A 144,179-nucleotide genomic window follows, 5' to 3' on the forward strand; every position below is an offset into this window, starting at 1 on the left:
AATTATGAATGATAAAACAAAAAAATGTACAAAACTGGCGGGCGTTGATATATCGTGCATCCATAAGCGTCGCATGGGAGCAGCGGAAGGTGCATGTGCAGCTGCATGTGCAACATTTTTTGGGCTCATCGATTGGTTCGTGGGCCGCTGCAGTGCAAGTTATAGCCGCTTGGCTACAGTTGGCGGCTGGCCGGGAAAATTTTTTATTCCATATATTTAGTATATTATATAAAATGTATTTTAGTCAATTTTTTAATGCCTTTTTCTTTTACTTGTTAGTTTTTACAAATTATATATCTAGCTTAGAACAAATAAGAGGTACATATTATACTTAAAATTACGAATTAAATTATTACAGCCACTGTAGTAATGTACAGCCTACCTGCAGTGTATAATAATTTTCAAAATTAATTTGACCGATGCATTTGCGATTAAAGTCTGCGCACTCTGCACGTGAGTGCTTCTGAAAGTCTATACGCACGCCTATATATCGCATGCGATGCTTTCCCAAAAAGTAGCATCAGAAATCGAGAGAAATCATCGCGAAACGGACGATCAAATGTGTTCCAACTTGCACCTATCATTATCCATTATTATTATTGTGTATATTGTACGGACGGCAAACAACGAAACATTAATTGATTCAAACATATTATTATATAATATAATACCCAACACTGAACTGCTCTTTTACACGAATATATTATTGAATATGTAAAAATAAAATATTATGTACACTTTGTACTGCAGTGCGCACAGGAATCGCGTATTCAACAGGTATTACACCTATAAAGATATAGCCAATATGACTGATCTGAAAGAGCTGTATAGGTGTATTATAGGACGACTCTACAACAATATTGTAAAATGATGTAGGTAGGTAACAATTAATAATAAAATGTTTCAATGTGCAATTTTAATGTATAATTAATATTTAGGTACTACAAAATTCAATATAAAAAAAAAAAATACACATATTATACATATTACACTGAATAACGGAATAAAATATAATTACAACACATGCGCGAACATAACGTATATAGGGTACACACTTATAGTATATATATAGCCAATAATACGAGCATGGTAAGAACGGTATACAAAATGATATAACTATATCAATACAACCGAAAATTGTTATTATATTGTATGTATGGAAATTAGTTATATAGAAAATTTGATACACATCATATTTTATCGTGACACGACTCCTATAATTTATTATGTACGACGTGTTGTTAGATCGTAGGGAGACTGCGGTGGAAAAGCGGAATTTAAAATTAACCCTTTGTAAAGTTTTACGTATATATACAATATCATCTATATTATAATAATAGTCTATACAATATATTATATTATTTAATCACACAAAACGATGTATTTTATGCACATCATAACAAACCCTGTAATAATACAATACGCGTTAAAGCTATAAGTAATAATAATATAATAAAAAATATAGTTTACGATAACACGAGTTTTGTTGCCCTGTAGCAGAACGTACACTTGGCTCTACTATACTCTTGGCTCTTACGTAAAATGATAAAAATATATAATTATATAAACACAGATAAATATTAATAATAATAATAATAATAATAATAAAAATAAAAAAACATCGTCGCCCAAGATAAAGCGAATAATCACAGAGCCTATGTGGTTTTCGAATATTATACATGTATACACGTACAAACATCATTATAATTAATTATAATATTATATTAGTAAACGGTGTATGGTCATTACACAATAATAATATGTTGTGTACGCTCTTACACGCGATTGCGAAAATAAATAAAATAATAATAGTAATAATAGAAAATCATAATAAAAATCGCAACCAGAAGAACACGTACACAACGTGTAGAGTTTGATTTCGAGCGAATTTTCGAAAAGCGGACTTAGACCAAAACGAATTTGTTCGGCTTCCGTTTTCCGTTACGCCCGCCAACCAGATCATCAGACGACCTCAACTGCTGTAGCAAGTCTTTCGGACGTCCGCAAGTATGACGCTGAACTCCTCGTCCGGTTTGCCACCACCGCCAGCGGCCAACACTTGTCCCGCTGCAGCGGCTGCCGCGGCCGCGGCCACGCTCTGCATATTGGCCGTGGCCGGGACGTTCTGCACGTCGGGATAGTGTTGGGGCGGTAGGCCGTCCAGAGTCGCGTAACCGCCGAACTCGCTTTTTATACCGCAGTTGTTGAGCAGATACGACGGACTGTGGTGCTGTTGGTGGTGATGGTGAACGTCCTGGTGCACGATGTGTTGAACCACTGCCGGCGCGTAGTAAGAGCTGTACTGTTGCTGCTGCTGCTGTTGCTGTTGCTGTTGCTGCTGCTGCTGCTGCTGTTGTTGTTGCTGCTGCTGTTGTTGCTGTAGATGGTGGTGGTGGTGTTGTTGTTGTTGTTGTTGGTGGTGCGATTGTTGTATGCCGGCAAACATGACGTTGTGTTGCTGCTGCTGCTGCTGTTGCTGATAGTTGTGATTGTTGTCCGGCTGTTGGGCCATGTACTTTAAGTACCGGTCAAGTTCGGAGCCACCTCCAGCGGACGACGACGCGTCCACCGCGATGTCGGATTGCTGAGATCTGGGCCGCTGAAGGTTGGCCAACAGCATTTCCGACGGCGATTGGTGATGGTCGAAGCTCATCTCAATGATTTCACCTCCACCCCCACCTCTGCCCGTGCTGCCACCGCCTCCGTGGTAGTCGTTGCCCGTCGACTGTTGTCTGTGCTGTTGCAAGCCCTGCAAGTTGTGATGGTGGTCTTCTTGCTGCTGTTGCAGTATACTTCCGGCAACTGTAAAACGAGACATGAAAAATATTAGAAATATTGATGAGTACAATTGGGGCTGTATCTCTGGAACAATAAATGCTTCCAGAATCCGCAAGGATAATGAAATGGGAGGGGGTTAATCACCCCCCTCCCTGGGGTACGCCACTGTCCGTGCACACTTACCGTGGTATCCATCGGATGGAGGTCTGCCGGCTGCGATGGTCGCTGCCGACGAGAGGCCGCTCGTATAAACGGCGGTTCCGGCAGCTTGAAGTCCGCTTGTCGAATAGAACGGCCTGTTGGCGTAATGCGGCTGCTGCTGCTGTTGCTGCTGTTGTTGTTGTTGTTGTTGCTGTTGTTGGTGGTGTTGTGAATTGGGTCCCAGAACCTGTTGGTCTTGGGATGTGGCTATCGGAGGGTAAAACGTACCGGTCACGATGTTGTTGTGCTCGTACGCCAACCGCTGATTGGTGCACATCATCACCATGCCCTTGGCCACACCCATGGCCGCTATCGAACCGGGAGCCGGTTGATAAGACGACGTCTGAATGTTATTGTTGTTGAATTGTCGGTGGTGGTTGTTATTGTTGTTCAGCTGTTTCTGTCCACCACCACCATAATAGCCACCAAAGTCGTCGAGTTCGTACTTGACGACGTCGGTCCGATGATAGGGGTGGTGCAAGTGTTGGTGGCCGTGGTGTTGATGGTGATGCGAGTGGTGGTGCGGGTCTTTGCCTGCGCCTGTGGCCGGTTCCATGGGCGACAGCTCGGGCGTGGGAAGCGTGGGCGTTTTGCTGGCCGACCGCTGCTGCAGCAGTCCACCGTCCGGGGCCTGTCCGCCACCGCCGCCAGTCTCGTCGGTGGCCGTGGCCGGGCCGGCGGGTTTGTCCGGATCGGGGCTGCACGTGGGCGAAGACTCGGGAGTGATGACCTCGGACACGCGGACGGGCGAGTATGGACTCTCGCTGTTCGGGTAGTACGGCGACGTCGTCTTTGACGGGCTGTACGGCTGGTACGCGTACGGCTGCTGCTGGTGGATGGCCGGTGACGAGTACGACGACGAGCTCTGGTACGGCGAGCTGGACGGGTACTGGACCAGCTTGATTTGGCCCGCTGAGTTTGGGCGCCGGGACGTGGGCGAGTGTGCGGAGCCACTCTGCGCCACGGCCGCCGACACGCCGACCACGGAAGTCGGCGAGCCCGCCCGCTGCTTGTTGTGCTTCCTGCGCCTGGGCCTGTACTTGTAGTTGGGGTGTTCTTGCATGTGGATCACGCGCAGACGTTCAGCTTCCTCCACGTACGGCCGACGGTCTTGTGGCGTCAGACTTCGCCATTTTTTTCCTGAAACAAGCGACAAGTCACGTTATAGACATCGTTTGTTCTCAAACCTTAAAATATGATAATAATAAAACGATTTTAAATATGAAGAAAAGAGTCGGGAGTGAGTACATATAGGTTAAGGTTACCAGTTCTCTGGCCTATCGTTTTTTTTTTATTTAACCGTCAACTGTATACAAATTTAATGTAACTTGACGCAAGAGTATAATACGATCGACAGGTACATATAATTAATAATATATAAATATACGATTGCGATCTAATTCTTGTATTTTATGTATTGTTTTGTATTATTGTATTTTTCATAATATTGAGTCTTTACGCTTGCAGATTTCTTTAAACACCACCACGTTGAATTTTCGTACATCACAGCGTGGCTTTGTATTATTGTATCGAAGTATACAACGTCTAGTGTAATATTATTATATTGGTGCACAATATAGTAATATTGTATATGTGGTCGGAATTTTGATTTTCATAACGTTTGTGTATAATACACAACAATCGTGTTTATAGTGTGGGGGGGGCTCTTCGGAAGTTCTTCTTTTAGGTATGCCGGGGGAAAACGACCGCGGATAACACCGTTGGTACAAGGCCGTATCCAGAAATTTTTTTCGGGGGATGTGTCCAAAACATATATTGTAATTTTATTGAATTTAGGTTTGATATATTTGGTTAAAAATAATACATATTGAAGACATTTCGGAGGGGGGGGAGTCCAGATAATAATATAATGTTATAATGGAACATCTAATAATGCACAGCTCGTGGACGTCCAGACCGATTAATTTATGCGGCCGACTACGTCAGCGTGGTACACGGGGCAAGACGCATAAGAGATTCACACGTGTGTTTAAAGGGAAATAATAATAAAGAGTATCTCGGGTGTTCATCGTGCCGGACGAGAATATGAATATTCATAAATATTGTATTATCACGAGTACAAAAACCGTGTAAGGAACGTGCATATTATTATATTGTTATATTTCAGTTATCATTGCGTTTCCCGGCCGTCGGATACGACTTCGACAAATTGGCCGGTCGATAGTGAACGATATTGTTTTACCACTCGGAACGTATGTTTTTTTAAGTCGTGTGCAGCAGACGGCAACTTGCAGCCCGCCCGTAAGGCTTCACGAGTTCCGCATGTTATATTATGCGCAGACGTCCCGATCCATAAAACTATATTGGGGACGTTATTTTCGACAAATATTGTTGGAAAGTGAGTGGAAATGTAGTCGGTATTATGAGGTTCGTTGATTTTTTTTTTTAGGAGGGCGCTTAGCACCCTAAAATACCACCCACCATCCCCTATTTGGGACACTGACCACGTCTGCGGCTGTCATTAGAATACGGATCGAAAACGATGGGAAAAAAACTCCATCTCGAATAAATCTCAAAGGTCATTGTGATAATCGTCTTATCGGATCCGGAGCGGCGGTATTATATAGACTGATGGATAGCTGCTGTATAGAGTGTGGCTGCTGGGCTGCGACGCCGATGCGATATTATTATAATATTATGTTATGTACGACCACGACGGTAGTCCGGCCTAGGCGCACCACTCGTTTATTATCATTGTGACCACCTCCAGTTTAATCGACTACCGATCGTAAAACTTAGAATCCAGAAGCACCGGACGGATTACCTACGTATCATTATCGTCGGTGATATCTATCGTCTTCCCGCCGCGGCCGGCCGGTCTGCTGCAGTCTCCGCGCGCGTTTACCATAATAACAATAATACGATTAGGTATCGTACACGACCGCTGTCACGAGCGAGTGTGAAGAACGACAAAAACAGAAACACTAGGTCGAGGGGATCGGTTTAAGCGTACACGGCATATGGGTATTAAATGTACATTGTATATTTGTATATCATATTATATATTATGTACAAGGACTGTATAATATAATAATATATTCGTTCCACCACAACAAGGTACACTGCAGGTCTCCGGTGGCGTGTGGGACTCGGAGGGGCTATGATACACTGAAGTGTCTAATGTCTATATAGTGTCCCCCGCCATGTCGTCTCGCACTCTCATAATAAGACGATTTCGTGGGCGTCCCGATTGAAAAGCACTTGCAGGGTGACATTTATTTTTCAAAATTAAATTTTATTTCTTTCGATTGCAGAAAATAATATTTTAAGCGCAAACAAGTGTTAAGTGCGATTTTGTTTAAAATGTATCATGCAATAAAATAAACCTTTTATAATATAGGTAGTACCTGCGTATTCTCTTGTGCGCAAATTAGGTGTAATATGAATTACTGTCGCGACTGTTTTACCGAATTATGAAAACATTATACCTGTTTAATTAATGTATTTTTGTTCGCAGTAAGTTATATAGTATATTTTACAAGAAATTGTTTTGATTATTCTTGATACATTCCCATAAATCTTTAAATATGCATACTTGAGTACTTAACACTTGTGTGCGCTTAACCATCATCTATATTATTATGATTTATGAGACGGAAAGATCTGTGTAATATAATAAGTTACTTATAGGTGTAACGCTAATTAAACTGAAATACAAGTAAAATAAAACGGTGATTTAAATAACGCCTTTAGAATAACAAACAATAAGATAAAATGTGTACAACAATTAATTAAAGTGTATCCTGACCGACCGATTTGTATATCATATTATAATAACAATATAATAGCTATGAGGTAGGATCTATAGCACAAAACGCCTCGTGAAAAATAATTCACCTAGAAACGATAATCGAGATTTCAATAAATAATCCTATCGACGTTTAATTGCTTTTCGTTTTTTTAATGCCGCAAAGAGATTATAAAATAAAAAACCTTAATAAAAAAAGACCACGGGGGACCGATCCCTTATGGACTCGCGCCGCTTTCATCGTCGCGCGCATGACGCGCGTTAAACCGCCGTACGAGCCTGCCGATAATTATCACAAACGGCAACTGACAAAGATTCCGAAATGAGTTTTCATTTTATTTTTATTTCTCTATAGATTGATCGTAATAATTATCGACTATCTGCGCAACTCAATCAAAATCCTATGCCGCGGCTTGCGTCAAGTTTTCAGATTCAACGAATAATTATATATAACGCACGTAGAGTTCACCGAAATAGTTGTCCCCGGGACACGCGTGAATTCAAATAAGACATAAGAGCGTGTTGACGTGTTGTGAGTATAATATAAATAGTAATGACAAGTGTAATAACATGAATTTCGCCCGTTTTGGAAAACTTAAATGTAAATCCGATGGCACAAATTTTCGTATATACATATTATACATTATTATGTATATTGTATAATGTATACATATATAGAAAACAAGTACTTCCTACGTATTTATCATTCACGTAACGCGCGCGTATACGTTATTATAACACGCGTGATAATACGAGTAAAAAAAAAGGGGGGAAACCCCGAAAGAAAAATGAACGCGGTGTAGAGCGCACGCGGTCGACAAACGCATATGACATAATATATTGTAATAAATATACCTACATGGGTAGTTTGTTTGGCCAAAATAATCTAGGATTTTACATAATAATAATATAATAATATAGTCCACACTGATTTGAAACTTGTTTTATTCTAAACGGAATAGTTATATAATATTGTCACGTATATTGTTATTATTATTTAGGTGCAGCCGCCAAAAGTGTAGAACCCATGCGCACGCTATTATTGGACCGTTTGCCCGACAACGGATAACCATAATAATAATATAATAATATGATTTTACCAAATCGTGTTTGTAAACAGTTTATAACAACAGAGTATATTATTATAATAATACGGACGCCAAACTTGCAGCTATATTATTATGATAGAGCCGGAAGACAAAAACGATGGCGAAGAAAATAATATGGTCGCCGTCCGACTGAGGGACACCAATCTGGTGCCGATCGTGTGGCAAGCGAGTCACATGGCCGGGTACGCTCTGACGGCCGTGTTGGGCTTGGCCAGTGGCGTCATGTTCTACCTGGCCGTGGAACAGTCGAGTCACCGCTGTTACCTGTACAACGCGGCTCTCGTCGTGCAGGAAGTGTCCAGGGAACAGAACCAGACGCTCCTGTCGGACGACCGGGTCTGGTACATGAGCAGCAACTGTTACGACACGTTCTCGTTCTCGTTACAAGTGTGCATCAGCTCGGTCGTGTGGATGAGCATGTTCCTGGTGTTTGGCCGCGGCGGATCTTCCGTCACCGAGTTTGATCACAGCAAATACTTCAGGTCCGTTGTCTTATACTCTTTTGCAAACTCTGAGCGGGTTACTATATTATTGTAACGCCGATCGACCCCGATCTGACCTCATTTTTTGGTACTTATATACAAGGACTCGATATGAGCAAGAGTGTGTTTTCGGAGTCGTCGTGAAGTTGGTTTGGAATGCATCAGCTGGAATTGAATGTCAGGCTCTTACGCGAGAGACGTATTTGTAGTGATTGTTTCAGGGTTTGTTAGTTACTCTGTAACTGCGACGATGTTACTTTGGGGTTTCTCCTCGGTTTTACATGCAATTGCACGTGAGCATTTTTCCTTTCAGAGTTATTTGGAAAATTAAATTTAAGTATTGTAATATAATATTATTGTGTATATTAGCCTATTAGCGTATACTGTTATCACTATAGCACCCACGGTCTCTTCCCGAATGAAACAATTTCTGTAAGTACCAGTCCGTAGTTTTATTTTTTTTCTCCTATTAAACAGTGACATGGTCGGACAGTGGCAAGTGGTCTTCTTCGCCAGTTGTTTCAATTTTTGGTATTTTATATCTTCGATCGTAATCTCTTTACAGTTTACCAACGGCTATCAATTATTTGTCGCCACCCTATTACACCTACCGGTGGACAACTACTTTCGCAATCGATTGTAAGTATAGGATAAAAATTAACCTCCACCCCTGCTGTGTCGACGACTGCACTATCGATTTGAATATTTTATAATAGGTATTTTGTTTCAGTGAAAAATTTGAGAAGCCATACTACATCAGAACTATAGTAAGTATTGAAGGTCTATACGGAACGAAAATTTACAGTAGAGCTGTAATTTGGCTAGACTTTTTTTGTCTACGTTTACTATACATACAAAAAAAAGCCTGGCTCGCCCTGGTACCGATTTAAAAGACTCGGGTAGTTATCAATATATTTTTCAAGAATCACGTTCTACAAAAAAAGGTCAATTTTACATTTTATATTCTTCGAAATTAAGAATTGTTATCCAATTATAAATATTAAGAAACCAAAATATTTTAAGTAATTATAATTTGTATTGTTTTATTACAAAACGCAGAAAAATATACTACAATATATGGAAGGTCAGAATTAAATGATAATATTAATAGATATTTGTTAGCGTATTATATGTTTCACTATCTGACCCACGCGCAATATAGCAAGACCATGATAAGGACAACACGCGCATTCACGCAAAATCAATTTTTTTATGTTTTAATTAATTTTTGAGTAAAATCATAAATCTCAAACAAATATAGAGTTTTAAGGTTGGACATATTATTATCTTGTCTAATTTTTGTTTCAAAAACATTTACCTAATAGGTTATATACCTATAGGTACATTTAAATTTACAATTTTTTAAGCCAAATAATTATAAAATACAAAATATAGATGTGTTCAAACCTAAAAAAGGTGGACAAGTGGGTACCGCTCTGCTGTACAGTAGTTGTAATGGATGTGTTATATTTGAATACAATAATAAACCATTGAATACGAAAAAAGATTCTGAGCGGTTAGCGTAGTCCTTATAATATTATTTTTTATTCGTTGCTATGATGGTGACAAACAAATCGTTAGAAATTAAAATCTCATTTTTAGCGGTTTTTCGTAATTTGTCGGTAGTTTTTCTCGACGCTTTCTAAAACTACTAGGAATTTTCAATTTTGAACTCCCAAAAGTACCAACTAGTTTCACTTTTCTATCAGAAAAAGTACTGATCTCAAAAATCGGAGCATGCTTACTATCCAAAATGTTGCTGACAGACAGAAAAAAAAACACACTTCATTGTAAAACCAATACATTTTTCCGCTCTGCTCAGAATCTCAAAGTATATTCTTTATAATTTGTATACCTAATTAGTAATTTTACTTTAAGACTACTCAACATCTATCAAAAACAATTTTGCGTGAGTGTGTTTTGTCTATATTGCAATTTGGCCAGAGAGAGAAAATAAATAGTGCACGTGATAGTAAATTTTATTAATAGTAAAATTAGTAAATAATTTGATAGAACTTGATTAAAATTCGATATTTTTAGTTATTAGCTGTGATACAGATTCTAAAAATACCTGCCAGCATGTGGTCGTTTAAAAAAGTCCAGCCCAACCCATTACATAAATTAAAAACTAAAAATGTTCGTTGCAGATGTTATTATGGTGTCAAAGTTGTTTGTGTACGTTCAATTTTCTATTGATTATTTTCCGTTGTGCTATGGGTGTAGACTTCGACGTGGATTTCGACTATGACGATGGCAACAACAACGAGCCGGTCGCCGGTCCTTCAAATCAACCGAAAATAAAAAGTATGATCTTGTACGATAATATCAAGCTAGATTATGTCGGCGTGCAGACACCGTGAAAAGTTTGAAGCCAAGATACTCTCAGAATTTATAAAAATAATAATTTAGTATTTTATCTGCGTCGAAACGATGCTTAAAGACGTATTTTAAAATATATTATTATAACTATTATTATTATTAAAAATCACTTCAACATTTTCCTTATTTAAATTTTATATACAGTTTAGAAACATGGTCTGATGGTCATTTGACATACTTGTCCAAAACTTTTTTAAGACTTATTTTTCAATAAAAAATATATATATATATACCGATAACCTCGATAATGCTATAAAGTCACTGGTTTAATCAGACAAGCAACGTGACAATTGTATAGGTTTATTAGATAAGAAAAAGGACAAATTAAATTAAAATTGTACGATTTGTACCTATTGAACACATACCACAATCAAGAAAATAAGATAACCTGCAAGGACCAGAAAATAGCTACAACATAGATAATTATAATGATAACTATTTAACTGATATTACGTACATACAACTAAAATGCAGCTCTTATATAGGTACAATTGTAAAAATAAATAAGCATAATGTAATAATATTTATATAATTAATAGTTAGTGTGTAAAATTTAATTTATTATAATATAATATTTTTAAATTAATGAAAATATAAACAGCGGGAAGGTTCTTTTTTCGACCTTTAGGGATGGATTATTTTATTTTATAACATATATAGACCATTTTATATCCAGCGCACATACATATTTATATATATAATATATATATATATTACATAAATTGTGTTGTTAAACATCATATAGTGACTTAGTATAACATGGTCATTTGTTACATCGATATTATAGTGATGGTGAAAAATAGACGGAAATAACGGACGAAATGGGCAGAACGAAACGCGAAAACGAATATAATGAAATATACCGTTTGCAAGTTACAAATTTCTGTGGGTCGTCGAGTGTGGGTAATTTTTTTTTCGGTTACACGAAAAATAAAACTATTCCGGCGGTTTCGGTCATCGCTGTAAATTAGTAGTAAAAGAAGACGAGATGAAAAAAATATCATATAAGAGAAACAAGCCGGTCACAGGTCACTAACGGGGTTAGACGAGCGTAGTGGGTGTCGGTCGGTCGGGCGGCGGCGGCGTTATAATATTAAACTAGTGATGATCGATACGAATTCCTCGATAATTATTATTGAACAAATTGATTTGGGAAAACGAAACGGGTGAAGGAAAAAAATTCTACTTTATTGGTATAATAATAATAATATATATATATATAGGATTGATATTTCGTATAACATTTAGGTATAACGATATGTAATACAAAGTCTATAATAATATAATATATCGTATTATGTGCACCGGGCCGCTCGGAAGATGGGTTTAATGACTGGCGTATATTATATGCTTATAGACGTCGATGATGGCGGATAGGTGTGAAGTGTATGTTCGTGTATGATATGTGACGGACGCCCGGCGGATCATTAATAATGGACACCGTGGGATGCCTATATACATATAATATAACCGACTAAACAAGGCGTTTACAGTCTTCGTCGTCGCGGTGTATTTGGATTCTCCTCTCGAGTTACGATATAGGTAATAATATTATACCTACATTAGGTATACGGCCTAAGTTTAATATTATTACACGACGATGACTGGGCGGCGCCCGCGAGTAAAGCCCGACGGTCGTGTCCTCTGCCGGGTGTGCATCATGAGGGTCGAAGGGAGTGGAATTTTCCTCCCCGACAATTCTCTCATCCTTATTAATCAATCCAAAAAATATTATCTAGTTCCGCGAAGAAAACGACAACGATAAATTCGCAGAGGGTACTTAAATTATACATCGTGAGTTCACGTCATGTAGAGAGCCAGTTTAGAGACGTCGTCCAGGGTTGGAAAAAAATCATTGGTTTTTTTTTTTTGATGTTTTAAACAAACGTTTAAACATAATAACAACCCTGCCGCCGTCGCTGTTGCAGCAGATTTGGCGGCCGGTTATTAGAACGACCAAAGACCATAATATCGCCTACGCGTTAAGGAAAGGCGGTGATTGGTGAAAAGTCCTTCTCGTTTCACGCGGTGCAGGTTTCGGGAAACATATAATATACATATATTATGTGTAATGTGTGTATATAGTTATTTAGTTGTACCAGTAAGTCTATATAGGTACTATTGCACGCCAGCTCGCCGCGAGCGCACTGTGTGGCCCCGTAACGCCGGTCGTTTGTTTCTGAAATTATTGCTCGACCGGCCAAGGACGACGTTGCGTGCGTATATAATATGTATATATATATATATATATATTTGCAAACGATATTTCGCCGACGAACAACAACAATAATATAATAATATCGAATAATTGGACGTCGTCGCGCAGTCGTTTAACCTACGTGACGTGCTCGTTTAATTGGCCTCCGTTGAGCGTTTGATTGGCCGCTGCCGCGTCGTCGGGGCAAATAAAATCGATGCGTGTGCGGTACGCGTAAATCGCGAAAAATCGGAACAGACGACGCGCCGGAACAGATGGTTTTAATGAGCCGAGGAGAGCGTCGCTCGTCAAATCTGCGTCCCTGTCGGTCTCGTAAATCGTAAGATCTTAATATTAAATTATATTATTGTTTATGTATAGCTAGAACGTATACATATGATATTACCGGATCTAATGACATCAATAATAAATTGAAATTGAAATGTCATTATACATTTTTTTATCGAGTCTCTTTTCGTTATAGGTACACGAGTTTGATGCCAAATCATGAAATATGACACAATTTTAAACTTTGATTTTGTAGTTTGGCTTACCAATGAAATCATCGAGGTTCTTATCGACCTCTAACCGCGTTTATCGCAAGCCCGATATCTCATACACGATATACCACATTAGTTCGATATCTCACATATATCAATAATATACGTCGATCTACACGTCGACGTGGTGAGAAACTATAAAATAACACGTTTAGCGTACTATAGGTACCTCTATAGTATTTCTACAAGACTCGTACGTTTATATTATTATTATTGTTGTTGTTATTGTATAGTTGTTACTTGTTGCACGGCGTTTGGCAAACAACATAACGATTTACGATAATAATAATAATAATAATAATAATATTATGTAATACCAATTACAACCTTATAATTATTATTACTATTATTATTGTACGAGTCTTCGGTGAGAACAAAAAAAAAAATTTGTTAAAACACAATGCGGCGGCGGCGTTTAATGGTGTAAAAGAAAAAACAAGCCCATCATCGACCGAATGGTTTTCGGGCGTCAGGCTATAGCCGCGTCCCGATACCTATTACCCACACACACACACACACACACACATGTATTATATACATATATTAATATATTATTATATTGTGTGTGTGATGTAGGGACCGACCACCCGGCGCGGAGGACGCACGCTGAGCGCCACGTTGTCGTCGAAGTCGGTCCGACAGCGTCGTACACCGTTCGAGCGCGTATCACATCGCGGGGACCTGCAGGACGGCCGATTGTCCGACGGAAAGAAATCACCGTAGGTGATGTTTTCGTACAGACGAATATAGTAAACGATACGTATCGGAGTTATGATTGAGCGAAGTTGTAGCACTCTCTGCAGGTTCGGATTGGAACAGAATCGACATTTCCCTGCAGCCGCCGGAACCGTTGAAACGTCGTAAAGTAGCTATGGAGCAGTAGAGACAGAGTAGATGTATAATAATAACGTGCATTTCAATGATAATAATACAAAAGTCCTCGTTCAAGGATCGATCGAATCTCTCAAACGCGCGTAAGTGGAAAAATATTAGTGATAGTGAGTTGTTTTTTTTTTTTTAAAAAAAAACGCATCGCAACACGTTAACTCTCGCGTTTTTATCATTGACGTATGAGTCAACGTATATATATAAGTATACGCGATCTACTTCTCCGGAATTATATTATTATGTTACAACAATCGAGACTGCGCGTGTCTACAACTATTGCCTTAGGATTGTTAATAATTTCGAAGAACAAACAAATCGCGACGAATGCATATAAACCGCTGCCGTTGATAATGTGACGCATTATTATTAATTATTATTGTTATTACATGCGGACACCTCGCCTTATCCACCACAATAACCTACTTGCGGTGTCTGTGTGACAAAAAGTAATGATGGGCCAGTTTTTTGAAAATGTCACGAGTATATTAAATAGGTGGATTAGATGATTAGATTCTATACGAGACAAAAAAAATGTCTAGTCTTTCATAAGTCGATTGATGACATTGTAAGTTGTAACACCAATAACACATAATTTGTCAGTCTCAATAATATGTCTGCGATTAAGGTGGAATGTGAATTTGTTTGGAAAGAAATTTAAATATCAAATATAATATTGTTGTACCTGGTAAGAACTTATATGTATTTACAAAAAATTTTGATTCCGTAAAGGAACTCATATTTTATACGACCGTTTACATAATACGTCTCGTGTACTCGTGTAGTAACGTACATATTCGCTTATTTATAGGTCTATCTCACTCGAAAATACACCATGGGTGACGTCGCCGACAACGATACGCCATGAACAGGGGGTCACAAATGGCGAACCGTGAACCAATTTTTATCTGGACCGCAGACAAGAATTTTTTTTTAAAATTATTATTATCATTTTGTATGGTGAATCATTTGATATTATCATAGTTTTCATTTTATTTTTTTTTGCCATTGATTAAACATGTATATTACATTTTGATGGCATTAGAAAACTTCCTGAACTTCTAAAGTGGCGTTCCGAAAATATTAATTGGTGACCCCTTTTGCCCTGTCATATAATATAGCAGTACAATACTCGATAGTAAAATGTACAAAACGACGGACTAAAAAGAAAATTATTATTATATACTTATTACTCTGATCGAATCTCCCGGAGACTATATTAAACGTTATAGAGACGGCCAGGACGGTAATATAATTTTAATAGGTAATTATATTGTACAATACCATCCTTTTCGGAACAAACAAATACGGTTTATACACTTTCGAGTCATTTCAATATTATGTAAATCATAATAATTATATTATATTATTATTTTCTATTCTACAAACATACTGCAATCTTACGCGTCGAGTTTATCTATACGATCGAGTAAGAGAAGAAAAAATATTAAATAAATAACCCAATTAAATTTAAATAAAATATGACTCTTTTTAAAGTTATACTATAGTATAATAAATAATAATAGTATATCGTTTTTGTACTTTTCGTGTTATAAGCGATATAAATATGTATAGAACAAACCTTTTGACATCTTCATGTAACAAATTGACATAAAGTGAATTTAAAAGATTAAAAACACTTCGTACACTATAACTGTCACAAAGTATACATTCAAATAGTTTATTAATTATAACTAGTCAACTAGGTAATAAGTTTACATAGGCCAATTATTGGAGATTGACAGATTGTCAAACATTTTAAGCTTTTATATGAGTTTTTTTTATTGCACTCAAATAATTTTACTTTTACTTTGATTATAGGTTATTTTTAATTGTTGTGGTCTTCAATCCATTTGTTTGCGATACTATATAATATATCGATTCGTTTATTTCAACAAAGAACACAATATAGGTACTTTAAATTATATACTATAATTATTTTTGATTAAAATGTTATTGTTATTATTATTTAAAACATTTTATAATCTGTTTAAAAAAATTATTAATATCGTAGTTTTACATTTTTAGAATTTTTAAGAGTTGCACGTATTATATGGATAATAGGTATATAAAAAATGCACGACTTTGCATAATATTGCACGCATCACGTATGCAATAATGCAACATATTATATTTAACTGTAGTATTGTTTAGTTCATTAAATACACATCTTTGGCTTAGAATAGAAACACTTGTTTCAGTAAACATTAGACCCGTTGAATATAAAAATATACTATTTAGCAGAGAGTCGTTCAAATTTCGCGTTGCCAATACTGGAGGAGATTTGAATTATTGAAATCGCAACATGATATCCTCACAAAAATGCCTATGGCACCTGCAGTATTATGATATAGACGCAGCGCGCGTAAAATATTATAATTATAATATTTAATGAGAGCTATATGATAATACCTATGTCACATGCAAAAATACCCATTCTCAAGAGCAAGGGGTTCACATGTCACCCCCCTAGACAAATGTGAAATGGTTATAATTGTTTGTAATTGTAAATAATAAACTGTTTTTACTGACGATATTATAATACATGACACATAGGTACATCGTTTATCTGTGTTGTTTATTTATTTTCCGTTATTTAATAAAATCAATTTGGTTGGTTCTTAGTTATTTTTTTGATGATACTGTCATCCCACTATGGGTTCTGATTGATGGGCGCCCTCGCGGCCATTCCTAGATTTATTCTTTATAGGATAACACATTAACACAGAACGTCGTTAAATGTCGACAAACGCCGCCGCTGTCACCGATTCTCGCGCACCTACTACTATAATATATTATTATAATACGACGCCTCGCTATATAATAGCTATATATTATAATATGTGCAGTGTAGGCACCTGTGATACCGGGTGCTCGCGGTATTGTCGCGGGTGTGTGTGATCTCGAGAAATCGCACAGTGCGCGTCGGCCAATAAATCGGACTAAATATTTTACGACCACGAGCCACACGATGCATATGATATGCGTACATGTTTATGATATACTGTTAAAGTGATGTACACACAGCTCTGTCCAGCGATTATAACATGTAGGTAGTATATTATACGCACGCGCGGCTCGGACACAATGCGACCGCGGGATTTGCATAAAGGTATAACCGTGCAGACTGCAGCAGAATATAATATATTATATATATTTTTTTTGGATTCGTTCGCCTCGACCGCGCTAGTCCGAACACTCCGAACGCGGTGTGTAGGTATCTATAAATTATTATAATATATTTTTTTCAAACTTTTCCTTCCTCCCGCCGCCGCTGGATAATAATAATTGTCGGCTGAATCATTATAATAATCATTTCCACCCCGACGACGCAATAGTCGGCGGCGAGCCTTGTGCAGTGCCGCTGCAGCGCACGGCCAGCTATATAATAATATTATTATTATTACACTCTCTCTCTCTGCCGCATTTTTCGCCGATCACACGATCCCGGTCACCACTCACCTCCCGTTTTATAAATAAAAAATAGAAAAAAAATCCCATTTTAATTGACAACCCCGTCGTCGTCGTCGTCCGGCGGCGGCGTCTGCGCAGCATTACATTATTATCGTGTGCGCGCCTATTTCACACACACTCACCCACACACCCACACTGACACAGGCTTAGATATATAAGTACCGATACACAATAATAATATATATAGCGCGGTGGCGGCGTTGTGCGTAACACGGCCCCGCGCAGATCTGTATCTCCGACGGCGCGGCCAAACGTCGGTAATTACGTGCCGTTGGCGGCGGCGGCGGCGGCGGCGGCGTCGGTATACTCGAACTTTAGTAGGTACACTTTCAGTGCCGCAGACCGTAATAATAATAATAATAATGATAATGTATATTATCGTAAAATTCTCGCGGAGATGTAGAACTATCGCGCCCTCAGAGTCGTACGGCCGAGTATACGACGACGATAATAATATATACGGAGAGTCGTGCGAGGACGAGCAAGGAAAAATATTTATTTGCGGTTTTTTTTTTTAATGGTTTTAATACACGACGTGCGTGGAGGACCAAAGACGCAATTACCGAGTCCGCCGCCGCCGATTTGCGTTCGGAGTTATTTTTATTATTATTATTGCTTTTATATATTATTATATCTCGCGACGATCGTCGTTTAAAACGGCTTTTAGTTTTCATCCAGACGTGCGGCTAAACCATAGTTTCTTAACTCGGCGCACACGCTGCACCCGCACGCGAACGAAACGCTATGATACTCGATCGAGGCGCATTATTTCGTATGCGGCCTATACAGCAATTATTATTATACCGCGGTATAATATATTACACGAATGTCGTACTGAATTATGGTATAAATGATATTGCGCCTCGTACGAGTTTTTGTTTTTAATAACGACTATCGGTTGAAACGAGTAAAAAAACATCCTTGTAGTAAGAGAGCAATGTGTCACGACGATAACAATTAACAAATAATATTATTGCAACAGTTACAGTGTATAATACTATATATTATCCTATAGTGCAGTCGACTTTATCGTCGTCAGCCGTTTTCTTTGTCGAAGTTTATCGCCATAATAATATAATATGGTAATTAAAACGAATACAATAATAATATAATATATTCGTTCCATCGTCTATAATAATACACGACGTACAACATAATATGCAATTGCAATTATTGCACTTATAGCAAACACAATTAACAAATTACCTATCGTACGCACATTTCCTGATCATAAACAATTTTTTTTCATGTATAATATATACAGTTTCCCAGTTTTCCAAACAATATAATAATATTTGTTGCGGTAACGAATTTACGATCAAAACGCACGTTATAATAGTATACTTACAATATTTGTAGAAAAGTCAGTAGAGGAAGGTAAAGATTTAATTCCGTCGAGAATTATGTTGTTCACATATGGATTTAAATTTGCAGCCATGAATTTTACTCGACATTATATATGAGGTTGGACGAAAAATAAAACGTGCACATTACGAGGCACATTCATAAAAAACAATATACATATAAACGTTCACAAACGTCTTCTATTCGAATAACTGCTGCAATCAGATTATACAAATTATTATACAATTATATATATTATGTATATGTAATATTATTACTATGTATACACGTACACCGCAATCAGATTAGGTGTCTGCAAACAACACAAAATAATTCATCTATTGTCTAGCAATAATGAATTCAGTCGATTATTACACCCATCGCGTTCATTGAGTTTTACGACGATGATATTTTATAATAATAATAATAATAATATGTATTTTAAACAGTGCAAGACCGTTTAGAAGATCACCGTGGCATCTCGTGGCGGCGCAGCACCAAAAAAAGAACGAAATACAATTATTATTATTATTATTGCCCGTCCCGTTATCAAGACGACATATTTTATAAACGTTGTGTGACAGTATATGGCACGCGCTGAGAGTTAAAATATTATTACAATGATACAAATTTAGAACTTTTATAGTATTGTGTCGTACTTGCTGGCAGGCGTTTAACGGGCGGCTCTCTTCTTCCTTTCTGTTTCGCCGTTTCGGGCGCGTAACTACCGTAAATCGACCGGATGTTATACGTATATATACTGCACGACAAGCCGGATAATCCGCAGCTGTTATTTTAATAGCGATGATAGGTGTTTCATGTTTTTTATTTTTATTATTATTATTATTATTTTTTAATAAGTACGTCTTGGTATAAAACATTTGGCCGCGAATCCGTTTTGGAAAAATCATGCGCGCCACTGCCCCTGCACGCTATATATGTAATTATGTTTAATGACAGATGAACCGTGAAATAGAGCTGATCCCCGTGGAAACAAAAAATACAATTATAAACGGTATTTAAAATAATAATTATATTATGGTATAAACGATATAGTATTATTCAGGGCTGTGCGCGTTTAATGTATTAAGAAACTGTTAAAAATGCAAAAATGAGCAAAATTAATTTTTATATATAACATAATAAAATGTTTCCAATAAACATTTGTAGATTATTTTAATTAATACAATAGTTATTTAAAGTATGGTTTTGTGTTTAAAGATAACAATAATAGCGTACGCGTGTAGCGATATATAGGTAGCCCCACTAGCCAAGTATACCAGTATACGTATATATATTTTGTTATGTACTTATGTGTATTTTTGTTAATCGTCAAGCGGTTTATTAATGATGGTGACTGCAACAATAACTGTCTAAAATATATTTGTCTTTAGAGATAAGAACGACTTTGAATCAACGTTAAATTAAAAATGGTGGCCTAACCTAATCTATTATGAGTTACAACCTCTAATTATTACAAAAATGCTATTCAAAATAAAACATAAAAAAAATATGTGAAAATACTACTCGCAACCACCGTAATCCTTCCAAACTCCGATCCTCTCAAAAGTGCAATAATAAACGCAATTCGTGTCAAAACAAGTGGAGATAATTGCGTTATTTGTTATGGACTTATAGTTATAAAATATTTCGTAGTCATCGTCGGCTAAACTCATCGGTTTATACGCGAGAATCGTATGGTTGTATCTACATAATATTATTATATAATATGTATTATATGATATGGAAAAAAGTGGCAGCCTATGCAGAGTGCGCCCCGAGGGTGACGACGACGGCAAGTGCGACCGGAAGCGGTGGTGGTCGGCCGCGTTTGTGGGCCGTTATACGGCGACGATTTCCCGCGATTATTGTTTAGAAATCAGGAAACCTGCCCTCCACCTCTCCCGCCACCGCCCAAGCGTTTATCACGACCCGGAGAAGATGGACTGTACGATGACAACAACAATGGATATACGTATATATAGTATGATGTATAAAATATATATTATTATATTATATAGGCGCACACGATGAGCCGCGACCGCGTGGGCAGCCGCCGTCGCCACCGCTGTGTCCTGTGCGCGGCGCACTCCTTTTATTAAAAAATATTATTATTATTTCTGTACGCATATTATTATTATTATTATGACGCATATGTATATTCCTGTATATGTTATGTATATATTTTACGTCCTTATAACCTTTTCGTTTACTATTATCATCATTACACACACACACACGCACAACGCTTCAGAGTCTATGATAAATTATATTTAACCTCACCGGGAGAGATATCATTTATGCGTTCTGTAATATATATAATAATATTATTATAAAAGGTACGACGACGCTCGCGCCCAACCCGGCACACCGATCCGCTGTCCGTTGATTATTGTAATATTCCGACATTTATTCAAATCAGAGCCTATATGCGTGTGTCGACATGTAGTTGAGTTCGTTATTAATATCGTTTGCCGGCTTACACCGGAAAACCGCTCCACGACGACACCGTGGCGGGTACACGGGGATATTAGTCTCCGTCAACGAGTCCTCCGGTGTCACAACAACGACGACAATAATTATTATACGCGGCACGTGGCTAGGGTGTCGTACTTGAGCTACTGCCGCTATAATATCACTATATAAACGCGAATACGATTCCTACAGCGCAATACCAAAGATATTTAATTTTTTTTCACGGTGCGTGTATAGGTACCACAGATTTCGTTATCGAGATCGAGGTTTAATAAAATGTAAGTTTGGAGTCCCCATTGCTGCAGGTGGTCATCTCATATGAGTACGTATATATTATATACCTAGGTAGGTACCTACTATATATAAGTACTACGCACGTTATTATATAACTATTATAACTAACTTGGCGGTTGTCAACCATTTTACACTATCATATGAAAATGTATTTGGTGTATTCATATAATAATGCAAAATATGCAGAAGTTGCAGATGTATATGAGTGGGCGAGTGGCAGTCTCAAATATAAAAGCTTAATAAGATTATATAGGGCATGTTGCCGCCGCAACATAACAGAAATAAGATATCGGCCACGGGGGAACAGCTGGTCACACACACACACACAATCACCGCTGTAATCATTGTTTTATTTTTGTATATATTATTCAAACGTGTCCAGTGAATTATTATGTAATTGTACCTACAGTATTATTATACATAATTATTTTTATTATCACCGCGTTATCGCACTTCGCCGAGCTGGCTCCGCGAATATTATTTAACACGGCCGCCGCGATTTTTGTCTCGTACCGAACGTTCTCGCAGCAGTATCCACGCATGCATTTTTGTACCGCAATATTATAATATTTTTTATACTAAAACGGTAAAGTATTGTTATTTACAGATTTTTGTTGCAGGCTCGAATAGCCAAGTATTTAATTATAATCTTATTATTGTGCGCCATAAGGGCCATTTATTATACATATTGTAATTCAATTTACTTTAAGTTCCGCGGCGCAAATTGCCATATTATTATAATATATTGAGTGTGCGCGAATCGCCGGCTATTTAATAGTAAATAGTATTGTATCGTGGGCGCGAATCGCCACGAATTATTATATAAAATTCTTGTTATATTATTATTATTATTATTATTATCATTACCCGGTGCGTATCGCCAGTGTTGTCTTTTTTTATACATTATTGTTATAGCAGAAGTATGAGACCAGCTGGCCAGTCTGCGCTCCACAAATTGTGAGTTATTCTTATTACTATTATTATTTTTACTATTACCCATTTCGTATTATAATTATTATTTGTTGTACCAGAAGGGCCGCATAGTATTATTAATTTATCATTATTCTGATTTGTCATAAGGACTACATATTATTGTAATATTATTTAACGAATTTATATACCTACAGCTCACATAGCTGCACATAATATTAAACCTTAACTCTGTTGAGCCAGAAGGGCTAATTTATATAATTTATTCTGTTTTGGGTGAGAATGGCCATAATAGCATACATGTATCTCGTTTAGCCATAAGGGCTGCGATTCATTATATTATATTTTTTTACACCATTATTGTGTTGCTGTGATTTATTGCCTTATTTATTATTTGTTATTTATTATTATTATTGTATTATACAGCAACTCATTTATACCAGCAACTGTGTTACCATTTTTCCTTATTATTAATTATTATAAACACACCCACATATATACACACTTAACACACAGATAATACACATAATTACACTACACGCATTACGTAGTTCGACAGTATTTGCCCGGCGATCCCGACCACTGCTGTTCGAACTATTACACCATTACACACCCAGCTAGTGCTCGCATATTTAAGACCTAGGTGTTAGTGGTGAGCGATTATAAGGTGTCCGGGGTGCGCGTATTATCGTCATAGGCTCCCGGCCCGTACAGGGCAAACGAGACATTGATTGACGATTGATATGTCATTATATTATATTAACACATTTAAATAACATTGCTGCAGCATAACGTGTCATCCAGTATTTTTATGTCTAATAGTTAATACTTTAATACCTGTTTACATTTATTAAAAAAATTATTTACGCTGTCAAAAAAAATATTTTGCGGTTAAAGACTATAAAGAATATAGGTACCTAATATAGTGGTTTTTATGTTTCATCCAAATGGATACTATTTTTTAATTTATGATAATTTGTCATCATTCGCTGAGATACTCACTTATCAAACTGCCAAAAAGAAATCAACGATATAGAGTTGTGGATGCAACTATAGAAAGCAGTGATTTTTTAGCCGCACGAGCTCACGACGATTATAAAAACCTATTAATATATTATATTATACATTATACGTTTTGAATGATTTTCAATTGCGATGGGGTATGTATTTTCGTTACATCCGTGATTTCGTTGGTCAAACGTAATACTTGTGATACTTTGATATTTCATTACGGCAAACTTGCATCGAATTTTATGCGTGTTGAAAAACTGCAATTAACTCATTCCACAAAATATGTCCTACAGCGTTGCATGCTGTTTGTTCTTATTTCCTATATACATAATAACGCATAGGTGATAGGTGTATACATTACGTATAAGGTCTGTATACATTCTAGTATATGACGTACTAAACACTTCGATTTCATTTGATAAACATAAATTTAAATTTCAAATTCAAAATAAGAATTTTTAATGAATGCATATAATATATACGTATGCGCAAAACCTATAAATCCTTAACGTTCTTGAAAATATGCTAATGAATATTATTGCGGTTAACTTAGAAAAAATGTCGCATCATGTATATGTATATAATATATATACTATATAGGTATATATATTATATTATTTAGTGCATACATTATACGTGTACATAAAATAAGCACATACACGCATACCTTTATCGGTGTATTATACAATTGTTGTGCAGCTATTTTATATTATAGAAATATATGAAAATGTGTGCATTATTTCAATTCAAATAACAGTTTTAACAATGACTGGAATACATTTAATTAAAATTCCATATTATTTTCAATCACTACATTTATATACGTAAACTGTGTGATTTTGTGTACGATTTTGTGCGTAGATTAATTTTATTTTTTGAAAATATCGATACAAAAAATACAACTATAACTATATAGGAACAGTTGTCAATCAGAAGTCATTCTGCACTAATAATAATATTATTTTCTATGCTTCTATTTAATAAATATTTTAATATTGGCAATGCGATTACAATTATGGCGATCGAAATTTATTATTTCCAATTTAGAATACTAATTATTCATTTAATTAATTTGCGCTTAATAATTATATTTGTTACCACGTAATAATAATTGCGTATATTATACTCTAAATAATATTGTATTTAAATACACCGTGCGAAAAAGTACAATTATTTGAAACATAATTGCACGTGTATGCATATTAATTGTATAATTAGTCGGCGTATACGGGCACCTATACGGTTCCGTTGTTCAATGTCACAATAATATCAAGCTGGAATCGATAAAAGCATAAAACCCGTAAAGGGCCGTCGTTAGATCACCTACTTTCGTTAAATAAAAAATTTAATTTATTAAAAAAACAAATACCTAAATAAATACCTATATAAAACAACAGAGGTGAACCCAAACAAATTACCTATCAGTCATCTCCGAGTAACCATTATTGTCGTGTACTCGATAATAATAATTATACCTCTCTACATCAGCTATACTATACCTATAATATGTTGATAATATTTTGGCATAAGACCTACACCACGCAGCAGGTGTAATGTGCTATCTGGACAAATAGTATCGAATAAATATGAAACTAATTTAATAAAATGAAGTACAATTGATCCGTTTAATACTGACAAAAATAATGATTCTCGTTCGACTCATATAAAACAGTTGCCATCGAATCGGATTGGAGGAAATAATGTTTTAATGACCGAATTCCCATCGTGCTATATATTTAATTACTAACTGGCGGACAACGACGTATAGATGACATTTTTTTTATTATTTCCTACTGTATTATATTATGGTTCCTTTCTTTTATTTAACGTGAAAAAATAAATGTTTTTTAAAATTTAAATTAAGAAACGCTATGATTGTTAAATATCAAACAAGTTGTGTATTGCAGATGAATTACTACACGTCATATTATAATATTATGATAACGTCAATTACAATTTACAAAGTTATAGGAAAAAATCCTGATATTATTGTGATTTATATAATTCTACAACAAAATATAAACTGTATAATAAATACGCGTGCACGTCACAAGGTCCAGGAACTAGAACCATTTGAAAATAATATTGTAACCGGAACTGGAATTATTTAAATATTTTAGAAAAGGGACCAAAATAAATATTGAGTATTAAACGCATTTTGGTTAAAATCAGTATCTGTAACAGACATCTATCATTTTTAATAGCTGTGACTACTCATTTGAAAAAAAAGAATAGAAATTTTTATTTTTCAGAACCACGCTGAACCCGAAACAGAAACTTCTTCCAGAAACCGAACTCTAAAAACTATAAAAGGACTGTAAGTCCCTGAATTGCTGAATGTATAATAGTTTAAATATGAAATTTGCGTGGGTAATTTTCACCGATTTCTACAACAGCGGTAGTATATACATTAAAGATAATATATAATATTATTAGTAAGTACCTATACTCTGAAAGTCGAGTTTTCTACGATCTAATAAAATATCATAGCAGTGTAGGTATAATTGTATTGTAGACGGCTTGTGATGAGTAGGACAAAGAGGGAGAGAAACTCGTCTATACCACGCGTTTAAGACTTTCTAGCCGGGTAAAAAAAAAACCCGCGAGTTGGCAACCACGGTATCGTAATATATTATTATGACTTGCGTACGCTGTTCGTCCGGCCTTTGTCTCTACGTCCAACGATAACGCAATATTTACAAGTGTCGTGCGACAAATGCCGCCACCGCCGCCTACCCGCGGAATCGAATGTGTGTCGAGAGATGATGAGGCGCACTCGTCGGACAAGAAGTGCGCGACTACTGCGATTTGCGAGTGTGTTATCACCGGTCTCGGATTTCAAAAGGAGATGACACATCCGTCGGATGACGTAGAGGAGACAATGAATACACATATATATATATATTGTACAAGCACCTCCCCCGCGGACTGACTTGCGATGTAGGCGATGTCCCGGTTTACAAAATGCCTTTTATCATCTCGCGTATATATATATGTAGGTATGAGTGTATGTATGTATGTGTGTGTGTGTGTGTATTATGTTGTGTAGTCGAAGCGTATTTATAATAAACAGATCTTCCTAAGCCCACGCCATGCCATTTACTCAATGGACGACCAGCCCCGCACGGCAGTACGAGTGCCACGTTTCTAAAACGAAAATAAAACCTATCATAGGAATATTTTTTTTATGGCCGCAATAAGTGCAATTTATTGTTTACTCGAAATTCTTAGTAAAGAGGTGAAGGGATATCACTGTATTATCACCACCACTGCCACTTAAATATTATACATGCACGTTGGCAAAAAATAAACTACGAAGGTAGCAATTTTAATTATTATTTTTAATTCATTTTTTTTTCTCCATTGGGTCAGAATTTATTGTCATTTTTTTCGTTTCATTGTTTGAGTATTATCAAAACCGAAAAAAAGTGCTAATATAATTATTGACAATCTGGAATTGCCATTTTTTCTAGGAATGGTAGGTGAAGAAAATGTTTATACTTATTATATTGCATTCAAAGTATATCATTTCACAATATACTTACATAGTCACATATGATAAAAACATGATGCGGATCACGCACTAATTTTTAACTATACATAATATACCTAATGTTATTAGTCAATAGTAGAAAATAATACTCAAGACATTTAAAAAATAATTGAGAAAAACAAAAAATAAATTCGAAAAATGGAATACGGGAATATGTAAGAACACAATATTATATTGAATTCGACCAAATCGAATTTGTTTTTCTGTTTTACGAAATAACGATAGGTACTTGAAATATTGAGATAATTTATATTAGTTTTTTTTAAACTGATAAAAGTATATTTGTGCAATGTTCTCCATTTCAATAATATTTAATTCATGCATGTACCTAATTAATATATTTTTCTAATCATTTATAAAAGTATTAGACATTGTTATTTGGTAGGGGCCAAATTTTCGATTACCACTTAGACTCTAGAAGAAAATATATTATGATGGGGATAACTTTTATCCACTTTTTATATTTTATACTACATATAGCCATCTTTTGTAGGTGGGTCCTCATAATTAATATCCTCTGCGACATATATTTATTTTAAGATAGGAATCATTGAGTGTGTTCTTTATAGAAAAACGGGGAATGTAGGCAACCACTCTGTTGTACAGTAGGTATCGAGTAATCACTGTATTGTATATGTGTTAATCCGATGACAAACCTTTGTATTCCAAAAACGATTCTGAGCAAAGACAATCTATATTACTGCGTATATTTTATGATATATATAAGTTACCACCTACAGGAACTATGCAGGACTATATAATATTTTTCTCGAAACTCGGAATAATTCACGCCATTTGCACAAAACACAATCCAATGGGTACCAAAAAAAAAAAAAAAATGTTTTATGTAACAATAATTTATATTATATCTATACTAAACTGCGGTTGCCAGTCACTTATATACAATTTACACTGTAGATGGTAGACGAAAAGTACAAGAAAAATATAATTGTATCCGACTCGAGGGGCGGCGGGCACTGGGTAGTGCATTCACAACTCGTGAAAACTGTTGCGGGGTATACTGCAACAGCATGTGGAATAATAATGTAATAAGAATTATAAACTTTAATAAGTGTCTAAATGCAGTTTTCGCACACTAATATACGAGAAAAAAACCGTTCACCAGTGTATATTATATTTCGGCGTGACAGCCGTTTTGATAGAGTGTCACCGAAACAATAGTTTTGAAATCGTAATGAAAAAAAAAAAACTAATCGAGTTGCCCCTCAAGAAAAAAAAGCTCGTCCCACGCGGACGAAACCGTAAAACGAGGACGGTGACCCGAAGAGTTCGCGCTATACGCAATGCGAACGAATTAATTAAAAACACATACTGCAGCAGATACAAGATATTAGATCTTACTCGTATAATAATAATATTATTGTTATCATAATCATAATAATAAAATACGGAGAAAATAAACGCAAACAAAGCCGCTCGCGAGGATTATAAAATAATATGGTAGTAGGTACCCGAAGGAGAAGTGTTAAATTCGCGCGTCGGCCTAAGAATATTATTATTATTACGTCTCGTCCGGACGGAATAATTTATATATATATAAGTTGTAGGTAGGTAACAGCTGTCGCGACTCGCATTTTGTCGCGTGCACATTTTTCGGCCTGTTGAAAAACAATACAATAATAATATGACGACGGCCCCCACGTGCCGCGGTCGGTCGTCGAAAGACACGGCGATTAAAACTGATGATGACTGAAATCGTCGTCGACGGCGTGCGCTTTTTTTTCTCCGTCCCCTAGCTGGCGGCCTCATCACTTACCGGACACGTCGTGTTCAACGATCCACACCCATCGTCGCCGTAGTAATAATATGACTTGCGCAAACCGATTTGACACGTCACGCCGCGGGGAAACGCGATATTTCTTTCGTTTTGTCGTCGACGAGTGTCTTGTTTTGCGACCCGCGCAGCCTCTCGAACATTGGACCGCATCTTTTCGTCGCGAGTCGTTGCCGCAGGTATTTCCGCATAAACCATACCACTCGATTGATGCATTAAACAAGTCATGGGCGTGACTTAGTAAACTTCATACATTCCGGTGGGAGGGGGGAGACTCAAATTGTAAAATGCTTTTGTTTTGGAATAATCAACACAAAACATGAATCCAGATTATTTGTTTTATATTTATAAATTATAGTATATTGATAGAATCGATTCGAATATTTTTCTGAATAAAATCAACTATTATAATAGCTATATATATTATGTAAAATGCCATTCCGATGCTGATATATTTGATTAATCTGTAATAATATAATATCAAAATATTATAATGTTTTTGATTGAAAAATATGCGCAAACGAGGTGCACTGATGCCGAGGCCGAACGTAGGCAACCCTCTCCACGCCCTCTTTGCTGGACGCACGTGGACCGAAATTAATATCCAATGTAATAAGCGTCTATATATTGTGTTATTATTTATTATTTACTCGATTACTATAATACGCACGCGAGCCAAAGAAAAATACTATGTTTTCGGTATTGTGTTCAGGCGCGTCGCCCGTTTAATTGAACCGGTTTACGTTGCCAAAAGAAACGTTCCGCGGCGTGTTATCCTCGAGCCCGCAAACATATTATAAATTATAATGTATATTAATATTCGATCGCCACTTCCACTTGCACACGAAATGTAGGTACGCAAACATAATATTTCGTCTTATCAATTTTTAGGATTAATAATCGCAAGAATAGTTTTTTTTTTAAACTTTTAATTCGTATTAACACACAATGTCGATGCGTATTGTACGCATCGTAGATATCAGATCAATATAATTACAATATGTAAGGTAACATTTCAAGTAATAAGAATGATTCTTGTACACGCGGTAGGTATATAACAAACAAGTACCTACCTACCTATATTGACTATTGTGTTAATCGGATTATTTTTTTTTCAGACAATATTTTAATCCGAAAAATGGCTGAAAACGAGTTTTGTTTAATAGGCAAAACAAATAATACTCATATAATAATGACAATTCGTCGCATAACACGTCATAATATAGTATAATATAAAATAATATAGTATACAAAAATGTTATAATACGGCTAATAATTATAACATAAACATTTTATAAACTCTTAGTGTGCGGTTTACGATTATAATAAAGTATATGATATTATTATCGTATATAATTAAGTTTCATAAATTAAGATAAACAAATTGAGGTGTCTAAACGAATGAACATTTCGAGGATATCCCGACGTTTTTATTGTAATTAATTTATACCATATTTACGCGTGGGACAGATATAAACAACAGCGTATGATGTGCGTAAGGTAAAATGATAAATCATAAGTATTAAACTCAAGTAATATATACCTACACTGATAATATTATATTACGAATATTTAATATTAATGGTAATTTGAATGTTTGCAGACAAAGATTATGATAAAAATGTAGATCTTCATAATTTAATACAAAAAAATAAAATTAATAGATGGGAGTCGATATCGATTATAGAGATCCCTAACCATCGTCGTAACCGTTGTCATTCGTTCGAAGGTCGAAATTAAGATTTCCCGCATCGCGAGATAACTATATACGTGGTTATTGCGGTCGTATGCGGTTTTATAAAGAGTTTCGATTTTTAATGTAATTAAATGGAAACCGTCACGGACCGACAGATCCGGACGTGGACGACGGGGTAAGTAAAAAAAAAAATATATATATAGTAGTAATAATAAAATAATAAAGTTAACATCTGCGCGCGTATATAATAAGGTGTATAATGGGTTTCCAAGGGGGAGATAGGATGCGATGTACCACGCATTTATTCGTGTAGATAGGTGTATATACAATATACTTTGCAGGTACCTCCTAATACCTATACAGTGGCCGCACGGCAATATTGTAATAATATTATATTATACAGCAAACAGTCGTGCGGTGCATTATATTATTATTGTCGGTGGCATATTATAATATGTTGTACAAAACATTATAAAAAAATACGTACTATATATATATATATATATATATATAAAGGGCACGCGCACTCCCGACACCACACTGCAGCCCGACGGGATCGGGTGTAATAATATAGACGTCAGTATGTGAATATAGGTATAAATATATCAATGTAATAGTATTATATATAATATATTATGTTAATGGTAGCTATAGGGTGTTTACTCACGGTTTTGCACAGACTACGCGAATCCCAAGTGGTGTGATACTTTGACGGAAGCTAGTGAACGACTGAAAAGAAATTCGCCGGTTTTGAAAGAAAGCTGCGGTGGCTCTACCGCGAGCGCACACACACATACATGATAATATTATGTTTATTGCTATTCTTTTTTTTTTTTTTAATGGTGTAATAATAATAATAATAATAACAACAACAATATAATAACGGACGAATATATTTTATGATAATAATTCCGTCTTATTACGTTTTGCACAACCCGGGCATTTCGAATAGTTTATATATATAGTATAGGTATTAGGTACCGAAAGAGTTCCCACAAGAAAACTCCCACGACTTATAAATTATACGCGTTCCCTTATTGTTACGGCCGCCGCTCGGAGAATAATTACCCGCAAAACAAGGAGGATGTGTTCGTTAGTGCTCTTTTTATTTTTTTCCTACTGAATTTATTTAGGTTATACCTATATAAATATATATATATTACTATATACATACACCGTAGACGGTAATTATCATATTTTTTTCGTATGTTCTAGTTAAACCCCGGATTTTTATTATTTTTTTATCAGATTTTACACACGATTTCTAACACCGCTGAACATATGATTTCGCGTATTAATTTGCGGGCAAATGGGAAAGGACGTATGGATAACACCACGCGACGAGCCAACGAACTCTGTCGATTTATGCCATGATATATTAATCATACCTACCTAGGTATATTAATACGGCTACACGTAAGCGGGATGAAAACACGCAGCTACACATCACTATAATTGCAGTGGTGGTGAATATCTACCTACATATTCTCATAGGACGTGAATTATGTGTCTTAGTGTATTTTACAATATAATATTTTATTATACATTTAATACCATATAATGTAATATATTACAAAATAATATTTTATTTTGGTATGATAAACTGTAAGAAATATTGTTATTTAAATATATTAATAGATTTGTTTGCAAATCCTCCTCAATTGTGCATAACCACAAGAAATGTTACAAAGGGAAAATGCAAGTCGATGTGTGCTACTGTAAATTATGATTAAAAAAACTACCTAAAAATGTTTGGACAAATAGGACAAAAGATAAATCGAATTTGACAAATTTAAAGAAATCCCATGTTTAATGAAATTATTACTGTTGTACACTTGTGCGTATAATATAATTCGCACTATCGTGCAGATGCTTAATAACCGGAAACGTATGTAATAATTATATAGGTAGGTACACTTAGTAATTGCATGATTATAATTATAGAGCTTAGTAAATAATAACTACTCGATCATAAATATCTTCTTTTTTTTTTTGAATCACGGTACTATGCTGACGTTTGTTTAATAATTAGATATGATAATATGATACATCTACGTTTTTCATATATTTCTTATATGATAATCAGCAATCGCTTATCATTAACGCGAATCGAAATAATAACTGTTTAATGCTTCCGAAATCCGAATTCAATGTAATAATAATATGATGAGCATGCCCATAATTAAAATAATATATTACAATATATTATTGTATATAAGACGATTGTATTACGGTAAAAACTGGACACGCACGCAAAATCACCGATATTTTTATCAACGCGCAATCAGCCAGACGTTTTGAATGAAAAACAACTCTCCATTGATCGCCAGGTAAGTGGATATTAATCGGACGGCGATAATGAAATTACGATTAACTTGCGGCGAGGTTTAACGTTACAAATAAAAAAAAAAACTGCATAGAGTTAAAAAAAAATCATGGTGTCAATTTAATATAATTTTTTTAGATCGAGTCATGAAAATAAAACCGAAGTCTACAGTCAACCGTTTGTATATTATATTAGGCGTGTAGTACCTATCTACTAGCAGGCGCAGCGAACATACCCCCAATAGATACATAAATCGTGTAAATTTGTAAAATAAATGTACCCGCTGTGGGTCGCGAGATTCGTACAGCTAAATGTGTCTAGCTGATAATACATTGTTGTTTATGGTATATATTATAAATACAGTCTCGTCTCATAACACAATGATTATTACACATAGGTAGTAGTAGTAGTAAATTAAAATAATAATAATTGGTGATAAACGATCACCAGGCCCAAGGACACTTGTAAAACAAACACGCGTCGTAAACGTGCATTTTTTATATTGTTTTGTGCATAATTGATACGGCGTATATAACGGTCAAGTTTTTCACCTCTGCCCCCAGCCCCCTCCCCTCACTCCACCTTTACAGTCACGCCACCCGAGGTGTCGACAATAAATCTGTCTCGAAAAAAAAAAAATAATAATAACAAAATACAAAACTGGGTCGGCGGCGTTTCCCGTACACGAATGTATCGTAATGGACGGCGGTCATATAGTTTTTTTCTAAAATTTTTTTTTCTTTACTCAGCGATCGATCGTCGGTCATCGGTCGCGTTTCCATCGCAGTCATCACGATGATGAGAACTCGGCGAGGACGGGTATATAAACGGTATTATGGAATATAATATGTATATATAGGTATAGTAATAATGTATATACCAACACACAGCGGCGCGTCCGACCGGCGTCCGGTATTGTTTGTGCCCGGGAGGAGCCGTGTCCGATGGGTTTTATAGGCAGATATATATATACATAAATATATTATGATATGCATCTGAAACGCACCGTGAATGTGAAAATCGCGTCTTCGTGGGGTACGCGCGTCTTCGGGCGGAAGAATGAAAATATTCGTTTGGAAACGACGACGGCTAAGGCGACGACGACGGTGGAAGGTGAAAAAAAATAAATACTCGGCGCGCGTAAATGAGAACGACAGAGGCGTCCACGGACCGCGAGAGAAAAAAAACGCGCTCCGCACAAAATTCTTCTACGTTTATAATTTGAAAAAGTCATCCCGTTAAAATGTCCGGTGTCATTGTCTGCGGCCCGCCCGGTCATCGCCTAAATATAATAATATAAATCGTATTATACACCTATATTATCATTATATTATATAGTGTGCAGGTCGGCCGCTCTTCGATTTTACGGTTTGCGATTACACACGTTTATATATATTTATGTACACACATTATATAGATACTATGCTGTGTAAGTATACCAATGCGAACTCCCAGCGATAGGAAAATCGCACGTACCCGACGACGCTGAGGTGGGCTTTGTGTGCAGTGATCTTTGAGCCGGACAATTATTATTGTTATTATTATGATTGTTGTCGTCGTCGTCGTCGTCGTAGCCGGTGTCTGACGCACGTATCTAGATCATCGCGTTTTTTATATTATATATTACCTATACAGACGCGTAGACGAAAACGTATATTATTGTAATGCGACATTCGCGCGTGTTCCGAGAGAAAAAGGAATGAAAAAAAAAAAATACTACGACAATAATATTATAATTGTTACGGTGTATTACAATTGAAGTGTAATGATATGCCGCCTGATGTTGTTGCTGAGGAGATTTGATTTTTTTCAATAATTACACACGCGCCTAGAAAAATGTAATAAACACTTAATAATTTATTTATTTGAACTATTATTTTATCTCCCGTATGTATTTTTCAATTTTGGATTCAATGCAGTCGAAAACGTCGAATTTACCTCGTGAAAACAACGATGAATCGTTAATTAGCTTCCTGAAGTTTATTTTCAATTAAGTGAAAATTAATGATAATTTATGTGTCTATCTGCGTGCTGGACACATACATATTGCACTTGTAGTTTTATATTATGTTACATGTATCTTATTCACAATTTAAATTTCCATTCAGTTGTAATATTCGTGATATGCGATAACGATGATATAATAATCATCCTCGATGTAAAAAAAACAGAGGTGAGTTTTACCACGTTATAAGAATGGCTTTTTCGAGAATACAATTGGCGTGTTACTTTTTGAATAACATTTTTGCTGTATTTATCTTAATATAGTCCAGCAAAAATAACTTCGAGCGTTATTTCATTCTTCTGTTCTGTTCTTCGTCAGCAAATATGATTTATTAATATTTCAAAAGTCTAATGGCGACATTGTTTTAGAACGTAACCAGCTGAAGACATAAATGATTAATATTTTAAGTTGAGTATTATTTATTTGTTTTTGTCTTCTGTTATTTAATAATATTAAATTATAGGGGAAGGACCTGTTATTTTTGAATATGCTGAACAAATACGTCTCGTAATATTCCTCCAAGGATAAAGTTGAGTTGAGTTGACATTATCCGTATTCTAATGAATTGTTTTGATAAATGAAATAGTACACAATTTATAAATTTATCATGAATTTGATAAATCATGTACTTAATTTTAAATTTAAAAACTGCGAGATAATACTTAACTATTATCATGTCGGTACGTGTTTGTATGTATCGTATTTTTTTTTTAATAATCCATATCTGTATGAAAATTGTTATGGCAATATATTTAGAGTTGAAGTTTATTATTGTTTTTATTTACTGTTTAATCTTAATGAGTGGGTAACGTTCTTATGAATTGATTTTAATTCGTAAAATTCCTACGAACTAGGAACGTAGGATATATAATTTTTTTTAAAGACGATGCATAATTTAAAATTCATAAAATATTAAAGCTGCGTATAATATAATATATTTTTATTATATTGCAAATACCAATTTGATTAGGTATTTCTTCTGACTTTTATATCCCCGGATCAGAGTTTTTTTTTATGTTTTTATAATAACGTAAAAAAAGCTTTTGAATAGATTCGTTGACCCTGGTGCGCGAAATTTCTCCGACCAAGTACTGTTATTACATATCATATTATTATAATACTGCTGCAGCAGTGGCTTATGTGACGATGTATATATTATGGGTATACGGTCGAAACGGAGAGCGCGCTTCCTGCGTGAATAAAAGTTCTCACACGCGGTGATGAGGAGCAATTGCGAAAATGAACATGAAAAAAGTAGCTCGCCGGTTTCTAATTTATTATTAATGTGTGGCGGTCTGTGTACATACTATAGACGCCCTCCTAGCTGTTGTTAATTGCGGTTAAGACTCAAATACGTATGCGTGCGCGGCAGTGGCCGAAGGGAAACGAGACATAATAACGGAGGATCCATTCGGTTTTTCCCATGGAAGAAAGTCGAATAATGACAACCCTCGTGCCCGAATAAATAATGTAGTAGCCGAGCAGGTACGAAGTGCGATAATGAATATATATTATATTATGTCGTATAACAAAAATGATTGTGAATAATATGGTATTTAGATATTTAGATCAAAGGGACGTCGCCCGGTGAAAAACTGACCCGTTGAGCTGCAGTCTAATGACCGTCATAAAGAACAACGTTGTCGAGAATGTGGGAAACCATCTTGACAATTGCGCCATTAAAATAGCGCTGCAAATAATAATAATAACAATAATAATTAAGTATTGCAAACCAGTTTATGTAATAATATGCATAGTAGTACATATTATATATTATATATAACAAGCATGCGTCGTGTGTATACATTTGCACGCATAAAAAAATGTAATAAAAAATTTGTAAAATGTATTTCAATTGCTTAATTATTATTATTAATTATCCAACAAGTTGACCGATAATAAGTTAATAACTCGAATAATTCCTAATTCCAACGTGGTTATATAATATAGGTGGGTACCCGGGAACCACCGCACGCAGCCAATTTTTTTCGACACCTGTTATCAGATATAAATAACATTAGTTATGTCATATGTGAAATAGGTAAGTCTATATTATGTGAGTGTTTATGCATGTGCTTATGCTTGTGTTTATGCGCGTGTGTGATTGTGTGAAATCTATGTGTATATATAGCGATCTAGGTTTAGATATATAGTAAATACAAACATAGAAGGTCGGCGGCGGTGGTATTATGCAGTGAAGGGGAATCAAGGTGATGTAAAAGAGTCCGGATCAAATTTGTCGACATGAAAGAATTTTTACTGTATAGCTACGCGCGCGCGCACAGAAGACGATTATAAGGAGAGAAAAAAATCTTCCGACAAGGACGTCTTCTCGAAGTGGAAGACTCGCGTACGACTATCGGAAATTAAACAGCTCGATTTTTTTTCCATATTTATCTTAAACGTTTGCGGACTTCTATATTTACCCGATGTACACTATAAAGTCGTGGACAAAAATAATTCAAATAAAATATTAGCTCTACGTCGTCGTCGTTGTCCAGTTTTGAACGGGCTTACGTGTACGAGCGTATTCGCTGCAGGAATGATGGCCGGCCTCAGCTAAGGGGAAAATAACTACTCGCGTTTCAATAATGTAATAAATAGGTTATAATAATATACAACAAATAATCATCGCTGATAACGGATAACGTATATACGAGTAGGTATACAATAATTATTGATAGCGTGTGACTGCGTCATTTACGCGACGCTGTAGACTGAACCAATAAATATATTGTTATCGCAGGCACATAAATATATTGTTATCGCGATAATCCTCTTATCTCACGGATATTTCTCTCCGACAATAACCCTGGTAGCGGTAATCGCGCAATTTATCATATTTTATAAAAATGTAACATCATTATCACGGTATTTGGACGTCCCCCCCTCCTCATGCCATGCCTCCCCCCGCGAATTTTAGCGGTACTGGACGTTTCCCCCCTGAACTGAGACAATTCCCCCCTGAATCAATATATACTTTTTTCCACATAATATTAGATTGGAAAATAGGTTCTTTTGTTTTACCTGAAATATACGATTATCAAATCGGCATCTATCGACTATCATCATTCACGTTATGGATTTATTAGTTATTACTCAATTAAATGGGTAATGATTGATAAACCAAAGTTATGTGAAAGTATTAAAATATTGAATTATATTTATATATTAATTATAGGGTATTAATTTAATCATTTGTACATTTATAGATTTGCATTATATATTATTGTTTAATAAACAATAATAATAATTTAATAATTAAACTTTAAATTTTTTGTGGGGGGGAAATTGTCCCATTTGGGGGGAAACATCCATCGAATCGGGTGGGAGGAAACGTCATAGAATCCATTATTACAGAGGGATTTATTGAACGTCCTCGTGTTTTAACTTCTACATAATATATTATATTAATTGTATATACGTTTTATAATATACTTTTTTACCTTCGCAAGCTGCATGACTTAAATAATAAAAAATAGGTTATGAGTACTTATACCTAACACATATTACATTTACGGATAGGAATGGACTATATTATATTAAATTAATTTCTCGTGTTCCACTTGACCACGTCTACAATTTGAATACATACTTAAATTAAATGTAGGTGATAGTTAGAGAATTAAAAAATTCGTATGGTTTTGATAATAATCCGTTAACCTACGTTTCGTTGCGCGTCTCAACATCACGTGCAAATATAAAAAACGGAAGTATAATTTGCACCCTCTTAAGTCACGATGACCTATGCGGATTGCATAATACATATTTAAGAGAGGGTCAGGATGCGGACGACGGTGTGATTAGTAATTATCACAGGTGCGTCATGACTCACGGCCCCGAAAAGGTGCGCCGGAGGGCTCCCCCCTACCATCCACAAAACAGAGTACTACCGTTAACGGTCTGCAGCTCTACATAATAACATCCGCGCACGCTCACACATCGTAGACTACTAGTATATTATATTTATTTATTTCCAAAAAAAATACTTTCAATCAATTCCCACATTATAGGCACCTCCTAGGTATTACATAATATACCAACCATGTGTCCATGTATACCACAGCGGCTACCTATATAGTACCACTACAGGCAATTGGTAAGGTACCTATACTAGATATATTTATATTATTCGTGGTTTCATTAATAGCTCTCTTAAATTTCTCTAACATTGGGTATATACATGCACGTACCTTTATAACATAGGTATACTATGTACACAGGTGTTTGTTATTATACTACTCCGTCTCAATTAAATGACGTCTTTTGGTCGGTCACCGAATCCATTACCGGATATTGAACTGTGAGGGGAATTCCCGTTGGGCGTAGTCAGCCATAAATAGGCTACCTACATATTATATGCGCACATCGTTTCCCGTTATAATAAGTCTCGTTGTATTGATAGTTTCACCCTAAAAACCCAAGTGGCCCATGACAATGTGTATACCTGTGCAGTTAATCAGCTTCACGATAATATTATTATTATTTATTACAGTACCCGCCATATAATATTATAATAATAACGAACGTGTAACACACCAAATGAAGGAAGACCAAACTCAAAAGCCATGAAAATATAAAATATTTTTATGGAATGTGTGCTGCCCGTCTCCTGTGCCTATTGTACCACATACATTAAAGCGAAATAAACAACATTGTATTATAATTTATATCTACAATAGTACCTATTTCAAACCAACCCCCCCACCGTAATTAAATTGCGTTGCGATTGATATTAAAAACAAAAAACGTGTTGTACGCAATATCGCTAATATATATTTGATAACGCGATTGATTGTATACAATATATGCGGCGTCTGAATATCTATTTATATGATTTAATTTCAAACGGTAAAACATTACATTTTGCATGGTTCTACGCTTCGAGATTTATCATTTATCGCGGATTTATCGTAAAGCTACTCTTATATTATTTATTTGTATAAAATATTTTGACATTTTGCACAATATATTACGTGGTACTAAAAATATATTGTTAGAACAGTACATTTATTACAAATGTGAAATGAGTAAGTATCTTTAAATGTCACTCATGATTTTTGTTTGATCGATTTGTCGTCGAACGGAACTGAATCACAGCCCCCTAGTACGCCTGTAGTATTGCGGACACCGTTGGGTTTCTTGCGCACTATTAATAAAACTGATTTACCGTGTTATTTGCAAGAATAAAAAGGGGTCAAATTTGACGATGTCGGTGTAACTTATCGGTTTAATTACATCTGAATAAGTGCGTGTCTAATTAAAAAAGCACATGTCACTATTGGGACCTCTATTCGATTCTCTGCACGATTTCACGGGACATGAGATCCAAACGGCTTTTGTAAAATCGATTAATTCCACTTTGGTCATATTAAAAGTAATCTGAATTACAGATTAAATAGGACAACAACAAAAAATCACATACACACCAAACGCACACTCGAACATACGTCGAGGAAGCGGAAATTATGTTATAAATCAATGTATGTTTATTTTTTTTTTCAGTCAACGTCATTCTGAAATTTTGTGAACCCGTTTCGGCATCGTAGTCAAGACGAATGTAAAAAAAAAAATCCGCAGCATATTGCATAATAATTCTATTTCGGAGAGGTAAGATGAGTTTTAAACCGTCGTATTATACTCCTTCTCCCTGGGTTTGGCATAATTAAATTTATTGCGATCTGTCCGTCCGCGCACCGGATCGGGACGCGATGACAACAAACGCGACGGCGGAGGAGAGTATAGGAGAAGAATAAAATAATAATAATAAAAAGAGGAAAAAAATCCTAGTCACTTTTGTATACGACCGTTGAAGTCACCACACTGCAGCGACGACGAGACGCGGTATTCGGTCTTCAATCCCGGGAGTCGGTATTGCTGATTCTTTTTTTTTCTGTTGTTTTTTTCCATTTTATTTATTTTTATACACACTCACACACATAGGACACACATACATGCACGCACACACACACGCACACGTGTACACATTTTTTCTCCTCCGTTTCTCTTCTCATGTGTATGCGACGACTTCTGGGATCGATACTGGTCGGAATGCGAGCGGGGAGTTTCCTTTATGCCGGCCAATGCCAATAAATCGTTGCGCGCTGCAGATGCCCGATTGTCTCTCTCTCTGCCGTGTGCCGAACAATATTTAAATTCACCGAAGGTCGGCGGCGGCGTTTATTTGTCGTCTACTATATATATATATACACTAGCGACTACTACGCGATATGCATCGGGTACTGGACGAAATAAAAGGGAGAAAAAAAATAAGATAAATAACGCTTTGATAAATGTCACGTTCGACCGGCCGATATTATATAGAGGTACCGGTACCCATATTATATTATAGTGATTGCGGTGTGCGGCGTCAGTTGAAAAGTTGTGTGTGAGTGTGTGCACTCGAGAAATCGTCTTCGGTGTATGTAAAAAATAAGACCCATATAATATTATAATGCAGATAAAAATAACGAAAACTGATTGGTTGGTTAGGAGACGCACCGGAAATGAGTATATTATATTATGCTTTTATATACGCGTATAGATGCGGAGCGACAAGGAAGTACTACGGTGAAAAATGAGACATGATTTGGGAGTGGCATCGATTAAAACGAAGGAAAGGAGATTGAAGAGGCGTGGACGACGGGACATGACAAGATTATAAGTAGTCAACCCCTATTGTATGAGAGAGAAATCTGAAAAAATATATTCAGAGTTGAATAATTTTAGTCTGTTTTTTTCTAGTTTTAAAAGACATAATATTATATACTTGACACACCAGGTGCGTCTATATACATATAGTATATTATGGTGGATTCGTGGATTATTTAAAAGAAATATCCATAGTATATACATAAAATATAATATGTACCTATAGATATACCTTAATGCATTTTCCTTTTAAAATTCGACTTAAATACTTAATTATACATTTTCACGTCGATCTTACGTTATAATACAAAGCCATGAATTAATTTCTCATTAAAATTTACGATTATTAACATATAATATGTTGTACGTATATATACGATGCAGGTTTTCATAATACCATATATACCTATATACAAGTAATTATCTTTGGTACATTTATAAATTAGTTGGAATTTTCTCATTTCGTAATATCTTTTTCGTTACATCACCAGTGCGTATAGGTGCATAGTCGTATTCATTATTTCAATAAAATAAACGTTCCGAGATTACGATAATCATAATAATACATTAATACGTACTGCAGTATAATACGTGGTGCGTCTCATCCCGATGTAATTACAATGCGGACAACGGTGTACGAAAATCCGCGATTATGGTTTGGTATACCTTGTATTTGTATATATATTATAAAAAAGGTTAAGTAACTTTGATCCGATCATATCTTTATAGTATTATGTGTGAGTGTGTGTGAATGGATGTTGGATAAAACAGTATTTTGGCATTGACGTCGCGCGATTCTTGGTGGGCAGACATAGCGGCGGCGGACACCCGATATAATAACAGCCGTGCGTTACGCCCACGCCGCGTGTGCCAGGTTGATTTGTCGGCCAATATCGATAGTTTTCGATTCGATTTGTTGTCTAACTATAATATTCGCATACATTACCTACAGAGTGTTTCTCGCCAAAAACTATAATCGATTATTAATATCACGTATCGTCACTCATTTAAACAGCTCCGCCCCCCTCCACATACCATTGTTCTGGTATAAAATGTACCTATAATCTTTCATAGTAATAATATTATTAATTATAATAATAATAATAATTATTATTATTATTATTGAACTAGACGCGTCTAGTCCGTCAAATTCATTAATATTATTTACACACACGGCGCACGTATACTATTACATGCAAATTTAAGAGTGCGCGCACGCGCATGACATCTAATCGCAATTCATCGGTAGGTACCTATACGTCTGCTGCACACAACATTTATTAATATTATAAAATAAATCATATTATTATACTTTTAATAAATATGTAGATACGAATTTAGTTCCTAGACGATTGGAATGATAATCCTCATTTATGTTTATAATATTTATATTATGTTTAACCGCATATTTATAAGTAGGTACAATATACGTATTAGCAGCTCTACTCAGCGTAAATGAGACTATCATATATAACCGCTAAACCACACTATAGCAAAAAATACCTATTGGTATAACAACGTCATACCATGGCAGGAAAATCATTAATTATCCGTGTGACCGTGTAACACTCTAACTGTAGTCAATATCGATATTTATTCAATATTTAACAACAATAATGATTGGTTTATGTCATTCACTATTTCACTGTAATATACTGGAAACGAATTAGAATAGTTATTTTTTTCTTCTCTTGATTTAATTTACACATTCATTCAGAGAGATGATGAAGTTAAATTTTTACAATGCATTTATAGTTTCATTCATAAATTATAACTGTAAATAAAGGTGTTATAGTAAAAATAATGTTAAAAATTGAGTGTACAGCAAAAATATAACAATAATGTAACAATTTGGAAATAATAAAATTTTTAAAACCTCGACTTAAGCGATATTTAACTATTTAAGGGAGAAATAATTATTTCACGTGGATAATATATTTAAATTAATGTAAATATTTAAATTATAATTATTTCTAAAAATGACAGGAAAACAATAGTGAGTAATGAAATGTTTGTCCCATCCTCCTATAAGAATAATAATTTCATAAAAATATGCATAGTACATATCATTAAGAGTTAAGAGTTATGAGCTATATTAAATATAACAATTATTATATTATAATATTGTATTTGCATTCCATTTAAACAAATTCAGCCAAAAAAAAAGAATAACTGATAATTTTTTTTTTAAAATTAATTAAACTAAACTCATTAATATTTTGAAATTAAAAAAAAATACTTATTAACATAAATTATTTAATGTGTAGTATAATATTATGAACAATTAAATTAAACCGTGTTATTATAAGAATGACTTACAAAATTACTATAAAGCGTATTAACTTTCTTAAAAAATTTATTTTAAAATTAATATTTATAAATAGTTCCATAAATAAATTCTTACAAAAATAAATGTCAATTAATATGCCAAGAGTCGCTGACAGAAGGTAACTTATTATTATTATTATTTATATTTTACGCAACGGAAGCCGATTTTCGACTGCCCTTGAGAATATAGAAGTAGCTCTTCATGGCATTAATTTTTATTAAATGAACAATTTTGTAACCTCGTTTTGTACTTAAAAGGAAATTAGTGTCCATGTGGTTAAATACATCAAGGAAAATATGTGCCGTCGAAATTCGTATTGCAAAAGTCCACATTATATAAATTCTATAAAACGAAAGACGATATAATAAAAAATATTATATTATATGCTAACACTAAATTATTTTTTGTTCTTTTTTTTAACTATTTAAATTAATTAAGAAGGCGTCACAATACACCAAGTTTGTTATTATTATATGTGTCTTTCACTCATGTGACAGCAAAATTTACATTCACACAAATCGTCCATTGACAGGAAACTGGATATGATTTTAGCTTGAACATTAAAGTTTTACAATTTACAAATATGAATGAAAATAACAGATAATATATTATATATTTGACTAATGACTAGATTTTTGTATATCAAATTAATTAGTGAGATGAGAGACGAGAGTGCCAAAATTGCAACGTAGGAATACAGGATCCACGCAGTATTTCAAATATAAACATGTTGACCGAAAAGTCAATGTTCAAATCCATCTTATCACATTACATAGAACAGATCATTTTAACATAAAAATATACATCAAACACGATTAGGTTATAATTTATACGAGGTACTTGATGCTACAAAAACACAAATTGTGGGTACAAATTATAATTTTTATAATTTTACATGATTAGGTTTTGCTGAACTCCGGTGTATTAATTAAAATGTTAATTCGCTTAGTAGACGATTTCAGTATAGGTACCTACTCAACTGCAGGTAAATAGTTCGGAATCACTGTACTATATTTTTTCTATAGACGTATAGTAATCATTAACCATTAACCACATAGGTACGACAAATTTCAACCTATATAATATTATAATTATTATATTATACAGCGTGCTTAAAATAAAACGCGCACGATTGTCGCCTATATTCAGTACCATTTTATATTATACGATCAATGACGGATATTTCTTTTATTCGTTTCATTCAACTTATACCCGCGAAGATTACCCACGCGGATATTTGTATGATAATGTTTCTGAGTGAAATGATAGTAACAATAATATTATTGGGCCCGGGACCCACCTGAGGACGTGGGGTACATAATATTATCTATATATACAACACGATTCGCGCGCACGCGACAGCCCGCGAACCGTCTCGAATCCGAAGTTTGGCAACGGCGCTCGCGTTATAATAATAATAGGGCACCGCTGTCGGGCGGCGCCCCTCATTCCCCTCCGAAAAATCACGCAGGACATAATATTATAACATTATTATTATTATTATTTCTCTATAGAACGGGCTATTGTCTCGAGTAGAATCACTCGACGACTACGGGTCCCCCCGACAATAATAATTATTATTATCGTCTTCGATGTAACGTATAATGTGTATGTATAATGTATATAGTTATATAGATACGCGCTGTACGCGCGTCGGTCCTCCTACACGATTTCGTTTCCTACCTTTCGCGGGATACGCTTCTCGGCTAGTGTGTATATTATTTATTTATTATTATTATTAGGTTTTTTTATACTTCTCATTCATGACTCCAAGAGAGAGTGAGAGGTGAGTGAGAAAGATACACAGTGAGAGAACACGCGCACGCGTGTGTTAATGGACGTCGTCTCTTATTATTATAGTTGTCTCGCGCGCCGATCGTTTCCCCACGTGCCCGTGCTACCGGTTTCCGAAATACGAAGTATACATTTAATAATAATAATAATACACGCACACGAAAATGTATAGGTATAATAATATCATTATGATTGATAACGACCATTATTGGGCCGGTCCGAGACGTCAGTCCGTCGCGGCCGTCTACTGGTGTTACGCACCGCGGTACTAAACGATATTATAGCCTAAAGCTATACAGCCATATTATAGGTAAACAAAATAAATTGTAAAATAATATATAATATGTAGGCTATAATATCGCGGTTGACGTAAACTAACGAAATAATAATAATAATTCCGTCGTGAAATATTATGGTCTTGAACCGTCGAGTACAAAACATCTCAAAAATCATGCATTCGTTTAATATATAATTAATATTTAGTAACTATAATTATACCTAGGTAGTATTTTATTTTTCAATCTTTCGTCCAATCATGCACATCCTTGTCGGTATGAATTATTAAATTCTAAAAAAATATTTGTACCTACCCATTTATATTTATAAAATGTGTGCGACGTTTGTGTTTAACTTTAATGTTAACATTATCGTATACGCATTATCATTATATTGAATAAAAGTGATTTAAAATTCACTTGAACTGTTTAAAATTTTATTTACTTTATGTTTCCTAATTCATACCTTTAATTAATTGTATAGGGCCCGGAAAATATATGCATCCAACTCAAGTTTTAAAGTTACGCCATTGAGTCTTTGATTATCCTTTATAATGATATTCAAACTTCATTTGAACTGCCTCCAGTCAACCCGCATGGAGAATCAAGATTCGCGGTATAAACAATACATTTGTACATTTCTACATATGTAGGTAATTAGAAATAGTTAGAATAGCTTATAATAATGAAGATTCATATTTAAAAAAAATCAAATATTAAGTAAACATAGATTAGACTATAACCTATAGGTAAAGGTTAAATATAGGTACTTACACTAAACAAGGTACCACCGGATAACCTTCATTATCACTGTAATTGTGTAATCTGTGTCTATAATCATTCATGTTGGCAAATTTTCTTTTGGAAATTTGTAACTATATGTACATTGTACAGATTGTATTAATTATAATATTTGTATTTTTTAATAAAAAGAAAAAAAAGAAAAGAAATATAATAAGTTTTGCCGAACATTAAATTATGATAAGTAATTTAAATTCACACATGTCTTATTGGATATACACGCTATGTACCTATGATGCAAATGTAGGCAAGTCACAATTTATATTATCGTAATTAAAAATTAATTCATTCCCTAATCATTATTATACGATTCCAAACATTTTTATTTTGATAATATTATATTCATCGATTTTCTAGTGTGAAGTTTATTTATCTTTGAATATTATTTTGAATACAACGTATAAAACATTTTCACTAATTAATAAACTGTTTTAAATATGAAGCAAAGTGTAAAAAGGATGTGATAATTGAAAAGATTAAACAATTACGAAATTATCATAACAACAATTCCATCGTAAATGTACTTATGCCATGATTACAAGCATGACGTAGCCATTAACTCTTAATTTTTGATGATTCATCAAATTCGATCACGTTAGGTTGAAAATAAAACTATAGGTATGGTAATAACATTAACCGGTGCGTAACTCGAAAGTTACTGTCTATTGCAGTTACTTTACATAATATGTTCAATGCATTAGTCTAAAGTCAAGTAAATAAGATAAATAAAATTGAAGAGTGTTTTTACGTAATAATAATATGTTAAACCTGCAAAAGGATGAAATCATAAATTATATACAATTTAAATAGACATATTATTATATCTAGATCAGTTTTAAACTGCACGCCATTGGATTCTATGTAGATTTAAATGTTTATGTTAAAGGAAAATAAAAAAAAAACTAGAACATTCTGATCGTTCGTCACTTATTCCACACGTAAGGTAGGTATCAAACGTGTGGCGGACGCGAGGCGGCGGCGCTACAGTGGAATTTTTTTTTCTTATCCGCAGGACAAATTTCCACTGGGTCGGCGGCGGCACCGGCAGAATTCCTGGTCGTTCGCATATGACAGATAGAGTGAGATAGAATGAGAAGACACATGGCAGGACGTCATCGTATAAATATAATATATATACCTAGTACCTACACACAGTGACGCGGCCTCGGGCTTATGTGACGTGTAGTCACGTATAGTGGACGCGTATACGCTGCGTTTATTAAATATAAAGTACCCAGTAGCCTGCAAGTCGGTATTTTTATCATTATTATTATTTTTTTTATTATTATTCTTTTCCACCAGGTACAAATAAAAAGGAAAAAAAATTACATTATATTATATATGTAAAATGTGTATACTATTTCTAGTGATCAATTTCACTAGGTACGGACACCTAAAATACAGAACAATTCGAAATCGCGCGTTGAAAATGTGTATAGTACGTCTTATTACATACACACAACACACGTATCCATTTAAAAGTAGGTATTAAAAACAAAATTGTCTAGAATAGATTTGCGCAGGAATATAGAAAAGATCGTCATAAGTAGGTATTATGTACTCGCTGGTAGGTATGAAATTTCAAAATTAAAAACTAACTATTGTACGTTGAAGGTTGACAAAACGTTTATGAAATCAAATTAAAAGTCGTAAGTATACCTACATAATATATTATATTACACAAATATAATACATTTTATTTTAATAAAACATATGACGCCATTGGTAATAGTACCATTATAGGTATATTAATAATAGTAAGTATATAATGACAACTATCGGTAAGTTGTCTAATAAGTCAATTGAATCTCCATAAAGTCTGACAGAGTAAACTAGTACATCGTGAAGGCCCATTGATCGCGGAACGGCGTTTCGATTTTTTTATATCCCCCCATTATAGGAACAGATAAGTGTCTAAATCATTTTCTATGCCGATAAATTCAATACGACATTCCACCTATACGGTAATACGCGTTGCACTGCTATTACTACGCACACACATTATTGGTAGGTATATAATACTATTTTATATTCTCTCTTGATTCACCGCCACCGCCGCCGCCATAGCGTATAAAATGTCATATGTGCGAGAATTACGAAATTATTTTTACATCTGAAAAATTATATGAAATATAAACAAAACTAAAAAAAAAAAAGAAAAGAAAAACCGATAGGCATGCATAACGATATACGCGTATAATGATATACGGTATTAATAAAACATAAATATATATAATATTTGGTCGAACTTGTTGTGTATATATTATAATTTATTCTGTAGAGTGTAGATATAATATTATTATATATTGCTCATGATGCGCCCGTCGCCGCCGCCACTGCCGCCACAGAGAGCTTGCTGGGCGCGACGGAAGGCGTTTCCTGTCGGATTCGTGGTCGGAATGACGAAATTACTAATATCGGGATAGCGGCTAGCGACCCATTATATTTATATATATATATATACGCGCGCGACACACAGGGGTTATATAGGAACACATGCATATACATATATATATTTATAATAATAATATATATATTATATGCCGACCGAGTGGGTTAAGGAGCGCACCTCGTCCAGCGAGTAAAAAAATGCATACGCGTCATATACATATAATACTACGACTACAGTACGCGCGTGTGTATAATAAACGTATAAATCGATTATTATTATAATATTATAGTATATTAAATTTTTTATTTTCGTTATTCCACGACTCCCTTAATACTATACATGCGCGTGTACATACAACGCGAAGTCGTGATACACGCGGCTCATCTAAACGGACGTTTAAACAGCTAATTGCGATCGTCTATTGTTCTCGGGATAACCTATGTGTTTTTTTTTCGGGATTCGTGATGATTACGATTATTATTATTTTACTATAATATAATAGATATGTATGTGTGTGTGTGTGTGTGTGTGTGTGTGTGTATTATATGCACCCACAGTTTTGCATACAAATCGTCCGGGTCGTTTTTGTCACGTGCTCTTCAACAGCGCGCGCGCGGTCTTTGGTGTTGTAGTTATTACACGCACTCACCTTTATACCCCACGCCAATAATTATCGGGGTAATTTCGACCGTTACAAATTTTCTTTTTTTCCTCTCTTATTCATCTCGTCCGTTGTCTGCAGCGCGTGTGCGTTCGACCCCGCGTCACCCTTCCCCGCGTTCACACCTTTATGACATTTTTATACCGTCGTAATTCATAATAACCACCGCCGCCACACCGCCCCGTTAGGCTATGTATACGTATAATATGTATAAATGTATAACTATATAATGTAATGTCATCGCGCGCGACGAACGTTTGACACGTACGTGGTCAGCTGAACGGAAAACGCGATGAACACGATGAAAGAAATAAAGAAAAAAAAGAATTCGGTACGTAGGTCTATGTATTATTTTTGAAATTTTAAACAGCATAGAAAAAATACCAATTTACGGTGTTTGAAGAAAAACAAAAAATTAATTTAATTAAAAAAAAAAAAGGAATAATAATTTACAAATCTGGATAAAAACCGTGTATACAGTTTGGTAAATCAACTTAATTATGGGCTATCTACCTACTTTTTTTCTGAGAAAAGCTTGCGTATAGCGTGATAGAATTTAATCAACCAAATCGGCTATTAAAGGTAATTTAAAAACAATTTTATAATTTTATTTGAATAAAGTACTCTAGCTATACAACAAGTACTTTGGATATAAAAATAATTTAATATTATGTAGGTACTCGTAGGAGTCATATTAGTATAAGGTATAGTTGCGTTTTACCTATAATGTATAACAGATTATATAATATATTATATGAAAAACAAATAGATCAATAATTGGAAATATAGCTCGTAAATAATAACAAAAATAAAGTGACGTAAATTTACTTATAAACTCTTTTGGCTTTTGAACATTACATAATATAAGATATAAACACAGAGATAAAATAAGTTATAACTTTTAAAGATATAAATATTGAAATATATAATATACCTTGTATACAAACTATACAACTATAGTCACTCATAGAATATTTGAGAAAAATGTCAAAGCAACTTAAACTCAGCCTTATATATAATATAATATAGGTAAATACAAACTGTAAACACGTAATACGTAACTATAAAAGAACAAAGGCCAAATTTGGATAGGAAATTGAATAATCAATATATTAGATATTATGTAATTCTCATTGATAAGACTTTAATTATAAATCGTTTAAGTTGAATAATATATTCTATACCAATACCATTTAAATATTTTATTGAAAAGTTGTGTCATTGTTGTTTTTTGCAGGAAGGTTGATACATTATTGCTAATAGCGTGAAATATAAGCACAATACCGCCACAACCAAATACTATATACAATCAGAATTAGCATAATTAACCATATACTATACAATACAACTATCGCATGAAAATACGAAATTATCTAGAATTATTAAATATCGGAAATTGTGCGGTTATAATCTGATATTGAAAAAATCATGTAAATTGGAAACTTAAAAGAAATATAATGTAGTAAATATAAAGTGTATATTTAACCTATAAACATTTACAGGTATATAGAAGCAGCAAGTTATGGGGATACATATTATTATATAACTTTATAGCTTTAAAACGCGCCGAATCGGTCCGAAGGTTATGGTTAAAACAATTTTATACTATACGGTCAGCTGCACACGGTTATTAACAAAATATAATTTACATATACACACACACATGCAATTGCGGGAATTACGTCAAAGTGAATATAATATAGGTACGATGGCTTTTTAGTTTTTTTTTTCGTAGAAAATAGGTGCGTGTTTTAAGATTTACGGATAAACGAGGGTACCTATATATACTATGTATTATAATAGTGTTACACGTCATATATGGAATATATTTTAACGCAATAAAAACTCATCAATATTTGATGGCAAATCATGGATCAGTAAAAATGTGTACACATACAAGGACTAAAGAGGTGTAGGAGATTACCACATATATATCATATTGTTTAAATTAAAATAATTATAATATTACCTATATACCCATACCCAAGACTGGGTTTATAATTACCTAACGAATTAAAAAGTTAAAGTGAAGTTAATTTATTTTTAACTTTTTAACTTAACTGTAGTTACTTTTGGCTTTTCATTAACTACACTGTTAACTTACAAAATTTCTTTTTAACTAACGAATTCATTTTTCATTTAAAGAAGTAAATTAAGTAAATTTATTTTGTTTTTAATTTAATTATATTTCACTTTTTCAGCCTATTTCGTTTTCATGTCAAAAAATATTCACCGTGAATTGTTTAAAGTTAAAAATGTATATCATTCGAATCTAACTTATATATGGAAATACTGTACACAGTATAAACACTATATAGTCTATAATTTAGTTTTGGGTTGGAAAAAAATTAAGTAGGTACGCTAGCGTTGTATAAACAAATTAACTTTTTTTTAACTTAATAAAAAGTTAACAAAAAGTGTGTATTAACTTTTAACTTATAACTGAGTTAAACTATAGTTAAATTAACTTTTAACTTTCAACTTTTTGTTATAGGTGCATATTAACTTAGGTAATTCAACAGAGTTAAAAAAAAATCAATAACTTCCCCAGCCTTGCGGCTATACCTACCTAATACAGAGTTGGGCAATATCAATGTTTAATTTCGTTAGTTTAAAAAAGTGTTATTGACTCTAATTCTTACAAACAATTTTGTTATTGTATCATAATATAATATCGAAATATACCTAAACTGTACCTATATACACTCTAAAATATAGTGCTCAATGCTCAATATAATTTAATATTATAGTTGATAATATACAATAACAATATAGTAATATAATAAGTACCTTATATTATATACTCTCCTATATTTAAAACTGTATAGAACGAGTCATATCGAAGTGCGTGACAACTGATAAACCGTTATCATATATAATATTATGTGTTATCAGAAAATCGATGGCGAGACAATATCTATTCCGGTGCTCGATAGGTTAGACCTACTAAGACATATGAAATTTCGGACGTATTATTATACTGAGGAATGGAATAACATTATCGACCTGCGAGGCTCTCCGGCCAGTGGTTGAAAGATTCGACGTCTGCACCAGGGGGCGCGTATGACGTGAATAATATATTATATTATATTATACATTTAGGTACAAATACGATCAAATAATGTATATAGGAACCTATAATAGTACCCACCTAATGTAATATTAATATATTATAATTATATAATAATAATGATATCGGTTTGGCGGCGTGCACGTGCGCTTGCGGCGAGATTTCGTACGCCGCAGAGACGACAGCCGCCACTGCCGGAGAGGAGGTCGTCCGCCGAATCGGGTAGGGGAAAAACGGTGCGCATAACCCGTCCCCCAAGCTCCGCCTATACGGAATCACGCACAAATATCGGCGGCGGCGGCGTCCGTGTAACCGGTTACGCGGCGGAGTCTGTCGACGGGTCCGGCGGATACCATTCGAGCGGAGAACAAAATTATAATAAAAAAATAATAAATAAATGCAAACCCGGTAAAACGGCGGCGGCTACGTATTATTATTATTATTATTATTATTATAATCTGCGCGCTTGGTGCACGCTGTATAGGGCTGACTGCAGGCGACCCGAAGAGAAGCGGTGGCGGTGGCGGCGGCGGCGGCGTCGGTAAGGTGAAATAAATTGAGAACGGAAAAAAAAATAGTGTACTGTGGAAATTTTATTCAAATGACCAATCGCAACCAAGGACAGATGGACGGTTACTTTTTTTTCCAAACGTAAAATATGCAAATCGTAATATCCCTTATAAATATTCATTCGCAGTGTACACACACACAAACACATTAAACGTCTACACGCACGTCGTATATATAATATATAATAGTTGCTCGCGTCTAAGTATGGAACGACTACGGCGGCAGCGCATCGAGCCGATATATATAAAAACGTTATATTATTATTATCATCATCACCGACGCCGCCGTCACCTTGGGGTTTGTATTATTATATATTATATATATAGGCGATTCGACGGAAAAGAGTCGAGTCGTTGCCTATATAGGTACATCGGTGATATAATACAGCGGAAAATATTATAAGAGGGTATATAGGTATTAATGCGTTATATAATATATATATGCATTATGCCTATTTCATATATATAGATATATACGGCTTTATATGGAAATCAGCACAATTAAAATAATTAATACATTATATACAGCATGGGTACTATATACATACATTATATTATAATAATCACCCGCCGACGGGGTTTATAAGCGCGCGAATGACCACGGACGTCCCTTCCTTTGTCGGCAAGCGATTTACGTAAATATATATTATGAGTATATAGTTGATATACTCGTATATTATATGCTGTTACGAAAACCACGCCACGCAGACGACACTTGTTGATTTTTTTTTTACACACGTCTATTTATCCGCTAAGTGTAAATTGTGCTATGGAATTTTTTTCTTCAGTTTATATATGTATACGTGTTATTTAATACATATATATATAATATACACGTAACATGGTGAATTAGTATGACAGTATTAAACCACCTTATTTTTGCAGTTTAAGTTTATTATATACGCAGAGATAACTGATAAGCAAAAAAAAGGTAAAACACGCCAATTGACCAGTAGGAATACGTATATATGGGAAAATTGCAACCTGTTTGGTCCAATTAAATAATTATAGGAAAATCATCGTTTTTATACAATTGTTAATTTATAATATATTACGCAGTTTTAATGTGCAGACGTGCAATATCCCAGAGTATAACACAGGCTTACCTAATTATAATTACCTATATATTAATATTAATAAAAAGCCATGCGCATAACCCTACATACAATTATAATATAATATAGGTATAGTTTATGCACCGTTACCTAAAGACTAAAACGTCCTAATTTTAGAGGCACTTGCGACTTTCACACCTTTGTCCATCCGAATTCACGCCCTAACGTTGTAGACCGCGCAGTCCAAAATCATGATGATCTTTTATTTTAATAATGAAACCATGATAAAATTAACTTTTTCAACTATAGTTTCGCAGGTTAATACGTTTTCGTCGCTATTCAATCTATACACAGGTAAAAGCAATAAGCTATATACGTATTTGTCAATATACTAATATATAATAATAGTCTAATCCAATATCTAATATGTCGAAGTTAATTCAAATAAATAACAAAACAAAAAATTGATAAATATACATTAACATCACATACAGTTTTTACGAACTATAAAGTATCTGTAAACTATACAATTGAGTCATTCAATTTTTTCAGCAGTTTTTATTGATTCTCGGTGTGTTTCTTTGTTTTAATATGTTTCATATTGCGGATCCCTTTTTTAATTAACAAAAATGTATTCGGGCATGTAGAATACAATTCTGAATGAATAAGGTTTTCGTCAAACGATTCGCAACAATATTATGTAGTTCGACTTGAATTAGATGACAATTCTGCCCACTTTTTTTGTGGAAACAGTCGAAAGATAAATAATATTTTTTATTTGCCCATGTATGAATTAATTAAAACAGTTATATGATACGATGATAATAGTAATTTTTATCGGGAACCAATTTGAACACTTTATTTCGTCCCGGAACCAATTCCGTATTTCCCTACACTAAGTATAATTTATGAAAAATATACGAAGCGACGGCGATGTACAATTGCACAATAATAGGTAACTAATTATTATAAATATTATGTTATGCTTATTTTATTATGACTATTTTATGTCAAGGTTTTATTTGTATTTTGCCAACTTTTATAATAATATACTCGGATTATACGTAATTACGTAAATATACAATAAATTCTAAATAAACGTCTTAAGCAATTGTCGCTATATTCCTACGATGAACAACCAGTGTATAATATAGGCGTAGACTGTGATTTGCATATTCATTTTATTTCTTATAATACTTGGGAAACGTGCGGGGCGTTTTGTAGTTTTGTCAGCCTGTAAGTGACATATTATGGAGGCTTGTTTGAGAAAAGTTTCGCTAAAATATCATCACAATGCACGACACTATGCATACATACCCCACACTCACTCACAGACAGCGACGCCAAAATCGTTCAAGGGTTCGATCGAGATACTGACGCAGAGAAAACGACGGCAATGGCCATATTGCCGTATAATTTTGAACTATCGGAAAATAATGCAAAACAGGCACGAGTGAGTAGGTATATATTAGAATGTACAACGATTTGGGCAACGCTCGCGTCGACCGATCTTACCGTGGTTGTTAGCGTACCGAAGACCACGGGGCTTATACAATCAACCAATGTAATCCGTGTAACGACGCATAAGGAAAACTGTCGCCTTAATTTGGCGTGGTCTTAGACCCGCTCATGGTTCGACTGCAGTAAGCACGGCCGAGACGACTGATCGACTGTCGACCTAATACATATTGTTTACAGCAGGTACTTGGGTAAATATATTTTCCATCGGTCAGATTTTTGAATCAGTCACCGGGGCAGTTTTCTCCACGCCGTCTGCATTGTCCAACTATCGAGATTACACGTTTTCGTTGTTTGTGAATGCGTATATTATATACTTTTGTCCAGTGGTGAAACAAGTCTTGATCAGTCCGACAACATATTATCTGTTCCTTAATCATCCCATTAGGGTCACTATTGAGTAGATCTAAATAAATTGTATTTTTTTAATTGGTCTAAATGAGTACTACTCAATAAAATAATACATGTGCAGATAAAATGTGCAATGGTGCAAGTAAATATTATAAGGAAGTAAATTATATGATTTTGTGTCATACTGCATATATATACACCACAGCCACTTCTTGTTTACCATAGATGATTTTGTTATCATATTTTTTGTTTTAATCAATGTGTACAGTCATTATTTTATTTACTTAAATAATTAGATCAACTTTAAGTTTTTTAAATCGTGTCTTGTAAGTTTATGCTTACTTAACTAAATTATTCGAGTGCGATTGTGCGAATATTGTTTGATGCGTATATTATTTAAATTTGTATGCTGGGATGGGACACAACAATAATAATATCGTGTGTAAAAATTTACAATTTTACACTTTGCAGTATCTATACATAAATTAAAATTAAATATGATGATAATTTTATTTCCTTCAAACTTCTGAAATCTAGATGATTTTCAGTTACAATTTCTCAAGAAAAATAATGTACCTAGTCATTAGAAATAATCATGGAACATTAATAGAAATCATGCAATTTTATATGTTTAAATGTATTACATAGAATATATATATTATGTATTATTAGAATATTCATTACTCAAGTAAGTTTCTGTAATAAAATTTAATATTTTGTACAAAAACTAAATTTGATCAAATTATTTTTCCTTATCATAACGATACAACTTTTGTCGACGTGGTATTTTATGAGACGTCCGTGTTCTAAAATAATTATATATTACAAAATTACTACCGAGTGCTTTGAGGTTTAAGTTATCTATGAAAAAAATTCCCACTAAATCTCAGCCTTAAAATATTTTAGTGGGTGTTAGAAAACTATGGTTAATATTATTATATACAATATAATAAAGTCCCTCGAAAACAATAAACATAATCTCAATTCGCCTACACACACTCGCATACTCAAATCTACAATAGATTAAATATGTATAGATATATATATATGTATAATATATATTTACATCTCACAACATGCGAAAACCTTGACAGTAATGATTTTAACTTTTAAGCAGGACAATACGTAAATGTAAATTGTTTTTTGTTTTGCCCTCGATAATGTTGTAGAGGTACTCGTAAAGTCGTAAACGTTAATGTAGTCATGTTTTCGGATTAATTTGTACGTCTGTCGCCAATGTGCGATATTACTCAATTGTCGTTGCGCTGCACCGATAATATAATATATAATAACACCCACTCATTTTCGTCGACGACGACGGCAACAACACAAATACCGTTATTGGATCTTTACGAATTTTAAATTTTATATGAAATAAAAAAAGCGACACCGTTCTACGAACTATATATAGCAGCGGTACAATATGTCAATATATCATACGCATTTCACTGACAATAAGGGGATTTATTTTAAAGTGATAGGAAAATTTAAGAAAATCAGCGTGAAACACGTTTAGACAGAGTTAGGTACATTATTATTATACTATAGTAATTTATGGAGGACGAAAGATCAAGAGAGGGGCAGAAGTCGAAGCTCGTAAAAGGGGCGCTTGCGGTGGGATTTCGCTTTGAACCTCTCGCCGAGAGGTGTTATTCCATATATTATAATCGTAAATCACCAATCGATAATATGCTGCACAATCCACCGCCGCCGTCGCCGTCACCGCATATTTCGTATTTATTATAATGATCAAATAAGTAATAATGAAGAATCCGAAAGGGGTCTGTAAAACCGAACGATGGAAAGAATGCAGCACACTCGGCGTCAATCACAATAAACGTGACGCGTATATAGAGTTGTAAAGGCGCAGGTGGCGCGCAACAAGTGGAGTGCCCGGCGGCAAACCGTCTGCGAGGGAGATTCATACTCGCGTGCTCTAGACTATTTTTATTTTTTTTTATACATTTTAAAACGGTCAGTTCTGCTCACTAATAAACACTGTTAAGTACTTTTATATTCTGTAAAAAACTGCCCAGCAGAATGTCACGCGTTGATTCGAAATAAAAAAAATACAAATGTCGACTGAAAGCTATTTACCACGAACCGTTTACACTGAAATCAATTTAAATATTTTAAGTTCTAGTGCCTATACAATTATCTACAATTGTCGGAAATCGAAACTAACTTGCGAGATTTTCATACAAATAACGACGGTAACAAAAATAATATATTATTATACATATGAATATCGCATGGGTTATTTTTTGTTAACCTGTGAACCGAAGAATATATAAGGACGTTGTAGTTAATATATAGCTATTCTGTATTCAAAACAAGTGCATGCATATCCTTTTAAAAATAATATATGTAGTTTAGTTTTGCAATGATAATTCGATTATTAATTTTTTTATCCACTACTCAATGCCCTAATTTAATTAACATCATTCAAATTAATGTAAATATGTTTTTGTATCTAGATAGTTTGAGCGTTATGTACTGAATTTAATCTGGGTCAATTAATATTTTATTCATAATATAATATATATAGATTATAGGTATAATACGTATAATATTCATTATTTTAAATTAAAAATATAGATTGGACAATTGTTTGGCCTGCAAGTGAAATCCGAGTACTTACTATAATACAATAAACATGTAATGTTCAATTATATTAGGTATAAGTAAAGAACATTGTAATAAAATCAGATTTACACTGTTTTATTATAATATGATAAAAATGTCTCCTTTAATAATTTTTTTGTATCGTTTAGGTAGGTACTTACGTAAACCTAATATATATATTTTTTTTATTATTATAAATACAAGGACTTGCTGCATTGGTTATTGGCCGCTATTAATGTGTTACATATTGGTTTTTAGTACATCATAACTCATAAGGATAGGTACCTTTTATTTTTTTTTTTAAACATCGAATTTAATCCTAATATTATAGCCATATAAGTAAGTAGTAACCTATTTAAATGTGTCAGTTGTATTATTACATTGATAATTTCAAGTATATGATATTTGAAGAATCGTTTGAAATGTTAAATATAATTAAAAGCCCGACGAGCTGCACTGTTAAATGAGAGATAAAACACATATACTATGCATAATATAGACAATATAAATACATAAACTAAAAAAAAAGGACCATCTATAAAAGGTACCTATAATACGCACACATATTTTATACAAATACGTTTACGATTAATCGAATAACAAGAGACGACCGTTTATTTAACTTTATTATATTATACAAACGGAATAGGAAAAAATGCACGCGCACAAACACATATACATACACAATGTACACGATCGGCGAACAAATGGCCAGCGACTGTCATACATTGACATTTTTATTCCAGCAAGACTATCTTTCTTTCGATACTACTGCTGCGTGGCGAGAGGGTTCAGCTGAGATATAGGTATATACTATAATATAGTATATCTGAAGTAATGTGTATACCCATATTGTTATTTATTTATTTTTTCATTGCGCACACAAACCAGATCTTTATACTATAATGCTGATTTAAATTACAAATATTATTATCATATACATGGAAAGAAAACCGTATACATATATGCCGCCGCGACCGCTGCCGCCGAATCCATGCCTCTGGCGGTCTGTCAGCGATATTGTCATGTTATAGTAAGTATATATATATATAAGCACACACGCACACATACATACACACACACCAACACATGCTAGCGGCAAACGGTACCTTATTCTGGTTCAGTTTCTTCTCGTGTGCGCACGTGAGTGTATAGGTATGTTTATATATATATATATCATCTCACATATATACCGGCTTCTAGAGAGAACCCATTTTAAAACCATAAATTACGCAGTGGCTCCGGACACAATAGCGGTTTCTTTGTATACATTATCGTCACCGGTAAATCTTAAGTTATTACATACACCAGACTTACTAATAGATTATTAGTACACACATTCGTCGGTGTTTGTGCCTGGGACAGGAGCCGTACGCGCTGGGCCTCCCGGCGGCGGCAATATCATAATATATAGTCTACTATGACGACGATAGGTACCTATACTATTATGATATGTACATCATAATATTATAATATTAAACTAATGTATAATATTATAATTGTTTTAAAAATGAACACTTATATTATTAGTATACCCAATAATAAGTATAACGTCGACGACAATAAATATAAACACGTCCCAACCGTCGTCGGGGATTAATATAATTTTTAAAAAAATCTTTTGTTTCAATTTTCGACGTGAAAGAGAAAAAAAAATATATAGGTATGTATAATACATCTATACGACGGCGGGTCCATATTAAAATATATAATTGGTTGTGCAACTCGTAGTCTATAACCTTGCGCTATCCAACCGAACCGATCCGGCCGGGCGTCTTAATTAATCCCGGACCTTGAGTGTATTCCTTCAGTTTCCGATGGCCGATACTTGCAGACATTATTGGGTGTCCCGTATGCGTGATATTTATTACGCATAGCGAAACGATTTGTAATACTGTTGTGCTTGACTTAACAATGGTACACAACAGTAGGTAAAGTTCAATATAATTTTGGTCCTATAACAAGTTAAAATATTAATATAAACTATTTTTATACCTACTATAAGGCCGACTACGTGTAATAAATATGATTTGCGCGTGAGCCTCAAAAAAATAAATTCCAAATAAATATAATGATACTTTCTTATCAACGTAGCCGTTGTCACCGCCGCGAGACTAATATTTAAATCAACAATTTTCGTGTAAAAAATACACGCAATGGTCGCCGATAGCAGGTATTTACAGAAAAAAAGTGAGTTATTTTATGTATAATATGAGATCTGTATGTTTGTAAGTCGATGCGAGATGGGTATCTCGACTGCGTGTCGTTTTAAATATTTGTGATCTGAACTTTTTGTTGTCGCATTTGAGATACGAGATTTAATAAACCACACGAACTCCGTGATTTTATTTTAGAAAAATTGATAAAAATTCGAGAAAAACAAGTTTGGACAAAATTATTATGTTGTCGTCCGAACTTATTATGTACGACGGATTTTGAAGACGGTTAAATATGTTCCGATTCGAACTGCGATAATATTGGGAAAAAAAACCGAAATAAAAAGAAATAAAAAATTTACCGAAAATATAAAATGAAGAAACAACAACTATTTTCGAGCCATAAAATAAAGGACATGCCGGAAGGCTTGTTGTCACCAGCAGGAGCCGCGCCCACGGATCCTTTATGCCCCGCGGGGGGCTGTGGCGGCGGCGTTTGGTAGTCAAGTGAGAAGCGCGAACATTCAAATTGAAAAAAATAAATAAAAACCCACTCCAGAGAAGCCAATGTCGAGCATACTTGTGTGTATGTGTGCGTGTGTGCAAATGTGTTCGTTGTGTGCTGGTAGAGGGGAAGAAAGCAAAAGACGCGTTTAAGCATATATACCTAATAACATTACCAGAGTTGCGGTCAGAGCGCGCGCGAAAAAGGATTAAGATAAAAAAAAAACGCAAAATGTAACCAGAACCATAAAACATAACGAGTCGAGGTGACCTATGAACTCCAATGTCGGTCTGTTGGTGTGTACGCACCGTGTGTGCATCGGCCAACGCCTCTTACGATATATAGCGTATTATATACCTATATTATACACTATAATATATAATATATAATATGGTAAGAAACCGCTCAACCGCCTTCTTATCTTTTTATGTGGTGGCGGCGGTGGACTTTTAAACGTCTATCGCGTTAGGAAAACGTTTTTTTTTCATTTTATTTATTATTTTCACAGCTGGCCGAAATCATATAGTATAGGTTATATTATACGTAAATATTACGCACGTACGTATAGGTACGATATTATTACGATATTTTTACGAGTTTTCACTGTGTGCCGAAAATAAAAATTACATTTCGGCTGAAACGTTGCAAAGAAAATAACGAAATCACGTGGCTGCGGTGCTGACGTCGACGAGCCGATTGACATTTCGATGCTTTCGGACGTTCGTTTTGTACATATTAATATATTATTGTATATATAGTCTGCCCGTAAACGGTAAAACAATAATGTTCACGTCATTACACGATCATTGTCCCGCTGCGGCGACGGTTACACTTTTACGAGGACTCGAGGACGCTTGACGTGTTGAATCGCGTTCATATCTCGTTGAATATAAAACAATTTATGAGGAAATGCCTCTTTCTGTTAACGCGCCACATTACGTACGAATGTACGATAACACTAAGTGTCTGCGATTGGTGTCCAAAATCAAATAGATATACACAACCGCGGTATACTATAATGTCAAGAGCGTTGCGATTGTTCAAATTGATGTATTCGAAATTAGATGCTAAATCAACCATATAAAGGTCTGCTATCACATAATATCACTAATCACTATGTACCTACGGTTATAAATTATAATATACTATTCTTATTTGCTATAACTACTTTTTAACGTAGGTACCTACGAAACGATTTGTTTCTTGGGGAAATCGAGTTGAAATTAGCAGTATAACTACAAAGTATACATATTATGTTATACCTAAGTAAAGTTGCGCATTGGAGTAGAATACCGATTACCTACGTCTGATCTTGTAGACACAAATATTAGTCCACCTTCAGTGGCCTTCACGTATGTCCACCTATCACAAAATTTAATACAAAAATAAACTCACCAGTATGCAAACAAGTTTATATTATTATTTAAAAACATATTATATAATTGTTAGCCGGCATTTGTATAATTATATTATTTTGTAAAATCGAGTTTCCGATCGCATAATAATGTATTGAAATCGAACTCCACAATATGTATACCCAGATACATTTCAAAGTCAATCGCAAATACGATGGTTTAAAAAAACTGTATATCAATGAATACATCACTTTTTATTATATACGGTAGTGTGTTTTTTATGTTACCGGACAACGATTACAGTTGAAGATCTTATCAATATTATTAATGTGTATAGTTTTTAATTGAAACGAGCAAATAACACAGTCGAACAAGAGATATTTTGATTACCATCTATTGTGTTATTAGACATCCGTTTGGTTTTTAAAATATTTTGAATATTTACCAGACACGAAATAATAATATAGTTTTACTTTCGATAGATACATTGTAACAAGTATTAGCTGCAGCAGTACGACACAATTATTATACAATTTAAAATTGCCAATCGAATCACGTGGTAGACAATATAAAAATATACATTTGTGTCACACACATTTCAATAAAAAAAAATAACGATTGTGTACAATACGTCCGCAGAGTGTAATCGTAAAATGTGTTTGTTTTTATTTTATTTTTTTATATATATAATTATACCCATAAACGACGGTGTTTTATCATTGTACGTGATATATAATATACGCAAGGGTGATCATGTAGGTATTGCGTTAAAAAAAAAAATAAGAACGACTTTGCGCAAGGATTAGATATGAGGACGACAACGTCGGTGGCGGTGCGATATATCGAATTTTCTAAGGTAACCAACCGGTTTGGCTGTGTATGTAAATAATATTGCAGTGACTACGCGAATTTCCGCACGTTTAATTGACATCGGCAAAGACGTCGCACGACGAGTTCTAATATAATATAAAAATATATGATATTATACGTTTAAAGTTTAAACGAACGGTATACAGACGAGGCGGCGGCGGCAGTAGTGCAGGCTACAGCAGAGGAGTTCGGCACGAGTGAAGGGCGGGCGAGCAAGAGAGAAATAAAAGTGAAGTTAGATAAGAAAAAAAATAGTAATAATAATAAAGAAAAAGGGATACGCGATTTAAATACAAACAGGGGCGTTTTGTTCTATTTGTTCCGCCGTCGTCGCACGAGGTTAATGCATTTGGCCCTTATATGGATATGTCGGGTTTGGCGCTCGCAATAAGATACCGAGCTCGTGTTGCTCTGTAAAAATTTACGTATGTATGATATATATATATATATATATATATATATATTATGTATACTATATACATCTCGCCTTTGTACAAATAGAGGACAAAGACAATGTATACGCAGTACGCACTATGTATATAAGACACATGATCGTATGTGTGTGCATGACGTGTCGTATATATACGAGTCGGTGTGTTTGTTATTATTTATTTTATTTTTTATTTGCGCAACTTTTAGCGACTTACTACCCTATTGTTTTGGTCTCGCGTATAGCACGAGGCCCAGGACTGTACGCAGCTATCCCCAGTGAAAAATATTCTAACAGGTGTGCGTCGACGTTATCCGCACGTGTATAATATATATTTTATAGCGCCGCAGCGGCCGAAGACAGCTGCGACGGAACCGTTGTTTGTACACGGGTCGCAACAGTTATATTATGTAACTACCTACCTAAAATACCGTGTGGGGGCGAAGTGAATTTTAGGAAAAAACTTACCGTCGCGCAAAGCAGGTGAACGAATTTTCGATAAAATACAGGTATACATGCTACAGTTGATTGATGACGACCGGATGCAATCGAAATATTATGTAGTCTTTCGAAGTATGTTTAAATTATGTATAAAACATAATATGTCAGATCTACGAGAGACACCCTGTATATACAAGCGTCTTCAACACATGCCCCTTTTCACTTTTTTATTTATTGTAAATAGAGGCTATATAATATATAGCTTCTCGTTATCCCCAAGATATATGACTTGCATTTCGTATGCAAAGTACCGCAAACGGACGATAGTTTATCTGAACGACATATATATTACATTATTATGCGATGTATATATTAATATTTATAATACATAATCCAAACGATAAAATAAAAATAAAAACACACGCCGAAATCGCGATCACAAGAATTTGAGATAGTTACACAAACCGCCCGCTTGTAATACGAGTATGCTTGACGTAACTAATTATAATATACGACGAGATTTCACTAGAATAGTAAGATACCTATACTACCTATATTATTTATTAATAATTATAGTATATTTTACCAACTCACTAACTCAACCCAAACAACGCATTCGTAAATAATTTATAGCAGTTTGCCAGACATATCCAACTTGCGAAAATATATATTATATATAATACATAACAGAATAATAACATGACTATCCATTATTTTGAGTCATGGTGTACTGATAAAAAACATAAATATGACTACTACAACTATAGTATATAGGTAGTCAGTAAGACAACTAAAGGTCTATATCTAAATGCACGACCCTATAATAGTTTTGGGCATTATAGCCTATAGAAAATCTTATAATCTTATTGGTCATTGGTGGTCTCTTTAAGTCAATTAACATGTTTTGGGGGTTCACAGTATAGCATTACAAATTCAGCGCCACTGAAGATAACTTTGAACTTTTATACTTATGCATCACATTATATTGTTATATTACCCATAAAAACTATTTACTACTAGTAATGTATTAAGTTACTCACCGAGCATCTTGCTGAGGTCAGCGTTGTGCAAGTCGGGATTTTCGTCAGCCAATTTTTTCCGCTCCACCTTGGCCCATACCATGAACGCGTTCATGGGTCTCCGGATCCGTTGCTCCTTGACCGCCTTCTGTTGCTGTTGCTGCGTCATCTTGGCCGTCTGTTGTTGCTGCTGCTGCTGCTGTTGGCTACCTCCAGTCAAGCCGTTGTTATCCTGCTGCCGCTGCTGGTGATGCGACTGGTACGCCGATGACAGCTGCTGTTGGTGGTGCAGGTGGTGTTCGAAAGCCGATCCACCGCCATTATGCTGTAGCCAACAAGCGGCGGCCGCGTCGTCCGAAGACTTTTGCGCCGATAGAGAAGGTGGTACCACCATTTGGGACACTGGTATCTGCTGCTGCTGCTGTTGAATTTCGGCGGCCGTCGACTGATGGAACTGGCCAGCGCCGTAATTTCGGTGGTACGGCTGGTAAGCGTACACGGAACAAGGCGAACCGGAAGTGGGCGAGTGACCTAGGCCCCCGTACAACCCCTGGTGGTGCGGAGAGTCTAAACCATGAGCTTGTAACTTAAAGTCTTCGGTTATCCTGCAGAGAGAAACACTGTCAGATTTACGATTACAAATTTTTTGGTTATAGCATTGATTATAAATACTAGTATTATAGTATTATACTATTATTTATAATCAATGGTTATAGTTATAATCATACACTTGTACATTTATAAATTATAGCTATTTATATTATAGATTAAAACGGAAGTGCTGTTGACGAATTTCAATCGATATTTCAGTAACAATAAGTATTATTATAGTTAGGTGGGAGCAATTTATTGTTTTAGTGACATCGTATCCGAGCTATGATTTAAAGGAACCTAGGTATCGGTACTTTTCCAAAACAAAATAAACTTCTAGACATTTTGATAACATTTTCAAAAAAATATTTTGCTTCTGGATAATTAATTAAAAATATATATTACCGTTTAAAAGAACATTAATGAACTTAAAATAAAACACTAAATGTTAGACAATTTTTAAAAACGTACATAGGTACGTTTCAAGATTTAGTTATTCCATAATATGATTAAGAATCTTTAAAATGTAATTCACTTATATATTTTACTAGATGATTCATTGTCAAAAATAAAATCATTCTTAATGGGTAAATAGGTGGCGATTAAATGAATAGGTAAAAGAAATTGTAGCCGGTATACCCAGCTCTTTTTTTTTGTAGGTTGTAGGAAAACTTTGAAATGTGTGCATACAATAATTGACAGAATGTATATTTATTATATAATATTATATATTAATATTTTATTATTCGGTAAATGCAATGTGTTAGAATATATTTTAATTAGGTTAATTATAGGACCAATATTGTGATTTTTGGACGACGTATAAAATATTTTCTTGCGTTTTCGACACATACTGTTTATGTAGTGCCTACCTATTATTAATCACTAATCTGCCAAATGACGCATAATACTATAAAAAAATATATATAATATCATTATGTCCGCTACTAAATCCGTTCCACATACTTTATAGGTACGTGAGACGGAGTATTTTATTTGTCATTCGACAGAATAGTGTCTGTACGTAAAACATTATGTTCCAATATTATATTATATACAATATCACAAAAATTGTATGATAATGAATATAATACAGGTATTGATTAATTTTTTTAATCGTCATTCGTTTTATCATACTGTCAATGTAAGTCGAATGCAATCAAACAATAATAATAAACGGCTACACTAGTTTATATAAACCTTTATTATTTCCCCAACATTTTTAAAACAATGCCTAGTTTAAGCATCATTGCATCAAACATAGTAATGCCGTATAAAATATACACAATGCTCCTTGTACATTATAGAACACAACGTTTTCATGGTCATAGTGAATTCAGTACGATCGGATGAGTATTGGTTTAGTTTATTGATATAAAAATAAGTAAAACAAAAATCAGAATGTCGAAGATGGACGTACATTGAACTTCTATTAACCAACGCGGCAACGTTAATAAGTTGATAAGTAAGTTAATGTCGTCGATGTTAAAAACAACCTACCTATATATTATAAAAGTGTAACGATAAGCAGACATATCACACGTCATAATATTATTATAATATCATAATGTACGCTGGAATAATAGTAGAAACGTCAGGAGGCGGCAGTTGGCGTAGAACGATTTCATCATTAGGTACTCGTTTTTAATAATATTATAGTTTTTGCTTATAATATATAATTCTTAAATCCGATCAACTGTAGATCAGTCTGCTGTATTTAGACGAGATAGAAATACTCATATTTATATATTATAAAAGAGCGGGTTTCGAAATGTTTCTAATAAAACTACACTAATACAAGCGCATTGTTAAGCGTGATTTAATGTTAAAAAAAAATTATGAGTCACGTGCAATAATTTAGCTTATATAACAACATTGGGGATAATAATATTATACGAGTAACAACGCACGTTATATAGGTACACTGAACAACGTTCTATTAAAAACCGATAATATATTTTATATGCAAAGAGTACTACAGCCAGTATGAGTATTATAATTTACACAGAGTACGTATATATATATATATTACATACATATATAGTTACAATATATATTTTGTTATATATACCTACCTATAACGTCCTATTACCGATGGGGCCTCCTATATATAATATTATACTACGCGGTCTATACCGAAAACTACTTTCTTATCAGTTAAATTAACCTCTACCATTGTTAAGCGTGTCAAATTATTTCATTATTATTTTTCTGAACCTACCGCCGTACAGACTGTTATTATAGGTATCGGTATATACTTGTATACTATTGGCATCTCATTAATATTGCATAAATACCCGTAGACAAAGCGTTTGCATTCGTTCTAAATAATAATAATACTGTCCCCGCGCTCGACACGGGTGGAATATTGTTGCTATAATGCTATGTATCATAAATTGGAATAGATACTAAACATATGAAAAATATGGCAATAATATGCTCTTGTGCACGCAGTATAGGTACAATATACACAAACGTTATTAGGTGGGTATTTAATTCTATATTATTGATATTTTCTGCACGAAACGTTCACAGTTCGAATATAAGAAAAACGCGCCAAGGACATAATGATAAATTATTATTCTTCAAGTCCAAATTATTATTTATTATTTATTAATTATTATTATTTTACTTAATAACTACTTAGCGAATTAAACGTCCAAATTACAAAATGTATGTTCGTTATATTATAGATAAATTATAGTTCCTTAAAGAAATTAAAGTTACACTAAATCAATAAAATCCTTATAATAAATGTCACGAATTCGAAGAACTTTAACTATAGAGTGCCATGATAATATCCGACTTCTGTTGCAGACTCCAGTATATAACTCGAGCATTATAGTTAAAATAACTAACGAAAAGTAGATTTTTATATAGGTGTTATGTAAGATATGACACCAAATAATATATATTATAACAGTCGATTATTCTATAAAAGTGTTCATATTGCTTGTGAGCAAAGTTAAACGCCGAAAAATGAAAATGTACTACATTTTTCGAACCTAAATTCCGTTTGTACAAAAACTATTCGTTATACACAAACGCACTATTCTGTATCGAAGTCACGAAAAATAAGACGTTATCTTTTTCAACAAATTTCGTATTTTGTTTGTACCTATATGGCTATATGAATATGAAAACATGCACAGTTATACGCGTATTACCAATGCTACCTATATAAACATGTACCTATATATATTATAATAATATAGCAGTTGATTACTATTCGACGAGATCGAAATTGTTTTGTAATCACGCTGTTCTCGATTACCATGCTGCACCAGTATGTAACCGTAAATCTCGAAATGTTATAAGAATATTTTGTTTCGATAAGTCTATGCATGCTTATTATCATAACCCATATAAAACGATGGCGGTGTGAGGGGAGGTATATTAATTAAATGTCATTATTTAGGTTTCATGAGCTTTAGCGAGTTTGAGTTTCAATTGAGAAATTCCACAGACTTCGCTGCATCTATATTATAGCAGGGACGTCTTTATACGTATATATATCTATATATAGATAAAATGCTAAACATTTGGGACGGTTGAGAGGATTCCAAAGGCCTAAACATCTTTAAAAATCATTGCACTATAGTTCATTTTACTCATTCCTAGAGACTAGAGTTGTATCAGAAAATTATGATGAACACGAATATCATAAATAAGCATTTTTAAAAGTTGAGATTTGTTGTACTACTTATAATGAATGTCCCGTGGAGATAAAAACTTCTGTTATTTAAATGAGAACCCTTTTCAACTGTAAATTATTCAACGAAAAATATTCTGAAAAATTTGACGTATATAAGAATCAAAATTCGTACTTTGTGTTCTAAGGATAAAATGTCCATGGTAATGGGTTTTTAAGATGTGGGGGCTATGGTGATATGAAAATTGTAGTCATTAATCTATCACATTAATAATTTGTAAAAATTTCTCAAGTATAATCAATACTATAGTTCAAATATTACGTCCATTTTATATTTTTATAAAACCACTTTTAAGGACTATTATCCTTAGTACATACCTATTTATAACTATAATAAACTACTCACTCAAATTTTGAACTAAGTACATCAACATTTTCAAAAAAATATCCATTAAATAATTCACAGTATAAGAAAGCGGTTCTCATTTGAAAAACAAAAGTTTATATCACCACAGCTGGACACAATAGAGTACAAAAAAATTCAAGAATTTGAAAAAATTGTTTTTGAGTAGGTACTTATCTATAGGCTATATTTAAAAATTCCAAATATCAGAATTTGAATAAATTCGTTATAAAAGGAAAAAATTGGGGTAGGCATGCTTGGTGAATCATCCAGTATAAAACGCACATATTTCTTAACGAAAATACGACAACAGCGATTCCCAAAGTGTGTTCCACGGAACCTTAAAGTTCCATGGGACAATCTCAGGGGTTCCGCCAAATGTATGTGAATATTGAGAAAGTTATTTTATATTAAATACTTGAAAAAAAAAGTTCCCATAAATAATAGTTACTAGTATAACATTGCTATTAAATATTAATTTTACAGACATTGTGGTTCCACGAAACACGAAACTTTTCCAAAGAAGCCGTGATCATAAAAGTTTGGGAACCACTGAACTATAAAATAGTAAACACGGTAAAGGTAATAGGTATAACAATTTATTGTAATATCATATTATATACCTATTATGTACCCGCTTGTAATATTAATCAATTTTGTCGTCATCTTTCGATATCTCTATTAAATAATAGACGAAAATATTGTTATTGTATCATATAAGACGCTCGATCCGGTCACTTCAGCCCTTCGATTTCGACTGATTTTACAGCTTACGCGATGTTTGTCCAATAGCGTCCGATTAACAACACAACACGCGGACCGGCCAATGCAAACGGGGAGGAACGCGGCCATTTATTTTTTGTCACGCCGCGCGCCGACGACTTGGGTAAAATGTTCAAACGGACACGATATATAATATACATATATATACATAGAGAGAGATAGAGAGACAGAGAGCCAGAGAGAGAGAGAGAAATAGAGTGAGAGAGAGAGAGGGTAACGTGTGGTGTACCTACGATTACGCAAAATCAATGTTTTTTTTTTTACTATTATTTTGACAAAAAGTGTGCACGTGTCATTTTGCTGTATTATAATACAATATCTTAAGGTGTATAATATATGGTATGTGTTAGTTCAATATTTTATCTATATTCAGCCGATACAATCATAGTGAACAACATTTATGTATGGGAGATTATAAGGTAAAACTTAAGTTAAAAATCAAAATATGTTGTATTAGATTAACGGATAAGACACAATTTTAAATTAGTATTTGGTAATAATTATACATAGACGACCAAAAGACGATAAATTTACTGCAATATACTGATCTACACTCATATGCTTATAATTATGTATATATGTATTATGTATACCTACGTATGAAGCTTTCTCATGGGACATTTAAGTAGCTTTTGTAACTAATTGTTTAATGACTTAACAAATACTAGTAAGAATAAAAGCGCAAATATGATACTATATTAGGTAATAATAATTATCTAATTGAGATAATTTATTTTTCAAATTACGACCGTTAATAAAGCAACATAAAACAACACATTTTCGATACACAGAAACACAAGACTTAGTTATGTAGGTAGCATATTCAAGTATCCAACTATTTATAAAACAAGCATAAAATATATTATATTATTAGGTGACATTGTAAAGTGATTTTGGGTGTATTGTACCTTGGCGGTAAGTATAATAACAACAATACATTCGAGTACAACGAATACTTACGTATACCGAAACGATTGATTGAGACAATTTAGCTCACAACGTCGTCTCATTAATATTTGGTAGGTACCCATGATTGGCCATTGGCCATTACGCTTGTCGACGAACCGATTTCATGAGTCTCGTCAGAATTCGCTGTTTTATATCGTGTATACATAGAAAGATGTTTATGTATTATTACGTAAATAGCAGCGTATATTTTTTTATACAACGTATTTTTGTCCACGAATTTTGTCCAAAATAAAAAACGATAACAATAATAATGCGCTTTTTTTTATTCGTTTCTTATCGCCAACGCTTCCGACGGGTCACGTTTGACATTCAATCCTCGAAAAAAAAAGGCTTATCATATAATAATTATTATTTTAGCGATAAACTCGTTTCGCTCATGGTGCACTTTACGATTTACACACGGGCGTCTTATCTACGAGAGCATATATATACGCACGCTCACACGCGTATGCGAAGCCTATACAAATACACACACACGCAGCACTATAATAATATATATTATATTATTATTATTAGTTATATAATATCATATAAACATATTTATTTATTGTGTGTAAAACAGTAAACCTGCTACACGTGGTCATTGTGATAAAAACAATTTTCTGAATCGGACTAGAAAAACAGTCTTGTCATTAAAAAAAAAGTTTCATATCTGGGGAAATATTATATGGTATAATATATTGTTAGTTTTATATTTGACAACAACAAATTATAAAAGGTCTGGAAATCTTTAAAATATGCTTTCAGAAATTCTGATTGGTATACATAAATAACGTATATACGATATACTAATTATATTTGCGTGACGACAAAACCAAAAAGTTGCGTAAGATTACGCGATATTATTGTAACTGATCCCCGCAATTGACAATTTATTATCCAAAATTACATGTTTTCCTCTTAACATATAATTTTCCTCTTTTTACCGTCGTCCGATACGGCACACAGATACACATAAAATTATTCAAGTGAGAAGGGTTTTACGGTTACGTTTTTTTTTATTTGTTATTTTGTTATTATTATTATTTTTTTTTTTTAACATATACACGCGTTATAATAATACGTTTATCCGGTTGGGCTATCGCGTACCTATTGTTATCTTTTACAGTTTTACATGCGCGTAACGCCGATTACGAGCGTATATATTAACACGGTGCAAAATATGGACAATTAAAAACAATACTACTAATAATAATATTAATATTATTATGTTTGTATTAACGCAATAGCATATTATTTTAATATATAATATATAATATTGTTTTTACGGCTTGTTGCTTTTGTTGTTCACGTACATTATACCTACGCCTCTTCTTTTCCTTCTTCTCGCGCATACTTTATAAAATATACGTGTATTAGATATAGGTACGAATTGCCGTACGATAATAGTACCCATATCTAACTGCATTGTCTAAAATATTATATACGCGTATGGGTGCTCCAATTAAAAATTATCTTAAACGCGACTTAATGCATCTATACATCTGGACATTTTAAAGATTTTAGTCGTTCATCGAAAACACGTTTGCGCTGCTCTGTCCATATTTCGTTGTCCTAGTGAATCAATAGGGAATTTCAACACAATTGGAAAACAGAGGACTTTGAGAGGTACCTACATTTCATTATTTCTATATCTTAATTTTTAATTATTAAATTAAAAAACTACAAACTCTCCAAAATAAATGCACTAAACCAATTAACGACACGGAATTAACCTATACCTACCTATATCAACATTCAACATGGATAAAAAACATTTAACAATTTCCACGACAGACTAAATAAAACCGAAGGATCTCCTCTACTTTAAAATAATTGGAAAACCTCCAATGCCAGATTTAAACCATATATATAGGTACTATTCCTAGATAAGACCAGGAAGACAAACCAGACAACTAATAATAAAGATATTTCTCTAAGTATTATTTGTAAAATTTTTATTGTAACATTGTAAAAATATTGAGTACCTACCTACTAAATAAAAAATATTAATAAAACAATTCTTTATGAAGATTACAGAAGTGTGCCATTATAATATATAGTTAAAAAAATAACACGTGCATCAAATCCTATAGAATACTGTACTTATCAATAGGAATTATAATAGGTAATTGGTATAACAACATTATGTTGTTATAAATAAACGATTAAAGGGTATTACCTTTATGGATACCGACCAGGAGTTAGTATGGTTAGCAATCATATTATATTCGTATACATTATAATCATATTTTTACAACCTGTTATTATTACCTTAATCCAAATAAATTTACTGCAATCATAAAGATTTAAATCAAACGTAATAAAAATGTCTATTAAACACACATAATAAATTATAGATAATTTAATTGAAGTAGGTATTAATTAATAAAGTAGCTATAAAAAATTTAAAATGTTAGAATAATACACTTGCAGATAAAAATATTAAATAATAGTGTGAATAAATGATCAAATAATTTCATCAATTAAATTTTACTTTGAAAATAGCGATACATTATTCCATCCAACTAATTTAATTGTTCAAGCACAAAAACAACAATACAAGTAACCTAACCTAGCCTAACCTAACAAGTGAATAGAAATTAAGATAACAATTAAGTGTATGAGTTTTCAAGTGTTTATACATTCATACCCGCAAATATAATTCAACTATTCAAGTACCTACTTATTTAAATTATTTTTATAATTTAGAAGGAAGCTACGAAGAACAAACAAAAATCAGTCGATTCCTACTCGATGATTGACTATAACTTTTTATTTTTTTGTCCCTATACACTCTATACAGTATTAATATTTGTACCAATTTCTTGACTAGGCGTGTAACTTATGCCGAGGAAGAACGGGCCTTATGTCCTCAGAAAAATCTCGAATAGTTGGAATTGCCCGTTGGAAAATATTGGGCATGCCATACATACTCTGACGCATTTTAGGTCACCTAAGACCACATTGACCTTCAATTTTTATCACTTTTTATGCGATATGGGTTTAGTGTTTTGTTGACATTTATGTTCCGTTAATAACTAATATATCCAGGTACCTAGATAGATATGTGTCAAATGTTAAAATTAAAATTATTAGGTAATTATAAAACAATATACGGGTATTATGTCAATACACCGCGACAATACTTTTCAATTTTCATGATTTTTCTTTTCCGAAGATTTTTAAATTTTTTTCGAGAATGTTTTCGACGTGTCACGGCATATACCTATTAGCGTTTATACCCGCGAATCGTACATGATATTATATATACGCGTGCAATGTACACGGTGTACAATGTATAGATCTGCGTACCATGGACTATTGACTTTGCTCCACGTAGGTCTCATCGTTCTCCAATCACAAGAAATCTAAAATAGGTACATTTTTCCGGTCTAGTTCGATTTTTTACCGCTCTACCGGCGTAAAATAAAACACTAAGTGAAACACGACGATGCTAAACAGTAGATGTGGAAGAAAATTGGTTGGAAAACGTCGTAACATATTAAATATTACTATATTAATACTATAAATATTTAATTATAAAATGGACAAAGTGGGGGGGTCGTTTAAACAATACTATAATTTATTTTTTTTTTTTTATTAAGAGTAAGGCTTCAACAGCTGAGGTTATTAGCCTGGGTATAATTTATTATTCGATGTATAATTTATAACATTCGTACATATCTATATGAATAACGGGACTATTTATTATATTTACTAGACTTTATAACATTTTAAACAACTTTTCGTGTGCTTATTTCATGTAAAATAATAAGCCCGTTAGTTAAAGTATGATGGCGTAACTCGCGCATAATATTATGGTGTTTCAAAGTCAAAAACGCACCGGTGAAAATCATAATTTGGATGTTTTGCGTAATTTGTTTTGAAATGCATTATCTATGCGATAATTATCAATATAGGTATGTATAAACTATCTATAATTAGATGATGTCATGACGATAGTTAAAATACTAAATAATAATATATATTAATATCTTCTGATGAAAGTATAATATTTTTACGAGTACCCCCATATGTACATTTTTTTAATTTAAATGGTATATTTTGTGTTCTAGAATGAGGCAAAACTTTTTTGATTTCAGGGCGAAAAACTAAAATTAAAATACACGACAGCCTAATATACACTTATAAACATTTTTTTTTTTAAATTTTTTGTATAAATAATAATTAATAATCATAAAACTATCAGGTTTATATTTTTTTATATAAATGTTTAGATTACTTATAATACTATATTATAGTTCTATCAAAAAACCAATATCATACCTACCTATAGTGTATATAATATATATTATATATATCTGCTATCACGGCTTGAAATATTAATTTTTTTGGCTACAATAATTTATTTTACAGAATAGTTTACCAATCAAAGAGTACACTTAAATTGATATATTTTTAGTTTAGGATAGAAATATTTCTCAATTTATGAGTAGGAACTTTTTATGCAAAAATAAGTAAATTAACGTAAGATAAATGTCAGTCCTGCACTCCTGCGACAGGTGTTTACATATAATTTAAGTAAGTCATTTAAATTGTTATCAGAAATAAAATATTTATTATTTATACAATATACATGCGATTTGTTGAAAAAACTTTTATGAAATCTTCCACCATCGGCAACTTAACGATCGTATCCACACTCAGATTACCAGCGAACGGTCAAATGGGTGGTGGGTCGTGGGGAGGAGGGAGTTGGAGCGGAGGAGCAAGGAGGGTGTCATTTTTACGGTGCGTGCGTAATGGTTCTGCATGGTTACACACGGTATGGTCATATATTATATATAATATGCATGTGTGTATGTGTTGGTGCGATGACCACCGAGAGGACACGTCCGCCTGTGTTACATGGTGGCTGTCATCGTAATACGCACAAACACATACACTGTGCATACTTTAGTTTATACACTGCACAGTGTGTGTGTGTAGAGAGTACGGTCATGTGCGTGTCCTAGACGATATTATTATTATCATGTGGCCTACGTTATTTTGTTTTTTTTTTATATCAGCATAGCCCGAGTGTACGTAGTACGTACCTATATAATATTATTTACGAGTATGTTACACGAGTTCCCAAACGATATTGTATCCTAATGTAATATTTAGTATTTGATTAAATTTCGAATAATACGCATAATATATGTATAATAATAATATTGATTATAATAAATAAAATAAATAATTACGGTGCACATTCTTTGAAATGTTTATTCAAAATTATTAATTTAGTATGGGTACGTTATAAACTTATAACTTATAGCCTATAGGTACTACACAAATTATGAATTTCGTTGGTTAAGGTTAGGTTTTAATGTAGTTATCATAACTATAAAACCAAGTCGTGCGATACTCTAACACTTGACGTTTACACCGTGGTCGTTATCGACGATAAAAATGACATGATTATATCCTAATACTATATGTATATCGTATATCATCCTACGACGATGACCACCGTCTGCCTGTGTGCTACGTTCGAGTATATACACCGAGCACGCCTGAAGGGCATCGCGAAATCATGCAGGTACAACAGGTACTCATCTACACCTGTTGTACCAGTGCATAATATAATACGTGCAGTACTTCGTGTTTTAGTCGTCGACGACCATATACAATAATATGTGTTATTATGCGACACTCGAGAAGTTGTGCAATGTTCAAGAGGATATATTAATATTATATAGATATATATATATAATAATATGTGTATGTGCGAGTGTGTGTGTGTGCGCGTGCGAGTATATACTGCAAGCTGTCGATAATCTCGACTATGTGATCGACACGTGCGACACGTCTCTTTCGTCCGGGACGAAAATTGGATCGAAATCCACCGTGAACGGGGTCGCGGGAATACGAATAATCGTCAAATTCGATTTATTATTGTCGCGTTGTTGTTTCATTCATCATCACCGTCGCCGTTAGCATATCTACTACTTGCGCACCAAATGGTCTACGGTTATGGTAAATGTAATTTTATTATATTATTTTGTTTGAGCCGAGGTTTTCTTCCACCGCCGGCGGTGTTTGGCAAAATACCTAATGTAATAGTTATGGAGAACATGGGTTTAGAATTTTACATGCATTTTTTTCGTGTTTTTATAATTTTAAGATTAATAATGTGTATTTTGTGATTTTGTTGCATGCTTCACAATTTATGGGTATATTATAACAAAACACAAGTAAATCCTGGTGTTAATACTCCGACAGTAAGACTTATAATATTTGTTTACCTTTGCATGTGACATGAGTATATTATTATTATTCATAGTATTATTCAAATAATTAACCCTGCACCTAAGATACAAAATAGTGTTATACATATAGTCATATAGATGTATATTATATATTATAATATATTATACATATGTATAATTTATTAAGTGTTCACACAAAAACGCACTGTAAATATTGATATTAAATTTATGCACACGTAAACCACCTAAATTAGTTTGCACGACAGTCTGAAACACTAAATATAATATAATTATTCTTTGATAAACTCAGATATACGAACAATTTCCAAGTATTTTTTTTCTTCCTAGATTTGCATTTTTTTTTTTTCGTCTCGTCGGATTAACGGAAGGTGAAAACGTGTTTTTTTCAGAATGATTGAAATTAATGAAAGATTCAGATGATTAGAACAGGAAGAATGAAAGAAGAAAAAAAATCCACATTACTTTAACGAAGCGTTTTACATTGGAGCCACTTTCTTTAGACACGGGATCCCGATGGTAATTAACGTTAATTTAAGTCACAACGAGATTTAAATTTTTACTCGTTTTATTTATATTTTTTCAGTCTAATTTTTATACATTTCGTTTTACTTTGTACGCTTGACGGCGCGTAACAGATAGTCGAATCGTGTGGCACATACATCTATATGGGTACACGCCGACGATGACTGCAGCATACACATTACACACATTGTGACAAAATGTTTTTTTTTCATTGACGTATTATTATTATTAAAAAAATAATAACACGTAGGTATATGGTTTTTCGACATTTTTACGATTATTTTCATATATTATTATTTTAATTTTAAATCAGTATGGACTGCGAAAAACACCATAAACTGAACGCTAAAATGCGTGGAAATATGTGCTTCGTGTCCGTGAACAAAACGCAATTATCATGCATTTACATAATTTAATAAGCAATGAAAATTACACATATTCGCTCCAATATGTGTAGTGTTGCGACTTATCCATAATTATTACCGAGATTAGCAAACAAATCTGTTGAATGAAAGCCAACTTACCTACAGAGCTTAACTTGTGAAAAAAATAAACAAAAATTTACTATTGAAGCGGTATTTCTTTATTAAAAAAAACAAATGTCCCTAAACTATTTTATTATAATATGAAGTACCTAAGTGTCATATTCGTGTAGCAATTTGGTGGGAAAAATTAACACGCATATTATGTTTAAGACTGAACGTTTTCATGAATTATTGTAAAATTACTTGTACATTGAAGAATTTTATAATAAAAAAAATGAAATACAGACCTTGTTCCATCTAATGGCTTTATAGTGTTGCATATGACATCGCTTACAAGTGAGTGTTCGATTAAATTATCATTTCGAATAATGGCAATTTAGATAAAACAGTTGATAATTAGCTGTGTGATATCAAAATCAAATACATAATAATATATACTATTATAAAAATATTGTTTATATACATTATATACATTTTTACTTGTATACGTGATCTTATTTGTATTTTGCGTTCATTCATTTTATAATAGTTAAAAAAGCAATTAATATAGGTACTTAAATTATCATAATTTATAATCAACAACTAAATAATACATTACCATTTCTCGTCTAAAGAAATAATAAGAATATAAATTGAAGACTACTATTGAAGAATAGTTATTATATCACCTATAATGTATTTAGAATTGTACATTTCATTTTGTTAAATTTTTGTCTGTACTTTGTCATGGTCCGAATTAAAATAAAATAAAATAAATCAAAATTACTTACGAAACTAGTGAAATGTTCAATATATATAATTAATTGTCATAATATAATTAGTTATAATATGTACTCATATTATATTAGGTAACGCATATGTAAAAAGTAAAACCATAAAAACTCGTCTACAAAATACAATATATCAACACTAAATAATAATGAATAAAAAAACCACAGTCCACAGCAGAATATTATATATTTTTAAAAATATTTTAATAAAAATAAAAAATATAATACAAACATTGTTTTCTCTTATACGCAAGAAAGTAATTTTATTTTGGTAGGAACGTAATAAAAATATAAAATACATGTAATAATTTTCCTGACTATTTCTCGTAAACGTTTCGCTCACGCGTCACGCCCCCCCCCCCCCCCCCCCCCCCGATCATAATCAGCATACTTCTTTGATTATTGAAAACGGATAAGAAAAACAACTATTTTTTATTTTGTTTCTTTTTTTACGGCAAAAATAAAAGTAAATTATTTTAGAAAGAAAAATTCTGTGGGAACTCGTTTGCTTAAATTAAAATAGTAAAACCTAACATGTGTATCTTAATTACAAAATGTTGTTCAAATTGTATGATTCAGACGGGTCCTTTTCCTATTAACACGGTTAATTTTACTTAAAAGTATAATGGTTTATTTTCCCAATGACGCATCGCGATGCAAAGATAACAACTGCCCGGGATCGAGTGAAAGGGTTAGGTAGGTACGATAAAAGGCCTACGTTGGATAATACGACCTAATTACTATAGATACTTATCAGGTATTTTTTTCTCGAGATTAATAATAGAGGTCAAGAGTCAGGCCAATACTCCCGTTTTATTTACTCTTATTGTAAGATTAACAAAAATAATAAAATCGTATACCGTATAGGTATTATACGTCATGTGTGGTGGTTGTGCAATTTTTATGGAAGACAATACCTATACCGGGTGATCTATTTAATGCAATACGGATTAATTATTTCATAAAAAACTATTTAAGTTTTTGAAAATATTTGTTTTGAATCTTTAAAGTTGTTAAAAACAACATTTTTTTTAAAAATATATGGGTATGTTTTACTTTTTTTTGTCGTTCGTTTTTAAATTTTAAATTTTTAGTTTTTTTAACAACATGATTTTTAATTCTCAATTCCAAAGCAGAGTATTTTTTGAAGTACTTCGATATATTATACAAATCGAATTTCAGACGAGTAATTCATAGAGTTTTAATGTGTAGAATGGAGTAGTATGTACCCCGCAAAGTGTTGTTCGACCACGCTACTCATCAAAAGTTTAAACACTTGAAACTATAATTATACCAGTATAAATAGTATAATAAACTACTTGTCTGAAATTTGATTTTGTAGATAGAAAATCAAAAATGTAAGTTATCGGCTATCACTTGTAAATTATAATTCAATAGATATGAGTAAAAACTGAAAACATGACCGGAGAAAAAATTATATTTTTTTTTTTCCATGAAAATGTTATTTTGTAACTTTAAAATTATGTAAACGAAATATTTTCAAAAACAATAGTGTTTTCTGAAATAATAAGTGATATGTTGAATGGAACACCCCGTATAATAATGATACTAATACGTATGTCGTATATAGGCGCACAGCACACGTTATTGTTGTCACCTGATAGACACTGTTGTTTAGTTCAATCGTGATTTATTTTTAGGATATAATATTATTATGCCGCGCAATAAATGAGTAGTATTATTATATTATTATAATATATTGTGCAATATAATATCATGTTCTATGAAAACACGGTCAATAAGGTATTAACCAAAGATAATTATATATAGACGCATGTTTACAGGAAGTGCGATATTGTTTGTTTTTATAGTTCTTACTCAAAAATGTGATAACGCGTTAGGTACCTACGCGTTCTCGCCGTCTCGAGGAACGTATTGCTTTCGATGACGAAAGTGCATGTGGCTGCACGGCGTTGTATCAATGATAAAAGAAAAAAAAACATCGAATGTGTGTTTAAAGTGAAATTTAGACTACACGCAGTGGTTGCATTATATTACGAGTATTAACTATATAGGGTATAGACTATATTATGGCTACGCGTATGCATATTATTATTGTGTGAAGGTATACTGTACAAAAATTGAGAAATATCGAAATCATCTCGTTGGTATAGGTACCTAGGTTACGTGGTTACGAATTATCACTGTGTGCAAAAATGTTTTTTACACGCGTGATGAAAATCGTATAAAGGAAATCACATGTTTATAAGTAGGTACTATTGTCTGTACTCGTTTAAATATGGGATGGAACTAATGATATCGAACAGTCTCCGTATACTTAGATGTGTATACACTATATAGGCATACTGTATACAGTATACACATAATATTATTATACTGCACCATTTGACAATTACTGATAGTGACTTTGCGAATAGTTACAATTCCGAGAAAGAGCTTGTGAGTGTATTTAATAATAATAATAATAATAATAAAAATATGCTAACAATGTTATATGTAAATAAGAATAAAGCAATTTTTTATTTTTATCGAGCAAAACTGTATTTGAGCATCTGTTTTCGTCCGACCAAACAATTACGCATCAATCAAGATGCATGTATTTTCACAAGTTTTGATTAAATTATACGACACGGGCCAATGGAAGCTGCGTCGTGTAACGATTGGCTGGTTGCTGGTTTTATGATTCCGAATAAAATTATCTTTACGGCGGCAATAAAAAAAAACCAACACCTTACGGTCGTTCCTGTGGAATATTTTACGTTGGAAAAAAAAACCGCACTTTTAACAGCGTTACAAGATAAAAGTTTCATGTGAGGTCAATTAGTTCTGGTGTAGACTCGGCCTTGGCGGATATGCTTAAAAATAGTTTCGTGACAAAATTTTCAGCTAAAAGAAGTACCGACTATACGCAGAGTTGCAGAGATAAAATTTATGAATTTACGTTTCGCGTGACACAAATGATGGGAGACAAAAATGTTAATGGTACGCACATTACTAATTATAATTTCATATAATATATTTAACAGAATCAAGAAAATATTGCCGTGACGTGTTAATTGATATAATAAACCTATAAATATTCCATTGGCGTTACCAGTTTACAAGTTACAATACTGACCCAGAAAAAAAGTATTTGTGCCTAGTGCCTACGATGTTCAACGGAAATCATAGGTCATCGGGATTTTCGTTCTTGAAGAGAACAAGTACACAAATGCCGCATACTTATTATACACGACACATTAGCACTCTTCCTTTCACCGAGTTCCTTAATCGGTGATAAATGCTTGTTTCATTCTGTTATTTTTATTTATTATGATTATGGATGATAGTATCATGTATGTAATTATAAACGTTTCGTCGGTGTTGTGTTTTTGATGAGCGTAACGACTTAAACGTTAGCGCATACAAATAAACAAAAAATAACTTAATCGTTGGACTACATTGGTCATCATTAAGATCTGCAGGAATTTTACTTCAACGACCCGACACTATAGATATTGGTACAGTAGAATCACTCGAATCGATAAACGAATCAAATGCAGCTACGAAATAATAAATAATTTCAACACACTTATTGTTGTTAAATATAACAACAAGTACGTATAATAACAAGTGTATAACGCACAATTAATGATGTAAAAAAATTCACTACATAAAAAAAGCCGACCCTAAATTTCCTGTCCACCGGCATGATATGAGATGCTCGAGTTGTAACCTATACGAAATTCATGATATATTTATGAGGATAAACAAATAGCAGTTGTAGGTATAGCGGAAAAAAGTTTGATTGTCTAAAAAATCCTTGTATCAGACGTCGATGGTGATAAATGGAAATCCATATAGACACTTAATATTACATTATTAATTGATAACCTACCTACAACTTCTATCGATATGGTGGCGGTAACGGTATCACCTTTTTTTAAAAAAAACATTAGGGAGGTGGTGGTTTGGCGTTGATTTTTGAGAAGTCGGGCGACGACGTTCTGTTTTTTTTCTACAACATGAACCATATAGTTGGCTCAATGTGAAGGGTATCTATGGTACCTATGCTGTAGTGTAGGAATACAGCTTATAACATAGCTAGTAAAGTGGTAATATAAATAGAATCGCGAAAGACAAAAATATATAAACGGCTTAATAAATGATAGCCAACTTACGAGTAACCGGACGGCGCGTACGCCGCGGCGACGTTGTCCTGTATCATAGTGTCCGGTTCGGGATCGGCGACACCAGACGAAGAAGACATTGTTGTTGGCGGCGAACTGGTGGGAACGCGGTCATGTCAACGACATGTCTTACGCGAAAATTGTGAGGAAAAAATCAAAAAGAAAAACCCCGCGAATCGAAATCGAAGACGACCCGACGTTTGACGGAATACCGCGGTAACGGTATTGCAGGGTATATGTTTCCTGCTGCCGCTGGAATTAGGAGGCAGAAGTACTTACGATAATATTATTATTATCTTCCGAAACTGACCGATGACATAAACACACGACGAAATTCGGTTGAGTAAAAAAAAAATTACCATCTACGTCTATCCAACCGCAATCGAGAGCAAACCGGCGCGCACTCGCGAATTTTCGCGACGTGTTATAATTTTTTTTTTCACTTTTTCTTCGATAACAAAGGTCAGGAACCAACAGAGAAAAAGACAATTTTAAAAAAACCGACGACCGAACGACGTTTCGTGTGCCCGTGCGAGCAGATTCGACGTGTGTGCGTTTTCGTTTGCGCGCGCGAGAGCGAACCACTTGAACAGCCGGGCGAGTTATGGCGTACTGAATCGGTTTCGGCCGCTGCGCGGTGTGCGCAGGACGGCCAAAGGGGATAACCGGCACCTATGCGTGTTACCTGGCCTTCGTGCGCCGCGCGCCGCGCTAGTGATGTGCCGCCGCCGCCGCCGCCGTCGTATATTTTAATACAATAATATGTAGCGTACGGTATATACCAATATACCTGTAGCACGGTTGCGTGGTATTGTGAGCTCCTCTCTCGGAAATAATAGTAGTAGGTAATAATAATATTAGGTAGGTAGGTAATAATATTATGCACCGAAACGACCGTGGCCAATCGGTGCAGAATTATTACGACTTACGAACGCAAAGAAAAATGTATATTTTTAATACTACTAGGTACTATTACTACGCGTATACGCACGCTATATACCGATATACGTATCCGTGAATAAGACTGTGGAAAAATTAAAACAAACCAATTATCGACTATTGTGCTATTTTATTGTATAATATTGTTGATGGTTTAGACTTTAGATGCGCGTGCTTATTAATAAAAGTATAATCGGATATTTTTATCTACTTGTTTTGGAATAATCAGGGTTCCGGTGTTCAGCCACCAGTCCTTGTGCAGGTGGTTGTAAGTGGTAATATCACATACCTATCTAATAATAATATTTATCATTTTATAGACGGATTTGCATTAATTTAGTTGCGATTGTCATTAGTTGAAATACCAAATTTAATTTTTTTTTAAACCACTACCTATAATTGTTAATTTTCTTCAATTTAAGAACACAATAATTATCATAATCACTTTTACAAACTGATTAGTGATTACTGATTAGCGATAACCTTTTTTACACTAAAAGTATAGAATATTTTATAAATGAAACTATTTTATAAATTTTATATGATAAACAGTTAACATATTTTAAAGGATATCTCTAATCAAAAAAATTGCAGTATCGGAGTTCTGATTATATAACAAATAACATTAATCGTTTTAAGAAAACCATATTCACGTAGTTTTTTAAGGTTAATTCCTATGAAATATTTGCTTTACAGCTCTGATCTATCTTTATTCAAACATCTTAGATTCCATGCGTGGAATACGAAACTTAGTCAATAAATGAAAATATTACTTTAGTATTCCAAAAAGTAATCTTAAACTATTAAACATTTAAATATTATTTATATAGCGATACATTCTTCAAAAATATATTTGATATAGGACAATTTATTTATTATTAATAAAGATAAGTTATGTAAGAAATATAATGAGTTTCCATTAAATATATTTGGTTAATATTTGATCAACTATTATTTTTTTTTTTTTTTTTTTTTTTTTTTTTTTTTTCATTGGGTAACCCGCGGCAACATAGGCCATTGGGTGTGGGGAGGGCACTGTAGGTTTTATATTGGGTAGGTTTGGTAGGTTTTATATTGGGTAGGTTGGTACACGTGTGTGTTGTGTTTGGCAGAATTTCTAATGGGGCACCCGTAGGTTTCTGCCGTGCCCCGGGGTGGGGGGATGGCGGCACTTGTTCTCCGGACACCGTGACTTGCACGGAGAAAAATGCCGCCCAGTGGTCGAGGATCGAACTCGGACCGGCTGTGCCGAATCCGTCGCGTTAGACCACTCGGCCACCTCGTCCCCCATCAACTATTATTATTGAACATCCTGTGAATGATTTATTCTTATTAGGTAGTAATGTTGTCATGTTGAAAGTAAATTATTTTTAATATGTATAGTAATTAATAGAAAATTAAACATATAATGTGCTATATATGGTTGTTATACATTGACTATTGTATGCAGAGTTCCCAAGCTCTAGAAATTCACTGTGCGTTATTCAGTTTAATTTTAATAAAATATGTAGGACGTAGGAACCTATATGAGCTATCATTTGTATTTTAAAGACAATTTTAATACCAAACCAACTATGAATTACAAATTGGCGTTTATAAAAATGCACTGTTATAAATTTCATTGGTGATATAATTTTTAGAATGTTACAGGCAATTTATTTTTAATATTAGTATAATATTTGCAAGTACCTAAAGATATTATAGCTGATACATTATATTTTTATTATTTTGTGTAATGTGAAAACTGAAAAAATCATAAGTTATTTTTATTAAACAAATGAAGTCTTCAACATATCAGGTTACTAGTTTGTATTGAGATAATAGATTATAATATGTGTAAATGTGTGTATTGTGTAAATATACATGAAAAGAAAAAGTACAGTTAATGATGATTCTTAATGATATAGGTATTAGATTTTACACAATATTAGAACTTATTTATAAACTGTATTTTGGTTAAGAGTTTGATAATTTTGGTGACGTTGTTTTCGTTTAGCGCTTCTAAGTTTCTTCCATGTTCCGATGTCCGGTGGAATAGAGAGTTTAATACGTATGTCCTGCTATTTTGTGGATTCTTCAATTATGTGTTTGACGGAGAGTTCAGTTGGCATTCATCGCATATGAGTGGATAAGAATATAAGTTATTTATTTTTGATCAGAAATCGTTGATCTTAAGATACGTCATAATAATATCACAGATTATATTAAACCAGATGCTGCACTTGAGCACTTCCTATTCAAGCCATGTAGGGAACTCTAAAAAATGTAAACTAATCAAAAACTGCCTCCAATCAGTTTCACCACTAATAGAGAAAAACAGTTTTTATGAGAAATTATTGATTATTAGCTACGCATCACTGGTATTTAGCACTCGCGCCACGGACTAAGATATCCTAGGTAAAACTTAGTCCGTGACTCGCGCCAAATTCTTAATTATTGTCCTATTATTTGATACAATAATTATAGTAAAGGTGTTGTACAATGATTTATTTCTCATATGTGATCCTACTGCATTGAGGTAAGTTTTAGTTATCAGTAAATGCAGAAGTGCACCATTTGGACCATAGACCTATAAACTAATGGACAGCGCATCCCACTCCACCCTGCCTGATAATGCTAGGCGATCATAAAACCATATAACTGAGAGAGAAAGAACATAAAGTCCGCATAAGGAACTGTGTATACATTTTACTACTTTGTTTCTTTTCTCGCTCACTCCATATCGTACTCCTGACTTTTCTCTCTAAGCTGCTGTCCATTAGTTTATAGGTCTATGGTTTGGACATATTCTGGTTTAATATTATAATCTGTGATAATATAATAATATATAGGAGACTTAAACCGTATTTTGTAGTTTTTTTCGTACCGCAAATTGTGAATTTTGAATTCACAGGGAATTGCAAGTTGAATACGTGTTTAAGTATATTATAATTTATATTAGTAGTAATGTTATGAAACTGACTGCATAACGTGATCCATAATGAAAACAATAATGCACCTTCGCCGTAGACAATGGGTATTACGACTTCCAGCGAGGGAAGTGAAGATTTCCGGGAACACGAGTATACCATTACTATTTTATAACTCATGGTCGAATGGGTTTGATTATGAAGTTATCAAACTATGAGATTATTGGATTGATAAAGCTTTTGAAATGCAGTATAGCCTGAATACAATATCCGTTTCCACAGCGGAAAAAATAACAATTAGTGCGATTTGACAGACGGACATTAAACGTTAAAAACATAAATTGCGTTTGGTTTTGGGTATTTATTTTTTGTACTTCTGTATTTTTTTCACTCTAAACATTTACGAAACATTTCAACGATGCTTACTTAGTACCTACATAAATTATTTTATAGGAAACCGATGTGCCGATGGCCTCGATTATTAAATAATTATACATTTTATAATTACCGTTTATTTGCATTAATAGTTAATACCCCTAATTCATTTAATTATTTAGTTAATATTATTAATTAACTAATTATAAATATATTAATAAATTACTAATTATTATTATTAAAACTAAGTGCATGGGAAAATGTTAATATGATTTAAATGTGACACCATCAACAATATAATTAAAATAAATATAGGACAAAAATGAAAGTATAAAAATGAAAAATAGTTTATGATGAGAAACAAATGGTAGTAGATAGTTGAATTAAAAGTGACGCAGAATTAATTTTATATTTAATTTATAAAATAAATTTAACAAAACATTTAAAATCCAAATCAACTTTGAAAATATATTATAATGAATTAATATTTTAAACAAAAAATGTATTCTCTATTACTTTAAAAGTTCTATTGTTACTTTAGTATTTATAGTAGCGTATCTAGGAATTTTTCAAGCAGGGAATCTACAATTTTTAATAGACATTCAGTATACACATATAATATTTATATTATTACAAACATGTTGCATGTTGTATTGTGTATAAAATTTGGTTTCTGGGGGGGATATGACCCCCATATCCTCCCCCCCCTCGTAGATACGTCACTGATAGTGGTTTTACTGAAATTATATACAAAGACATGGTCATTTACATCAGGTATGTAATGAGTCATGACCAAAGAAATGCTCATCTTATATCATTAGTTTGAACCACGGTTATCTACACCAGTGTCCAGTGTAATATATAGATAGTATATAGTAATGTAGATAACCGTGATAATGACTTGTGATATATATTATTTACCTATAGGTATACCTAATATACTATAAATATTTTTATCAAAAAATAAAAATGCTTAAACGGAAAACGGAACAATGAATTTGTACCTATCGGCTATCAGTAGGTATAATGACTTTTTATATTATACAATCGAATTAAATTCAATTTCTAAGTAGAATCAATATGATGAATTTATGCAAATAAAATATTAATGCATACAAATTGTTTTAAAGATTTATAATTCTTTATGCTATTATTTTAGGTACACCTACATGAACCTCGGACGTAAAAATTTAAACTCAGCGTGACACTGATAAGTGATAACTGATAACTATTATAGTGACGTCTCAGAATATAAGTTTTTAAATATGTCTCATTAATGTTAAACCTAACCAAATAATTCACCATATTCGTATTTTGTAAACTAACTATAGTTATAGATAAGAAGGAGTAAAATTAATGCCGATTAAAAATATTGTTATATAAAGAAGGTAAAATTGATGGTTTGTGTTGGTTAAAAAAGAATGAAGATGATTCGCAGTATTATTTACAGGAAACGCTGATCTAGTTGTCTTTTTACTCATTTTTACGAGCTGCGTATAAATGTTTTCATAAATTACCATTCAAGATAGGGTTATTTATTTATTTTTCAACGGACCTTGTTTTTTACGAACTCGGCTGGCAAAACCCGTAAAATTGTCTGTTTTACGGGACTTGAAACCTTGTCCGGACGCTCGACTTACAGCAATGATAATATATTATACAACATAAATCATATTACCTATGACTCATATAATGAATGCCAATAAATAGCCCCCGAAAATGTGGTGACATAAAAACTGTTGGAGACATTATTACTATATTACTTATAGTAACACATGCCAAGATGGGAAGAAAATCAGAGAAGGGCAATCATGTTTCATAATTTCAAATTTGATTTTTTATAATTCATTTATTTGATATCAGAGAAAAAAACCCTAAAAAGCAATAAAAAAAAAAATATGGATTAAAAAATGTTAAGTCACCCGATTTCATATCATGTTTTAAAACTATAATACTATTGTCTATTATTACGACAGTGCAGTATGAAACAAAAAAATTGCTCTTACAATAATGGATTATGTTGCCGCGGGTAACTATACAAAAGCTTAATATACTTAAGATAAAATATTTTAATTTGATCGTTTTCACTTTTCAGTCATTACTTATCTCTTAAGTTTATACCAACTGCACGGTACCTACATGGAAATGAAAACGTACAGGTACTATTATAGTATTATGTGAATTATTGTGTTATTGTGTTTTGATTTTTAAATGTACAGGTTTAACCTTTAACAATTTAATTGTTACTTTCGAGTGGGTTCTTGAAAAATAATAGCTTCTGTTAAATAAATGTTACTTGAATATTGTTGAGATATCAATTTTTAAGTGCTATTATATTGTAATCTTAAACCGATATATAATAGCCAATAGGTATATTATACATTAATATGCTAATACTAATGATTGAACATTTGAACAAATTTAAACTTACTTATTAAATTTAATACTAGAGTTAAAACTATAGAAACTCAATACGGTAAACGTGTTAGTCTGGATGGACCACTAATCAATTAGGCAATAGATGATTTTTAATCCATTTTGTCCAAATTCCTGGAGTATAATAATTGTATATCAACACTTTTTAAAACATTATTCGCTCGGTCAAAAAGCTTGAAAATGTAATACAAGGTGCCTCATAAGTTGTTGTAAGTGGAAATAAAAAAAAAGTTGGGTGTAAATCCACTATAGTTTTTTATGAGCTTCTGAAGTTAGAAATTTGTAAAAATTCGTACTAATCATTAAAATTTGCAAATTATTGTAAGTTAGAAATTCATAAAAATTTTTCTTTGTATATCTAAGATTTTTAAATTTAATACAAGATTCCTCATAAGTTTGCCTACCTTTACCAAATAAATATTGTCTATCAGAAAGTCAAATAAAATTTGTAAGAGTGTTTGAAGTTCAAATGTTGACAACATTTTATCAAATTTAAAATTTACAAGTTATTTTGTAGTTAACAATTTATAAAATGTCTAATTTTTATAGCTAAAAATTAAAAATACTTAACAAAACAAGGTTCCGCGTATGTATAATTCATTCTGTAGGTAACTAAAACATCTAAAAAAATAAATAAATATTTTAAGTTTAAATTTGGACAAAATTATATATTAAAACCAAGAATAACAATTCTAGTTATTTTGTTATAGCTTAAAAATTATTATCCGTGGGTATTTGATGCTTTTAGAGTAGATATATTATTATATTTTATACACACGATGATATTTTCAAATGCAAGTTTTTCGACATAAACTAATTTAGTAGTACTATAAGACCTAATAGTAAAATAAATTACTTTAAGCACAATACTAACATAAAATATACATACTTAGGTAGTAATATTATAGGCCGACAGACCGTCTTCGCCCAGAATCGTTTTTCGTATAGGTATTAGGTACAATGATTTTATATCATTGAATTCAAATTTAACACATATACATTACAGTGACTCTAGACACCTGATGTATAGCAGAAAACCCACTTACTATTATCAAACCTTTGATTTATCAACAATTGAAACACTCAATTATATATATTATATTATATTCATAATAATCGACGACGACTGTATAGGATGATAAGTTGATAACGATTATGCCAAAACGTCTATCAATTGCCTAGTTACTAGACTCTAGTACCTATACTAAAAAATTCTACACAAATAGACCATATGGAGACTTCCAATTACCATTTTACAATTACCATTCTGATTTATTTATATTATACAATTGTGTTTAATTTTATTATACACTAGCTGATCCCGTGGTGTGCACGTTGACCGTTAAAACTACTAACTTTATATGATTCAAAATTTCTGCTCAATTCATAATTTAATACCCGGCGTAGGTAGTGAAATTAAATAACTATCAAGTATATTAAGTAGTTAAAAATATTTTTTGCTAGCTAATTTATGTAGAGTAGATAATAATGAAAAATTGTTTTTTTAATAATATGAGCGGGTATATTAAGTTATTAAAAATATTTTTTGCTACGGTCATTATATATATAAAGTAAATCATAATAATATTATAAACTATTTTATTATATCAGCATAGTAATCACTAAAGTGACATTATTTTTACATATTCAGTCCTCGTATTATTATTATTATATCGCCGAACAAATTATTCCATCTATTTAAATTTCTCTCTTGATTTCCTGTTATAAAATGTATAAAACTCGTTTATACTATTATTTTTTATGTAAATTTCAGATTGTAACCCTATTCAAATGATCCATACAATTATAAATATGAGGATGAGGAATAAAAAAGCTTTTACTAAAAGACTATTATAAGATTCGCTGGCCACTATAGCTGCCCGAGTTAATGTTGCGGAAGATGCGATGCATAGATATTCGGAGGAAAGTCAGCAAATAAAATGTATGTGTTTAAAACATAACAAGATATTAATATTAAATAATTTTAATATTATTAGATATTAATTAATTCAAGGTCACATGACACTTAGATAGTACTATAAACGCAATTTACTAAACCCATTTTTGAAACTGAAAAATACCGGGCGCAATTTACTATACTATTTACTACCTGCTCAATGTGGGTTCAATTTACAAGCGACTTTATTGTTTGTAGCAAATAGCAACACAAAAAAAAAAAAATATATTACTATTTAATAGAAATAATAGAAATGAGAAAAATAAGAAAAAATCGAGATCAAAATATATAGCCTATAGATCCTAGGGATAGCGTATATATCTTTCTGATGGTAAGATAATTTTTAAAATCTGTTAAGTAATTCCAGAGATTACCCCAAAGGTCCGAACAAACAAACATTTTTTCATCTTTATATATTATTATATTTTTTTTAAATAAATATTTATTAAGTGAAGTAAAGTAGTAAAATAATAAAAATTAAATTAATATTATAAGTTAGTAAGTTAGGTAGTGAAGGAGTGTGTGTGTGTGTGTGTGTGTGTGTTGGGGGGGGGGGCAAAGACCCTCACGTGTGGGGTGGACACAAGTCACCACATATTGAACGACATAAATCTAGCACCCACATATATTCAAGCTTAATAAATTAATCACCGTTTTTGGTAGATACGCTATTATACGTGTATTTAGATAGGTAGCATTTTATGATAGACATAACATACTCGTATACCTACTACACAACTTATACTATATATAATAACATATTGTTAGTACACATAATCGGTGCATAAGTTATACAAGCTTGTACGTTTAACGAATATAATAATTTCAAACTGTTCATCAGAAAACTAAACAAATACTGTTTTGAAGCAAAAAATGGTCGTCGTGCTACCCAATACCCTATACCCGAACCGGCAATAAAGCAAACAATGCTTGTACGTTTGACTCGTTCGATATTTGATATCCATCAAAAACATATCCAAAACGTATTATAACTAAAAATCGCATATACCTACTTGCGTTTTTATTAATACTATACTTATGGATACATATATATCTATAAAAACGAGTAGAGCCATTGTCTATTTAAAATAACTATATATTATAATATGTTCTACGAAATACGTTTTTGGCTCTGTTCATCCGTCGTGGTAAACCGTCAGCGCTCAAATCCAACGACCGTGACAAAAAAAAAAAAAAAAATTCAAATAAAAAAAATAATAATAAAATAGATGCAAAACGCTAATCTCTCGCGGTGCATAATTACACGATGTGATGGGTCAGAGATTTTAGGGCAAGACGATTCAATTTCATAATAAATCGGTGGCGGCCCGTGCGACGACCGGAATATATATTGTATGTATATATATATTATGTACGCGTTCTGTAACCGTTTCTGTGTCCAATTATCCGACTATAATATTATTATGTAGCGACCATTATCCGATCGGCGGAATGAAATCATTATAAATCCGAAGCGGCGTAGCGCGGCTGACCGGCGCACGGGCGATACGACGGACGGATAGGTAGAAATGATTCTACGGTAGAATGTATACTGTATACAATATATCTATACCTAAATAGTAACTATATAATAATATAGTCTATATTATGTACAATAATTATCATTATAATACAGCACCACCGCCGCGGGCAGATCACTATCGTTTTATGCTCTGTACACGGTCCGCGGATTTTTCGTCTACCACTATTATATACTCATATATATATATATACGCATTTCTACATACTATTATTTTTCTTCTGTTCTCCTGTTCTGCTCGCAAGTACAACGGTTTCGTTATTATGTAATATATAAAAACGTATACGATTTATTTTTTATCGGTCCATTTCATGAAAATACTTTTACAGCAGCGTATATATATATATATATACTATACCTAATATCAATGTATATATTGCCTACTGTACAGCCGGCCGTCGTTCTGTGTTAGTTTTTGTTGTTTTATTGTGTACACTGTATACAGTTCCGTTTCTCCTCCCCCGTGGTCCTATGTATTGGTTATTCTGTTTAGTGTTTACGTATGTTACGGGCAATAACAACTAATGGTAACAATTGGATAACATTGACTTTGGTTAATGTGAGTGTGTGATTATATTATAGTGTTAACCTTAACATTAAAGTCAGTGTATCGTTGGTAAAATGTGTAAAATGTGTAAAATGTGTAAAATGTGTAAAATTTGTAAAATTTCAAAATTGTATACAGGTCTCATCAACTCCCTCCATTATAAGTCAGCTCATATAGGTCACATTCTGCAATTATAACACAAACGCTCTCAAGTCTCAGATCTATTTGGTAATCACGCCGATCCATCGAGTCTTGGGTCTTTCTAGAGGTCTTGTTCTGTATATTTTTTCCAAAAGTTCTTATTTATTTAATTGGCCTTTTGCTCTCCCAGTGTGTATAGTGAGTCCAAACCACTCTAACCGTTTATTCCTGATAAACGATAAAATGTTTGGTCTGTTGTACTTGCACAATGTCTGCAGTTCTCCGTATTATTTTTACTATTTTGTTTTTAAGTTTAATACATATTTTAATAAATATACAATTAATTTAATATAGTTAAGTACTTACTTTAAATTAAATATTAAATAAAGATGATAATAATTATGATCATCTTGTGTTTGAAGCTATCAATCATAACTTAATCATATATCTTTTATAATAGTATCCAAAAGATCTTGGCTAATGTTATAATATCCGGTTATTGTTAACATGATCTATGATTTTAATATTATTAATACATAACGTAGGGCCTTATACCTGTATCTATACGTTGGAGCGCGGTAGTAACTATAGTACCTATGTCTTGTTATTAGTTATTCCAGCACCTACTGTCCTACTATACCTATAGTCTATTCCTTTACCAGTTTACCAATATAATATTATTATACATTTATACATATATTATATTATGTATTATATACTTATGGTGTTCTCTACACGCGGTTTCGCTGATACGCGATACTCGCGGTGGTATCGTCGTTGCCGCTGCCGTGCGTATACAGCGTATACTTCATATTATTGTGTAATACACCAGTATAATATTATATTATATTATATTATATCTAAATAATATTATATATTATATGGTGCGATACGATATTATATTATTATTGTTATTATTCTACATTTATACTTTCGTAGATACAAATATAGGTATAATATATATAACAAATGCTCGTTTATATTATGTATATATATAATATATATGTAAATACAGGTATTATATCGTATGTCGGCGGAGGGTGCGCTCGCACGCGCGTGTGTGTCTCGTAGTAATAGTAGTATTTATGCGTGTGTGTGTGACTGTTTCTCGGGACGGTCGAATTGCGTCAGATCAGACGGGTAAACGGATCCGGTTTTATGGTGCGATAAACACGCGCTCATCCCAATGACGGAACAACCGTATCAGTTTTATTGTATGGGTTCGCCCCGGGGATCGGATGATAGCGAAAAAAAATTATGCACAACATATACCTAGTATAATATATATTTTTTACTTATAATATTATATTATATTCGTAAAATTTTAATTTTCTGTATGAAACCATATTTTATAATATAATAAAGTACATTATAATAATATGTATAACGTAGTTATATATATTACTAGGTCTAATACTATATAAATATATAATATAATAATATTTTATAATATGTGTCACGCACTTGAATATTATACATAAATTTGTTGCGGTATTGCCGCAGCGGCGGTCCGATTAGTTTTTTTGAAAATCGTATTTCCATAAATCTTTGTCTCGACTGTGCAGCGTGTATATACGATTCTTTGCTGTAGTCTCTATTTATACTCACATACGTATAATAACGATTGCTGATTTATCGAAACGCAGCATATTTATATTTTTTTTTTTAATACATAGAAACTCCGTTTTGACTTTACGCCGAAACGTTATAATATATATATATACACATATATGTATGTATAAGTATATACTGTATATCAGTATTAACAATCAAATATTTTGCCAAAAGAAAAAAAAGAACCAACAAAACGTGAATAAAAAAAATATAGATAGGTATAACGTAAACAAACGGGTTGTTTACGTTTTTTTATGCAAAATACATATATACCTATATGGCTATACATTATATATATACAGGTATACATATCGATTGTAATAAAATATTATGGTCCTATTGCGCTTGTCCTACTTTTTAAGAGTTTTTTGATTAAACTGCAATACGTACTAAATACATAATATTATTATGTATATAGGTCGGGTACGAATAGCAAGTTTCGATAAAGGTACGATTGTCGTAGTCTATGCAATCGAATGCTATACTTACTTGCACTGCAGTTATCGATTAGGCTGCAATGATACGCTGATAGCCACTGAAGGAACTAATTGATAATAGTTAGTTGGAATAGGTACCAAAACTAATTATTTTAAGTGATGGGCAAATACGATGGACGAAGGCACACTATTGTGGCCAATGGGTTAATGATTAACCAGCCCTAACTATTTCAGAAATATTTTTTTTCCAGTTACCTATTAGTGTGCAGAATTCGTGGAATGTAGAAATTTAATATCAAAGTTGAAAGTTGTAATATAGTATCAAAAATTGATTAAATAAAAAAAGTGTACACACTTGCAGTATTAAAAGTATTTTGTCGATTCCTTTGAAGACTGTTTATTATTTTGTACATACTATAATTTAGCATGGAATGTTTGCTGGTTGTGATAACACCTTTGCGATGTATTGTGGGGGAGGGTGTGGGAGCCGCCCACGGTAATACGATATATTACTAATGTGTTAAGGCACGCGAATACTTTTTACGCCATCCGAGTACATCTCTTAGCAGTTGCATTAGGTGTTCACTTGGATGTGTTAACATTAATATACGTTGTAATTAACGATCGATGACACGATCAATATATTATTATGGTTGCAGGTGACGTGAATATTCGTGTTAATCGTAAACGTTCCGAACAGATGTGCTGTGCTGCAGTTTACAGGGGTAAAATATATACATGTCTTTAAGCATGCGTCGCGTACAACCATTAAAAGATAACGAATCCGGTTTTTTATATGGTACACACTACATGGAACATCGTGTACTACCTATATCAATTCGATATTCACCGTAGTCCGTAGTGTACAGCTGACTTTGCACTCTTGTAATAATATTATGTACTTATGAAGGCGTTGGAGCTGTGAATTGTGATAATATTATTGACTATTCGCATTCATTTGTTCAAAGCAAATGGTGAATGCCTTACGCCGGTGAAAACACCCCAACTGTCGTAAATTCACAGTCGATTCACGTACTTAATATTAGATTCTATTTATTAAACATATTTTTTCCAGTTTCGGCCGAACACGTTTTTTCTTATTATTTTTTTTTAGAAAAATCATCACGTGATCACCACATATTATATATTATATTATCATTGTTTTTTACTGTACATATTTTATACCTCGCATATATCGAAACCCCTCTGGGTACGATTGTACGAATCATAGAATGAAATATTTTATAACACGATTTGAACGTCACTACTATCACCGAGTCCGAGTGTCACGAATAAAAAAAAAATACTTGAAATTTCCTATTATGCCTCGCGCGAACCTGAGACAAAATCTGCAGCAAGGAAACGCTTCGAATTAAAATATATCGATAATTTCTATTTTTTTTCACCTATACATACTATTATATAGATACGGGATAGTAACGGGAGACACCGGACATTTTGCTTCAGATATTTTCCTTCCTATATAATATAATAATAATATAATGTAACACGAAATGTATTTAATTTAATTTTTTTTCCCGTTTTGTTTTTAGCGACTGTTCTTTGTGCCCGGTGACGACCACGTCTACAGCACTGCAACGGTTACCGCATAATTGCGCGCCGAACGTGTTCACGCGCGGTTGACAGGAGCAGATATCGCGACGGCGGACGAGGGGACACGCGCGTGTGGCTGTCCGCGTACGGCGGCGGCGGTGGCGGCGGGGGGGGGGGGAAATCTCGAGTAAATCATTTACGCGCGTATTCCCGAATGGAGGAGAAAAAAAAAATAATAATATGAACGAATCTCAAAAGAAAACGCGCTGCTTTTTCCTCCACGCACTGATTGCCGCTCCTGCTGCTGCTGCTGCAACGTGTTTTAAATACCGCGGTCGCGTACCTCGCATCACGCACACACACGAAATGTCGAAACCGTGACAAAATTACACACCATACAATCGGTAGAGACGACGACAGATATACATATATATATAAATTATTTATATGCACAACACTGCAGCGATCACGGTGACGGCGACGACGGTGACGATGATGATTGACGAAAGAAGACGAGAAAAAGTACATAGCGAACGCGTATCGTACATTATAATGTTACATATATATAACAGGTACGTTCGGGGGAGACGAAATAGGTGGAAATAAATAGAAATAATATAATAATAATATATATATATCACAAAGTGAAATTCGTCACGCTCGTAGAAAACGCCGACGACTCTCGACTGTATAGCAACACGCTCAGTCTCCTATATAGATGATATAGTATATCGTACTTATACGATATACATATTATTGTGTATAGTCGGCAATAATATTGTACACGTCCGACGAACGATGTGCTTTATCGATAAATTACATTTAGCCAAAGACCCATCTCCGTCAATATAATTGATAATTACAAAATATAATATAATATTTTGGTACCCAATAAAATGAATGGTAAAATTATCAAGCTGAGGCGACTTCAAGGAGAAAATGTTTCCTTCCCCACCCCCCACACACACAACATAGTCGTCCTGGCCAGGCTCTAGTTGCCTTGAACTAGACATACAATAATTATTATAAATATTTTGATTATTACCCACTACACAAATTATGATTACGAACAATAACATCGTTGGCAGTATTACGACTACAATATGTATTGAACAGTTATCGCAACGATAGATTTTTAGAAAAATCGTATAAACATAACAATTTATATTTGAATAATATAGTATCATCAACTTTGGCATGTGCCAGAGCCTCTCCACCACTCGTTGATGTCTTCGTAGTGTCTTGGCGCGCGTTTCGTGTCGTGGAGCATTGCGCACAACCGGCAGTAAAAATGGGTGTCCCGGGTTACTGTACCCGAGCCTTTCCATCGGAAGTATTCGTTGTACAGCTGATGGTCTTTGTCTAACAAATGCAAATATTCGGCTAGCTCTTTTGGTGACCCGAAGTCGTCGACGTGTATGAATGAAAAGTTCGGCGCCATCAATTCGTAATCGCTCCGTTTCGGCCCCATAACGATCGGCAACACGTCGTTACTGCGCATTAATATACATTAATACGTTTGCTTATTATAGTATTATATTATGCAATGTAAATACGTGAGACAAATAGGTAGGTTGTATATTAGTTTGCGTTGTGTTCATTTACCCACGTGAAAAGTAAGGCATTTACAGCGGCAGAAGTCAGGTATTAAAGGATGTGAGATTATTACAGCAAGGGTTATATTGATTCCGTCGTTTTAATATCGTCGATTACGCGATTGATCATAAAACTAATTTTTTAAGACATGATTACTCAAATTTGTCGGTGTATTAATGGATATAGAAATACAAAAGAAAACTTACACGATTGAGCATAACAAATTTTGCAATGTTGCCATTTCCAATTTTGAATCTGACGTTGAAGATAAATTTAAAAGTTATGTGCAAATAATTTTGATTGATTGTGTGGAAATGTATTCTTCTGCTCTTCTTTTGAATCTTTCTCTCAGAATTTGTGTTTTTATTTTCTCAGTTAAATACTATTGTCTAGATATTTAATCACATTGCATTTATTCTAACCTGAGAATATTATTGCCAAATATTAATAAATGTAGTCACCATCTGAAAAAATTATCCTTTTATCGTTATCACCAATTAGTTTATATTTAAATATAAATTCATAAAGGCCAATTTCTTGCCTCTTCTGGATGAAATTTTTGTCATATTATTTACACCCATATTAAAAAAATAAAAACCAAAACTTTTCTAACGCACTATAGTATACATTGACTATACAGTGACTATCCAAACTGAATTATTCCTATATACATTTACCCTCGTGCTAAATTGTTAAAACTTCGCTTATAACTAATTTATTAATTATTTTGATATCATTGTTGATAAATCTGGGTTTGACTTGCGGCTCATGGCTTGTGTAAGTTTGATATAGGTATCAAAATAATTGGTGTAATAACTAACAATACGCGAAAATAATAGATTACAAAATGTCGACAACGTGAATGTTGCAACGTCACATAAAATATTGTACCAGCAATTCCACCAGCTAATGGCTATCGATTCCATATTGTGTATAATATGACGGTAAAACACAATAAGTATAGTATGAATAAGTTTCATTTTTCACTTGATACATGTGAAAACAAAAATATATTATAGGATGTGCTTTAGTGAATTGTGAGTTAAGTTTTGAATGAAACTATTCGGAGCTGTTAGTTGTTCGTTCCGATGATTTTATAGATGATGCCCATATTTTCGGATTAAATTTAGATATTTCAGAAATGTAAGTAATTTTCAGAGAATAGTTTAGCTTCTCATCATCGATCTGACAAACACAATATCCAAAAATATTCGACGGAGTCGATTGCCTGCGCAATCGATATGTATCTTACATGTATAAAAAGGTAAATTCGGCGGAATCTTTATACCCTATTACAGCAATAGTGTTTAAGTGTTATAGTTTAGTTATTAGTTAGCAATTGTTTGTTTTATAAATAATTCTCTATAATTATATTATGTCTCACGTATTTACATTGCATAATATAATACTATAATAAGCAAACGTATTAATGTATATTAATGCGCAGTAACGACGTGTTGCCGATCGTTATGGGGCCGAAACGGAGCGATTACGAATTGATGGCGCCGAACTTTTCATTCATACACGTCGACGACTTCGGGTCACCAAAAGAGCTAGCCGAATATTTGCATTTGTTAGACAAAGACCATCAGCTGTACAACGAATACAGTAGTTAGATGTGTAGGTATTAAGTTATCACTTTAGTATGATAAGGTATTTTTTTGTTGAAAAACACTTACTTTTCTGAAAAACCCCACGATTACGGTCAATATGCTTATTGTCACTAATATAAATATGAAAGTTTTGGTTTTCGGAAGACGTGAGATGCAAAAACCTGGAGATTTAATCTCTATCATTTTACAACTAATATTAATATGTTAAATATAAACAGTAAAATTATCGTGACATAATTATTAGTATTGACACTTAACTTAATATAATTTCAACTAAAAACTTTAAATAGTGTAATTCGTGCAGGAAACATTATATACAATTGGGGGTATAACACTATAAAGCCGCGTACACACATATATTATACCTACCGCGTTAAATTGTTCACTAATAATATTATTTAATAGCCGAGTATAACGTATATGCTTAACTTTTGTAGAACTGTTGTTTCAATTGGTAAAACACCTGTAGCTATTATTTTATTTATTTAGTTGAGCTGTTCGAAAAAGATCAACGATCGACAATTAGTTTAAATTATCAAATTATTATTCTATCATTTATAGAATATTATTCTAATATTTCACATTAAATATTTATTTTAACATAAATATGTTTTTGGGCTAGAAACAGGGCCAATTTTAGTAGGGGGTTAGTAGGGGGTTACGAAAACTGGTTTATTTTAGTCGGAAAATTTGTCATTTTGATATAGTCGGCAAATCAGCAATTATGATTTTATTATATTATATGGTTATTTCAAAATTCAAATATCATTTTTTATACCTATTATGACCTAATATAATAGTAAATAGGGGGACGGAGTGGCCGAGAGGACTAAGGCGTCGGCTGCGACGCAGCCGTCGCTGGTTCGATACCTCGGCCGCGGGCGGCATTTTTCTTGCGGCAAGTCACGGTGTCCGGAGAACAAATGTGGCCATCCCCCCACCCTGGGCATGGCAGAAACCTACGGGTGCCCCATTAGAAATTCTGCCAAAACACAACACACACGTGTACCAACCTACCCAATTTAAAAACTTACAGTTCCACTTAATTTTAAGTCGGCAAATTATAGTGAGTACACCCCCCCCCCCTCCTAAAAAATGTATAGCGCCGGCCCTGGCTAGAAAGTATAGATAGGTACACGTTGTTTGTTTTTAATGTACTTATCGTAGATCATTAGAACTATATTTTTGCAATACTATAACGACTATGTACCTGTTTAATTGTAATTTTATAATATCTTTTTTATGTTTTATGTAATAGGTAGTTCTTGTTTTTATATAATTATTATTGATTCTATATTGAATATACTAGCTAAATATCCCAGCTTTGCCAGTGCATTTGTGTTGGTAGCAAATGCAAATACTATATACTATATACGCTATGTAGGAGGTGTATCTCGGTTTGAGTGTATCTCAGTTTTAGTTTACCTCAGTGTACGGACAAATCGGCATCTGTGTATCTATCTTTGTGAAATAAATCAACCTAAATGGGCAACTGCAAGTCGGGGATTGGATTTAGTACTTGGTATATTTTTGAACGTTGTTTATACTACTTAGTTAAACATAATAATAATAATAATAATAATAATAATAATAATAATAATAATAATAATTTATTCAACTCAATCTAGGTAGGATCAGTGATGTAAAAACTAAAAATACCGTATTTTATTTTTCAATCGTACAATACGTGTATTATACATATATTGTACGTGGATAATACAGTATTTTGCAAAAATCGTATGGCGTTTGGATTAATGTTAAATATGAGTGGTATAGCTACCAGAGTGCATTAATAATATTGCAGTTTATTGATGAATAATGATGCAATTTGATTATTAAATTATGTAATGGCAGTCTGGTAATAAATTAATAACTAATAGTAAGTATATGGAAATAGATTAGTTCTAAGTTTTGAATAGGTATTGGGTTTTAATATTTTCATTAATTTTAACTAGTACCTCTTTTAATTATTTAATTAGTAAGTGTTTACTGTGGCTACTGGCTACACAACTAGTAAGTGTAGACCCAAAACATTATAGTTCTAAAAAAAACAAAGTTTTAACAAAAAAAGAAAGCAACTTTATTGTAAAATACAGAAACATAAATTAATAACTTTTTGAAACAATTTATCAGAAAAATATTAATAATTAAATATAAAATATACCTAATTAGTAATCACCATCATTACTCTTTTGCAATTTTAGATTGTGCTTAACATACACTAGTTTAGAAGCTATCTCTGTTGTTAATCTATTCTTTTTAGCTATATTTCACTAGTCCATAAGTTTAAAATGATCTCTCTGTCGAAGCTAAAGTAGGTGGACATTGTCAAATTTCCGATGCAACTTTTGCCAAATTTATAGATGAACAAATTCCATTCCACCATGTTATTATGTTCATATGATTACCATCAGTTTTAGTATTTACACAATTCCATACAAAATCTCTGTCCCATTATGTACTGCGTATATTTTATCTTTATTATTGATCCCCCATTTATCACTGATTTTTTTTTTTATACCATTTGTATTGTATTTTTTTATACATGACGTATAATACGCTAGTATAATACAATATTATACAATTTGTACTATACAATTGTAACGTCTCCTAGACCTCGTTAATATAAACAGAACGACACCTGAACGGGTAAGAGCCCAGGTGAAGAGGAGACGTTACACAATTTACATCACTGGGTAGGATACATAAATACAAATTAATTTAAATGATACCAAAACATATTATACTATCATATGTCTTGAGATTCTGGTAATTCTTAAATGATTTGTTGAATGGTTAAGTCAACTATTCATTTAGTCTATTAGAGTGTCATTTTTGGTACTTTTTTTTATCCTTTTTAATTTATTAGATAATTGGATAGAATCCCAATAATTTTGCTTTATTTTGTTTATTATTAATTGTGAATTCATTACCTATATTTTAAAATATCATTGAACTATTACACATCCAAAAAAGGTTTGTTATTGCTTATTATTTTGAAACTGTTATATTCTAAGTATACTTTCTAATTTGATACTTTATACTTTATAGTTTATACTATAACTTTATACCTACTGCGGAACTTTTTACCACGTTTTTTCACCAATTTAAAATATCACAAAAATAACTACGAACTCGCAATTTACGGAAATATTAATATTCAAAAGTGGATAGCGTCTTTATCGCCACGTTATCAATGTGCAGTATATATCTAAGCCTGTTTATACTTGTAAAACTATCGAGTGTTATAAGCTTATAATTTTCATAAATATTGGAATGTTTGTACCATTTCAGTTAATCATAATATTGTATAAATATTTCATCAGTGGTGCATGTTACAACGGGTTTAAATATTAATACCTATATTATTATATTATTGTCGTCTGAAGTAGACAATGTTGAACTGTAAAAGGCAGATAACACTTCATATAATGCTTCCCCGCGGAGTTGCAATGTAAAATAATATAAAATGTAAGTATTGTATTTTATCTTTTCTCTCCACATCGCTTATATGTACGAATATATTTACATTTTTATATCTTCACCAGCTGGTACAGTGATCAATATTATATTGCTCTATACTTCTATATTTAATATTTTAATATGCATACGATAATTCTATCAGTCGTCGCGATTACGCAAATATCACAACGATTTGTCCGTTTTATTGCCAACGCTGAATGCCGCGCTCCGTAGACACAGAGCTTGGAGAGAAACAGCCAAATGATAATTGGGAAATATGTATACAAGTAAAACGTTATTATGTATACCTAATATATATTACTCGCAAAAATAAATTCCATACGGTGAGACAATTAATGCTCAGACGGTTGATAATTATTTTAGGAGACGGCATGCATCGTGTGTTTTCTCTTCTAACGACACGAGACTTTATAATAATTTAGTGTTTTCATTCGGAACGACTTCTATTATTTTTGTTTCAAGATACACATCGAATAATTAATTTACGACGGTTCCCTTCGTCATCTTCTCTAAAAGTAAACCATGTGATTAACATCGGAGAAAACGCGGGTTGATGTTTCGTATGCCATATCATACATATAACGTCCTACCCATACCTACTATATTATATACTTTATAATATTATAATGTACACACAATAAGACGTGAATTAGCTTTTACGAGATGGAACATTTCTCGACACGTTTTAAAACACTGTCATTACAACTTATACATAGTATGATACGATACATAACAAAAGTAATATACCTATGTCCTATATGTATATATATGGTGTATAAACTGAAAAACACTGATGAGCTATATTATATACCTACATATACCTATGCCTTAGTGTTTATTTATACTCTTAAAAATAATACCATCATATTTCCAGTGTATGCAGTCTGGCTCATGATTTAGTCACCGGTACGATAATTTTCAACGGGCAAACGATGTTTTTCTATAAATCCAAAATAGATTATTATACCATTATACTTATACCTACACAGTTGCGTCAATGGTGTTAACAATATTAATTAGTGCATGGCTGAAATTTGTTTTTGAATTCTGTCATAACTTGACACGTTTACCAAATCCTCAAAGCGTGGCCTAACTAGTTAAAAAGTTAAAAAGTTAAGTTAATAGTTACTTTTTTTGTTAACTTTTAACTTAACTAGTTAAAAAAAAAAATAGAATGTAGAAAATAACTTAGTTAGTAACTAAGTTATTTCTTTTTTTATAAATAATTGAACTTAACTTAGTTATTTTGTTAAAATTAAAGTTATTTGTAAAAAGTTATTTACAAAAATGTTCTTATTATGATTTATGAACTGTATATTATTTGAATTGATATTTCTGAGAACCGCCAGGATTAATTAAGTAATTTTGTCATTTTGAACACTTCTATAGTTCTATTAGTTCTATTAGTTTGATCGCTACATTTAATAAAATTATGAAATTAGGACTGTAAAAATATTTTTGAAGTAACTTTTTAATATTTAATATTTTAATGTGAACTGTAAATATTTTCTTTTTCATATCAATGTTTTAAACATTTTTCTTCAAATTCAAAAAAAACATTTAGATTAGACAACATTTAAAACTGAAAATAATTATTAATTTTACAAGTTTGCTTTATAGCAGAGCTAGCAGCAGTAGATTAATTTATATTTTATGAATAAAATATGATTAAATAGGTACTATATTAATATATTATACTATATTCTATTCTATATTCCTATTGTATTTTAATGGAAATAAATGGAAAAAAATCATATTTCAAGATTCAACTACTATTTAATTATTTTTAATAAATAAATACTAATATTTAAATTATACTGCAAATATATAATTTTGATCTGTATGTAAGGTACAGCTATAACAATAATCTAAAACAGTTGTATAATATATAAAATAATATAGTCTGTGCATTTGTTATTTATTTGTTTTACTTTGTACCAAAACTAGTTATTTTCCTACGATGAGATAAAAAAAAACGTTTATGAGTAAGTTAAAGGTCTTTAAAAAAAAAAGTAACTTAACTTTTAACTTAGTTATTATTGTCATTAAAATATGTAACTTAATTTAGTTCCTCAAATTCAGTAACTTTTTAAAACTAACTTTAACTTAGCTTAGTTATTTTTTATTTTAGGATAACTTACCTTTAACTAGTTAAAAAAAATGGTTAACTTGCCCAGCTTTGCATTTGATTTGCCATCCCTATATGCGATAGCCGTGGTAGTTAGGTAGGTATATAATAATAGATCAAATATTTAAACATTATACAATAATAATATCATGTGTTCATTCTGCGATTCGTACACATTAGGTAACTTAGTATGACGGCTGTAGTAAATTGGCCGTATATCATTTGATGGTCTGTTTACCAGTGCCAAATTATCGTACATCAATGCGCATCAACATAGTGAACGATAGAAGAGGATAAAAAATAATTTTTGATTGAAAATTCAATGATTGTCATTCGTCATATATCATAATATTATGTAATAAATAGCTACAAACAATTAAAAATAAATTGCATTAGTAATTTTTTTTTTATTAGTAAAAAGTTTCGTTTAATTTATAGTCAAGTTGTTGACGTTCAGGAGCCTGTTGTAAATGATAGATACCACTAGAAATGTAGAAAATAACTTGCGGTTTTTGGTGTACACCTTTTTTTCAGTTCTATTAATAAATTATATTGATGCGCAAATGATGTACGACCTTTTAAACAGTCGATGAGCAAACTATGTATAACTCGAAAATAGAACGATGCGCAACTGCCTTACAAAAAAGGTCAAAATTAACAATAGTGATGCGCAAACGACAACAGGCGAGTCAATTTGCACCAAAATTGACCCAAAATATATTCAACATGTGTAATTTGCACCATTTTTTGAAAGTGCGTTTTAATTTACACCAAAATAAGGATATTATGTAATTTTCACCATCCTCAGGTATAGTAATAAATAGGAATTTTAATTTGCACCAAAATTAAAATCGATTATTTTTTCGATAGTTCCAACTTACAAGTTGTTGTGCATATTGTTGTAAGTTTATATAAAATCGTATTATTATGAAAATAAAAAAAGGTGGATAAGTGGATGTCGCTCTGCTGTACAGTAGGTTACAAGTGGGTCACTGTAATGGATGGTGTTAAATTTGAATTCAATGATATAATATCATTGTATAAGAAAAACGATTCTGAGCGAAAACGGTCAGTCAGCCTATGGTATTACCAAGTATATTTGATGATATTATTGTGAATAAAGTAATTTATATATAACCTATTTACGTGGAGCCTTGTTTTAAATTTTCAATCCTTAGCCATAAAAGTTAAAAATTTATAAATTTTTAACTCCAAAATAATTAATAAATTATAAATTTGATAAATGTTGTCAAAATTTGAACTTTAAATGCTTATAAAAAAAAATTGTGCCTATATATTTTTAATATTTTTCAACTGCTATTAGAACGATAAAAGCAGGAGCATTATATTAAATTTTCACGCTTTTTTACCCAACAAATAAAAATTTATTGATATTTATAGAAAAAAAACTAAAAAAATTGAAAACTGACAATGTCCGTAAACAGCTCAAAAAGAGTCAAAATATTTTCAACATTTTATGGTGTATAGAAAATGCTAATATAACATTCAGTGAAATTTTCAAGTATCTACAGTCATTCGTTTTTTAATTACAATAAAATAAGAAAATTGTTACATGAGAAATCGAGTAAATATCAAATGTTGTAAAAATATAAATTTCAGACGCTCATAAAAATTTAATTTAAGTTTCTTCTAGACATTTTTTTTTTGATAAAGGTAGACAAACTTATGAGTAATCTTATATTACATTTTCAAATCTTAGATTTAAAAAGAAAATTTTTTATGAATTCTCATCAAAATAATTTGCTATTTTTCGTGATTTTTCCGTATTTTGTCAAAATTTGAACTTTAAATGCTTTTTTTTTTTTTTTTTTTTTTTTTTTTTATTTTATTAAAGAAAATATATACAATCTGTATTAACTATACAATAAGTAATATTGATGATTTATATACAAAACTGGACGGCTTGATAGAAGGGAGTGTCCAAACAACACTACTTCAATTTTAGACTTTTAATTGATGATTTTTTTTTTTTTTTTTTTTTTTATTTTAGTATTATTGGTTGAGGAGGTCCCTGGGCCAATTTCGCTTTAGACGACGTGGAGGGTTATCGGGGAGAGTGACGGATGAGAGATTGGAAATGAATGGATTTGGATGGTTGACTGTGTTATTGTGAAATAATTTATAGTAGAGGGAGGCTAGGGTGCTTATGTATGGGATTTTAAGGTCAGAGTGGAGTGTGAGGTTGGTCACGTACCAGGGTGCGTTTGTGAGGAGACGAAGACAAATTGATTGGAAGGCTTGGAATTTTTGAATGTTGGATTTTTTGGATGTGCCCCATAACTGTATTCCGTAAGTCATTGAAGGGCGGAGAATTTGTTTATAGATTAGGAGTTTTGTGTAGAGAGGGAGATTTGATTTGAGAAGGTGTTTCATTTTGTGGAGTTTAAAGTTAAGTGATTTCCTTTTTGTTTTTATGTGAACTGCCCAAGTGAGTTTACTGTCGAGATGGACTCCGAGGTAACGGGTGGCATGTGCTTTGGGAATCGTGACGTTATTGAGGGTCATGGGGGGACTATGGTCTGGACGTAGAGTAAAGGTTATGTGGGTAGATTTATTTGGATTTATTTTGATTCTCCACAAGTTGAACCAATTTTGTAGTTCATTGAGATGGGATTGTAGATTTTCGGATGCTATGGTTAGGTCAACATTAGTCGATATTATGACTGTGTCATCTGCGAAAGTAGCAAGAGTGGTGTTCTCAAAGTGAGGAATGTCGGAGGTAAATATATTGTAAAGAGTAGGTGCTAGAATGCTTCCCTGGGGGACGCCAGCTTTTATGTAGTGGATTTGTGAGAGTTCGTCTTCGCAGCGAACGACGAAGGATCGGTTATGAAGGAAAGATTTTATGGTTAAAAACAGGGGGGCTGGTAGAAATCGTATTTTATATAGTAGGCCTTCGTGCCAAACGCGGTCGAACGCCTGAGCTACGTCGAGAAAGACGCCAGTGGAGTACTGTTTGTTTTCGAGAGTTTGTGCAATTATGTCGATTATTCTGTGGACTTGATGGAGTGACGAATGTTTATTTTTGAAACCGAATTGAGTGTGGGGGATTATATTATGGCTTGCTAATAAAGGATTTATTCGCTTTAGTATAATCTTTTCTAGAATTTTTGAGAATGAGGGTAAAAGGCTGATAGGACGATATGAAGAAGGCAGGTCAGGAGGTTTATCTGGTTTTGGAATTAGAATAATTATGGAGTGTTTCCATGAATGAGGAATGTGGGAGAGACGAAGAATTGAGTTGAAGATAAAGGTTAAGAGAAGAATGGCTTTCTTAGGCAAATGTTTAATAATTTGATTTGTTATGAGGTCGTGACCTGGAGATTTTTTGTAAACTTTAAATGCTTATAATTAAAAACTGTGACTAAGGATTTTTAATTTTTTTCATCTGCCTTTGAAACAATAACCTGGGAGCCTTCTATTAAATTTTCAAGCTTTTTTACTCAACAGATAAAATTTTATTGATATTTATAGAAAAAAAAACTTAAAAAAATTGAAAACTGACAATGGCCGTAAACAGCTCAAAAAGAGTCAAAATATTTTGTAAATTTTATGGTGCATAGAAAATGCTAATATTAACATTCAGTCAAAATTTCATGTCCCTACGGTCATTTGTTTTAGAGTTACACCAAAAACCAAAATCGATTTTCTCGAAAACAGATTTTGCGTAAAAATTCCCGTTTTTCCTTAATTTTTCTTTTGTTTTTCACGTCGCTTGTGAAAACTACTGGGAAATTTTTACTTTTGACCCCCCAAAGTACCAACTAGATTCACTTTCCTATCAGAAAAGTTACTATTGAAGAAAATCCAAGCACTTTTACTGTCCTAAAAGGTGATGACAGACACAAAAATAAAAAAAAAAATAAAAAAAAAAATAAAAAAATAAAAAAAAAAACACACATCATTGTAGAATCAATACATTCATCGCTTCGCTCAGAATCTAAAAGTTGTTACTATTGAGATACTATCGAAGAAATAATCGATTTTAATTTTGGTGCAAATTACAATTCCTATTTTGGACTACCTGAGGGTGGTGCAAATTACATACCCTTGTTTTGGTGCAAATTACAAACACTGCTTTCGATTACCTGCAATGGTGCAAATTATATATCTTTAATTTGGTGCAAATTACAAACTCCCAGTATGACACTGTATGTCACTGTATATAGTCTATGATTATAATTGGTTTCGCGGACAAACGGATATTCGCGACAAGCAATTTATTTATTATATTTAATGAGTGTTGAATATAATCTATTCTATATTTGTACAATTATACAGCGATTTAATTGTAATTTTTAAAAGCACATACGTGTACTACTGCACACAACGTTGCTTGGTATTGATAAGTGTGCGAATAATTTTTTTTTACCGTACGACCTTATCCGATTCTCATTAACGCACGACGGCGGATATGCACCGAACAGGTATATAATATACGTATAGATATATATGGTAGTTTTAACTTTTAATATATAATATTATACCGCTAATACTATAAAACCGATTATGTGTTATACGCGTAAATCAACTAAAACTATATGTACTCGGTACACATGACCCGTGTTATATATTTCATTTATACAGGTACGACGATTTAACATATACGCATGACAACCATTTCACACGGCCGATATCTATTTAAATTTTAAACCGATGCGATGTGCAATAACGTAATTATAATTTATTGTACATAATATAAGTAGGTTTTTTACGAAACGTCTGAATAAAAAACGTCGCTCGCTGTATAAAAATAATAATTACTAATAATATGCACGTGTACGTGTAAAATATAATACGAGTACAGGTATATAAACTAAGCAACGGCGAACAACGATGTGCAATGTATATTTATTATTATTATATATACCTGGTATATACACACGACATTACAATAATTATTATTGCACGTACAAACCGTCTGGTAACCACTTGTTGCCGGTCGTCTCCAAACCGGCATTTAGGTGGAAATATATTCACCCTCGCGCGCATAATATTATTATAATAACCCGGCGGCGGTGGAGACCGAACACTGTTATCTCACCCGTACCTCCACCGCCGCCGACCGCAACAGGTGTCACCTAACCTAACAGCGCGGGTACCTACCTAAAGTAATAAAATTATTATTCGTATAGCAATCTCCGGGCTGTACTACAGTGCCTATACAATAATATTATTACATAAGTACCTATCAGAGTATTTCAAACAAGAGGTTGCGACAATTTTTGAAAATGAAATCAAGTTTTTTTTTGATAATATTTTACGTGCGTATAAGGTGTATATAATAGTATAGTGTATACATAATATAATAATAATACATTGGATTTTGTCAAAAAATATGGACTTTCGTGGGATATGCAGTGATCAGTGTCGGAGGGGAGGGTACTTGTCTCGATTTGTTCACGTCTTAAATAATTATCTCTCGGTTAGCACATGGCTATTGTTTGCGAATTACCTTTTATTTTATTAAGTCCGTTTGTGCATAAATATAGTCATATTAAGAATTCAAAAATAATTAAAATAACATGAAATTATATCTAAGTTTGACTAGATTCGTTTACTAATGCCTAATAATGATCCACAAAAAAAAAAAATACAAAATTATTACGCCGTACTAATACTCACTACTGTTAATATTATTGTCATTAGATATTGTTGAAAACACGAGGTGCGCAGACGACTAACAGAATTTTTTACCTGGTGGATATAAATGACGCTCAAACGAAAAGACTCCGCCTGCGCAGGTATATATTACAAAACATTATACAGTATCACAGTGGTAGTGTCTTGAAACGATAAGAACAAAACGACGAGCGATACGCATCTTGCAATGGTCCCCATTCTCCGCAGACAGCAGTGGAATATCATAGTAATAGTAATAATAATAATAATAATATAAAATTATCCCGTGTACGCGTACGAGCCGCGTAAATGAAAATACCGTTTTTATGTCTTTTCGTCTGCAGCGTTCGCTTTTCTGAGGACGTGTCGGGCGATGGACGTTATTTTTTTTTTTCAAACCGACGTCGTGCGCAGGCGACACGACGCGGTCGAGGTGGAAATAACGTCATAATAATAATGTTATACCTATTAAACTTAAACAGTCTACGCACGTCGGACGGACGGACGGACGGTCGTCGAATGTGTGCGTGTGACCCGTCGGGACCCCGTCGACGGCGACGGCGACAACGACGTTTCCTGTTCCGGTCTCGACCGTGGCTGAAAGGTCTCGCGCCGACGACGACACGTCCTCCTCGCACGATGGGGTTAAGTATATTGGTGTAATGTAATGATATAATGTAATATTATTATATGATATTACAATACGCGACATGAGTATTCACTTAAGTCCGGCGTCGCACGATCGTATAGGTAATGTATATAATAATAATATGTAATATATATAGGCACCTGTAGGTATAGCAGTATTATATGCCAATCTTACATTATACATTATAATTTATAATAATAATATTATATCGACGCCGTTTCGGGTTAAAACGAAAATCCGTCTCGAACGAATAATATAATATTATAGCACATCGTCATGACGTATGCATCACCATGATTCTATTAATGGTTTGCTGCAGGACTTCTGCGATCATTAGTTACGTATCTATAATATTACTAAAAACATATTCAAACAATATTGAAACGTATGTATATAAAAACTATTATATTATGCTTACGAATACGAAATAAAAAATATAAAAAACAACCAGAAAAATCTCCACAGTAAAAATTAATGAATAAAACTATAAAAAAATAAACACCATTGTAAAATCACTAGCTAATATAATAAATAAAAATAAAAAATAATTAATAGGAATTTTTTTCAAAACTAATAAAATAATCGAGTTATGAAAAATACAAACACCGACCGGCGGACAATAATTATTACCATGTTCATAGGTATAGGTATAGGTAAATATTGTGTAACGATTGAACGTCCACACCTCAGCCACAGATCGGACGAATTCGATTCTAATTAGACACCGCGAGCGTTTGAATTGCTCACGTTTTTTGTTCGCGATAGTAATTGTATGTGATGTATTCGGTATACTTACTATAATAGCGTTTCTATGCAGTCGTGTGAACGGCTATAATGTTATTATAACATAATATTCCTCAAAGTGCAACAAGTCCCACATCAGAGCTGGCCACACGAAGTAATCTCTCGGAATGAGACCTGTCACGTCACAGGTTTAGTCACCTTTTAATATCGGTGATTACTCAAGTTCGTTGCTTATCTCGAGTACCATAGTATAGTTACGCTGTAGACAACCTGAACTTCCACGCCCGCTTCGCCATAAAGTTCGTACAATATAAAATAATTATAATTTTAATTGTTATTATAATAAATTATATTGTATCATTATAGTGGTTCTCAAAACGGCTGCCGTCACGATTAGAACGAATGTTTGATTACGTCCTAATAACTATTGTAGGTATAAAACATAAATTACATTTTTGTCAACACATCCTGTTCACCGCTATTATATGATGAAACACGGGTATTAATTGTCTACAATTTATAACACTTTTATTATTTTTCATTTATTTTATTTTTTAATATCCATTTGTCATACGAATGTAATTTATTGGTTTAAAAATAAAATATTAAATACCCATGTTAGTTTTTGGAAGAATTATTATTATTATTGGCCGATGGCTGATGGCCGATGGCCGATGGCAAGGAACAACAGCTGCAGAAATGGTTTTTTTATACGTTCTTGTATCAATTATTTTTAAAATAGGAAAGTACTATTAAATAGGTAGTTATAGTTTTTAAATTATTGTTATTGGCGTCATAATCATCACGTGCATCTGAATTATTTTTGTTTATAAATTATATGTCGTAGAAATTGTATTAGTTACCGTAGAATAGGGTAACTTTGATAGCATATTAAGAAATGTAGGTATCAAAGTTGTTCACAACGTTGTGAGCAACTTTGATAGCATTTAAAAAATATTAATATCTCAAAAGATGACATCAGAAATTAAAACGTGAAAAAATTAGGATAATTAGCTGTATTTACGATTTAATTTTGAGAGTTTTATCTTTAATACTACAGAATATATCCATAAAATGAAAAGTAAAATAGTAATAAGACTGTAAAAAAATAACCCCATTTTAAGGCAGTCATTAGGTATTTAGGTATCACTTTATTTGATAAATAAATGTGCAATGTGATCAACAGTAAAAGGTAAATTAAAAAAAAAACACGTATTTTGATATTTAAAAATTTAATTATACAGAATACAGATCTCCCAAAAAACGTGTTATTTAACGTTTTAATATAATAATAGTAGAAAAATATATGTGAACACAGAACCGATTCCGTGTTGCCAATGTAATATTATAATAATATAGGTAAATAACTAATTTTTCCGAGTGCATTTTTATACAAAGATCCGATAGTTCAATTTCTAGTATAATGTGTACCAAGCACCTATAGGTATACCAGAAAAACAAATTTGTCGGGGGGAGGGGTTGTAAAACATAGATTAATATAATATTGGGAAACCAATATAAATTAAAAATCAAAAGTTGTACATTATACCTATACAGACATACAATATGTATACCTATAATATACAATTGAAATGTTTTCTAATAGTATTTCGAGGGGTTGTGGGGAGGTTGAACCCCTAAGACCCTCCCTTTACACGCGCTTGGTACGTACATCGGCGATTTCGTTCATACAGAAACAAAATGGCGTATATGTGCTGTTGAGAGTTGGTCATCGAGCGAAAACGGTCCGAAATTTTGAAAAAAAATACTGCTACCTCCTAAATCGCCGTCGAATATAATTTTTCATTCGTCAACCGGAAATATATTTTTATTCTATAAAAAAAAAGCCTTCGCATTATACGTCCTAATATAGCTAGCGCGTGTACTGTAATGTGAGCGCGTAGGTTCACTGTGCCGAATCACAATTTATTATTTATAAAATATTATAATTTATAATGTTATAATAACGTATGTACTGTACGAAAACGCCGTAAAATAGTAATATTGCCTAACGAAAATCTCGGCGGCGCGCGCGCGCGGTGAAGGCGTTGACGCGGCGATTTTTGTTGTTTACATTGTTGTTGGTTTCTTATTTTTATTTTTTGTCTAATGTGCGGGCACGAGAAACGGCGATCGTACGACGATGATTATTACATGAATGATCGGAGAGAGCTAACGCGAGAGATCGGCAGAAGGTGTGAGCGAGAGGGACAGAGTGGGTGAGAGAGACAGCAAGAGTGCGAGAGATAAATATATGTAAACAGTTGTAGGGCATCGGTCACGACGGCTGATGGGTGCCCGCCGATACGACGTGCGCCGGGCACGACTGATTGATTTATAGAGGCGCGTCTCCTCCGGCTCCAGCGGCGGACATCGGTTTACTATTATTATTATTATTATTATCATTATCATATTAACACACTGTTGCACGGGTCGACGGAGGAGTGTGACGAGGAGGAAGTGTACCTACCGACCTCGCCTCCACACAACGTCGTACATTATAATAACATTAACGTATTATAATACTACCTATATAATATTTTATATAGTATTTAAAAAAAATAAAAAAACATTATTTTCGTCGTAATATGGGAGTTATATTATATACATATTATGATATATTGAACGGTCGCAAGTCGCGATACGACCGAATTACGACCGAGGATATAATAAATATTATAACGTATATCGTATTATATCTTGACGTGTGTTTCAATACACAGCCACCCCCTCTCCGTCACGCCATGGTTCACGGTGTGTGTGTCTCTTAAACTGTTCATTTTGATTCTATATTGTTGTAATCGCGGCTGCTCGACGTGTATATTAATTTTTTTGGAATTTTATCGGCTTCTTAGTACTTAGCTTAATTTTTGGAGACCATGCGTAGAACATGAAATTATGCATTAAAACGTTTATAACAATAAAACACACACCTGTATTTAAAACTGTTATATAGGCTTCACGTTTAAGGGCTGTTTTTACAATGTCCAGTTAAGTGCCGGTTGAGATTAACCAGCAGAATTTTATCGGTAGCACAAAAGAAATTCTGCCGGTTATCGTTATCAGACGCTTAAAACCGGACATTGTGTATAAGAACGGCCCTCAGTGTGATGTTGTGCGGTGGTCGTCATACAGTCATTTAGGTATAACTCGTATACAATCTACTGAACTAGATATAAGTATAACAGTATACATCTGCGAATATCAATAATATGACGTAATATAGATGAGCAACAAAATAATATGATAGATTTTTTGTATTTCAATTTTGTCATAATGCTGCAGAATATATTTTAAGACGACTTGAGTTCGATTTCAAAATGATTGAATAGAAAGTTGCGTATTATTGGTATCAAATCGCAAAACGACGATTTTGCAGCTGAGCTTTATTTTTATTTATTTTTTATATCACCGCGCTGCGTACATTTTTACTGTATGACGATTTCGATTATCGACGGTCACAGCGAGACTCGTTGGATGTTCGCAACGATTCGCGTTTAATTTTACGTCGACTAAACAAGCGTACAGTAAATATGACTACCGCCGCACGTTCAGACCTTCGTGAAATAAAAGAGCTTTTGAATCGTTCGCTACGGTGGCGACCGCGACATAATATTATTATATTCGGTATCCGTGCACAACAACAACATTATAATATTATTGTTTATAATACGAATATAATATAGCTCGTTTGATATAAGACTCTACGCGTTCATAAAATATTATTTACAGTCCGAAAAGGTTGGAATACGATGTGTGTGTGTGTGTGCCGCCGCTGAGTTGGCGTGTCTCATATGTGCGCACGACCATCCGTAAAGTAGCCGTGTGCAGTGTGTATATAATATATATATTATTATATACATATTAATATATGTGTATCGCGTGGTGCGCCGTACGCCTGCACGGCAGACGTGTATGGATTACAAAATGCGTGTTAACTGTTTTAATAAATCAAAATAAAAATCACCTGAGTGTATAGTAAGTATATATTTTTAGGAATAAAATTACGCGCGTGTTTCGATTTCAAAAGCGCGGTGCACGCTGCAGTGTACAATAGTAGGCAAGTTCGTCTGTATATATAAGTGTAAACATATATAATATTTGTGCATATATATATATACCTCAATACCTCATACACGTATCATGGCGACGAATGCAGCAGGACGCTTCAGAGATCTCCGATAGCAATATTATAGGTGTAGGTATACCTATTCCGTTTGATCGAAACCGTTTACGGGCTAATGTCATAGAGGCCGTTCGTCATGTGAGATTTTTGTTTCATTTAGAATATTTTATTTATTATTATTTATATTTCAGTAGGATACCGAAGACGGCATAATATAATATATAATTTATTTATATCAGATGTGTGCCGTGTGCTGGTCGTGCGAGTATATAATATATATAGGTACGCTGTTCTATTATATCAAACAGTATCACATATTATTGTCAATAATAATATATGCAATCCACATATTATTACATAATTTTTTCCGACTTATATACCAACGCAATTCTCGCTTCATCATATTACATTCTCTACATGGGGGTCGCTATCCCTCGGAGGTCTTCAAATAATTATTTAGCCCACGTGATAAGACTCATACTTGTAAGCATGAAAATATTTTAAGGTTCCAAAAAAAATTGAATGTCTAATTTCAGGGGTCGTCATTTTAAAAACTTGAAAATCACTGTTGTGGATCTAGATGAGTGATGACTGTTTAAAAGTATATTTTTTGTGTTTTAATAAAATGTTTTAGGAAACGTTATACTCTTAAATTCAATTTTTAACCTAACAACCTTAGGTTTTGTGTTTTACATATTGTATATAAGTATATAACCATTGTTGGAATACGCCATTCAAGTTCAATAATGAAGCTAGTTAGTAGAAAATCTATAGATTCTATAGATTATCGAAAGTTCTTGGAAATTATGTATATTATTATAATTTCGGAAATTAACCCATTTTATTTTAATATACTCTGGACAAGATAAGAAACGCAAACGGCACGGCAGCGACCAGTTTTCGTCGGTGGCAGTCAGGTAACACCCGTTTGTCGCCCCTACCAAGTCACCAATCCTGCCTTGTAGTATTGCCACGCTCCTGCGCACAAGTCGGCCACCGTTTGCGTTTCTTATCTTGAACAGAGTACAGGTACCTACAATTTATTATAGGTACGTCATAATTCGGTTACTGCAGGTTGTAACAGTTTACCAAATTTCAAGGTAAAAATTACCTTAAAATACAAATTTTCGTATATCTATACTATATCGATGGCGCACGCACAGTTTGGGAACCCTATAAATAATATTACGAAACATAATAAATAAATGGTATGAAATATAGGTACGAGTAAGTATAGGTCATCGGCGCGCGTGAGGATTCGCAAACACGACGCCGAAGTATGATTTTCTATAAAACAAGGTAGACCCGGAGGCTACTATGTAAGCTAACTTGGACGACGTGAAAGACTTGACAAATGGCTTCTGGTTTTTTTTCATTCGCCGTCATGTATAGCTGTACAAAATACAACGCGTAATTTATACACATACATAGTATATATTTTAATATACACCGAGGAGGTAGCATTATTATATAAGCCCCCTCCGGATCGACATCGCTGCTCCTTCGTCAGTAGGTAATTGATTGTTACTGCTGGGTCACTTCCTTCGACATTTCCACCGAATATCGCTCAATTAAATAATATTATGCACAGTCATTTTATCACGTTCGTACGTTTTGTGCTTCCGACGGAGAACTTTTCTCCTGCTTGTTTATTTGTATACACCAAACTCAATCAATCCCTCGGTTATTGCTCGCAGAACGGATAAACTGCATCAGAATACAATATATACCTAATAATAGAATACACCGACCATTTTCCTAAATTTTTCATAACAACTAGAAAAATTGCCATTTTTAATAGCACTTTAATATTATTACGAGGAGAACACGTGCGAGCTTTAAGGTACCTATAACAATCAAAATTTGACGCATTGAGTATTAAACATTTAGCTATAAATAGGTACCAATCAATACATTGTATTTTATTTTTAAAAGCTTTTTTAAAATTTAAATGTTATGCGTTTATATATAAATATAAAGTATTTTATATTTTAGAGTCTGAGCGGAGCGATGAATTTATTTATTTTAAGGATACTGCAGCGGTGGTGGTAAAATTCTTTTGTCTTGGCGGTGCCGTCGCGGTGGCGGTAAAATTGTGTCCGGACTCATTTTGCCGTAACCGTTTACTGCCACCGCCAACCGCCACCGCCACCGCTGCAGTGTGTGTGGACCTTTATGCAAAGATAATTTTTTTAACATATAAAATAATATGTTTTTGAGATGATGGTTTACATGATGAAATGTTTCTGGCTGGTATATCGTAAGGTTTTCATTGTCATGGTTATTTATCAACAAAAACATATTTATGATTCATAGATTAATACCTTGTAGAGGAAAATTAATATCGTGTAGCGTGTCTGTCCGTCGTCACCTTTTTGAGCAGTACCGGTACATACTTCAATTTTAAACTTTGAGTTTAGTTTCTGTTACCAAATAAGTATTTTATTTGCCAATTAAAGAATATCGAAAATATATTGTCATAATACTTTTTTATAATCGTTTAAAATTATAGGTTTTTTCGAAATTACGACAATTATTCTGAAATCATTTTGTAGTTAAAAATTGATAACATTTTTAAGATTTATACAATTTTTTCCCAAGGTTCGAAAATTAACCACAAGATTCCTCAATAAGTTTTACTGTTGGAATAAAAAATATTGATCCTAATCCACAACATTTTTCGTATATTCGTACATTGTACAATGATTGAACATTGAATTCGAATTTTAAACACATACGTAACAGTGAGTGACTTATTCCTCAACAACGAAGCGCACTCGACACCACACGCTGTACAGAAGAGCGGTTACCTACTTTTTTATAATATTATTATAACGCGGTATATGTATATTCAACATTGACCCATTTTAAATAAAATCATTTAAACAAATTTATATATTTTATATTTTTTAATCTTTCAAAACTTTTTATAGGTACTCTGAAGTAAATTATGATGAAATTATTGATGAAATATTAGGTGATTAATACAGCGATAGTTGGCCTGACAATATAATAATATTATGTGTTGTAATAATTGTATTTTATGTTGACCCAATCAGACATATTTTTAATAAATATATCAAATATAAGTAATAATAATAATAATAATAATAATAACATAATATTACCGTATTTATATTTTATACATTAATACATTATTAATATAATTATATGTTATCAAAAGTCAGAAAAATGGTAGGTCACAAAATATACCTAAATCACTATAATATATTATTCTAATAACGTGATGAAAAGCACAAGTACCTATACTTGTGGAAAAATAGTCGTATCTTCATAGATATTAATCGTAGGTACTATATAGGAGTACTTATTTTCGAATGAATTAAATTATTTCTTTCTCGCACTTATATATTATTGTCAACGTACAACAATATTATACCTATAGATATAATAGAAACGTCGCGTGCCATCCGCGTCGTGATTAACGTGATAATACCCTCCATTTATATTGTTTACTGCGTGCGCACCCTATATTATATTGGTCTGATACAATTTTTCAAACACCTCAATATCATAATTTATCACATTTTATTATGCCTAGGTACCGAAGAATATGTTATTATACATTACCTATACAGACGAACTCGCGTTTTTACAAAAAAATTCCCGTGGCCCCGCTATACGTGTACTCTTTCGTCCCAACGAATAAATTGGGACCACCGACGTCACGGTCTGACGATGGAATCGCACGCATGGTTGGTAGCATTTCGGCCGCAGCATAATATAATATATTATTTACGTATATATAATATACATGTACTTGTGTATACGCGCGGCTGCTGCGCGTACGGTCGTTACGTGACAGGAAACAGGAAACGCCGCACGAAGAAAACAAACAGCCTAAATAATTCCGAACACCGTCCGACTAATACAACCCTTTTCCACTGCTTTTACACGAGTTTTCGGTTTTGTTTTAAAAATCTATGCCTACTATACATTATATATATATATATATTTAAATATTATACCGTATAATATTATAAACGCCATGCGTTATTGAGAGGTTCCTACAACTGCACGCGTATATATATATTACACCCGCTGGTACGTACATAATATTACACATAGATATATGTGTGGGCACCTTCTGGGTACGGGTTGACGCCCGTTTAAAAAATACCGTTTGTTCGTATCAGTCATATTATTGTTGGATCGAGTCGTTTCCACATAATTACGTCTAATTATACGCGCACAACGGCCGTACTATAATGTGAATATCGGTAATACAGCGAGATTTATGTAGGTACTACCTATCATCCGTTTTAGTTATTAATACGTGCGGATATTATAATATAATAATATTGATTAGAGCGGATATAATTAATATTTGGTCGAGCGTTCATGGCAGGCGACGCTGAAAGCCGTACGAAACACGAATGTACCTTAAAGTATTAAAAAGTATCATTCTTTATTGGATACAAAATCTATATTTTTTATATTCATATATTTAGTTTACAAAAAAAAAAAATTAATAAATTATTTTTTAAGTTCAACCCGGTTATAATTAGGTACTTACTTAAATTATGTAAAATGGTTTATTAATAAAATGTTTAAGTATTGTTGTTTCGGTAGGTACACAGGTACCACGCGTATGTCTTACAGCCGTATTGGTAATATGTAACATTTTCTATGAGGATCAAACTTTTGGGTTTTCTGGAAAATTAAGAAAAAATGATTTTATTCTATTGAAACATCAGCTTGTTTATTTTATTGGTGAAATTTCCACCAAAAAATATTTGTTACAGTCTAGTGTTTATTGTTATTATTTTACTGGCTATACTATAATATACGATAATACATTGTTCGTCGTACATCGGTCCAAAACGAACTTTTATAACTAAAATCGCGCAGAAACGCGTAATATTTTACTCGCTGTTAAAACTTGTTTCTGAATCAAAAATTCAATAATTTGGGTCACGTACATCTATATGCGGAGCACATAAAAATATATGATTCAAAGTTACAATAGTGCAGCGTCCGTAAAATATTGCTACAGAAATAAATTACGTAAACATTTAGGTATACATATATTATATATATTATAACTACTGCTGTTACGACGGACACCGTTTATGCACGTTTTAACCTAACCGAGTTGGTTGGTTTGACAACGTATTATAATATTATTATGATACCACCGCGATAAAGATTATTTCGTAAGCATATTGCAATGTACGTTTAGCTGAGAAGTATTCAGACGGAATCAAAAAGTCGTACGAACCTAAATATAGAATTTTTACGACCCCGTGAACGCGAACCACAACAACTACTGCGCGTATTATTTTTACATGACGTACGATATTCGCAGTTACGACACCGTTATAACATTAAATTATTATTATTTACTTATGTAAATATTATTATTATTATAATCACTCGGGCGCGCGTTATAATTTCATTTCTGATGCCTCGCGTATATGCACCTTCCGACAGCCACTTCCGGTTCACATGGCCGCGAACTGAGGATAGATTCTTCGATATAAAATATGTAACGTAGGTACCTCTGCACCTCCAACGCCGTCCAAACCGCCGTTCTCGTCGTCGTTGTCTGCAGTACACCTTGGTCGGTTCTTTTCACCATCGCACAATCAAAGCGCCGTGGCGATAACCTAAATTATTACGACGTATAGTAACCCATTCGCAATGACTGCGTATTGTACGACGCAAAATTATGATGCCGTCATTATTGTACACACGAAATATAAGCAACATAATATCGTAATTTTTTTTCTCTCAAATTGTTCGAAGACCGAACTCGCCGTCGATCGGCTATAAGCATCAAAATAATAACCGCGGTATGTGTCCGGTTCGGTGTCGATTCGTCCGTTTTTTATCCATATAGGTGTCATGTAAGTATATTACAATCCGGTCGGCGAAATCGAAGATAGGTCAGGGATATGACGTGTAGGCGTAATAGTACACACGACGGAACTGTAATAATATATAAATAACAGCAATCGGGAGGATCTCGTCTGCGGCTCAAACGGGCCGGCACAAAAATCACGTGGTTTTCACGCTGAAGCGAGTGCCGCGGCGAATGCAAACGGTGTGATTCATTGAAATAATATTTAAGCACACAAAACATAAGTGCACATGGTTATTATACGCGTTACAAGCACATTATGCACGCGGTAATGATGTGCGTTAAGCATAATATTTAACACGCGTGTCGCGTATCGATCCCCTGCACATCGGATACGGTATATTATTTCGATTGATCGGTTCTGCGGACTATAATACGGACGGATCTTCGAAAATACCGCACTATAGGTCGTATATTAATATTAGTATTATATTATCATATTAGCGCCCACGCCCCGTCGACGACGAGGTCTTTCGCGCACCACAAGGCCCGGCCGGCAGCGGACTCGCGCGGCTAGGCATACACGACTGCATGTTATAAAGTATACTATTATTGTATTATTATAGGTATATATAATATCATATTATGATATGCACGGTTATAGGTTATAGGTATAAAGCGTGTACTGGGAATTTTTTCCGGTGGTGGTGCGCGCACCGGTCGGCGGAGACTAGGTACCTCTCGTACAATATTACGATAGCATATAGGAAGGAAGCGTCTCGGGTGGGCGTATTAATAATACTATAATGGTAATAATATAATATATACGTGTGTAGAGGCGAATTATTATTATTATTATTATTATATTACTATTACCGTGCGCGAGGGAAATGGCCATAATAATAATAAAATATACCTAATATATATAATAATAACAATAACGATATTATAATCATAATAACGCACAACGTTGATAATACATCGTGAACGAGTCGATCGGCGAGAGGCGCACAGGACGTATCGATCGATGGCGGGGTAATTAGCTCGGAACCGGTATTGTACGTATAGGTACGCGCCCAGATCGTAATCGCACACACTCTTTTAATAAATGACTAAATGTTTCTATAAAAGTTGTTATTAGTGAAAAAAAACACACACACACACACACAACGTGAATTGGTAAATATTTTTTCACTGTGCATCCTTCCATACGTCATGTATAATATCATGTTGCCAAACCTTTATTGCGGTGAGTACTTATAGGTAGGTATTTGTATTTTAATATCTATACTATTATTACGTTGACGCCGAACTGTACCACATAACGATGGTCCGTCATTGTACTATAACTCCAGGATACCAGCGTTTCATTCATCATCCGAAAACCACACCACGGAGGATGATACGTGTCGAATAATGTTGTCAGCGAACGTGATGTTGTATTATTATTGTTATCACCGTCATCATCGTCATAATCATCATCATCATCATCATCATCATCGACTGGTATAGAAACGAATACGAAATAGAGCTATGTATGAATAGATGACGACGACGACGACGACGACGAAGATGATTATGATGATGATGATGATGATGATGGTTAAGCGGTATAGTGTATACAACGTTGCACTTCCGGACCTCCGATGTAGCGATATGTCGTTCCGGTTAAATAACCTGCAGGGTACACGCGTCGCTTAAAATAATGAATGTTGTTATAATATTATAAAGTATAATAATAAAATAATATTACCTAACCTAACTAGTCTTGTTCTATTATAAAATAAAATGAATAAATGTACATACTCGAATTCAAAATTACCTGTGAGTGCTCGCCTTTTTTCGTGAGAAGAGGCGAGGAGGACTCAGGTTACTATCATACCGAACGCCCAGAATTATGGCCTCCGCCCTCGGCCCACTCCATAAGAATTGTTCTCTGCAATTTTCATTGAACATTTTAATTTATAGGTAGATTATATTTGGGCATTTTTAGGTCATCAATGTCAAAATCAATTTTCGATTCACTATAATTTGCCTTTTATAAGAATATTTTATAATGAATTGAAATCAATTTTAAAACATCTCACAAAATGAAATTTAATATAAATACTTTCAAGTTATACCATTGTTTGTACCTACCAATAATGGTAAAATAAAAAATATTTTTATCATAGATTTTTTCTTTTTTATTTTAGTAAATACTGGCAACACTTATACTATATACACAATGTATATGTATTATAATGTAAAAATATTATATAGGTCACCAGCTGCCTCCACTCACTTGCCCGTAATAAAATTGACTACTATCTTAAAAAAAATTGTGATTATTCAACTCCTTTTGTGTGAAACTTGCTGCAGTAAGTGCCACTCAGCCACTCTGGTAGGCAATACGACTACATTGGATCGCGGACAATGTCCGACAGCATATCAAGTGTATACATCTATATATATGTATACACACACACACACACACACACACACACACACACATATAATGTACATATACATACACGCTGATGAGCGGCCATAAGCGTGCTACTCGGCCACATTGGCGCAAGTAGGGGGGTCTAGGGGGCTTAGCCCCCCTGACTAAGATTTAGTCCCCCCACAAATATCCCTTATTGATTTAAATATAATAGCCCCCTATGGGTTATTTTAGATAAATAGTTTTGTTAGCCCCCCCAGAATTTCAACCCTAGTTGCGCCTATGCTCGGCCATCTTGATATGCAATGTGTGAAAATTCGATTTAATGCATGCTTAATCCCGAAAAACCAATGGCAATCAATAATAAATAAATACTTATTTTTACTAATTATTTCTCATATAATCAATAGCAGCTATTTATAAACAAAAATTTCCATCATAAATCTCAAAATCCCTGTTTGAGCATCTCCCCGGGTTGGGCCTACGGGGTCCAATTGTGAATCCAAACAATTCAAGGACATCACGATCAATCACACACAAAAAATGTCATCAAAATCGGCGCAGCCGTTTAGGAGAAGTTTGAATACTTATTACACACGGACAGAAGAAATATATATATATTAAGATTATGTTTATCGCACTGCAGCGTCCATATATAATAATATCATGATGGTGATTCAACTATATTCTCGACGGTGGAGACTTTAACGCCTCGATATTTTAAAAACCCGATTTTTGTACTAGATGCGTGAGACGAATCGCGCAGTATCTTATAACAAAATGCATACATAACTGATATTTAAGGACCATCTACGTTTTATCTTTACGTTTTACAGGAAACCAAAAACCAAAAATTGGATCTAACGTGCGCTATTATGTCTTATGCTGACGTAGGTATAATAGTATAGGTTTTACTGAGTGGTTTTTTTGTTTTGCAAGTCTTTGAAACATTGTAAACAGTTAAAAGAATAGTGCTGTACTCTAAAGATTATAGTATTATTTTTGGTAATTATATACCAATTCCGGAAAAACCTTACATTCAGTGGGTAAAACACCGACGGTATAAAATAATAAAATACTCTTAAAACTGCGTGTTGGCGTGTGGCCTATACAGATCGCCGCGAGTAGAAATCGAAATCGATGTGGTTAGTTAGATTTTGTAGTTAATTATTTGTTTAATAATAACAATACTGTATAATATTTAATAATATTATATTTTGCTTAATAATACCAAATAAAAAAAAAAAAAAAAAATCTTATAAAAAAACTATAAAATATTATGTTTTTTTTTCTGATCTACTAAACACCAGTATTGACCAACATTAACCCGAACAAATGACAGTTATTAAAGCACCGAAACGTTTGTTTAAATGTTTTATTATGGAATTGAACACTCAAATATAATATGCAGCACCCAAAACCCGAAACAAAACCCTACATCATAGAAACGTATTAAACAATAAACAATATTCCATAGATACATATGTTTAAAGTAAACTATAGATTCCTATCGCCAAAACGAGGTCCGAAGTTCGTACGTTCGTACCTATGTTATAGAGATACGTGAAGACGCCTCTACCGCCATTTTTAATAATATTGTGGGATATTATATGATACTGACTAAATCAGCACACACACACACACACACACACAAATATATAAAAATATGCACTTTCGACCAATCACTGTAGAGTGATACACTACGAGATAACGATATGATGTTCATTGCGCCCACGTTGTATAAACGGCCGATCCGTACAGCGATTCACACGTCTTATCGCTAGTTGGCAATCTTAAGTTAATAAATTGTACGTGCATACATTTATAATACAATATATATATATATATTGTATACACACTACACATAGTGTCGCTTACCGTATTTTTTTTAATCTATCTATATTAATAAAAGCCAATGTTTGTTTGTGTGTGTGTGTGTGTGTAAGTGATCTACAGCCAAGTCTATTGCACTTATGTTTTTCTGAAATTTGGTACATGTAGGTATAATCTTATAATGTGGCCCAGGGTGTGCACCTCGAATCCAATTATTTTCAATTTTGGATTTTAAAGATGAACTCACATGCTGCTCAACGAATAATTTCACGTCAGACTTTCCACCATTGCCGTGAGCATCATACTTGGTTCACAAAAATTGTTTTCACGAGACCCCACACATTGATGCACAACTAAATTTAAATTAAGATTGAGCATCCTGCTTGATGCTCAGTAATAAAATAAACCGATTACTTGCTCAAAATCAGTGTGACAACCGAAAACATAATTTATATTTTTTGCGTGGCAACAGTGGAAAGCCATGTGAGCACCTCCTATGATGCTCATGACAGTCAACTTGTTAATATAATATAATAAGAGTAAATTTACCTTATACCAAACTTAAAATTAAACACATTACCTATCTGTGTTTGTAGTTTGTACGTTAGTTTTAATATTTAACCGAGTAGTATACATTTTCGATTCTGAGCGGAGCGAGGAAGCTAGTGGTTTTACAATGATGTTTATTTTTTTATCCTGTTAACAATATTTCTACCAACGAAGTAATGCTTCGATTTTAACGTATAGTATCTTATATTTTAGCAATTTGGATCAAGATGGTACCTTAAACAGGTAATTTTTTGATTTTCTCAATAATTCTTAACGCCACGGGAAAAACAACCGAAATTTAATTTTCTGAACTATTTTCTCTAACGTTTTAGCCCCATAGAAACGAATAAAATGTAAAAATAACCTAATTCCCATTAGGTAAATATCATATTATACAATAATTGATTATTAATGGGTACTTACTAATACATATTTACGATTCATACGTTTTCTTTCGTCCGCTCAGAAATGTTTTTTTTATCGAATGCAATCGTTGCATTCAAATCGAATACTGTATAATAATACACTATCCTGTCCGAGAACCGAAGGGACTCCACCTGTCTGCACTTACCCGCTTTTTATATTGTAATGTCTTATACAAACCTACTCATAACTCGGCTATATTCAAGCATATTTAGAAAGCGATATGTAACGTGACTTGCGAGTGTATAGGTATACAATATATTGTCATTCACAAAAACTGGAATTTACACGTGAAAAAAAAATGTTTTTCCGAACGTACTTACATCGGCCACACAATATTATAATAATATGCGCGTGTTTAAATTACACTTAACCGTGTTGTGTTTACCCCACACTTATACCTATATTATAGTTAATAAAATAAATATAATAATTAAAAACTGTTCACAATAAAGATAAAGGTAAGTAGGTGGGTATGTTATAATTATTATTCTACACCGTATGAGTGAAACTAATACCCATGATGTGCGTAAATATATGTTGTACTTGACTATATATTATAATACAAGGCGAAAATATAATAAAAATACAATAATTACACTTTGTAAACAGTTCGTATTTCGGTAGTTGATCTTCGGACATCCGTAGTGCCGGCCGGGGCTGTATACTTTAATGTGAATTTATGTGTCCGATGTTTGCATATATAATTACGGGTTATAAGCCGTTTTTGCGGTGCATACCTACATAACGAAACCCATCGGAAGTCGACTACAGGTATATAACATACATACAATCATGGTATATACCTATGGATATTATGTATGATAGGTCGTAGCAGTGTACACGGTTTTCTATACTATTTGGTGTTTTGTTTTAACACAGACACAAACACACACATTTTTTTTTTTTATGATTTTACGGTACGTGACGTTGAGCCGCAATCGTTAATCTGCGACCGTTTTAATGGTTTCGTTGCCACCACGCGGCCCAGCAGAGTCGCAGTCACGGTTCGATTTCGTACATACATATTATAATATTATAATTTATAATATATAATAATAAACGCGTACATATAAAGTTCGTAGAAAAAAAAACAACACTCGAGTATATAGATGGATATGCGACTCTCGAAGTGCGGGTGCAGAATTGAAAAATATACCCACGGAAACGTCTATATTATATGCCTAGGCAATCGTTGGACGTGAGATCGACCATTATTGTAACGTCTATCCGCAATATGTATGGATTCAGCATGGCCACACGTGTAGTATTAAGCATTTGACGATTTTATATTTGTACCGAATCGCGCCCACTCGAGATTATTGTATAAAAAATATATATTTGTTGTATAAAAAAAAGTGTAAACTGCAGCTGGTAACTGTTGTGCATATTATATAGGTATTGAGTACTGTATATTATTATACATATCGTAGGTGTTTTATACATTTATGCACATGGATTACTTTTAGAATAAAAACTGTTCTCATCGTAATAATACCTCCGCGACAGCGATAGTAATTATAATTTTAAAGTTTAAGTATAGAACCGCAGTAAGTCGTCTCCTGCAACAGTTTCGGAAAAGCGCAACACGCCGGTAAGTCATAAATACTGTATAAGTGGGTCAGGTCGTGTACGCATGTGTAATGCATGTATAATATACTAGTATATAATATAATATTATGTCGGAACACGTGTACATTACAGACGAGCGTTGCCGAGCACACTGTATACCATTATAGTATTATATATACGATTGTTATTATAATAATATTATTATACGCACCGTGTATAGGTATACTTCTGCAGCGACCGGCACGACGACGGTGCATAATAAACATAATGTAATCATGTACGAACGACACGAGAAAATGACGTCGGAAAGGTGACTGCAAGCAGTCCTAGCTATATAATATAATATGTGTTTATATACCTATATATAGCGGTGGAAAATTAATGACGTTTATATAATACGAAACTGTCAATATTTCTATCAATAGCGGGGCGCAGCCTCGGGTGACTAATGACTTATCATTTAGCCGGCAGTGCGGTAAACCCCCGGGGGCCGCCCACTCGATCTGATAAAAGTTTAAAATTACCGGCCCCTAAATAACGTATATTGGATTGCAATCGGATCTCCGTGATGCGGAGTGGAATTGTCAGAGGAGGGAGTAAGACAGAAAGAGAAAGATAGATATAAAAAGAGTGAGAGAGAGAAAGAGTGAGAGAGAGAGAGAGAGAGAGAAGTATAGGCCTCCAGCCGCTGCAGCCGTATTGACTATAATACAATATATTATTATGGACAAATCACTCATAATGAACCCGGTCGTAATGAAAAATCGCTTATTACATGTTATGATCGATTTTAAACACGCTGTATATTGTATTCATTTTTTTCCATCGGTTATACTATTATAACGAACCGATGATTAAAATACGAAACTATTATTACTCTCTTCAGTTGATTGTATGAAAGTAGTAGGTATATATTGAATAATATTATTAGTATTAATAGTGTCGAATAATTAATATTATTTCGGTAAATGTTAAAATCAACTAAAAGTACCTATAACTCATCAAAAAAATACAAAGAGAAGTCATAAGCCTCATACAGTAGGCTCTCGATTATCCGCGGAATAGGGTGGAACGGCGAATTACGAGGTCAATCCACAAAATACAGTTTAAAACAAAAATGCTTTTATTATAAATTATAATATATATAAAAAAATTAATGTTATGATGTAATATTAAATAGTATTTGAAGAATATTTGATAAGTAAGTACACGTTTTATTTTTATTGAAACGCATTCATATGGTTTATATTATGACATTTACATCTATTTTTTCATAAAAACATAATATTATATTGTACATAAACACTATTTTTAGTACTGTACATAGTATCACGAAGGACCCCCCATCCTATCTTACTACATATTATCTAATGCCCTAAGCCCCTAATGCAAGGCAGGTGCAATGATCTTTTAATTTCATTATCTTTCGACCATATTATTAATTACAAGCGGAATATCATAAATAGGTGGCTTCTTAATCACGTAATCTTCCAGTTGTGCTTTTCTTCTCTTTTTAAAATATTGCTTACAAATATACTTATTGTGCAAAAGCCAAAAATACATTTATGTTGTATATTGCCTGCACTTAATTGCAGAATATTGCATAGGTACCTATTAATTATTATTAGAAATTGTTGTATAGCAAGAGTTTCATTAATCAAAATTTCGAAAATTATCAAACTATTTCGCAGTTAGAAATTCATAAATGTTTTTCCTTTCATAGCTAACATCAGACATTTTGATAGAAGACACCCCACAAATGTTTCTAACTTATGTATTGAGACAATACAAAATCAAACTATTTCAGAAATGCTTTTAAAAACATTATTGAAAAATACAGCACGGAAGTCACTCAGCGTTTTAGTGGTTAGAATATTTACTTTACAAACAATAGTAATAGTTAAAATTTAAAATGTTTTATGAATAGATTAATGATTATTGTGTATTTTATTTTACAGGCTCGTATAATTTCTGCAAAACCTTTAATGTTTGATGTCCATTATAAAGTTTTTAATTTTAAACAAATAAATGTCTTTTAATTAAGTTGGTACCTACCATCATAGTAAAAAAAAATGTTTTTATAATGGATTTTTTATTGGAATCACAAAAACAGTCACTTACATAAACAAATATGCAGTATTGGTTTATACTTACTTGCTTGCTTGATAAAGGAAATCAATTTTCAGAAGGGTGTTCATTGTCTGTGTACATCACTGACTATAAAAGTTTAATTAAAATTTAGTGTGTAGTACGAAAAGTTGAAGGGTTTAGGGCCCACCAGGACCTTTCCGCACACCGTGGCTGCTGCAGGACGTCGCGACTTTGTTGGCACCCAAGGAAGTTTGCGCATGGCATGCAAGGTAATATTATATTCAACGATTATTATTATTGTTTTTATTTATGTTTTGTCGTTAAAGACACACGACGTGTTCTAAGACGTATTTACAGTGCACTGGATAATAACGTACAGACTTTTATTGCACCGATATAATTAAAACTATAATACGATAGGATATAATAATATAATAAATATTAAATTGTGTATACGCGCGATGAGTGGTGGCGACACTATTGATTTGTATTTTATTTTTTACAAAACCATCGGGGTTAAACACATTTTATTGACCGTAAAAAACGTTTGTATAACAAGCAAAATAAATTATAATTATTTTCTGCCTGCAGGAGAGTAAACGAAATAAGAGGAAAAACTCATGCACTCGCCATATTTACGATTATATATTATACTGGGTAACCTGGAGGTTTTGACAGTTTAACTAATAATTGAAAAACAATCTTGCTACCTACTGTATATTATTATTTCTTACGAACATTATGATTTAACACTACTAGTTAATATAGTTACTACTATATAATAAACTAAGCACCTGTTGTATGAATCTAAAATTATAGACATAACTTAGAATGACTTTTGGTATGAATATTTACAGTGGATATTATGATATAATATTATGTTGCTTAAGACTTTTGAATGTTGTCTAAAACCAAAGGAAAATTATATAAAAACTAAAATCATAGTGGAACCAATAAACACAAGGCGCGTGGCCCCCGTGGCCTTTTTTCACAAACAAAATTACTATCCTGCAAGAAAAAACGTGCTCGTGGAAATACTGTCGTAATATTTTGTCCCCGTAAAGATTGGTATAATATTTTTTTTTCAGATATCATTAAACACGAAATCGATGGAATTGATCTACCACACGAACCGCATAAATGCGGCGTAAAGTGTAAGTACCTAGATATTATAAATTATAATATGATGTATAGTGGCTCTCATATAATGATGATAAAAATAATAAAAGTTCGCCAGTTTGCGTTTTTTATTTTTATCCATTGCGATGTATCGGGGATAATAATAAAAATAATTTTTTAATATTTTTATGGTGACAGGGATTTCAAAAACATCCAACAACATGATGTCGTTAACTTACTATACCCTTATTGGGGCTTCTCGAGGCGATTCACTTCGGTGCACAATTATTTTCTTCGCAATTTCTAAGTTCTTGTTCATTTTTTCTTTTGTAGTTTCAGCCACATGTTAAAACAGTTTTGTATATAGTGTATACATACATAATAATATATAGGTCAGCCTGTGATGATATGCATTGTTATATATTGCTATTAAAGTAACTTATTTTACTATTAGTATTACGGTATAAGTTGATTTAATTTTTGCCGAAAATATTGTATTTATTAAGTATACATTAATTAATATTTAATTATTATAGTAGTGTATATTTTTATCATAATATATCATTGTTATTATGTTTTAAATCAATACCGCCTCACCGTAGAATATTATGAATAGGTTCATAGAACAAATAGGTGATGGCTGAAAATTATCCTTAACATTTTGTCGTTGCCTATAGTAAAATGTATAATACGTAAAAGTTTCAAGTCTCCATGAATAACGTTTTTGAATTGGAACGAAATATAAAATAACTAACATCGCTATTCTTCGTTTAAATATCTCATTTTGTTTAAATTTCAACTCAAAATATCCACGAATAAAAAACTGTGTATGTATATTTTTTAGATTTTTTCGATACATTTTTAATTTTCAATCCTTAACTATACAAATTGAACATTTTATACAGTTTTAACCACAAAATAATTTGCACATTTTGTCAACATTTAGAATTTTAAATCCTTATAGAAATCGAGCATAACTATTTGTATCCATAATATTTTCGTGCTATTATAAAAGCCTTTGAGCAGAAACCTCATTTGTATTCAATTGTCAAGCTTTTTGACCCAGGATAACACATGGTCACAGGAACCTACACATGCACATCATAAACAACGTGTTAATAAAACATTCGTATAGTTACGTACTCACCTTGCGGGGTCAGCAATCCATCGCAGGTGGATTGCCTACATGAAAATATACTGCTCCCATAATCACAAGTGTGTCTCATGGACAACGCCGGGGAACGGGATGGCCGTAATATAATCGAAAGTGTCCTAACTGCAGCCTCACTGACTAATCAACGTATAGGTGCTAATAATAATAATGATGGCTTGAGGCTTGCAATTTCCACGGTATTTTCGTACCACCGTGTATAAGTGCGCACCAACGTATTATAACATCATCAAAAATTTACATTTTAAAGTGGTACTTGCACAAGTATTTTGATTTTGCGTACAGCGTGTTAGAAAGGCTAGCGAGCAGAGGACAGATGATTACCGGAAGATCGCCCCGTCACGACCTTCTCTCGGCTGCTGGTCTCGCTCTCTCTTCTTCCTACTTTGCCGTCATAATGTTTTCCGCCACAATGTAGAAAAGCCGAAACGTTTCTTCAGCGTCCCGCAGGACGTTAGCCTTCTCTGCGAGGTCGGCTGCGGGGAGACCCTCTGCAGAGTATATGTTTGGCATGCTTATACTGAAACCGGTGGACGCCCCAGGCGCCGATAAACTATAGGACAGTGCATGCCGTCGGGACTAACGGCCCATGCGATGCAAGTACACACTGTTGAAAGGACCCGCGACATAAATGATATCTACGGTTCAAAGACTTAGCTATTAAATGATATCACTACTTGTAGAGCGTTTCACAACGTTTTGTTTTCCGTATTGCAACAACATCGATCCTTCGCTAAATTACCGCTTCGCTTTCAGACATTATATTGAACACGAAATCGATCGAATCGATCTACCGCACGAACCGCAGAAATGCGACGTTATAGTGCAGTACCTACATATAATATTATAATACGTACCTATATATATAGTGGCTCTCGTATAATGATAATACAAATAATATACGAGTGCGGTCGGCCTGAAATTTGTCCAATGCAAATTTCCGTTCAATTTGTCATTTTTATCTCAGTGAGTCATCGGGCACGGGGAAGAAAGTGCTGCCGGCCGTATATGGTATATCCTGTTAATTAATGCTCCGCAGCCATTATTGCCGCCACCGCCGCCGCCGCCGTATATTTCCTTCTCCGTCGCGACCTGCTAAATTGATTAACCTGGTCGCAGATAAACAGCCGTAAGTCACATGCGCGAGTATTTTTTTCTCTCTCCTGTATTTCTCTTTTATTACGTACGCACGCGCCTATATTATAATGTATATAGTGTGTGTGCGTACAATTTTTTTATTTTTTTTTTTTTTTAATTATCCCGGTCGTCTGATAAAAGTACACTGAACCGTATTCGAAAAATAATAATAATAATAAAACCGGCAGTGTACAAAAAGCAAATCCGTGTTTGTTTATGGACCTTCGGCGGTTCACGTGCTGCACCGATTGTGCAGTATAGCGGCGTCTTTTAGTGGTCTCGTGGTCTGAGCGATATGCGCTTTTTGTTACGATTATTATTATTGTTACTTAACGGCAGCGGTCGTGTTTATGAATAATATAATATTTATATACTAATATAAATCATATATTATATTATGTCCATAAAGTTGGTCCCTAAATTTTGCGTATATTATATAGAGACTGCAGCAAAATATTTAGCAACATTTTATTAACTTATTGGAACTTTTAGCAATATTAACATTAAAAAAAATTAAAACCATGATTTTATGACCAAAATCGGAAATCCACATCCCATTGCATTTAATCGCAAGCTTTGCAATTTGGTTTTTTACAAATTTTTCAAAAAAAATATTCCAACCATAAAGTATTAACTATTAAGTGCTGCTCTAATCTATATAAATTCTCCATTATTTTATCATGTATTAGATTCTGAGCGGAGCGAGGAAGCTAGTGGTTTTACAATGGTGTTTATTTATTTTTTATTTTTTTTATCTTAAATACAAAATGTCCACCAGAAACAGTACTTTGATTTCAACATAAAGTATCTTATCTTTTAGCAAATTTGATCAAGATGGTACTTTAGAAAGGCCATTTTTCGAATTTCTCAATAGTTATTTAATGCCACAAGAAAAACTACCGACAAAAAAAATACGAAAAACCGCTAAAAATGGGATTTTAATTTTTAACGCTTTGTTTATCACCATAGCAACGATTAAAAACAATAATAATAATACCTATTATAATATTAATTCAACTTACAGGCTATTATAAATAATAATAATATAAAAATCCAGACTGACAAACCGTCTCCGCCCAGAATCGTTTTTCTTATACTATGATGTTATATTTTATATATCATTGAATTCAAGTTTAACACAATATCCATTATACATTGACCCACTTGTAACCTACTGTACAGCAGAGCGACATCCAGTTACCTGCGTTTTTAATAATTGTATATATGATCCGTAATAATACATACAATATAGATTCTATTTCTACGTATAGACATTATATTTCTTATATATACAAGAGAAAATCGACCACTGAAACGTTTCCGCCCGTTCCGGCGAATTTTCCTGCAATTATTACGCGTCTGGAAACGCGGAGACGCATTATTTTTCGTTCGAATGACTTAAGAAAATGTCCGCCAACGTTATTTTTAAGTACTTTGCGCGTAAAACGCTTGGCCGATGTTACGAATCCAAGCAACGAATTTCGGTAAGCCCCGCACGTACTTAATATAATATGCATCTCTCTTATTTTAGTATCATAGACATTTCCCCCTATGCAGACTGTATTCCAAGTGTTTTACTTTTATTATAGTACAATAGGTATATGTATACATATTACATAATACACTAATTGTGTAGTTAATCGTTTCAAATAACTTTTATACGAGATTCTCAGATAAGTGCAAATTAAAATGATGACCGTTAAAAAAAAAATACAATTAAAACAATCGTAGGTATATTATTGTTGTATGTTTTTTTTTGTAACGTATTTATTAAGTCTATAATACGATACGATTGCTAATCGCGTTCGTTTGGTTACAAAATATGTATATGCAAATATCGTTTAGCGGATAAGTATAAATGTTTATTATATAAACGAGGGGATCATATTATTATAGACTTTATTGTTTAATGATTATCATTTCATATGAGTACATGCCGTCATCATACTGCCATAGTGAGATGCATCCCTCGTCATTGGTTTTGTTTAATATAGTAACATTATCCATCCATCCATCAATACGATTTACAAAAACTAACTGTTTTTAATTTGTAGATCTTTTATAATATATATAATAATATGTTGACTAATTTTAGTTTTTATAAAAACAACTTTAATTAATCTTCTTTTTCATAAAAAAATATTCCATTTTCTAAAATGTTCACATTTGACACCGAAAGTTGGTAGACCAAAACGTCACTTATAGTCGTTAAAGATATTATAATATTAAATATCACATCTACAATAATATACAATAGGAAATTCATCAATTCATAATAGACTCAAAACATGAAAATGAAACACAAAATGAACCCTGTAACTTTAAGTATAATATATAGGACTTCTCACTAGGACTTATCGCTAGGACTTCTCAAAAAAAAAAAAAAAAATGATATACCCACGTTTTCAAATACTTATAAAAAAAAAACTATAGCACGCTATTTGATATTTTTCCTCTACAAGGAAAATCTATTAATCATAAATATATTTTTGTTAATGGTCCATGACAACCAAAACCTTAAAAAAAATCGGTCAAAAACAAAAACCCCGAATCCAGCACAGAAGCATATTTGTGTTGAAAAAAACACGACAATATTACCTATATTATTATTATATAAAAGCGCGCGCAAAGTACGGGAATTATAACAATCGCAGTAACCGTACGACAAATTTGTATGAATTAAAAAATACTACCAATACATAATAACGACACTGGCTATGATTGTTTATGACTAAGTCTACCTATACTCATTATACGCGTGCAGGTATATACTATCGTGATATTATTATAATATTATACACATGGGTAGGTATAATAATATAATATATGCGACGCTTACAATATGGAAAAAATATATAATACAGTGACCGGCCAAACATGTTTTAGTATATAATAATAATAATAATAATAATAATGATAATATTATAATGCCGAAAGACCGATCCCTGAACATGCGCTGGTGCAGTCTCCTCGGATCTACAGGTGTGGCGACTCAATCAATTACGTATTCCGTGTATACACGCACTCACACACGGATAGGTACACGGTTGATACCGTTTTTTATTTCGTTCAAACTCGCGTCATAATATATAATATATTTATATGTTATATATATATATATTATACATATTATATGCCTACGTTTATTATATTATTATATCGTATGTGCAGTATACACACTGCAGCCGACATGACGTATAGGTATAAACGATCTACGCACACACACTCACGTCGTATTTTGTACAACTATAATAATATTATACTATACGTGTACGCGTCCCATTAGTATATACTGTATATATAGCGTACCTTCTCTTATATAGTAAATCGTGTACGAAATAGGAGTGTTTGTAATTGTAGGTACACTGCACATGGTGCAGTATATTTTATGTACGTTATCTTCCGGTTTTCTTATTTTCGTTTATTCAAATTTTATGGTTTATTTTTGAAATATAATATATATTGTGTCGCGTCTGCACGCCCGGGTCTAACGTTGACGAATATTTATGACCCTCACTGCGGAAAGGACGGACGGGAGAGGGACTGCAGCAGTGTACATTAGACGAGTAGGTATATTATATAATAACATTATGCGGCATGTAATGCGGTATCATAGTAGGAGAAAATTAAGAGTAAAAAAATAAATGTATACACACACACATATATATATAATATATAGGTAAAGACGCGGGAGGGTATATATTAATAATAATGCGGTAAAACTGTGGGTTGGCGTGCAGTACCCATATACATATACGTTGTACCACCTAGCCGTGTATATTGTATAGGTATAGGTATTATTATATATAAGTATAAGTACGGTATATCGGTCGTTTCACCCACAAGGTGGGAGGATCCGAGAAATGATGTGAAATCACTTGGCGACACACAACTCACACGAGCTAGGGTTCAGGTGTGTGTGTGTAAAAAGGCCTGTGCTTTACCCTCGTGGACCACACACGCGGGGTACAACGTAATTATTCACTAATTATCATTCCCACGATTTCCTGATAAAACGAGAGAAAAAAATTAAGTATACGTACGCGTTTGATGGTAATAAGTAATAACTAATAGCGTATATCTTTATTACAGATATAGCTGGCCCCGCGGTCCGCTGGGCGACATGATGTGCATGGCCGCGGGATGAAAACTTTGAAGATTTATTAGGTATACAATCACGACACGCGTGGCATCCTCGACTTTGCCGTGGTACAGCAGCATAAGTCACGTTTAGCTCATAGTGATAATAATAGCATAATATGGAGGTAAGTGACTTTTGGTGGTTGTTGGAGGTTTATACCTTCCCCCCAAAAAAAAACCCCGTTCTGCAATCTTTATATTATTATGTATAGCTAGGTACTACCTCAAAATCAAAATATAAGTAGGTAGGCAAACCGTTTTTCTATCCAAAATTGTAAAATATATTTCGTATTTCTATACGTATTGGACTATAATATAGGCATATAATTAGCGTTATTGAAATTAATAATAATAACACTTAGAATACATTAAACATTTTTTTCCCCCTAAATTGTTCCTCTCTGTGAGTACATGCCTCTTCAAAGCTCGCTGTCCAGTAATTATTATTATCCATTGACAATAATTACAATCATCAAAGTCGTGTCACGTTTAGCAGCGGTGTTACTCGAAAATTGTGGAAAATAGAAAAAGAAAATATAATATTCTAGTTATTATTTTATAGACTAAATAAAACAAAAATAAACACTGTAGAAAGTACGGCGTTCTTTGGAATCACATGCGATTTCCTTTTAAAAATGATCATTTTTGTTGACATTTTTACTTTTTAAATTTAATAAAAATAATTTGTACATCTCTGGTTTGGTTGTGCATATTTTCGTTGATAACACAATAAAATAACTTTAAAATACAATAAAATTACGATAAAAAGTTGAACAGTTTTGAAGACACATCAGCAAATTTGCGGTAGGTTCGGTTTTGTGTAAAAAGTTGAACTGTCCATAATATATGTCATAACTAAAAAAATAAAAAAGTTAGACCCCCCTTCCCCCCTTTTAAAGGGTATTATTTTCATAACTTAAGATATACTGTCATAGTATCATAATATGACGCCGGCCGGTAACTTGTTCGTGGTACACATTGCAGTATATATTTTTTTTAATAAATGTTTAATATTTACAACCTATGCAACAATGCATAATAATAGTTCGATACTTGCTGTATAATTCCACGTTATGTTAAATAACTTTTTTTCTAGATAAATCGAAATCATCTAAAATGTATTTATAATAATAATACATTGTTGTCACATTTCGTGAGAGTGTCATAGCAGTAAAACGTAAATAAAAACGAAAGTTTCATGATCGCCTGCGTACAGCGTCACACAATAATTATTGTCGCCAAAACAATTATAAGACATTTCGAGTAAAAGTCTCTGTTAGTTTGAGTTAATTTTTATAACATATTTTTACATATTACAATATACAACGCGGTACACACGTGATATTATGATGAGTACTTACGCCAACAAAGCATAACGCCAAGACGGCGAGACAGACAACAGTCTGTGATGTTGTTATGTTTCATATTTAAATCATTTTTTTATACGTGCACACGTTTAACTTATTATTATGCACACTATTATTTTACTTTCACTATAACATATATAAACGTCGTTTAATTTACTAAATTATATAGGAACGTGGCATCACAGTATTATATTAAGTATACCTACGTCCGTTTGTCAAAGTATAAACTAGGTAACGATAACTATTAAGAGAAATTTAGGCAATTTGGTCTAGATCACTCCGCCTTTCGGTTTTATTGAATTGGAGTTTCAATTCACAGGTTTGAATGTTGTTTGATAAGGTTTTGTGTAAACTGAGTCCCACAAAAAGCACATTTTCCTTCTCACTTTTACATGTTTAGGACTGTCCGTGTTAACAGGCGTAGATAAAAATGTGCTTTTTTGATTTCTTAATAATTGTTTTTTGATAATTATTTTAATGCACAATGTTGACATATTTATATACAAATATCATAATCAAGTCCATATTATATTATATACTATATTACGCTACATACTGTAAAACGGTAAAATATTTTTATATTTATATTTCACCTCTTATCAGTTTACCATAGATAAATCTTTTCGAACCTCGGACTCAGTTTACCGGTAAATAATGTTCACTTCATTATTTTTACCAACCATACTTTACACTCCGATCTTGGACTACCAACTGTAGCCGATGTGGCCACATCCTCCTACAAGCGGTACCGCTCTCGCCTTACAAAATATCATCCCAACCCACTTATTCTCGCCCTCAACTCCGTAAACATTCCAGGTAATCCTCCGAGAAGATTAAAGAGGCGCTGGTGTCGTGATTTAGCTAGCTAAATTTAAGTTAAGACTTACTTCAATAATTAAACAATAATAAGAAAAAAAAATCACTTACTTAAGCATGTAAAATAACCTTAAATCACGTCGAGTGTTACTGCTGGGTAGCTACTCACCTCCCGCATTCAAAAGCCATGTAAATAAATTCAGCACATATGCTCATTGTAAATATTATATTACAGATTGTATATAATCTAATAAATGTTAAAAAAAAAAAACTTCATTATTTGGGACTCAATTTACCTAACAATTTAAAAACAATATAATATCATATTTCTTATACAATATGGACATAAGGAATATAATTATGGAGCTCTGCGAAAATCTCAAACACTAAGTCACCAACCGTATTCAGCGTTTCCAATACAAAACCCTCCGAGCTGTAACCAAAGAACCTTTTCACGTTTCATATCAGTCCTTACATAATGATCTTGCAGTCATTCCTGTCCTTAGTGTAACAAACACATTTTACAGAAGATTCAACTTGAAACTCCAAAACCACACACAAACACTATAAACAAATGACTTGCGTCAATAAACAATAAATATAC

The 144,179-nt window shown here is 33.2% G+C and overlaps 1 protein-coding gene across 1 annotated transcript; it reads right to left on the minus strand.

The window, feature by feature from the left end:
- Positions 1-885: 885 nt before the first annotated feature.
- LOC132948289 (putative transcription factor SOX-15) lies at positions 886-85,328 on the minus strand. Its single transcript, XM_061018707.1, has 4 exons — positions 84,666-85,328; positions 66,152-66,735; positions 2,962-4,119; positions 886-2,802 (listed from the first exon to the last, which is right to left on the minus strand). Exons 1-4 carry the CDS (start codon positions 84,752-84,754, stop codon positions 1,973-1,975), a joined length of 2,661 nt encoding a protein of 886 aa, XP_060874690.1. The 5' UTR covers positions 84,755-85,328; the 3' UTR covers positions 886-1,972.
- Positions 85,329-144,179: the final 58,851 nt, after the last annotated feature.

The sequence above is a fragment of the Metopolophium dirhodum genome, chromosome 7 (genome assembly GCF_019925205.1).
Source record: "Metopolophium dirhodum isolate CAU chromosome 7, ASM1992520v1, whole genome shotgun sequence".
Classification (NCBI taxonomy): domain Eukaryota; kingdom Metazoa; phylum Arthropoda; class Insecta; order Hemiptera; family Aphididae; genus Metopolophium; species Metopolophium dirhodum.

Excerpts from the sequence above, each read along its gene's own strand:
- LOC132948289 (XM_061018707.1), bottom strand. The coding sequence starts at position 84,754 with ATGTCTTCTTCGTCTGGTGTCGCCGATCCCGAACCGGACACTATGATA. Across the intron at positions 66,736-84,665 it reads TACGCGCCGTCCGGTTACTC|GATAACCGAAGACTTTAAGT; the intron begins GTAAGTTGGCTA and ends TTCTCTCTGCAG. Across the intron at positions 4,120-66,151 it reads TGACCTCAGCAAGATGCTCG|GAAAAAAATGGCGAAGTCTG; the intron begins GTGAGTAACTTA and ends CGCTTGTTTCAG.